General features: G+C 43.1%; 1 protein-coding gene, 1 long non-coding RNA gene and 1 pseudogene across 3 annotated transcripts; 1 reads left to right on the forward strand and 2 right to left on the reverse strand.

Annotated features, from left to right (window-relative positions):
* Positions 1-3,389: 3,389 nt before the first annotated feature.
* On the reverse strand, positions 3,390-76,653 carry Hbs1l (HBS1 like translational GTPase). Of its 2 annotated transcripts, XM_052169215.1 has the most exons (18): positions 76,468-76,648; positions 73,543-73,608; positions 67,461-67,574; positions 65,204-65,395; positions 35,731-35,839; positions 30,771-31,033; positions 30,199-30,364; positions 27,555-27,672; positions 25,538-25,684; positions 22,494-22,568; positions 19,702-19,819; positions 19,143-19,211; positions 17,089-17,193; positions 14,144-14,234; positions 13,733-13,841; positions 7,476-7,576; positions 4,471-4,615; positions 3,390-3,967 (listed from the first exon to the last, which is right to left on the reverse strand). In XM_052169215.1, the coding sequence occupies exons 1-18, from the start codon at positions 76,508-76,510 to the stop codon at positions 3,956-3,958; spliced, it is 2,043 nt and encodes a 680-aa protein (XP_052025175.1). In that variant the 5' UTR covers positions 76,511-76,648; the 3' UTR covers positions 3,390-3,955. The 2 variants fall into 2 exon arrangements, with proteins under 2 accessions (XP_052025175.1, XP_052025176.1); XM_052169216.1 differs by lacking the exons at positions 3,390-3,967; positions 4,471-4,615; positions 7,476-7,576; ... (9 more) ...; positions 30,771-31,033; positions 35,731-35,839 and adding an exon at positions 62,295-64,019 and having other exon boundaries at positions 76,468-76,653.
* A 5,950-nt stretch (positions 76,654-82,603) lies between these two features.
* Positions 82,604-83,577, reverse strand: LOC127673485 (glyceraldehyde-3-phosphate dehydrogenase-like; annotated as a pseudogene).
* A 7,597-nt stretch (positions 83,578-91,174) lies between these two features.
* On the forward strand, positions 91,175-95,572 carry LOC127673980 (uncharacterized). Its single transcript, XR_007975258.1, has 3 exons — positions 91,175-91,558; positions 91,947-91,982; positions 95,052-95,572. It is a non-coding gene; the product is annotated as an uncharacterized LOC127673980 (long non-coding RNA).
* Positions 95,573-144,179: the final 48,607 nt, after the last annotated feature.

Genomic DNA, 144,179 nt, shown 5'->3' on the forward strand with positions numbered 1-144,179 from the left:
TCCATAAAGAGAACTAAATAATGTTAAAAAAATCCCCAGAGGAAACAATGTAGAGGAACTTAATATGGAAAAAGATATTAAATTTAGAAAACATTAAGAGAGAAATAAACATATATTGAAAACAAAGTCTCCAAAGAAAGGAGACAGAAAAATAAAGCCTCTGTCTTAGTTAGGGTTTCCAACTGTGTAAAGAGACACCATGACCAAGGCAATTTATAAAGGACAACATTTAACTGGGGCTGGCTTACAGGTTCATATGGTGGGAAACATGGCAGCATCCAGGCAGACACAGTGCAGGAGGAGCTGAGGGTTCCACATCTTCATCCGAGGCAGCCAAGAAGAGGCTCTCTCTTCCACACTGGGTGGAACTTGGGCTCTAGGAGACCTCAAAGCATGTCTACACAGTGACATACTTCCTCCAACAAGGCCGCACCTCCTAAGAGTCCCACTTCCCATGGGTCAAGCTTATACAAACCACCACAGCCTCCAAAGGGAGACAGGAAGTTAAGTCTCCAAAGGAAAGAGCACTCACGTGAAAATGGAAAACACTACAGAAGACATTTGGAGCCCATGGAGTTTTGTTTTTGACTGTCAATATAAAATAATTATATGTTTAGTAACCATTACAATTCTATATATCCTCTCTAAGATCAGAATAAACAACTTTGAGAAGGATGGGTCTAAAAGATGGATACCAGGTTACAAGTCACAGAGCTTGGAGGATTATTTTAATCAGAACGAATAATCTTCAGAAGAAGCCAATCTGGAACCAAAAGGTAGATGATAAGATGCACAAAGGCTTGAAGGAATTAGAATGGCACTCCATAGAGATGGTGGATTCCAAGTTACGAATCCTCCATAGAGATGGTGGATTCCAAGTTACGAATCCTCCATAGAGATGGTGGAGTCCAAGTTACGAATCCTCCATAGAGATGGTGGATTCCAAGTTACGAATCCTCCATAGAGATGGTGGATTCCAAGTTACGAATCCTCCATAGAGATGGTGGAGTCCAAGTTACGAATCCTCCATAGAGATGGTGGATTCCAAGTTACGAATCCTCCATAGAGATGGTGGATTCCAAGTTACGAATCCTCCATAGAGATGGTGGAGTCCAAGTTACGAATCCTCCATAGAGATGGTGGAGTCCAAGTTACGAATCCTCCATAGAGATGGTGGAGTCCAAGTTACGAATCCTCCATAGAGATGGTGGAGTCCAAGTTACGAATCCTCCATAGAGATGGTGGAGTCCAAGTTATAAATCCTCCATAGAGATGGTGGATTCTAAGTTATGAGTCCAGATTCTGCTTAATGCTACCTTAGAGCAATGGCACATAAGAGCTTATGTGTTTCATTTTATAGAGTTTGGAGAATTAAGATATGTACATATGTTAACACATCATACAATTGCAACCCAAGATTTCAATGTTTCTACCATGAGTTCTGAAAAGGCTGATTCTGAGACTGTACATTAGAGGTGATGGCTATCTTGGAAATGTCTTCAGAGATTAAAACTGGCAATGCTTCACCATATGTTTAATAAAATGAAACATTTTTTGCATATTATAATATAAAGCATATTATAGGTATACCACACAATCATACAGGACAGTTGTAGTGAGATCTAATCATACTTTAAAGGAGATGCTTAACAAACAAACGGGTAACAAAGACCCCTAGAAATAGATTATTTAGTGCTTTATTAAAGTTTTTGAATGCTATTAATAAAAACCAACAGCTGCTGAGAAACACTGGATTAAGGAGAAAACTGCTGAACTAAAAATCAACTTGTCTATATTAAGAATGGGTTAACCTCAGAATGGAAGGCAGGGATGTAATTGTGTTGGGGAATATAATATTCTTTTGTATCAATCAACAGGAGAAGAAAAACTATGGATTCATCAAAATTAATAAAAATCAGATTTGATCGGGAGATCTCGTGAAAATCCTGACTATGTACTAAGAATGAAATCAAGAAGATCAATAAAACAGGTAATTTATATTGCTGATCCCTCTCCATGGGAACAGTTCTAGGATGGGCTGGGGCATGAAAACATCAGCTGTGCAAAGCCAAGAAATCGTGTTGGCTACAGAATCTTCGGGACTTAACGCCATTCTTTCAAATGGCATGAATAGAAACCTATATTACAGTTTGGCCATATGGTCCAAACCAAGTTATGAATTGATAGATGCCCATTTCCTGTTTGAACACAGAGCAAAGAATAATCTTTAACTGAGTTGTGCACACTGCACATTGCGCACACACATGTTAATTGTGTATTACCTTTGAAAGCTTATACATTTGAAAATTAAAGGACAGCAAAGGAGACAAGTAGCTCGGGTGATTCAAACTCACAGACTGCCTCAATTGCTGTTCCCTGCACAAGACAACTGATGTTTTCTGCATCTGGAAAAACTTCTATAAGGTTAGCTAGATCATCCAACATCACAGTTCCAGTCAGGGCTTCAGGTAAGCCCTGGCCACCCCCATTCCACTTCAAAGATGACGACCACTGAAGAGCCTCCACATGGCGTTTGCTTCTGTGTGACAAACTTCCCCTGCTTCAGCTGCGGACAGTGTGCTGTCCACTGTCCAAACAGGACACACAGGACACAGGAAAGGTCAACTGCCAAACTGCAAGGACAAGATAGGTGAGTCCTTCATAATTCTTGCTTCACAGAAAAGTCTGTCATATGTTCTGGGCCAGAGGGCTGAAGATGACATTCCAATGACTTGGAGAAAATCCAGGTGACTCTGGTGACAAAGGCAGGAAGAATTTGCCTCATACTCTGAGGAGATGATGTAACTGAGGAGAGGTAACCAGCCATGTGGCACAGAGAGAACGGAATAAACAGGTTTTATAAGCTATGAGCTTGTCGGGGAGTAAGCCCAAGGTACGGCCTAGGCATTTATTTATGAACAATCACATCTCAGAGTCAGTTGAGAACTGGGGCACAGGCAGAAAAGACTGTAGTTACAAGCAGGGCAAAGGGCATGAAAGTTGTCCCTCCCAGACTAACTCCAAGGTAGGATAAACTCAGCTTCAACTGAGTCAAAATGTTTTGATACGTAAGTCAACTCAAGGTTATTTTCTATCAGAAGTATCTATAAAGTTTCTCAATAACATAGGAATAGAATGTTCTTAGCAAGTTTCATCTCAACCACACATGCTGTTTACTGAAGGATCATGGTATGAGAGAGGTCACAGGGCTGTGGACCCAGCACAACATGTAGGGTCTGCACAGCAGACCAAGGCTGGGATTCTTCAGTTGCGCAGGTGAGGGGGGCGGTACCGCAATTCAGGGCCTGGAGGACCGAGCTACACATCTGGTGGAGGGTTAGAGACTCCCTCGTAGATGTTTAAGAAATAAAACACATTTTTGCAATGCATTCAAACTAAGGCATTTTATTAGCTGGCTTCTCAACTTAAATAGTATCTTTTGACCTAAGCACAGGTTTCCATCACTTCCCATCACACCCCAGAAGGCAGACTTGATGGACAGTTTCATTTTCAGCACACAATAGCCTTACTGTTACCTTCAGTAAATCTTTTCTTAGTGTTAACTAAAAAAAGCACCAGGTCAAAGACGACTCTCCAAGCCCCATTAAGATACAAGTCTTCCTTAGAACGCACACAGCAGGAGAATGAAAACACACCGGATTTTGGTTTTGGTTTGGCTGCACGTCGAGTCCACTGAGTTAAGTGTCTTCTGATACTTCCCACAAGTCTCAGCACAACAATCGCATTTACCCCACCGCAAAAGGGAAGACATGAAAGCACGGTCCTGGCCTCTGCCAGCGGCAGCGTGGGAGGTCGGCAGAGTGATCGTTAATACTCATTGGAGGCTAACTGTACTTTAGTCTCTCTACACGATCACCACGCGTGCTGTTTCCTTAGCTGCACCACTGAGAGCCTCAGGGGCCGACCGGCTGGTCTGGAGACACAGGAGGACCCGTCACTCTTTTATCTGTAAAATAGAGAAGACACGGATAGCATTTGAGACGCTTCGCAACAACTGCAGCGACAGCGGCGTGCGTGGTTCCCTCCCTCACTAGTTCTCCCACCTCATCCCGATACTTGGCTTTTTTAATTTTTACTTATGAGAATGTAGAGGAAATTCGAACTACTGAGATTTCCTGGTTCAGTTCTAGCTACCCCTTCAAATGTATTTTTTCACATACATGTTTCAGAAAATGTTTACACCTACATTCATTCAATTTTTTGGATGAATTATGTGAAATCAGTAAAAGCCAGTAAGTTAAAGAAATATGGCTTCTTGTCTAAATAAACTCGGACTCCCATTCATCTGACTGTAAGTATGTGATACTTTTCTCTCTTACTATTTAAAAACTATTTTAGTATAAATTGTAACTCCTTGTTCCAATATTGTGTATTCCCTTAAGCCAGAACACCTCAGCAATCACCTCTGGAAGGTGAAACAGACAAAGCCTATCTGCACATAGCCGATACCTCAGTGACGACACCGGCGGCTACCGTGGAGCCGCCGTACCGCAGCATAAACCGCCCCAGCTCCTTGAAGTCTTTGTAGAGCTCAAGGGCCACCGGTCTTTGTGTCTGAAGCTCCACCAGGGCGTTCTGGCCCTTGGTCAGCAGCCTGTTAGGAGTGCAGGGAGAGAGAAGGGGCAGGTGAGCACAGTAAAGACAGCAGTTCACACCCAGTCAGCAAATCCACTCAGCCTTCCAAAGCTAGGGAAAAAGTTGCATGTGTGTATGCTTTAAATTCAAGCATATATACCTTTGAATCTTTCTGGGCTAAAAGGAGTTTAAGCAATTCTAGATTTAAAAACCATTAAGTAGATCTCAAGTGCATATGTGTGTGTGTGTGTGTGTGTGTGTGTGTGTGTATGTGTGTGCGAGGTCCATGGTTGAATCCTTGAACTGCAAAAATGAATAAATACATTTAAATAGACCAATAATAGCCAATCTTAAAATAGACCTCGATCTACTCCCTTCAGACCCACTATATCTCCTGTCCCCCACATCCTCCAAACACCCATCTTAATCCACGCTACCTCACCATTCCCTGGGGGAAATCTAGAACTTTAGCTACCTAATAAAGTAAATAATACTAAAGTTTAATATTATCAGGATGCTAACACTCTATTTAAATGTATTTATTTATTTTTGCAGTTCAAGGATTCAACCATGGACCTCGCACATGCTAAGTATATTATACTAGCTCTTGTAGCAGGAACAGGGAGAAAAACTCAAGAGTCTATACAATGAGCCAATATCAACTGAAAGGTCTCCACACAGTCGTCAGGGTCACACAGCCCAGACTAACAACCCCCACACAAGAGCACCCATGTGTCACTGAGCCAGCTAAGAATCCTATTAGAGTCCAGCATGGCTGTCCTCTGAGAGGCTCCACCCAGCAGCTGACTCAGAGGGATGCAGAGACCCCAGGCGAACAGTGGATGGAGCTTGGGGGCTCCTATGGAAGAGCAGGGGGAAGGACTGCGGGCCCTGAAGGAGATAGGAACTCTTCAGGAAGACCAACAGAGTCAACTAACCTGGATGCATGGGGCTCTCAGAGACTGAGCCACCAACCAAAGAACATACCCAGGCTGGGCCTAGATCTCCCTGCACATGTGTAGCAGATGTGCAGCTTGGTCTCCATGAGAGTCTTGAACAGCTGGAGCTGGGGCTATCCCTAAAGCTGTTCCCTGTCTGTGGGATCGGTTCTTCTAGCTGGGCTGTCTTGTCTGGACTCAGTGGGAGAGGAAGTGCCTGGTCCTGCAGAGACTTGATATGCCAGGGTTGTGGGGAGGATACCCAGGGAGAGCTCCACCCTCAGAGGACAAGGGAAGGAAGGGAGAAAGGATTGTTGGAGGGGGTGACTGGGAGGAGGGGCAGCGAGCAGGATGTGAAGTGAATAAATAAAAATAAAATGAAAAAGAAAGAAAGAAAATATGGCATAGTTGCATTAAAAGAAAAAAAAGGAAAAGGAAAAAAATCTTGTCTCTGTCACTTGTAAGCTGTGACTGCTGAGGATATAACTCACAGGAAATGCTCGTGACAGCCTAGAAAACTCGGATCTTGAGAGATGCCATTCCTCTAGTGTGGCGCTCCCCAGAGCATCCCAGTCCACACTGATGTGAGAAGCTAGGGGCTCCTTCAAGAGAGAGGCAGAGCAGCCTTCCCTCCTGAGAGCAAACTGCCTTCAGTTCCTCACAGATGGTCAGACATTAGCCCAGCAGGCTCCCGGGCCCCTTACACAGGTGCAGAAGGTGAGAACAGAAGGGGATTTTGGGTGGGATTCCCCACAGGCTCACCATGGGGGAAACTCCAAATTGCAGGCAGCCAGGCAAACTGGGATGGCCTTAACTTGTACCAAATAAGAGTTTGTATTTTGCAATATATACTTGCATTACTTTATTTTTATTACAGATGCTTTGTTTCTCGGAAAGTACTTCCTGTGTCAATCAAAGAACCGTGCAGACTCGGCCTAGACAGTAACAATAATCAGAAAACCAGCACCGAGGAGATCAGTGCAGTGGACAGGAAGGCGGACAGGAGCAAAGCCACCTCACAGTACATCTGTGGGAAAGGGAGGTGCTAGGTGCATGCAGAGACCCTTCTCTTAGACTGGGGGCAAGCTCACAGCGCAGACGGCAGAGGCAAGGGAAGCACAAGGCTGAAATCTAAAACAATTCATCTTTAAGAACATTGGACTTGGGGCTCTTCCAGAGGACCTGTGTTCAAATCCCAACACACACATGGCAGCTCACGACTGTCTATAACTCTAAGATCTGACACTCTCACATAGACATACATTCAGGCAAAACATCAATGCACATAAAATAAAGATAAATACATTTAATTTTTTAAAAAAATAATATAGGACTAGCAGTTGTAATGCCTTTGCTCCATCAATACCTGTGGCTTGATGCATACACATATATTTTTATTTCTTATTCCCATCACTACCATACATAACTTTAATCATATCTAACAGTCCTAAAGTAAAGCTTTCACGTGTGTGTATGTGTTTGTATGTTTGCGTATGCATGCACAGGTGAATGTGCACATGGGTGCTCCTACATGCAGAGCTGAAAGTCAGCCTGGGGGGCACTCCTCAGGCATGTCCCTCCTGCTCTCTGCCTGGGTCTCTCAGTGAACCTGGCGATGAAGCTAGGCTGATAGGCCAGTGAGCTCGAGGTCTGCTTGGCTCTGCTTCCTGCACGCTGCCTTCCAGGAGGGTGCACACTGTCTTCTGGGTTCTGAGGACCAGACTCAGGTCCCCATCCGTGCACAGCAAGCACACAATTTACCAGCTGAGCCATCTCCCCACCCCTTAAAGGCTTATTTATATACCTTTTTTTAATCTAGTCACTAGAAAGTGATCAGTAGAAAAGGTATCTGGATCCCAGTTAGCACAACACGCACTCAGCTTATCTGTAAGGAACTGCTTATGCCGTTAGTGTCTATGGTTTCTGCATTAAAACACTCACTTGGGCTTCTTCTTTGTGACTTCACCAGTACTTTTGTTTAGGACGCTAATCAATCTCTTAATAACAGCAGGCTCGCTGACGGTTTGGTAGTGTAACAGCACCTAAAACAGACAGACAGACAGACAAATGGGAACACTAAGAACTACTTGCTACAGCAGTCCCAGCCTTTGCTTCTGGCACATGACAAACACACTCAACAGTCAGCCCAGCTCCATCACTTCCTAATAATTCTACGTTCCGTGCTAGTGAGAGGCTCCTTCACATTTCTAGCCTGCACCCTGTGTGAAGGCTATACAGTCTTCCTGTTCCCTGCCCCTCTGGACAGGGGAAGAAGACAGTACCTTGGAATCACTGAAGAGGTTAAAAGCAGCTGCTGTTTACCACTTAACACCATAGCGGCATCACAAGGAGCCCGTAGGGAATGACTGGGAAGCTAAGCCTTTCGCTTCTGTGGCCTATGCCTTCACAGCGCTGGGGCGGGGTGAGATAAAGGCCCCGAAGCACAGATGGTCAACAAGTGAACCGCCTCATCCCGAGTACCGAGGGAGGGAGGAGATGTGTCCTATTCAGCAGGGATCACTAATCCACTCTTGGGCCACATGAATACAATATTCCATATGCAGAAACCATGAAAGACAGCAATGTTTATAAATATCCCTGAGAACCGGGCACTGTGTGACGGAATTTAGAGGCAATAGTTTAATTTATACAGGAGACTAGACAGGGTCTAAAGTGCACCAGACAAGGGTTCAAATCCTTCACCTGGGCCAAGTTCCTTAACTTACCTACGTAAGGTTCCAGTCACTAAAGTGAGGCTGCTCAGACACCAGCTGTACCAATAGCAGCCAGCAGGGGAATGTCCACCAACCTCAGACCATCTACGGCCATCCTGCCCGACACTCCTCCTCTCAGCTGGCATTAGGTGATTACCTCAGACGCTGACTATAGCTGACTGAGCTTACATGAGGGGAAAGAGCAGGAAGTTGTCATTAACTGTGGCTATGGAACTTACGTCAGCTTGAGTCTCACACCCAAAACAGTTGAAACTACAAATCCCTGGCTCTTCCCATGTTGGTTTACTAAGAGTACTATAGAAATAACATGGGCATAATTTTCTGTTTTTATAAAAGAAACTTTTATGAATAAAAAAGGGGAAGCTTTGGCAGATCCCAATCAAAGTCAAAGCACAAACAACTATCCTTACTCAAATAATCTGCTGTGTGTGTGCTGTCGGCATGCTCACATTCTCAGGAGCAGTAAAGACACCACACTTTAATGCTCTGTAAGCGTCATCTTGGGACATTCGTAGAAACAGACATGTTCTATCTGCAATTTCCTAACCACAATAGTTTGCACTTGTGAGAAAGAGAAGCCACCCAGTGTGGCTGCATGGTGGAGGGCTTGCCCACCACACCCTAGGTATCGGGTCCTATCCCCCATCCGGGGGGGAAGAGGGAATAAAGGAAATAGAAATTGTGCAGGGGCTGTGGATGTGCAAGCCTAGACTTGGGGAACCTTCTGTAAGTCGTATCAAAAGCAACAATGGCACACTGAAACTCTAGTACTCCGAAAAGGTAAACTGATTTTCCTTTTCAGTGGTACTTAATGATGTGACGTGTAAAGACCCCAAAGTTCGTAGTTCCTGAGCAGGCAGATGGCTGCCACGTGCTGAAGAGAGGAGACCAATTCCCAGTAGTCAGTGGCTACAGATCTAAAATGTCACGCTGAGAGATCAACGTAAGACTAAGAATCTAAGCGACATCTCTTTGGGATCAAAGATCCCCTACTAACCTTACACATGACTAGGTCTTCATGGCCCCCCCGAACACCAGAGAGGAGACACACTGACCCTCATGATCCTGGCTGAGGCCCTTGCACCATTTGCTGAGCCACACGTGGACCCTAGAATTACACCAGGACTCACAAACGGGCTGTGAACAGACAGACTCAGATTTCATTTTTCCTTCTCTCTACTGCATTGTGTATTAGCTAAAGCAAAAACCTGATGAACATAAGTGAGACATCTACTTGCAAACAAGATAACTTACTATCTATCACCCTGATGCTTTAATATCATGTACAAATCAAACTCTCATTCATAATGTAGAACAATCCCAGCACTGTGTCAACTGGAGAGTGTACCGTGTCTCACAGTGAACGCGATGACACACTGGGTCCTGGCCTGACTGTCCCTAGTCACAACTGAAAAAGAGTCTCTACTTCATCTGTAAATATGGACAATGCCAACACAGGTGCAGAATCTCTACTCACAATTCTCAAATCCCCCAAATCTGAAAACTCAAGAGTACTTCTAAATCTGTTGTAAACCTATTCAAGCAGTTAAGCCCGGTGTCTTTCATGCGTTCCTGACGTTAACAAGTTACAACAGAAGCAGTATGTTTCAGCCGTGGTGTTGGGCGCTGCCTCTTCCTATGAAGAGTTTTAAACAGCGTGTGTGCATTCAGTGTTCTGATAAAGTCCTTAGCACTTCTGAATTCTGAAAGGCACTGGCCTACCTTGCTTCATTGGTGATGATGAGAACCAAATCATCTAGCTTTACTAAGCTTTACTGTTAGGCAACTAATAAATAATCCTCCTTAAGTAGCCTTTAAAAAAAAAATCAGTGAATATAGCAATCTGATATTCAACAAAGGTGCCAACATTGTTCATTGTGGAACAGATGTTGCTAGGAAACTGGATGAGCAGATGTAAAGGACTGAATGACAACGAGGCTCTGCCCAGCACCACATCACATGACCACTACACACATCACATGACCAACTACCCAATGATCCGTGGCCTAATGCCCGTGACAAACCACAGAGCTCTTAAGGCAAATGCAGGCAAGGCTTCCTGAGGCTTCCACCATGAGCACACAAACTTACCACCAAAGGTGCAGATAAGGAACAGAAACTGCATTTCTTCAAACTTGAGAATGTTACTCACACTGCAGGACACAGAGTGCGAAGACAATTGCTGACTAGAAAATATCCTTTTAAATTACACTCAGAACACGTGCTGCAAGACTTTGGTCTGGGGGATGAGGTTCTTGAGAAGGGCAGCTGCAATGGTTAGGCAATACAGCGTACACTGAATCACGTTCCTAACAATGCAAATGTTCTTACATACAGTAACTACAAAAATAAAACAAAAATTAAATTTAATATATCTTATAATTTCCCCTATAAAGTGTAGAGCTCACCATAGCAACTAAGGAATATTTACACATACCTGTATATGTATCATTGCAGAATTAAGTGCTAACTAAATTAAGCATTTTTTAATTATTTAAGAAATATTACCACAGCAAGTAGATATGACCACTTTTCTCATTCCAAGTTTATCCTGATAAGCAGTTCAGTAGTGATTCTCAACCTGTGGGTCAGGACCCCTCTGGTGTGGAATGTCCCTTTGACTGGGGTCCCATATCAGATATCCTTATATCGGATACATTCATGACAGCAGCACAATTACAGTTGTGAAGTAGCAACTAAAATAATTCTCTGGTGAGGGTCACGATAGCATGAGGGACTGTATTAAAGGTCGCAGCATTACGGAGGTGAGAACCACTGCTGTAGTCTCTTAAAACAGCTGAAAGGCTTCAGCTGATGCTAGCTTTTAAAAATCTATAGGCAGGAAGATAGTGTTACTCTTCAAAGTAAATACCGTCATCTTGACCTCCCTCCATTGGTAAATACCGATTACTCTGTGAGTAAACACAGCTCCAACAACCTTGCTTTCCAGGAATCTGCTTCATACACTCAAAAGCAATCAACTGTGACCTATCTGCTGATTGATACATGAGTCCTAAATGGTTAACGATGAAATATTCAATTGTAACAACTCTTTTGGTGAAACACTTTTTAAAAAGTGAATAAAAATACAATATGCTTATGAAAGTATTTCAATGCCTAATAAACAGGATGAGTACACTGACACAGAACTAAGAATCATACGCAAGGTGGATCTGGGTGACCTATGTAGCTCTCTCCCTGGTTCCTCGGCACCATCAAAGCCTCAGCAAGTTGAAAGATCCATTCCTATTCCTGCTTTACTTCACATCCTCTCCTGAAAGAGGTCCCAGGCTCAAGATCGAAATAAAAAGTAAAATCAGTATGATTAGTAAATCCAGGCTGCACATCTTCCTAGATTAGAATAAAGGGTGAGTTTGACACTTTTAATAATAGTACATACTTATGTAAAAGCTTTTCCTGAGTTTATACAAACAAGGGCTCTATGTGGTGACGGGGCTTTAACCATCAAGGCTGAGTACTTACACCCACTGAGAAACACTCACCCTACTGTCAAGGAGCATCTGCACACTGTTCCATCTGATGGGGAAGGAACTGCCTGACAAGTTACAAACGCAGAGAACTGCATGAGTGCAGTCTTAAGTCCATGAGAAGAAAACTACACCCGACATAGAAACCCACAAGTAACATCTTTCTGGAATAAGAAACACTATAAAAAAATTCCCATCCCACAGAGAAACTGCTCAAGTGTGGTCACCCCATGCAGGGTCTGAATGAGCAGCCTAGCTCATCAAATGTGGAGAGAGCTCCTGGTACATCTGAAATCTAAATCTTGTGTGCACACAGGATGGGGGGGGGGGCGGTTCTGATGCTAAAGGTTCTGTTCCCCAGTTGGTTCTTGATCTGTGAAGAACCAAGAAGTTGGTTCTTCTTCAGTAAAGAAGGCCAGGACAACTGCTGGGCGGAAGGTACAGGAGGGCTTCTGGGTCCCTGGAGGGGCAAGGTGGGACTAGCCACTGAATAGGGCAGGTAGGAGGAGCAGAGATCAAATTTTATTACGAGCACCCTTTTCTAGGCAGGAGATAGTAACGCCCAGCAATTGTGTCCTAAGGCAAAGTGAAAAGGAACTGTGTGTGTGTGTGTGTGTGTATGTGTATGTTTGTGTGTGTGTGTGTGTGTGTGTATGTGTATGTTTGTGTTTTATCCACAGATTTAAGGAAAGTTTACCAGGGGCTGGTAGTGAGGCTGGTCTTGGAGCAAAGGCAGTAGAGTTAAACTACATGCAACATACACATGCTGGGTAGATAGCATGTGAAATGAAACAGGCTATCTACATACTAACAGAAGGTGTCTGTAGATTATGCAATCACAGAATATTCTTATTTTCTGTATTTCTATGGCTTTCTAACCTTTAAAGTTAATCTGTAACCAAAAATACTGAAATTATATTAAACAGAAGCACCAAAGTAAAAAATACTAGTAAGCCTTACTATTCAGTAAAAAGTCTATCATCTCCACCAGAAAAACGATGTATTAGCAGTTTGAATCAACTTATTATGAAAAATACCTTCTCTTGAAAAAGTTTTCAAACTCAAAAATCAAATAATGGCTGGAGCAGTGTGTCAAGGTTAAAAGCACTGCTGCTCTTTCAGAGGACGCGGGTTCTGCTGGGCTTGGCCTGTTGCTATGTCTACAAATGCTAAACTCCGAACCCTGAGTCTGGTTGCCGTCCTCACCAGTCCATGCCCATGTACACTGGTCTTTGTGGTGTAAACCTTGCTCCCCAATTTTAAGCGATTGGATAATGAAAGGCCTGAGACTGGGCAGAGAGATAGAGATAGAGAGAGAGGCAGGACCTGATTGTCAGGTGAAGATTCTTGAGAGAGACCACGGGAGAAGGAGAGAGAGGATGGAGGGGAGGTCACATGAGGCCACCGGACCAGGAGCACGTGGTCAGGAGAAGCGCATCCTGAGGACAGGCTGATGGAGTGAGAGCAGCCCAGGTAACAAGGTAGCGAGGAGCTCTGGTCTAGATAGAGGTAGAACAGCATCGAACCTGCCCAGTCTAGGCTCACAGTTTGTAAATAAAATGCTAGGTTTATATGAGCTAGCTAGAATAAATATTTCATTAACAGGATTTGATGCCCACAACTGCCTATAACTCCAGTACCAGGGGACCTTATACCCTTCTTGCCTCTGTGGGCACACACATGGTGTACTGTCACACATGAGGACGAGCACCCACACACAGAAAATAAATAATATAGACAATAATATACAGATAGATGTACAGAATATATCTATAGAATTGTACTATATACTATATATAAAATATATAGAGAAAAGCATATATGTGTGTGTGTATATATATGTATACATTCTAACTCATTTCAAGCCCTAACTCATTTTCCTAAATCAGCAGAGCCGTTCCTGTGAAACAAGCAGCCAGGGTCAGTTAGGACTCCCCGAGTCCACAAAGGTGAGCACAACGCACTGGGAACTTACAGGAAACCCTTTAGTGATAGGAACTTCAATATTGAAGATGAGGATCCGGGCTCTGAAGCGGGTGCAAGCCTTAATGGGTTCCTTGGGGCCACAAAATATGCAGCCGACACTGTAACGAGAGAGAGAGAGAGAGAGAGAGAGAGAGAGAGAGAGAGAGAGAGAGAGATGAATGAGCCGACATGAAGAGCCCACCCTGCGGTACAGGAATGAGAACGTTCCCTCGGGTCCCCGCTGCCCCAGCCATGGCTTCGCACACTACGCCTTCACCCCAAGCACACAGCCTGTGTGCCGACGTGAATTAATCCACGGATTTACTAGTTATATCTGGTCACACTGAACTCCAGGGTTGCAAGCTCACGCTCTAACACTGTTTATCTGGCACAGGCTGTTTAAACCTGTTGTCTTACTCACTTGATTTTGATGATGTCCATCCCGACCAAAGTGAGGCTAACGTGGTCGCCTGCTGCTGCCCAGTCGACAGGTTCGTCGTGCAGAGTGATCCCTGGAAGTGAGGAGACACCAGAGCCCCATGAAATCTCTGCAGAGCCCTAACAGCCAGGGCGCTTCGTCACCGAGCTCATCACTTTCCGTCTGGCGGTCAGCAGTGAGAAGTGCGGCGCAGCGAGGAGGAAGCTCTAGCTCCTCCCTAAACAGGATGGCATATGCCCACAGGAGGCCGGGCGCTTCCCATCTAATCAAACATTCTAAACTCATGGACACAATGAAGCCAGTCTCAGCAGGCTTCGTTTAAGCACTGCTATTAACAGGCACAGGCAGTTACGGCATACAGTCCAAATCATTAATATTATTAGACTATTCCTAGTGGCATAAAGACAGGACTGGCGAAGGTGACGGCAGCGAGTTATTCCCGTGGGCTTTCCTGCCCTTCCATCCTTCCACCTCCAGCATGGCCTAGGCTGGCCTTGAGCTCTGACTCTCCTGCCTCAAAGCCCTGGGTTCTAGGATCCTAGCAGTGCACCCTCACACTGGACAAGCTGTGTCCACCTAGAGAATGACCTATCTGAAGCTGTGTGCTCGGAGGTGGGTGGGGTCTGCGGAGCGCCCATGTTCAGTCAGTCCGAGGGTCCACTCGGCAAGCCCTTAGCTATTCTCGCTCAAAGATGCCTTCTTCCCAGACCTGCAAACCACCGCTCATCATGGGAGGGGAAACTATGCAAACGGCAATAAAATCTACGTTAAGAACGGTGTGGGACACCACATCTCTAACCCTATAACCCTACACACCTACTCACTCCAAAACAGTCCCGAAGAACAGCTCCTCACGGCGCTGTGCAGCTTCCTTATTACACGGCTCTGAAATGAATCTCACATGGCTTCATGGGATGGGAAATATTTAAGGGCGTCAGTCTTGTGATGAAGAGGTCGAGCAGACCAGACATAGGAAGGAGGACTGCGCTGGACTGACATGTTTTTAATGACTCATAATCCTCTCATTTCCTTAGGAAACTGTACTTTCCCTCTTATATGACATGTTCTTCTAGGACAATATTCTTAGCTTCAACAAATTTAGTAATTTAAATCTAAAACTGACTAATTTAAATGTTCGTCAAACATCAACTAGTTAAATTTAATTTTTAAATGTAACTGAAAATGGCCATATCTGTATTTCCTGGGAAACAGGGATGTGAAAAATACAAGGTAGTTAATAAATTGTCTTTGGACAATTTGTCCAAAGTAAAAATTGTCTTTGGACAATCTTCTTTAAGGGCTTTTCTTTTTTATTGAAACTTTCCTACTGTAGTTTTCTTGGTTTGTCTCTCAAGCATCTTCCTGTCCCGCATCTCCTCTCTGCAGGCTTCTCTCCTTGGCCAGGCACTACAACAGCGGTTTCCGTTCTCCTTCTAACACTCCAGATACTTTTAAATCTTGTCAGACATTCCAGGTAAGCCATCATGCAAGGGATGACGCAGTTTAAAATGGCCCAGAAGTAACAGCAGTCCTCCTGCCTCAGGTTTCCCAATGCTGGGATTAAGGACGAGCCACTGCTCTAAAGTCTGATGTCACTACAGTGGAAGAGTGACTCGGGGCTGCCACTCAATGGCTGTGCTGTCAGGCCTCCACTCTTACGGGCCGTCAGACATGCACTTCACGCATTCAGACAAAGCGCACACAGATGTGCAGGGTGAACAGTGGTCAGAGCTGCAGGCTGGGGCTGCGGTGAGCCCCAGGCAAGCCCCTCGGAGAGGGGGCCTCTCTGAACAGATGCCAGAAGAGGAGACGCTCAGACTCCACCTGGAGAACACAGCAGCAAGGAGCGCGGGCGGGGCTTCCAGGTCACCAAAGGCGCTCAGTATGAAGAGCTGACATTTCTAAAATGGTAATTTAGTATCATGTTCTTAATTAACAGCTGCTGATTTTTTAGGGTTTTTTTTTTTTTTTAAATCTTATTCTTAAAAAACTCATTAGTATTTCCAGAAGAGCAAACAGTGGCAGGAAAGTCTTAAAATTCAAACTTTTTAGAAAGTACATTCAAATGTATAAACCTGCCAGTAAAAGTATGAACACAAACTGAATTAAGAGCAGTAGAGGAGTGTAGTAAAATTTTAACTTTTCTAATAGCTTATACTTCAGTCTATACTTGTTAGAAATATTATTATTCTACCATAAACCATCTTCCATTTTACTCTGATGTCACAAAATTAGCAAGAAGTCCAAGTAAGGCTAAGTAGAACTGAGAACTTTTTAAGCCAAATTTAGACAAGAGCCTACACACAGGAAAGGCTCCATCTCCGCTGGGAACAGTTATCAACCATCGTCAGTGTGCCCCAGGAAACACAGCAGAGGAAGCCACTAAGCCAGCTTCACGGGAGCCCTTCGTGCTGGCCTCTTATTTAGGTCTTCCTATATTACCTTAAACATACACACACACACACACACACACACACACACACACACACACACACGGGGTGGGGGGGGGAGGGGGGGAAGGAATCAAAGGTATCACATATAGATATAGACACCATCAAAGCTGTTAACTGATTCTGAAATACAGACTCTACGGTGACACTCTGCCAACTACTAACTAGCTATTATTGGGTTGGATTCTTTAATTTCTTCTACAAATTATAATTTTATAAGAATCTGCCTTATATCAGATTTTATGACTCAGTGCCAAAAAGAGAACGTCGCCAGGCTGAGACTGTTTCATGTACACATAGACATATGCCTCAACAGGAAAACAATACTTTAATATTGTTACATTTTAGCATTCAACAGTTAGTATCATTTTGACAGTTACAATTTCAGTAAGAGGATATTTACTCTAGAGTTATAACTAGACTACTAGAAGAACTCTCAAGACCTGCTAACAAAAGCGTGCTGCAGTGGGTCAATACCTTTAGCAGTGCAGGTCTCATTGGGCGGCACAGCTAACAGACGGTCCCCAGTCTGGATATAACCAGCTTCAATTTTACCAGTCACACAAAAGCCAGAGCCTTGATCTGTAAAACACACCAACTCATATAAAACACATAGTAATGTTATCTGGTAGTTAATACTGTGATATTTGTTCCCTACATAGTTATGAAAGGCCAGGAATCAGATGAATACCAAGCAACGGTCAGGTCAGGAGTTTAAATACCTCTACTAAACATAGCACCTGCACAGTCCAGTTTCTCTTGCAAATAAGATTATTCAGAGTACAAAAACTGAAGGTACATTCCTTTCCAGATATTTACTGACTAGTAAAGAGCAGGGATTCTGTAAGCTCAGGGGTAAAAGAAGGAAACAGCGTTGTTTACTGTAAGAAGCATGGGCCAGGAAAGAGAAAGACAAAGCAGGTGCCCCAAGTATGACTTAACACAAACACTGTGCACCCAAGAATCCACAGCGGCACACTGGGGTGTAGGTCACTGGCCCGATGTGACATATGCAAGGCTCTGGGCGAGGGACGGTGGGAGACAGAGAACTAAGGAGAGATGGTAACAGCCTCAGTTAACTTCAAATGTCTGAGACTCAGGTGGCCACACTACAGCCACTATTCTGAGGCAGAGGACATTTGGGAAATCATGACATGAGCAGTAGGGGAACTTACAGACAGTAGTTCATGAAAAGAAAGCAGAGTTAGAAAAATGAGGCACGAGAACACTATTTCAGAATCTGAAAATGAAGCCAGGCACCCAGGGACAGGCCACAAAAATGAGGTGGCAGGAGAAAGTGGGTCACAGAAAACAAGGGAGAAAAGTGTCATGATGGAAATGACAACAACCATCATCAAAGGAATGCAAATATAAGCCCAGCAGGAGTCAGAACCAGAGTGTCACCTCACAGGCCAGCTGAGGGAACCTGCAGAGGCAGAGGCAGAGGAGGGAAGCTGCCCAGAGCAAGCAGGAGGTCAAATCCCCAGTTACAGACACCAGCTGCCTGCTGTGTCTGTATCCAACAGATACCGGGCATCTCAAAAGCAGCTGTACCCCTGCACCTCCACCTCTCTGGAAGACAGTCACTGGTGGGCACAGCCAGCATCACTGTAAGAACTGCACGGTGCAAAAGCACTCCTTATCTTGTGAGGCAACAAAGACTTAGGAGACAACCAGCATCTTTATAGTACCAATCGTTCCAAAGTATCATACTTCAGTTTATATCTTTTATCCTATAGTTTTCTAGATAGGGCTTTCTACATAATTTTAAGTTAGATAGATTCTCAGGTATTTAGTCCAACTCCTCCACCACAGTCTGAGCCTTTGTCATCCTTAGCCCTAAGGTACAGGGCTTCCTGGTATCTTAGTCACTAGTCTGTTATCACAGTTAATGGTTCTGATGTCCACATTACATTTCCCACTTAAGTTTATGTGACGCCATGTCCTACCCAGACTGATGTGTTCGGGTGGGAACAGGCAAGGATAGGAAGGAACACCGAAGAACAGAAACACCGGTAAACACAGTGCCAATCAGGACCTCAAAAGGTGTGTAAGTACATGTGTATTACATACCTATATATCTCATTACTTTTAAGAGTACATTTATTTAGTTTCTCAGTGTGCGGTCAATCGCTACAGTGCAAATGTGTGAACACCAGAAGAAAACCTTCAGAGGTTGAGTCTCTCCTTCTGCCACATGGGACCAGAGGTCAAACTCAGGCTGTTAAGGCTTGTGGGCAAGTGCCTTTATCCAGTGAGCCATCTTGCCAGCCCATTACTCTGGATGTTAAGAAATGGTGAATTATCCAACTTGTTTAAGGTCAGAAAGATGAAGTTTAGGGCTCGTTGCCCCAACAGGTGGAGATACAGTGGGAAGCGGTTTCAGACAAATTGCAGGGATTCGGGAGCCTAGGGATGGACCCTGGCATCTTACACTCACGCAGAGAGACTCAACCATACATACCGTAACAATATAACATCCGAGAAAACAAGACAGAGCAGACAGGTGCACAGTGCAGAACGGCACTCACCTTTGAAGACGTCAGACACACAGAATCTAAAAGGTTTGTCGATAGAGCGCTGAGGGGGCTTGAAGGAATCTGGTAGAAAAACACGGCAAAAAGCAGGGTTTAGTTTAAGTTACGGGCTGTGGACACCGCTCTGCAGAGGTCACGCGCACAGCCTGGCCAGGGCCTGGTGTCCATTCCTCACTCCCTTAACCCCAAAGGGACGTTTTTCCCCTGTCTGCACTATGCCCATTACTTTCTCTTCTTCTAGAAGAATAATTCATTTTGTACATACTGACAATAAATGACTACCACTCATATACTTTACACTTATAAACCATACTTCCCACGCTGCTTCCTTTAATTTCATCTAGTCAGTAAGATAGGGCAAGTTCTAAACTCATTAACGTGTCTTCAGAACACTGAGTATTACTTTAAATAGTCCACATGATGTCAAAACTGAGAACCCAGTTTCTCTGATTGCAAATCCTGTGTTTTTCACGTGCTCTGTCTCTCATGAAGAGCTGGATAACAAATGTCGAGTCTCCAGCACATTGACACAGAGGGGCCGCAGCATACGTACCAATCTGCTCCAACAAGCACAGCCCTTTGTACCACTTCGTGAGGTCGCTGGCCTGTGACCTTGTGGTTAAATTCTCACCACTCAGACCGCTCGTTGGGATAAAAGCTACGTCACTCTCCTGTGGGAAGTCGGAGGAAGACTTAGTCATGACAACAGAAGCAAACACTGCAAAGAGACAGCAGCAGCCTGGCGCTTAACCAAGTCTGCAAAGTGAACAACAGACTTGCCACAAGGTAGGACTGGGGCAGCTCAGCTTGAGGTTATCCGGACCAATATTTTTTTTTATTTTTGGGAGAGTTTGGAAATTTCCTTGAAACCACTAAAGCCAATCACTTGCTGATGGAGGCACAGTGCAGATTTTTTGCAAGATAAATTTTTCTCTACCAACATCTTACATGACTTTCTTAAACTTGATCTAAAGTGGTAGGTGAAAGGAAATTTCTTATTTACCTAAAACCCAGGTCAGATTCTCAATACATGTAAATTTTAAGTCAGGCACATACATATACTGGGAGGAAATAAAAAGAAAAATGGGAGTAAAGATACTGAGCAAAATAAGATCATGACAGAAGGGAAGGAAGGAGGAGGGGGTAAAGAGCACTAATGGCTCTGGACAAGATATAAGGAATCATTATTTTCTGTTTCTCTAAAATCAAACATAATACATGTAAGCACATGTACACACATACAGTTTCAATGAAGTTATGCACTTGGGGTGGTAACACTACCTCAAGAGACAGACTGTCTAACAAAACCTGCAGAACTAGAGATGAGAAACCTCCTTTCCTATTCCTGGTGAGGGAAAGTCTGAGAAATTCCCAAAACAATACCTGGTACTTCTGTGGCCCTTGGCTGTCTTCCAGAATTGCAAATAAGACCCTAGTGCTGAAGACACCACACACTTGAAACACAGGTCTAAGGGGGAACTGAGCTGTGTCGTCCTGAAGGCCTCCTCCCTGAGGGTTAGCAAGCTGCCAAGGGAGCGAAGCCGTCAGCAACGTCCTGCCCAGGTGAGACACCCCCGACCCACAGCAGAGAGCAGAATGGAAGTGTCCAGCCCCACTCAGCCAGTTTAACCAGACAGAAGTCATGCCTGGCACTGGAAAACTATCCATCCGACGACCATCACTGGTGGAAACAGGACCTAGTGGAGTCACAGATCTTAGAGGAAACAGGACGTGTGCCACCCATGAATCAGTCTATGTAATAAGAGCACTCTAAACATGTATGCTTTGATCCAGAGCTCAGTGTGGCTTCTCACCCTTCATCCTAGGGGCTTCTCACTGATGCAACTAGAGCCCAGGGCAAAGTCACACTGGTCAAAGTGCAGACAACAGTCAATTATGGGTTGCCTACCTCCCAAAGACCCACCTACAAAATTCTTCCTAAGTCTGAAGGGACACAATGGGAGAGGGTACAGACTTTAAGTCAGAGCCAGACGCCAGCTGCAACAGGCAGGACGGATGGTCAGCCACCCTCCCACCCTACCCTGGGGCATAAGAACAGGGCAGCTGGCCATGCCCCCTCCAGCTCCAGCCTCTGGAGAGCAGCTCATAGCTCGCCCAGGCAGCACAGCAGACTGGCCCTGGTGGCAGGCGTGGGAGTGAGCCAGCCCCACGGGCACAGGAGCAGCAGAGCTGGCCCTGCCCCTCGCTGGCTGCAGCACTGGGTGAGAATGCCGAGGCAGTGCTGCCCAACTCCAGCAGCCACCCAAGCCGAGATCCAGGGCTTTGAGGTGGCCCACAGCAGCATCTACTGCATTCTCCTGTGAACTGCTATAGTGTGCGAAAGGCCAATCCTGCAGATCCAAATCTGCAGTGTCCCCATGACACAGGCAACAACAGGGTATCTGAGAGGAGTGCCAGTGAGGAGCCAGTATCTCTAGTGGCAGAAGCCAGAGGCCTCGAAGCAGGCCAGTGACTCACTGCAATGAACATGTGCAACACATGTGGGCAAAAGGGTGCTGTGGACACACTGTGACACACCAAGGCTTCCAGGGCAACACTGTTTGTACTTAGGTTCTTGTTTGTTTGTTTTTCTATTTTTATATATTATTGTCTTTAGGGGGCAGGCTGCAGGGGCAGAGGGTGTATATGAGGGGCAGAGGGCGTATATGAAGGGGCAGAGGGAGTATATGAAGGGGCAGAGGGCCTATATGAAGGGCAGAGGGCGTATATGAAGGGGCAGAGGGCGTATATGAAGGGCAGAGGGCGTATATGAAGGGGCAGAGGGCGTATATGAAGAGACAGAGAGATGAGTGGGATTGGGGTACATGCCATGAAATTCACAGAGAACCAATAAAAGATTGTTTAAAAGAAATAACCACAAAGAAAATTATATGAATAAAAAAATACAATAAAAAATTAAAAAGGAAAGGCCCTGAGGACCAGGAAGTCTGCTGCGAGATTGTCAAGGGCTGCCTTACACAAGAGCAGGTCGCTGGGGCCAGCTGAGGGGAGGACCGCTCTTCCTCAAGGGCGAGCCTCCTGGCCCATTAGCGGATACCAAAATGGTGGGCCCTGCGATCCTACACTAAAGGGGCTCGCTCGCTCACGGGCTGGCTCACGTGACTATGCACGGTTATCAAAATAACATCAGTGAGTGTCAGAGTGAGCAAGAGGAGAGGCTCTGGAGGAGCCACAGAGGACAGGCATTGAGGACACGGCACAATTACGACGTAACTTTAAAGACTGCAACCAAAAAAGAATTTTAATATATTAGCTTTCTTCTTCTATAAGTAAAATGATGTAAAGGGGAAAAAAACAAACAAATTTCATTTAAAATTATCATACCTTAAAACCTGCTTGCTTGAGAAAATGCCCAAGTTTTCCAGTTATCTCTTGAAATCTTTCTTGTTGCCAATTTACCTGATAAAGACCCAATTTATACACAAAATTATACTTGAGAATATAACACATAAAATCAGAATTTCCACAGTAAAATGCACATAGTCAAAATTATATCAAATATAAATTAAAATTAAAACTCAGAAGAAAAAAAGGCCCTACCACTAATGTGACCTAAGATGACCTGCTCTTAGAGTGGGAAGCCAAGAATCTATTCTCTAATAGAGTCTACCAGTCATGCCCAAAGCAACTTCCAACTCAGATGAGAGAGTAACTTGTTACACGGTGCTTTGATCAAACATTAGATTACAATGAGAGCACTAACCCCCGCCTTAGCCCATCACAGTAGCCAAGTATGTAATACTGGTTCCAGGTACCAGCAGCTAGGTCTATGTACAGCAGTGTCTACACGTATGTGCAGATGTGTCTACAGGTATGTGCATATGCACACGGTAAAAGAAGGGAAATGTGTAGGCAGTAAAGTCTACACACAGTCGTGGGCAGTGGCTCCAATATGAGGGTTTACCAAAGAGTTTTCCCATTTTCTCCACGTTTCAAATTTTTCATGCAAAAATGCTAGAGAAAAACTAAAGCTACATGTAATAATAAACTATAAAAGAGCCAGCAGAGAATATTGGTGAATATTTATCAGATGCTAGGGTGAAGAAAATATGTAAAATAAAAATAAGCACAAAATATATTTGCATATGACCAAATACCCAAAATGGATAGAGTAAACTATACAAAGAATTTCCAGAAAAATATACTTAAATATTATTATTATTCATAAAATAATAAGGCTAACAAAAAATTGTGTTCTGTGTAATTCAAAAAATGATTTTTTTTCATAATAGCTGATTGCCCGTTCAGGACATAAATTCAGTACACACACCCAGAGTGAGTAACCAGCACAGGCCTCAAAGGTATATACGCAGCCTGAGGCCCAGTAATTACCCAGCCATTTCAAAACACGCACCTATGCACACCCCCCCACACACACAAATCAAACCCTAGAGATCTTTAAAATTAGATTGTTTGAATACATCATATTAGTTTACCCAAGCACACGTGCATAAAGAGTACTGTCAACTTTTTAGAAAGGAGAGAATCATGTCACATGAGCCCATGGCTGTGATGGAGAGATAATGAAAACAATTCATTTCTATAAAAATAAAACCAGTGGAGGTACAGTGAAATGGTTTTACACTTTCATTTTACAGTGGTGCGTATTATTTTATAACTGAAAGTTTTAAGTTTTAAAAAGTCATTTTTAAAATAAGATATTCTTGCTTAAAAATTATTATAATGTTCAGTTAATTAGAAGATAGCAAATTTATTTTTCTTGATATGGCAACTAGACTAACAAAACATATAACAGTTCTATCTGTGGGCCTCTAGCTGGGCTGAAGAGACTCTATTTTTACAATGGCTTACTTTGTTTATTTTGTGTGCACGAATATTTTGCCTCATGTATGTCTGTACACCACGTGAGTGTCTGTGCACCATATGAGTGTCTGTCTGTCTGTGCACCATGTGTCTATCTGTGCACCACGTGTCTGTCTGTCTGTGCACCACATGAGTGTCTGTGCACCACATGAGTGTTTGTCTGTGCACGTGAGTGTCTGTATGCTATGTGCACCACATGAGTGTCTGTCTGTGCACCACATGAGTATCTGTCTGTGCACCACATGAGTGTCTGTCTGTGCACCACATGAGTGTCTGTCTGTGCACCACATAAGTGTCTGTCTGTGCACCACATGAGTGTCTGTATGTGCACCATGTGAGTGTCTGTATGTTATGTGCACCACGTGTCTGTCTGTGCACCACGTGTTTGTCTGTATGCGCACCATATGAGTGTCTGTATGTTATGTGCACCATGTATATTATGTGTACCACATGAGTATCTGTCTGTGCACCACGTGTCTGTCTGTGCACCACATGAGTGTCTGTCTGTATGTGCACCACATGAGTATCTGTTTGTCTGTGTGCCATGTGAGTGTCTGTCTGTGCACCACATGAGTGTCTGTCTGTATGTGCACCACATGAGTATCTGTTTGTCTGTGTACCACGTGAGGGTCTGTCTGTGCACCACGTGTCTGTCAGTGCACCACGAGTGTCTGAATGTAATGTGCACCATGTGAGTGTCTGTATGTTATGTGCACCATGTGAGTGTCTATCTGCCTGTGGACCACATGAGTGTCTGTATGTTATATGCACCACATGAATGTCTGTCTGTCTGTGCACCACATGAGTGTTTGTATGTTATGCGCACCATGTGAGTGTCTGTATGTATGTGCACCACGTGTCTGTCTGTGCACCACATGAGTGTCTGTCTGTGCACCACATGAGTGTCTGTATGTTATGTGCACCACATGAATGTCTGTCTGTGCACAACATGAGTGTCTGTATGTTATGTGTACCACATGAGTGTCTGTCTGTCTGTGCACCACATGAGTGTCTGTATGTTATGTGCACCACATGAGTGTCTGTCTGTCTGTGCACCACATGAGTGTCTGTATGTTATGTGCACCACATGAGTGTCTGTCTGTCTGTGCACCACATGAGTGTCTGTATGTTATGTGCACCACATGAGTGTATGTATGTGCACCACATGAGTGTCTGTATGTTATGTGCACCACATGAGTGTCTGTATGTTATGTGCACCACATGAATGTCTGTCTGTGCACAACATGAGTGTCTATATGTTATGTGCACCACATGAGTGTCAGTCTGTCTGTGCACCACGTGAGTGTCTGGTGCTTGCAGAAGCCAGGAGGTAGTGTGGGACTCTGCTACTGGAGTTCCAGATGGTTGTGAGCCACCATGTGTGTGTATGTGTGTGTGTGTATATGTGTGTGTCTGTTATGATCCACCGTGTGTGCGCTGGCAAACAAACCCAGGTCCTCTGAATGAGCAACAGTGCTGAAGGCCTGAGCTGTTCCTCCTGCCCACACAACACCATCTTTATCAACATTCAGCCCTTCAGCTACCTGATCCATTTTATTGACAGCCACAGCAAGCTGTGTCACTCCAAGAGATCGGACCAAAAGGCCATGCTCTCGGGTCTGTCCTCCCGTCTCAAATCCAGCTTCAAACTCTCCTCTGCTGGCATCAACGACCAAGACAGCGACATCGGCCTGAGGAAGAAGTGAGAATCACAGCTAGATGCAAGGCCCTGCCTCGTTCATCCAGCAGACAGCTCAATTCTCTGTGTGGTCAGACTTAAAGCAGGCCGTTAGCAGAACCACACACCAGAGCACGTGGGTTATAAATGTCAATAATGGCTATATACTTCTGTGACACCAACCAACAACAATGACATAAAGAACGGGAAGATGGTCAGCAAGATGGCTCAGCAGGGAAAGCTGCTTCCTGCACGGCCTGAGCAGAGGGGCTCAGTTTCCTTGACGACAGAAAAAGTAGGTGCCTGTCTAAAGGGGGAGGGGAAGACAGAATTAACACACAGACGGCAAATGTTCCCAAGTGCCATCTTTCCCCAAACAGAATATTAGTTAAGATGTAATCCAGGGATTTTTCTTAAGGAATGCAAATAGCCGAAGTTTAAATTTATTAATGACCCCCATTTAAAAAAAAAAAGTCAAAACTACACATTCCCAGATCCCACTTTCGATGTCCCCAGTGATGTGAGAGCCACAGTTGATTCTCGGAGGCAGCACGGTGTGTCCTGTGCACACTTGTTACTGGAGGACACAACCTCCCAAAGGGCATGTTAAAAGTAACCACAGGGAGTCCTAAATTATGCACATCTTACTTCCTATCAATTCTACATTTTGGAATTTATCTTAACAAAACAATTGGTCTGTTAATCTATAGTGAGAAAGCCTATGACACAAATTACCAAAGGTCACACGTGCGTCTGCTGCAGCTACTAACAGAGACCCTGGTAACAAGCTTCGAGCATTTCCCCTTTTAGACTCAAATCCACTAAACCCACGAAAAAGCTGGCTCTGGCTGCTCGGGCCTCTGAGGGCCTCAGGCTCCTGCGACTCAGGCTGGCCATTCTTTATGGGATTCTACTTCCAGCTCAGGAAAATCAGTTACAAAATTTTGCAAAATTTTGCACAGCTGCTCTTCCAAGTCCTCTTTTATCAATTATTTCTGCCAATGCTCTGTCTGGATATTTCCAAAGGATGTCATTCATTTACTGTGCACAGTCTTCTTGGCATTCTAACTGTCCTCAGAGAGACCCAGGCGAATGTGACTGAATGACTGACGTATGTTCCTCTCCAGAACCATCGGAAACTGCTGATCCTGTCCCTCCAGCGGCTGCTGATGCACCGCTCCGGCTTTATGTGCTCTGGGCTCTTGATACCGACTACACAGCTCCATTTAGTTGTTTGACAGGTTTTGTTGTTTTCTGTCCTGTCTAGTTTATAGAGAACTTTTATCATGCAATCCTTACTATATATAATGGGGGGTAAAATGGTCATAAAGAAAGTCTAGAACCTATGCATCACAGAACATTCTTTACAGAACGTTATCATCTACACCGCAGTTAGCATCCGTCACCTGGTGTGGTAGCATACACCTGCCCCAGCGGCCTGTGAAGATAACGTGAACAGGGAGCTGGAGGCCGCAGAGTGAGTCTTGGCTGCTTAGAAACTCTAGGTTAGTCTGAACTCACTGCAAGTTCTAGTCTCAAAAACCCAAAACAACAACAAAGTGGTCTTCAGGTAGTGTGGTGGGGAGGCTCACACTGCTTTCTCCTTGTATCTACACTTGAGTGCCATCTTTTTAACACCCCTAACACACCCCTACCTGATGTCCCATCAGGAAGCTTAGACAACAAGTAAGCGGGGCATGGAAAATACAATGTATCCAATCTTTTCCTAACTACACAAAAGTAAAACTTCCCATTTTAAAACATTTTGAGGTAAAACCCTAGGCTAGCGAGCTGGGTGGGTGCCCAGGGCTGAGGACGCGATGTGCCACAGTCAGCCACGACAGAGGACGCGATGTGCCACAGTCAGCCATGACAGCAGGTACCTGGGCTGCTCCTGTGATCATGTTTGGAATGAAATCCTTATGGCCGGGAGCATCCATTAGGGTAATCACTTTGGTGGTGGTTTCAAACTTCGTCATGCCTACATCCATTGTGACACCCCTTAAACAAAACACAAAATAGTTAAACCCTGCTATGTAAACAGTCCCTGACGTGGGCTAAAATGCTTAATAACAGGCTAAATGGCAACCTAAATACTTCATAATGAAGCAAAGGATTGGGACTGAAATATCAGCTGTAACTATTATCCCTGTATGCTTTGAAAACAAAGTTGTAAGATAGTAAACTCTACCAAAATAAGTATTTCCCATTTCCTTAATGTTTTATAAGAAACTATAATTTATGAACAAAGAAAGTTATATACACACATCTCTAGATGAGAGAAAAATAAATACAACACATGAAGAATAGATGACATGACATAATTACTTTCAAGAATTGGCTTTTCTAATGTTCTGTGTGCTTCACTAACTCTAGAAATAAACTCATAAAACTTTCCCTTGCAAAGCTTGTCAGTAGTTATGATTTGAAAATAAGAGGTATGAGAGATATCCAATTTTTAACAAAAATTAAGACGGATAAAGACAGTTTGCCTCAGATTTCACTTCATCCTTCTAGGAGACCAAGCCAGGAGCTCTTTGCAGCCAAAACAAAGATGCCAGTGATAAGAAATCCTTAGGAATAGCTACAAGAGCCTGGAGTCATGTGACCTTGAAAAGGAGAAATCAGGTAGACAATAGCTTTGCTCCAGTGGTTCTCAACTTGTGGGTGGTGGCCCTACAGGGGTTAAATATTGGATATTTACATTAAGATTAATTAACAGTAGCAAAACTACTGTTATCAAGTACTAACAAAATAACTTAATGGTTGAGGTACAGTAGTAAAGGGTCACGGGATCAAGAGGGTTGAGAACTCCTGCTCTAGACCATTCAAATGAAGAAATTCAGCCTGCCTTTAGTAGCAACAGAACTAACAGCACAACAGTAAACTCCAGTTTGTCAAGGCAGTCAGGAAAGTAGTTTCCTTAGTCAAGCCATCTGAGCTGGCCAAGGTGGTGCCTAATTCTGCTTAAAGTTCTTTACACCTAGCGCCACAGGCAACTTTAAAAAGCTTAGGAGTCAAGGCCTAGCCTCAGCTCCTCCCCCAAGTGTTTGACCCAGTGCAGTCTTGACAGCACTTGTCTGTGTCTGAACCTTTCGCATCCTTCCCTAAGGACATGAAAATGTGCCCTGGCCTATTAACATCTGCTCTTCAACATAGATTTGCAAATATTTAACACTTCAAGTAAATTTAAAGAATGTATCAGTTTTAAAAATGCTATTCTGCAATATATTGTGGAGTGAGCTAAAAACTTGTAATATGTACTCTGAAGCATCTGCTGTCTACAGGACAGTCTGAATTATAATGTGGTGAGAAAGACAAAGCCAGCGGCCACAATATCACAATAAGCAGATATTATAACCAGAAAACTCAAGACACACAGTCATCATAGAACAAGTGCATTTAGCCTGCTTGCAGGTCAGCTCAGGTAAAGTCAATTTTACCAAGCCCTTCCAGCTTAATTACACTCTTCTCAGTCTACTAATCTACAGGATCAGGTTACACAATGAAAATAAAGGCCATACGCTTGGACAGTCTGTCTGTTAGACAGGTGGGAGTTACATGGGCTCCCCTGTTTCTCGGTGAGCTGGCAGGGTAGTGGGTATGTGAGGGTAGAAAGCAGGTTCACGATAATATACAGAGAAAAAGATATATAAGGGAGAAATGCCACGATGCTACAAATGCCCAGCTATCAGAAGCACTGAAGACTCACGCAACCTGCTTTAGAGAACTGCCTTACATATAATGGAGACAGGACTGCAGGGAAATGAACACATGCAGAAAAGTCTGCAAGCCCAGATACACTCTCCAATCATAAGCAGATTAAAGACTGGAGGGGTGCCCCGCCCCGTTACCTCAGGGCTTCGACGGGCCTTGTGCGTGTTGGTCATTATTTTGACTTAGTTGTTCTACCTGCAGCTCACCTTATATAGACAGACTATCTCCGTGTCTGATAGCCTTAAATATGATATACGTTTGTGCTTTAAAATATCTCAGAAGAGGTGCCTGGCCAGAGATATGTGGGCATCTTCACCATCCTGTCAGAATCCACCCAAACTGCACTAAGCCCTGAGACACCGGAGGAGTAGCTGACGAGACTCAATTGTTTCTTTCTGGACTGTGGACTGCAGCCTGGACCTGCTGGGCAGCAGGCAGTTCATTCACCTTTCCCTTCCTTTTAACCCAGTGCAAGACTGAGTCAGATCCAGCTTGAACTCGAAGTCAACAGGGCGGGACATGCTGATGAAGCAACAACTGCCCACTCGCTTGCAGCAAGGCCAACTCAGGGACACCCCACCCCCAACCCCCTTCCACCATTGCTGGTCTGTCAGTGCTGCTCCTTGTTCAGTTTGGGATATTCTCTTAACCTTCTCACAGAATAAAGCATGACCAGTGTACAAACAAAAGGATTTCTGAAAGTTTTCTCTGATGCATTCGTTTTCTATGTTTTACATATTCAACATATATTGCACTTATTGTAAAGGACTCTATCATTTCAAAGTGAAAATTTTGAAACATAGCGACTACCTTTCCCTTTCTTCTCCAGTTTCATCCAAGACCCATGCATATGCAAATGAAGCCTTGCCAGCCTTTTTAGACTCCTGCTCATACTTATGCATAGTTCTTTTGTTTACGTTACCCAGAAGGTAAAGCAAATGGCCCATCAGAGTGCTTTTCCCAGCGTCAACATGACCTAAGGAAAAGTGATTCAGGGTTAATACTAGGTACATTTCAGATGTTCAGACTGAGGCACTGCAACCCTAATTTGACAGCTTGTGTTGGTATTTAGTGTAACAAACACCAATTTTTATCAAGGTTAAAATACCCAAATGGGGTAGGGGGTGAGGACTGCACGCATTGTTTTAGAAAGGGTAAATTTTCCCATTTTGGGGGAAATGGATCCTATTTTCAAAATGTTCACCAAATAAAACTGCCACAAGCCAAGTCTGAGATGCCCTCCTTGGTGAGGTGGTACCACTTATAACCATGGGTGACTAGGCTGCATTATGATGCAGTGCCTCTTTGCTAAGCCTATGCTGCTCCCAGAAGCTGTGAGCCTCCTGGCATGGCCCTGCCAGCCCGGCAGGACAAGGGCATACCGATGACCACCAGGTTGAGGAGCTGCTTCCCGCCCTGCCGCTTCTCCAACTCTGCTTTCACATCTATCTGCTGCCTCAGTTTGCCAGGCTTTCTCACTGGGGCCGGAGTGGAGCCCAGCTCTTCCGTTTGGATGGAGGGAGGTGGGAGGGCGGATTTCGGAGTGCCGGTCTCAGGAGCATTAGAAGCGACGCTCACATCATCACCCGGAGGAGGTCCTTTGTGAGGACCACACACACTGTGTCCATTTTCCTCAGAAGTTAAGCTGCAGAGAGATCAGAAAAACTGTGAGGAAGCCATTTCAGAGGCTGCCCAACTGAGTCAGGGGGCAGGGGTGTCTCTTCGGAACCCCTTACATCTGGGTCTCAGCCTGCCTGTCTCAGGTCTGTCGAGCTGGAAGAGCACAGTGACCAAAGGCAAGCCACACAAATGAAGACCAGCTGCTGTGGCGCGCACTGACAGAGCGCAGTCAGCAAAGTCTGCATCCTATGAGGTAAATGCTGTTTTAAACTTTCAAATGTCTCTAAGAGCTGAAGATCCCCATTCTGGGCCCAGGCCTACACTGCTATGACTGAAAGAATAAATTGGTAACAGTGTTTTAGACACTTTCTTATATAATTTTATGATCTTAATTAACTTATTATTTCTAAACAACCTTTCCAAAAGTGGGACCATCTATTTATAAGTCTAAAGGATTAATCTTCTTGGGCACTTAGACATTAATTCTTACAAGACTGAATATCAAGTATCTGTCCTGCACTCAATGTCTGAGTCACTTCTACTTCCCCGAGACTAGAGGTACAGTAACAATTCTCAGTATTAATAAAACCGTGTGTGCTCCAAGCAATGAGTGCCCTCTTACACGTGTATATAGAGAGAAGTGAATTGCAGGTGTATTTTACATTCTCTCATCCGAGTTCTAACTTTGTTAGCTTCCATGATCAGTCAGAATCAGGAATGTATATCTGCGATGTTATTTATGGCCAGGACTGGGTCTATATGCAATGGTATAGCCAAAAATAACTTTTTGGATCAACTGGGCTTTCAAAAAAATTTCAACACATTATGAATGTGATTTCTTGAATTCTCGGTAACTTTTTTGTTCGTGTGTGTGTGTGTGTGTGTGTGTGTGTGTGTGAGATAGAACAGCTAAGGGTGTTGTTGGTTCTCTTCCGCCACGTGGTTACAGGGATTACAGTCAGCAAGGCTTAGGAGCAAACACCACTATGCCCTCTCTGGGTATCTTCATGGTCCACTTTTCAGGGTCAATAATTTTGAGAAAGTATGAATGTTGGATGCTTTCCCTGGTGTATTTGTTTGGAGTTGTTCTGAGACACAGTGTATTCAGTCATAGGCTGACCTGACACTCAGGCATCGTCAGCCTGTCTAGAATGGGCGAGCCACCTGCCTCAGCCTCGGAAACACTGGTGTTGCTGGGGTGTGCCTGCCAGGTCTGCCCTTCACACTTGACTTAATCCGAAAGGTAATTTGCTCATTTAGAAGCCACAAAAAGGCTCAACTCAAGTTAAACAACCTATATGTTTTAATTTTCCATGTCCCATTTTTTTCAAGAACTATTTGTTCAGTATTATGTGTGTGTCCATGTCTGTCTGTCGGTCTGTGTTTGAAGGCAGTCTCTATATGTAGCTAAAGCTGGTCTACAACTTAGCTTCCCTGCCACAACCCCCAGCGTATGAGGATTACAACTGTGTAGAATACCCAACCTCAGTATTATATATTGTCTGCTGTCAGACTACCAAAAAAACTGCAATAAATCATCTCTATGTTAAATGATATTCAAACCATTTGATCTGAGAGGATCCTGTTAACCTGAAACAGTGTCTAAAAGCCTTAAAAAATAGAACTAGAATACATTATAATATAAATGATACACTAGATATTATGATTAACTTGTACGCATAGCAAATGCTCAGACACTCTCAAAGGCTGGGACTCCAGTGTCTAGACATAGTGCTGAGGCAGGAAACTTGAAAATATCAGTCTACTAGACTAGTCTAAGAAAGACAGCTAGGATAGTACGTGCTATCTCTAGCATCAAAAAGAAACAAGCTATTGATGTTAAAGTTCTGAACTGTGTGGAGGTGAATAGGAGAGCTTAGTACATGGGTCATTTAAATGCTATTTTAACAGAACAATTTATTCTCAGCTTTCCTTATAGATACCGTTAGGAATCAAGCCATGTAGAAATTCACCTCATACTGCTGAAATCAATGTGAGAGCCTTTCTTTGTTTCTATGGTTATTTCAAGACTAAACCATACAGGCCAAGACTTTATCCAGATTATGAATCATACAATGAATGGGATCCATCTCAATCTTTTATTGGACATTTCATACTCTATAATCAATTTTCCCACTGGGCCCTATCAAAATGTTGACTCAGACTTAAAATAAAAAAGGCGAGTTTTACTACTTCGCAATGTATTTCAAAATAATCTCTATTTCCAAGGCTTCTGCTTAGTAAGTGTTTAGCTGGTGTCCTATGATGAGCATGGACACACCGTCTCTATGTTTGGGTTTTATGAAAGTTATCCTTGGACATGATTTTCTGTGGTTACTGTGGACCGAACCCTTCTCTCTCGCCATCTTATCCACTGATCACAGACGCTGTTAGAAGCTCTGTGTGTATTATACTGTTATTCCAGTACAATACAATACAATACAATACAATACAATATAATCCATTATTCAAAGCTTATCTGCAAGCTGCTAGGACTTCAGAGACTCTCCATATCCTGACTGTGGCACCCTTAAAGTAAGGGTTGTGTGTTTTATTTATTTGCTCAATAAAAGTCTCCCTAGCTGGACACAGTATCACACACCTTTAATCCCAGCACTCAGGGTAGAGGGAGGTGGATCTTTGTGAATTCATGGCCAGCATGGTATGTATAGTGAGTTCCACACCCTGTCTCAAATAAAACATGAGAGTTCCTTAAAAGAATTAAATATAACTGAACACATTAAGGATAAAAAGGGTATTTGTACTAATTCAACTCTAATGACGAGAGAAAAGGACAACTTTTAAAATTGAACCAGAACTTAAGATTATCTGACTAGCCAGCACTTGGGAGACAGAGGCAGGGGGATTTCTCAGTTCAAGGCCAGCCTGGTCTATAGAGTGAGATCCAGGACAGCCAGAGCTGCACAGAGAAACCCTGCCTTGAAAAACAAAACAACAACAACAACAAAGATTATCTGACTAGGTTAATGTCACTTGACAAAGATTATTTCAACCATCACCTAAGTTGTCCTGGAGGAATTCTGTCTCCTAGACCTGACTTATCTCCATGCTCAACTTGAAATCAAGTGAATAAAGTCTTACTTCTAAATCCAAACACTGAACTGGAAGACCACTAAACAAGGGGACATATATTCCCATTACCACAGATTTTTATAAAAGGAGCGAACAGTAAGTTCCTGAGACTGAATTCCATATGGCTAAAAATAAGTCATCCTTGTTAGTATTTGATGACGTTGGTTCCTTTTATGCTTTGGTAAATGAAGTATACATACTTTATAAATAGCACTTTTTATTTGCTTTCATTTTTATAGACAGAGACTCATGTAGCCTAGGCTACTCCAGACCTCTATATAGCTGAGGATGACCCTGAACTCCTGCTCCTTCCGCTTCCACCTCCCAAACGCTAAACAGCAGGCTCGTGTCACAAGCCCAGCGAAAGTGGAACTTAGGGATAAAACTTCTGAACAATTTTAAAGAGGCTAAATATTAATATTTTATGAATTGCGATACATGTAACTCGTTTCCATTCTCCATTGAACAACTACTAAAAAACATTCTAAAAGATTGATGTTAAAATATCAACATATCAGGGTTGACAGTTGCTTTTTCTAGATACCCCAAACTCTAGGAGTTTTTAATTGCATGTGTGATTGATACACTGAACTATTTTATTCAGTGTAAAAATTAAAAGAGGGGCAAGAGACATAGCTTATGGTGTACAAAATGCTTGCTGTACAAAGGAGGATCTGAGCTCAGAGGCTGGACACGGCGGCCCCCTGTACTCTCGCCGCTGGGGCTGCAAGCACAGGTCCCCAGGCTCCCCCGCAGCAGTGCAGACCCCGCCGTGACAGTGACTGAGAACACACACAGCTCTTCAGAGGACCTAAGTTCACTCCCAGCATCAAGCCAGGGCGGCTTACTCCAGCCTCCTCTTCTGACCTCCACAGGTACCTGCATTCACGTGCACGTGACACACACAGGCACATCTACACAAGGTTAACACGTAACACACACAGGCACATCTACACAAAGTTAAAAAGAAGTAAATCTTTAAAAATAAGAACAATCAAGGAAAGCACCCATTCATCTCTGGCTGTTTGTTTACATTGGTGAGTGCATATACACAAACTTTATGTAAACACACAACTACACACAAATACACACACTTCATCCACACACACAAATGTGCAAGTACACACAAACATTCTTACACTTACTACATTTACACATACAAATGTGCAAACACAGAAACACAAAGTTACAAAAAACATCAAGGCAGTATTTTTATTTTTTATTTTTTTTCCTTTAATGTATTTGCACATTTATGTGCTCCAAGTGTGTACAATGCCTGCAAAGACCAGAAGAGGGTGCCAGACCTCCTAGAACTGGAGTTACACATGGTTGTGAGCCACCATGTGGGTGCTCAGATTTGAACCTGAGTACTCTGCAAAAGCAGCCAGTGAGTGTGGTTAACCACTGAGCTATCTCTCCATCCCCAAAGCAGTATTGTAGTTAGTGAGTCATAAAGACATGGCTAGAATCAAAACTAACTTCTCAGCCCTGTCTGTCCACTGCTCTACACAAAGCCCATGAGACAGCTAAATTCTAGTGCTTCATTATGCAAAATAGAAAAGGATGCTCTAATCAACCCATGGGAGGCCCTGGATGTTTTAAAAGGGGGTAGAGGCTTGAAAGTCTTACCCAGGCACTTCAAATCCCATGGTCTGCTTCTTCCCGGATATGGTCATTTTAGCAACTTTTGACACAATTTCAGATTCACTCTGGGATGACCGAGATATAACTGATTTTCCTAATTAAGGAATAAAATATGAAAGGACAATTAATTTCCAGGAACATATTATAAATTAGAGACGTGATTAATTTACACAGAATTCATGTCTTGCAAATATATCTTCTCTTTAAACAGTGAGATAAAGACTCCGAAAGACTAAGGCCTGTGCTGGGAAATCCCCAGCCGTCTGGACACCCATGTTCAACCCCACCAGATCTCTTTCAAATTTTGAGCTGACTGTTAAGTTTCAGTATTAAGAAACAAGGTGGTTTCTGCTCTGAGCCTTATTCTGACATTCTACCTAGATCCTCTACCTACCTCTGTGACCACACCCTTTCACAATACTAAAACTGTCTGGTCAGTTAGCAGATGGCTAAACTATTTTTGATCACCTGAGATTTATCAACTGATGAACAAAATGACAATCTGCTGAAATTTGCTGGAACATTCCCTGTGTTTTACTGGCATAGAACATTAGATACTGTGAGGTCTGTGATACCCATAAATACGGAAGACAAGGACAATGGAGAGAAGTAAAAAGCATGAAAGATCAGCTATGAGCCAGAGTATGAGCATATACATTTGAGTCTTCAGACATTACTCTCTAGCTTTAAAAATTAAGTTTTCAAGGAGTCCCAAGAGGACTGGATTCACAAACTGGATTCACAAAAATGGCAACTACATTACACACCTACCTACACCTACATTACACACCTACCTACACACCTACATTACACACCTAGAAAAGGCCCCATCATCAGGAAAGGTAAATTAATGCACATAATTATAAAAAAATGTTTACTATGTGCCAGGCTTGCATGAAATGCAAAGGTGAACAAGAAGAAAATGTGCTCCGAGTCCAGTCAGGGAACATAAAACGCTTTTTAAAATATAAGGTTAAACTGTTGTCACTGCTAGGAGTTCACATCTGTGTAAGACATGATGGCAGCACAGTGAATTAGAGTCTCCCTAGATATGTGGGAGTTAGAGCTCCCTGACAATCATCCTTCAGTCACTCAATCAATCAATCACTCAATCAATCCATCCATCGGTCAGTCAATCAAGAATAGGAGCCTACAGCATAAACCAAAGCACACTCCAGAAGGCAGTCTGTCACTGACTGCTGTAGGAGACAGCTGTTCTGAGTGCGGAAAGGGCACCATGTGCAGCTTAAGAGGTCAAAGACACAGGACCACCGGGCCAGACCCCAGTCCTACTCCTGTCCTAGAGGTCAAAGACACAGGACCACCAGGCCAGACCCCAGCCCTACTCCTGTCCTAGAGGTCAAACACACAGGACCACCGGGCCAGACCCCAGTCCTACTCCTGTCCTAGAGGTCAAACACACAGGACCACCGGGCCAGACCCCAGCCCTACTCCTGTCTTAGGGGTCAAAGACACAGGACCACTGGGCCAGACACCAGCCCTACTCCTGTCCTAGAGGTCAAAGACACAGGACCACTGGGACAGACACCAGCCCTACTCCTGTCTTAGAGAGTGGGCAGAAAAATGAGAGAAGATACAGAAACAATATGTGAGGACAATGGTCTGAACATAAGGAAAACTGATGTTACACATTCAGAAACCTGACCATCGGACAGCTTCAGGCTGCAAGTAAGCACCTCACCAAAGGCTGGTAAGGCTTGAACTGGAGCACAGGACTGTAGTGTTGGGGTGACCCATCCCCCTAGGCACACACGTTGTCGTATCAAATGGCTATGTAGGAGTGCCTTTGTATTTTCAATTGCTAGTTGCTGTGCTGGCAGAGCCAAGTGCTGACTGACATTTGGTATTGTCATTTCTTAGGCCATTACCTGTGTTCTATATGAAAATGCTTGTCCTTCCCCACCTGCCCAAAAGATTCTCTGACATTAGTATGTTAAAAAGCAAGTAGCCAATCCAGGCCAAAAGGCAACACAGGCAGCTGGAGCAGGCCCTGCCCTGCTGCTGACTGGCGCAGACTGGCTGAGCACGGAAGAGGCTCTGCAGAATAAAGAGCTGCTGGGAGAGGCTGGATTGGGAGGACCGGCAGTCCCATCAACAGGGGCAGGGAGGACAGAAGCAAGAACGGGAGAAAGGCAGGGAGGGAGAGCAGAGAGCTGTGTGAAGAGACAGAGGGTGGACGGACACCCAGGCGGCTTTCGTCAGGTGGGCTAGTCGAGAGAGTGCCCAGAAACAGGCGCAGCCTGGCACCATACGAACGCCCCGCCTCCTTATTATTAAAGCCCACATGGGCTCTCTGCCGCACTGCAGCAGGAGAGACGAGGGAACAGACCAGCGGCCCCAGGACAAGCGCCGAGGGAGCAGACCAGCGGCCCCAGGACAAGCGCTGAGGGAACAGACCAGCGGCCCCAGGACAAGCGCCGAGGGAACAGACCAGCGGCCCCAGGACAAGCGCCTGGACGTACTTTCCATTTAAGTGCACAGAAGCTGGGGAGCCGGGGAGAGGGGACACCAAGAAAGGGAACAGAGGGCCTGCAGCACCAGGACCCAAGGCTGCTGACGGATCAGGGGACAAGAGTGAAAACTCAGAGCAAGGAGACTTCAGATAAAGAGCATTTAAAAATGAAGTAAAAGCCAGAATAAACCAAACAGCAGACGGAATGTGAGAAAGCAGAGACATGCCCTGTCTTTTCATCTGTGACTGGGGAGTCACCATCCCTGACATCTTCCAAGACTTAATAATTCAACTGGAAGCAAAATCTGGCAAGAACTAACATGAGGCTATCTGCTGAAGGCCTTTATTTCAGACATTGGGGTTGGGGGGATGAGCTTGAGTCCAGAGTCTGAGGCTGGCGGACCCACACTGTGTGTGTGTGTGCTGCTTCTGTACACCCACAAGGTTCTGCTATTCTGACGAGGAATACAGTACACAGTGACAGACACTGCATGGCAGGGAGGGGACAAGTGTCCAGGACCCCCTGGAGAGGAAACAGGGCTCAGTGTACATGCTGCCAACACTGGCACACCTAAGGATGCAGGAAGAGCAGGGTCCAGAGCTCGCAGACAGCGAGCTGGGGAGGAAAGGGTTAAGCGTGCAGAAGGCAGACATGGAGTCCAGGATCAAACGTGAGGTTTTCTCATGGATAGCTGCCATTTTTGTTTGTTTTGTTTTGTTTTAATATAATAGCTACTTTCCTGGTACAACTGGAAAAAATGAGAATTAAAAAGAACTTTTAATAACAGAAGAATAGTCTTACACATGAACAGACATGTAGCTGGGCATGGTGGCACACGATTTTAATCACAGCAGACAGGCGGAGCCGAGTTTGAGACCAGCCTGGTCTACACGGTGAGTTCCAGAACAGGCAGAGCTATGTAGAGACCCTGTTTCCAAATAAACAAGCAAACAGCAGGTGCTCAGAACCACGCTGAGAGAGAGAGAGAGACGGTGCAGCATCTGCGTTTCTGGTCAGCCTCACCTCACTCCCTATCATCTTTCTGGTCCATCCATTTACCTGCAAACGCCATGATGTCTGTAACAGCTGCAGAGTATTCCACTGTGACTATGTTAGACGTACACTGTCTGTCTGTTGAAGGACATGGAGATGTCTCTATTTCCTGACTGTGGTGAAGAGGGCAGCCATGAGTCCCGCTGAGCCAGGACTGAGGGGTGCGAACTGAATCCTTTGGGCTTGTGCCAAGAGAGGTGTGGCTGGATTGCTGGTGGGTTGAAGAGTCTCCAGGCTGATTGGTAGAGTGGCTCACCACTCTGCATTCCCGAGAATGAACAGCAAGTGGCCTCTTCCCAAGTGGCCTCTTCCCCACGGCCTCCCAGCAGGGCTGGCCGCCGTTTGCCCCCCTTAGCTATTCTGACTGGGAAGAGATGGACCCTCACAGCTGTTTTAATTCACACTTACATGCTTTAGGTATTTACTAGCCATTTTCTTTTTCTCTTATCAAGAACTCTGTTTAGATTTCAAGCCCATTTTTAAACCAGATCATTTGTTTCCTTTAAATCTTTTCAAAAATTCTTTGTATATTCTGAATATTAATTCTCTTTCAGAGTCTGGTGAAGATTTCTTACTCATCCAATTGTTTCGATAGCTGTACAGGAGTCTTTTAGTCCATATCGTCAAACGTCAGTATATAGTATGACGTTTATATACTATATATATAGTATATAGTATACTACTATACTATAGTAGTATACTATATACAACAACGCTAGAAACCAATGAAGTCTAAAGGACAACCGAGGTGGGGCAGAGGCAGGGGCAGCAGACACAGGCGACAACAGATAGGAAACCGTAACGGGGAGAAGGCGAGAGGTCTGCAAAGGAGCGGTGAGGGTGAGGGAACACCCAGCCACAGGAGCCATCTTTTATGTTTACCTAAAATTATACTCAGTACAGGTAAGCTTGTACACACACAGCATAAGCAGTTAGCCCACGGATGGGAACTATGATCCCCTGACAGAACCACAGACTAAGGAAACCACCAGTACCAAGTACGGAAAACCTCCTTTGAAATGGTCGGTCAGCCTCATCCAAATGGCAACACACACTGTGGACACTGACAGGAGCTGCATCTGGCCCGAAAGCCTCTATGCTGGGTCCTAGGTTCCATGGTTCCCCAAAGTCCCATGCAAGCCACCAAAGGGCGGAGGAGAGCAACTCCACAGTCCTAGCCAGCGTCAATCCCTGTGGGCAATCACCAGCACGGCTAGATATGCACAATGTGTAGTGACTGGCATCCGCGTCTTGGTGGCAATCAAAATCTAAGAGACTTAAAGCCCATTCTACAAGGAAGAGAACATGTCTGGACCTAGTCAGCTCCCCAGGGCTCATGAGGTCATGAACCAAAACCATAAAGAAGTAAATCTATTAGCACCACTTCACTAGACTAGCTTCATTCCTTCCTTACTACAGTCTAAATCTTACCCTTATACCCATAGGGTAAATGTGGCTGCCACCCCTCAACACAGAAGCATCTTTTTACAGAACATGGAGACATGACAGGAAACCACAACTGGACACAATGTAGAGATCATCAACAGACCATGGGGAGCCCTGCAGCAGCAGCAGCAGCAGCAGCAGCAGCAGCAGCAGCAGCAGCAGGCACGTGTACATCACAGCTCCTGCGTCCTACGGTACTGCAAACACAGTGGAAGAGCAAAGCCTCTGACTCTGAATACCAGGGAATCGAATCGACGGTGAAAGTCTCTCCTAAAATGGCCGCAGGAACCATACCGTAACAACGGCAATATCGACTGGTATGTTAATGTGAGAGGGGGGAAATCTCTCAGGGTCCAACCCGTAAACAAATATCTACAGGCAACCAAGCCTGCAGAGAGGAGAGTCAGCCTCTCCCGAGATGGGTCCCCTTTAGATTGTTCAGTGCAAAGTAGCCAGCCTAGAAACTATATACACACACAACAGCAAAAGCACACCCAACAAAAGCCCGGCAAAAGCAGGTAGGTTGTACTTATGTATATTTGTACATACACATACACACATATATACACACATACATAACAATTATAAAGAGAAAGGAGCTTTCAACCCAGGGTGCATGGAAACAGCTCAAGGGACAGTAGTGGGAAAGGCCAGAGTGAGGGGCATGGGGACTGATGATTCTATTCAATTAAAAACATTTAAAAAGAAATTAGGGGTATTAGACACGTTTTACAGCTTGTGGTTACTAACGAGACATTAACAGAAAAGGCACTGATTGCTGCATACAAGGTCCAGGGTCTGCCCAGCAAGTGCCAGGACAAAGGAAAGCCCTATACAAGTATTACCCTCTAAAAACTGAACTGTTTCTAGACCAGGACCTCTACGCTGGACACGAGAAATGGAGAATACCAAGCGAAGAGAAGGGTCCTTGTGTTGAGAAAAGGCTCGGGAGGTACCGGGAGTCCAAATGGATGTGAACTGGTCATTGTGAGGGGAAGGAAACTCGACTGAGTGGCTACATGGGCATCACTGTGAACGAAGCCGGGTAAAGTCCTGAGCTTGGTATGCTCCACAGCAGGGCGTGGTCATCAAGACCCCAAGAAGCAGAGGACAACTGATGGCCATTGGCCAGAGTCTTTGGTGAGCAAGGAAAGAAGCTGTGGGGTTGTAAAGCACAAGAACCAGCCGAGGCCTAGAGGGGCAAAAGGAAACCACCACAGAGCGGAGACAGGAAAGAGTTCCAGCGACGAGGCTGGGCGGGCAGGAAAGGAAGGGTTGGTTTCCTAGGTCCTGAGGCTGAGGATGACGTGGCTACGTCCCAGGAAAGACTGGGGCAGCACCATGGAGGGTTGGCTTTCACGAGAAAAGCAAGGTCTACAGTCCCCAGAGTGACAAGCGAGGGAAGGTGGGGGATGATGATGGTGGCTGTCGTGGTACTGATGCTGCTCCTGCTGCTGATGGTGCTGGGAGCTGGTGATGATAATGGTGAGGATGGTGGTGCTAAGTGATGGTGACGGTGGTGGTGGTGATGCTGCTGCAGCTGGTGATGGTGACGGTGGTAGTGAAGATCTGTGGTAATGGTGCTGCTGCTGCTGATGATGATGATATAGTAGTGGTACATATATGATAATGATATAGCATGTGGATGATATAAAGAGGGAGACACCTGACTGGGTAAAACAAAATGAGACAAGGTAGACTTAAACTTCTCAGAACAAGAAGTATAGGATGAAAAAGTCCCACTTTGAGGCCCACAAGACTTCCTTTTAAGTTCATTTTTAGTACCTTCCAGTTTCTTACATATTTACTATATGAAATAACGTAATTTCTACTTGTAAGCATAGAGAAGTCAATGTGATAATCTTACACTATTTTTAGGGATGCAGCAAATATTACTTTGGTGTGTGTTTACTATAAGACTCAAGATGCAACATCTCGATTTTTTGATTAATTGAAAATAAGCAAAAGGATGCTAGTATTATAGGTAAAAATACCACTGAAAGCACAGCACTAGCCTTCCTGTCTTCCTTCTAAGTCAGATGATCCTTAAGAACGCTAATAAAACCACAGTCACTCCTAACTAAAAAAATGCAAATACACACATGATCGTTCTACTTCAAAGAGTTCACATTGTATAAAGTGGTGCACATCATTAGCACCAGGCTAGATGGGAAACAAATCCTAGGTCAGAAATACACCAGCAACTCAATCACAGCTACACATAAACATTCAAGCACGCACGCGCGCGCACACACACACACACACACACACACACACAGTGGGACTATCATATCCTTCCCAAGTAAATGGAAATCCATTCACTGTGTGCAATACATTTCCAGGAAATCTCGCCGTGCAGCAGAAGGAAAGGAGTGCTGGGTAGAGGACAGGCCTCAGTTTCCCAGCTGATACCTTGCACCTTTGTAACTCTCCTCTCAAATTCTTCTCGGTGCTTGTAGGCTGCACCACTGGGCACTACTGGGGAATGAACCCTTCCTGTGACATAGCTGCCCCTTCTCCTCAGCAATCTGGTAAATGAAGTGCGTGAAGTTTCCACTCATACAATGAGGTGAAATAAATGGCTCCCAGCTCGGTAGATCTATGTATTGATCACTTCCAAACACAACACATTCCTCACTTCCAACAGACCACCATGAGGTGGAAGTCAACCGTGCGCTTCATTCTAAAAGAGTATCAAGGCCCGTGCTCAAGCCATGCACCTCTACCCAGACTCCAATCCAGGGCCATCAAGTGTGCATCCTGAAGACGCACATTTAATGACGAGCACAGAGTCCCGAGTAGAAAGGGAAGAACGGTGTGTTCCATCCTTCATTAAAACTAAGCTATTCAGTTCATCAGACCTGGGTTTTCCATTTTATAGATATGCAGGACATACGAGCTAAATGATTTCACTGTAATAACAGGGTCTATGCCCTATCCCAATTATCTGCATGCCTACCGAGTTCACCTTCTTCATGCTACAGCTCGGTCTGCAACAAAGCATTCTCGGAGAACAGCACCTCCTGCCCCGTGTGGTCAGCCTGCGACTGCCGCTTGCTCCACAACTGCCTGCTTCCCTGTCAGCTGCAATGCAGGACTTCACCAAAGCCTCTCTCAGTGTGTACTTTTGCAAAGGATGCAAAGAGAGCACTGTGAGTCCTGTGAGTGTTACAGACTCTGCTGGATTCAATGGTGGTTCTTCTCAAAAACATAGAAACGACAGAGACACAGACTATCAGAGTGTGAACAGTGTGTGCCTGAGTACCCAAGGCTTCGCTTTTAATGTGGGGGGTGGGAGGGGGGTGCAACAGGACTAATAGAACTAAAACGCTAACAAACCAATTAACTTTTAAAAAAAGATTTATTTATTTACTTATTATGTATACAGAATTCAGTCTAGATGTGTGCCTGCCTGCCAGAAGAGGGCATCAGATCTCATGATAGGTGACTGTGAGCCACCATGTAGTTGCTGGGAATTGAACTCAGGACTTCTGGAATAGCAGACAGTACTCTTAACCTCTGAGCCTTCTCTCCAGCCCCCCTCGAATCAATAAACTTTTAAGAAGCATATTTATGCATCTGGTCTTTGTCTCCCTCATAACACACACACACACACACACACACACACACACACACACACACCAGAGACAGCTTTGGAAGGACTTTTCCATTTACTAAATATACAGTAAAATAAGGAGCATTAAATACTCTTAGAAATTACTAAAAACTGTTTAGAAATGGGAAGGTCAAATTAAGAGGAAGTAAAACAAAAGAAACCACAAATGATAACTGTGACTTACCCATGTAAAACACGTGTGTCAACACTTTATAAGTCCTTTACTTTCTCTACACCATTATAAAGGAATTTTCAAGTTTATGTCTTAGAATCTCACGTATACCCAATAGATACATAGTTTCCTCACAGTGGCTAGCAATTTAAACAAGTCTCATATGAAAAGAAATCTAGGAATATGCTACCAGAAACTACATAGGGTACAGCCCTTGTCACACCCACAAAATCAGTATCTGCTTCAGGGTGAAGTTGAAATGTAAGAACACAAAAAGCAAAATGCCCAAATGAAGCTAAAAAATCAACTTTCATTTGAGAGACAGATTATTGAGTAGTATTTTAGAATAACTAACTTGACAATAATTGCTGAAGTTTATAGTCAATCAAGTTCATCAATTATAGTATTCGATTTGGACATTGCTATGCCCATTAGCTTCCTCAGTTCTGAAATCACAATGATAGGATCAAAAGAGTAGACCCAACATGAACATGCCACAAGACAGGAACTCAGGCGCAGTGACCTTCTCTTGAACCCAGCTTTAGCTCCTGAAGAATTATGCAATCAAGTCTCTAGAATACATATCAACTAGTATAAACCTGGCAGTATAAATAAAGGGCCACTACGTGGAGAAAGTCACTATGGGAGAATGAGCAGTAACATCTGTAAACCAGGAACAATGATGGGAAACCTGAGCTTACAGCTATCAATCGAGACTTTCTATACAATACCCAGGGTAAATTAAAGTCAGGGACTGTCATGGAATAGCTCAATAAATTATAGAGACTCAGAACTACTTCAAACAGGAGGATGCATTTGTATGTCTGCTCTACACAGTAGCCAGTAAGACGTGAGCACACAGAAACAAACGCACAACCAGCGGTCATTTCCTGACAGCTCTTCCAAAGTTTTGATATTCCGCCGAAGGAATGAATGCAGAAGGAAGGGAAGTGTGATTTCTCTGAACATGTTTCTTCTTACAGAGAAATATTTCAGGGTAAAATCCATCCCTTGTCAAATGTTAAAAAGCAGGGTTCTTCAATGTTACTGACATTCTGAATGTGACCATTTGCTGCTGTGAAGAGACTGTCCCCAGCATTATCAGATGTTTGGCTACATCTCTCCAGACAGTGGAACAGAATTCCTTCCTTGGGTAGAGAACCACAGCTATTGAGAGTAATTAGCAAAGGAATTAAGTGCACAGCACATACATTATGTAAAACCACTTCCCCTCAAACCAGCCATCCTAACACTCTTTTCCTATCTGTCAACCATGAAACTTCATTTACTGCTGATTCCTTTCTTCAAATTTTTTCTACCCAACTAGCACCACTTCCTTTACTTCTCTCCTCATGACTACCATTCAGATTTGTTCCTTCCTTTCTTAACTACTGAGGACCAGATGTCTGCAGTCTGATAGTGTACTATCTTCTATCCCTTTCAACAAACCATCTCTTTCCTTTGTCGCCAAAGTCTTACCCTCATGTTCACACCAAAATATATTCGGGTGTCTCCGTACACGGAAAAAATGAAACAAAAGCCAAAAACCAACCGTATTATACACAGGCCATTGCAACCTGGCCCCAATTTCTCTTTGAAAACCCATCTCTCTTCTCTTGCTGCTCCTGTCTGCCGCCTGGGATTCTTTGGCATCAACAATTTGATTCCTCATATCAGAGCAATGGTTCATACCATGTCTAAGTTCTAGACAAATGTCCTAACTTTCATGAAAAGTATAGGGATTTTTTTTATTATTTCAAGATTCATGAATATGAAATCAAGGAAGCCAACTTCTACACTCAATTGAGATTTGCTGATCCTATGAAGTCAAAACTATGAAACTGTCTGTCTCCCCTAGGTAACAAGGAATAGAACACAGTACATATAAATCTACATGCACCTCTGCTACCCTGTCAGAATATCAGTAGTATACCCCATGTCAAGGACTCCAATCAGTCTCTTGGAGGTTATCTCTGTGCCCAGTTTTCTTCTCAGTAAAACAGTCTATAGTCTATAGAGTGGGCATTTCTGAGGAACTGAGAGAATCCAGATACATGCAGTGCCTTAACAAGTCAACAACCAAACAGAAAGGACACATCCCGTGGCTCTCTAATCACACCAGAATTATAGACACTCTGGCACTAAGTCAATCATGATGGAAAGAAGAAACTCCAAGTGTGTGGCACTGTGGTAGGGACTGGATAAAAACAGATCAAAGAGCAAGACCACGGTTCTAACGCAAAAGGAACTTAGTAGAGGAGGAAAACAGACTAAGAGGAGGGGATCAGGAAGCTGGAGAGGTCCACGGAGGAGCCCCACCCAAACAGATGATGCCACCAAAAGCTTGGCTCACTGGACTTTACACACGGGGTGTTTCAGAGCTTTGCAGGTCAAATTGTGACGTCACCCTGAACACAAGCAGGGGCAGTGGTCTGCAGAGATTCACTCTGAGGGACGTGCTTGACACCAAGATAAACAAGATGGAAAGAAGTACCACAGGTAAGAGAGTGCTGGGAGACGGGCGAGCACTGTGGCATGCAGGAGAACAGGAACTTCCATGGTCGCTAAGACTCTAACCAGACACACTATTAGAATATGGGCCGAACTGAGTGTTGGGAAGGGAAAAACTATAACAATGGGAACCTGTGACTGCTGAGTCGCATCAGATACATTAACCAATAGACTATGGTGATGACTAATCAACATGCTGTAATGAAGACAGATGCGTGGGCTGATGGGCTGGGACTCCACATAAAACACCCGACTATAAGGCTACAGAGCAGAATTAGGACACGAGCCATTAATTTCCTGAAGTCACTAAGACCCAGACAGCTAAAACAAGAAACAGCCAAGTAAAGAGCGCTCAGAAGAGAATACGACGTGCCCATTTTCCCTGCAGATCAGCTGAGGCTCTACTCCTTAAACGGAACCAAGTTCCACATGTCATGAACTTGGATGTGGTCAAGCCCAATGTTTTATAGACAAATATTAGCTAACTACTCAAGCCTGTGCAGGTGACCAAGGTGACCTCGTCTCGTTTTCTCCAGGATCTCTCAAGGCACCTTCTCTCCTGTCCCACTGGGTCCTGACTGCACTTCCTCAAAATGACAGACGTGTTTTCCCAAGAACACTGATTCAGGGTCATTCTAAACTAAAAGACCTTGAGTCGTGTACCTCTAGGAAATGAAAATGTGCTGCCCATATCTGAGTCTGTAAGTTTATTGAGGCAGATCATGAATTACTATCTAAGATACTTCTGAAAAGGTAATGCTAAAGTCAATCCTTCTGCCGGGCAGGGTGGTGCATGCCTTTCAATCCAGCACTGGGGAGACAGAGGCAGTGAGTTCCAGGCTAGCCTAGTCTACAAAGCAAGGTCAAGGACTTCCAGGGCTAACCTGGGCAGTCTTCTATTCAGGCTGATTTTTTAGGAGGTGGGAAAGGCATTCAGATCCAAGGCATACATTCCAGAGAGATGCAGTCAATTTCAGACCACCATCTGAGTGATTTATGAGTTAGCTGTATGTACTATAGTACAAAATACTAAAATATAGAAAGTGTCTTACTTTTCAAACTGGTCATCTAGTTCCTCAGTTACTTAAAAAAAAAAAAAATCGAGCACAATATACAGTCCAGTGAATGGAACACCATAGGCAGTAAATGCTTGACGCAACTGTATGATCTGCATGTGGGCTGAGCGCGCACTCTACACTAGTGGTTCTCACATCAGGAGCTGCAGATGGACGGAGTACCAGGCATCAGATGATGCTTATGTGGGTGAGCTGCCAGCACGAGGACCCAAGTCTGGAGCCTGAACAGCCATGTAAGCCGGGTATGGCCACCCATGTTTTTAACCCCAGTACTGATGTCACAGACGGGAGAATCCCGGGGAAGCACAGACCAGCCAGTGAAGAGCATCCCAGGTTCAACGAGAGATCTCTCTCAAAAGACAGGAGGAAAAGCAATTGAAGAAGGTAACTAAAACGTCGACCTCCGGCCTCCATATGTGCCCACACAGTGTACCTGCACACGCATGTGCACATACAGCATGCACACAGATCAAACACAGAGACACATGCATACGAATATCTCATACACATACACACACACAGACACATGCACATGGATACCACACGCTCACAGATACACACCCTTCATACAGACACATGCACACTTCACAGACACACCACACAGACATACACACACACCCATCTCACATAAACACACACTTGGGCACACACACACATAAACACACACATAAACACACACATACACATACATACACACACACACACAAATCTCACACACAGATATTCACATATAGACACACAGATACAGACTTTCACACCACACAGATACACTCAAAAAAGACATACACACTTCACAAACCCAGGTATACAGACATGCACACCTTACACACACATGTATACACACCCCTCGTACACACACTTCACACACATGTGCACTTATACCCTTGCATCTCATACACACAAACACACACACACACACACACACACACACCCATACACAAAAGAAAAGAGACAGAAGGAAAACTGCACCCCTGCCCCGCCCCCTCTGAGGACTGCTCTCACCAGAAGCTGATGCAGACCAGAACCTTCTCTAAGGAAAGGAAATCCCAGCGGAGAACCAATGCATCTGTCACGGGTGTAAAGCTACCTCCACACACAGAGAAGTCAATCCACAGGCCGGTCTAACGCCCCTTGCCAGTCTAAGCACCTACCTCCCCATGCGAGGTTTCAGGCTCATCACAGGTGTAAGCAAATCCGCCCAAGAAAGAAGCCCGTTCAGATGCCTGTTTAAGGTGTCTTCCCTCAGAGTTTCAATTTTAAAAATAACTGCTTAGCCTGCTCCATGGAAAAGAATCTCTGTCCCTGCTAGACATTAACCTTCAGCATGACTGCAAAATGCCTGAACACACACTATCACTACAAAGTACTAAACAAATAAAAACTGTTACCTATGGGAAAAGCTTACTAAACCGATCTGAAAACCCAGGGAGCCCTCCTTCCCCCATAACCCACAACTAAAATTCAAGAAATACAAGGAACAACCCTTTAAATACAAGCCTGTAGTATCAGATGAATTTTAACCTAGACCAGTTGTCAAGCATGGATGAGAACCCTGGATGTGCTACCAGTATGGGGAAGACACTATAAACACACTAGCCTTTCTTTTAAATTAAAAATGACTTTGCCATAAGAGGCACCTGTTGCTAAGCATGGGATCCGAATCCCACTCCTGGGACCCTGGCTGGAATGTGGACTTTGGATTAGGAAGACAACTGTCTCAACTGGGGATTATCAAGCCACTGATAGAAGCCGTGGGGGGGGGGGGGGGAGAGGGGGAGAGAGAGAGAGAGAGAGCACGCAATGTTGCAGGGGCATGTAGACCACAAGGCCTGGCACAGAGGAGGCAGCATGGAAGAATGTTAGTCAGGGCCTAGAGCTTACTGGCTGATACCTGGCAAAGAAGGTTGCGGCTTTTCCCCTTGTCCAAAAAGGCTGAGACGAAATTGAAGAGTTCTGATTTTTTTTGTTGTTGTTGTTTTTGTTTTTGTTTTTCGGAGACAGGGTTTCTCTGTGTAGTCCTGGCTGTCCTGGAACTCACTCTGTAGACCAGGCTGGCCTTGAACTCAGAAATCCACCTGCCTCTGCCTCCCAAGTGCTGGGATTACAGGCATGCAGTGGAGGGTTCAAAACGGTCTAGTACTGACTGTGTCCCTTGGTCATTAGCAGCCGATCTTACGCAAATCTTTAAAGAACAGCAGGCTGAGCAAGGAAAACTGCACCTCCATGGTAGGAGAGGTCCTCCGAGTACCCAGCCCCCCCAAATCGATAACTACAGAAAAAGGCTTAAAAGGCATTTATGTCTCCTAATGGTTTGAACACAGTAATTATGTTCTAACAGTTCATTCCTTATTTTAAAAGGCATATCAAAAGAGAGCAGGATACACACTGTAAGAAGGCCAGCTTGACACTAGACCTGAAAGAACACACAGGAATGCGCACACCCCTCCCCTAGCCCAACCTGCCACGGTCTTCATCTGAGGCAGGCCTGAGAGTTAGTTCAACATCTGCCTGCTTCTGTCCAGGGCCAGGCCAGTGCGCCCCCACTCTTCCCCCCTCAGTCTCCATTAAAAATACACTGCTTTCCCACCACAGACAGTGAGGAGAACTTCAAAAGGAGGGGTGCTTCTTTCTTATTTCTATGCTTTAGAAACATTCAAGCTAAATTCACAATAAACGCCTTTCCTGTGAAACAAATTCCCAGCCTTAAATCACTCAGAACACTATAAATTTAAAAACATTTAAGAAATAAATAAATAAATCAGGGCTTTCCAGGAGAGTCCATGTTGTTGCCACTCCTGTTCCTGTCAGGTACAGTTAACATACCACAAAGTTCAAATACATTCACACACATTAACATGCTCAAAATTTCAAGAAACTGATATTGATTTTCAAAAGAAAAACTTCAAATAAATCACTTCACTGAATCTAACCGAACATTAAAATTCTAGTTATCAGATGTGCATAAGAAAGTGCATCTCCGAGGCTAGAGACCAGGCCACTTCCTTCAGCGGTGCGGCTGCGCGCGGGTCTGAACGATCCCCTCAGTCACTCAGCACCCATCTCCACTAATGAGAAAGGAACAGACGAGACAGAATCGCTGGGACCATGGTTCCAATTTTATGGAAGTAACACGGAATCCATTAACTTGAGAAAACAGAAACTTCAAGACCTGGGGAAACAGCTCAGAGGTTGAATCGCTTGCTGCAAAAGACCAGAGAGCGGCTATGCCGGCCCACCTGTAATTACAGTGTCAGAAAGACAGCACGGGATTCCTAGAACAAGCTGGTTAACAAGACCAGCAATACAGGTAGTTCTGCTCTGCCTGCGCTCCTGCCTCAGTGAGGAGAGCGGAAGACTCGACTCTGGGCAGCCACAGGCATGGCACCTATACACACACACACACACACACACACACACACACACACACACACACACACGCACACACACACGCGCACACGCGCGCACACACACACGCGCGCGCACACAAACACGCGCGCACGCACGCACGCGCGCACACACACGCACACGCCGCACACACGCGCACACACGCGCACACACACACACACACACACACGCACACACACGCGCACACGCGCGCACACACGCGCGCACACACACACACACGGGCGCACAAACACACACAAACATATGCACACTGTACATACAGTCATTATATACATGCAGTAGGTAGACTTCAGTGTGTGCTAGAGTTTACCATAAACCTTGATACAAAACTACAATCTACTACACAAAGTAAAAGTTGCAGCCATTAGACAGGAGCAATGTCTCCTGGTCACTTGGGAAGTGACTGACACTGAGCTCTAGAAACTGTTCCCTACACCATTGCATTCAGGCTTGGGGAGACAGGGCGGTGAAGGGCTTTCTGTGAAGCAGGGGCCCCGGTTCTAACCCTCGGAATCCACACAAGAAGCCGAGCCAGTGGGGAGGAAGGCAGGCCTGACATCTGAGTGAGACATGTTCCAAACCAGAAGGTGGGCAAATCCGGAGATGGGACCTTTGGCCTCCATACGTGCCAATGCGCAGAGGAAAAAGAATACACAAAAAACTCATATATCTAAACAAAAACACATTTTATTTATTAATACTTTTGCTGTGGCCAAAAATTTGCTTGTTAGGCCAAAATTACAACAGCCTGAATGAAAAATAGTGCCTTCCTTACGTTATAGAATAAAGTTTAAATCCTGCCCCCAGCCACCCCAGAACACCATGTAGAAAAGCACACTGCAGCTCTTCAGAACCCCATCTTGGGCTTTTAGTTAGTTCATTTATTTTTAACTCAATTTCTCGAATATCCCCATGGTTTTCCTACTTTGAGGAGCTAACACTTCACACTGATCTTCTAACATCACAACTATCAAAAGAACTGTGTATGAACAGACTGCTTTCAAAAAAAAAAGTGAGCTTGGGGCTGAAGAAACGGCTCTGCGGTTAACAGCACTGAGGAACAGGATCTGAGGTCCATGCCCAGCACCCACCCCCACCCCCGTGCCCAGCACCCACTCGGTATCTCACAACCATTTCTCTAAGGGGGTAAAAAAAAATCTCAGTATATTTTTTATTTGAGAATATTAAAGAACATACTTTGCTAAAAACTGGACAAGTGGTGGAAAGTTAGCAGATAAGTCATCTAAACTAACAATCTCCAAGATCGTCAGCTGGGTAAAGGGGATTCTGAGAACCAAGCACAGCTGCAGTTTCCATCTGTGAGATGCTGTGCTCACAGTATCACAGGGGAGCTCGCCTCTCACAGACACTTGTGAGGCAGATGCTGTCCTCCCGTGTAACTGGTACTGTGGCAATGCTAATGCATAGCAAAGCCCCCCAGGTACCACAGTTCTCAAGCACACTGACAGCTGCTGTCCTGACTGCCCAAGAAGTGCCACCTATCTGCCCCCACACCAGCAGCTCACTCACAAGTAACAACTTCCACACAAGTTAACGTTCATCGGCGTGTGACATGGTACCCTTTACTAAAGAGCCTCAGCCACCCTATGAGGACTCAAATCCATGTACGAGGTGGATCAGTTTAACAATCACCTCACCACAGCCAACCCTTTCATCTCTCAGCTTCCCAACAGAATCATACCTGTCACGAAATAACTGAGACTGCAACATCTTTACATACTATCTTTATACTATCAAATAAACTATACATCTTTATACTATCAAATAAACAACTTAAATTCATGTGGTATTTGGTTAAATAAAATCACCAGACACCTCCTCGGTGGGCTGCTACACAGCTCTCAAAGGGGGCTGGAGACACGGCTCAGGTTAAAGCACACATGCACCCCTCTCAGGTCTTGAGTTAGGTCCCGGCGCCCACTTACGAACGGTAGCTCACACCTGCCTATAGCGCCAATCACAGAGGAGCCGATGATCTTTCTGGCCTCTCTGTAAGTTAGATCACACGTGTGTGCGTGCAAACACACACACATAATTAACAATACAATCTTAGAGACTGAATTCTAAGGACGCTAGATAGAGTGGTACATGCCTGCAGTTCCAGCACTTGTGAGGGGGAGACAGTAGGCGTGAGACACTGTTCCAGGCTCCCCACCAAGGCGCCCAAAGCTCAAAGGAAGAGAGCGTGCCTTTACTGTCTATAGAACCCTAATGCTGACATTTTTTCTGAAATCTTTCTATAAAAGAAATACAAAGTAATTAGATGCTGGTTTAACTGAATTGATTTCTCCTTTCCCTCCATTGTGTCCCTCACTAAAATATTTAATAGTAAACAGCATGTATTCAAAAGGGATTCTACTAAAAGATTTATAATTGCCACAGAATGAAATAATTGTATGTATGTCTAATTTTAATCTTGATAATTTTTAAAAACAAAGTTATTAGGATTAAAAGGAAATTCTATGTAATATTCAAGCAACTCACATGCTATGTTAAGTTAAAAACTTGAAGAGTCTAAGGTAATTATTTTTAAATTAAGCAGCGATTCATGTGTCAATTTTTCCAGTGTAGGTGTATATATGAAGAGAATCTGAGAACACTGCAGAGTACTTGAGCTTCTTCACTGAATTCAACCACTTCCTCTCAAAAAAAAAAACTCCCACGTAATATTAAGCACAAAGCCAATTCATTCTTAGCTATCTTTATAAGATGTATAAAAATTCTTCTTATTGTTTGAATAAAAATACTTGGTAATGGATCAATTGAGCGGAAAAATTTCCAAGAAAATACATTGACAATGGAAAACTAGAAACGCTACTTACTTATGCCTATTTTAACAGCCTACAGAACCAGAACAGCAGTAAAATGAAATACATCTGAGTGCATTACTGTAAGGTCACATGAACTGAGTGGAAGTCAGACGCTCATCTTAACCCTTCGTTCGAGCGGTCTTCATAGCAACTGCAGGACACTTCCAGGATGCCGAGAGAGAGAGAGAGAGAGAGAGAGAGAGAGAGAGAGAGAGAGAGAGAGAGAGAGAGAGAGGGAGGGAGGGAGGGAGAGAGAGGGAGAGAGAGGGAGAGAGAGGGAGGGAGGAGAGGCCACAGCTCCTAACAATGGCATCCCCAGCTCTCGCTCTCAAGTCTAAGACAGCCAAGTGCAGGGAGAAGAAGGGATCTTAGACCAGGGCTTGACGCTTAGGAAACAGCAGCCAGGGTCTAAGGGTACTTTCGACAACACCGTCTACACAGTCACACCCGGTATAGACACACTACATGGGTCTGCATGACAAACAGAGCCACTATCAAAACATACCTCTTTTATTTATTTATTTTTTTTTGAAACGAAGTCCCTCTACATATAGCCCTGACTATCCTGGATGGAATTTACTATGTAGACCAGGCTAGCTTAGAATTCAGAGATCAGCCTGCCTCTGCCCTCCAGGGTACTGTGATGAAAGGTGTGAGCCTCCCCAGATGTGACATGCTGAACACATCACAACACTGACTGATCATGCTGACTTGAGTCTTCTCTCACAACCCGCTCATATGAACTGTACGAGTAACCTATGCTTACACTATGTGCATGTTCTACTAGCATGTTTTAACATGCATGTTAACAGTTATCAAAATTAAGAAAGGTAACATTTAATACGCTATTTTAGAAATTTCACAAAATTACTATTAAAGGTAAAGGTTTATGCCGTATCTCCATGGAAGAAAATGAAATATTTATAAGACTGTGCAGAACATGAACCCAGAGTAGAATATAGCAAAGTCAAGAATACAAGCAAGACGGCCTGAGTTGGGCCTTGCACATTCCCCGCTTTCCTTCAGTGATGCTGTTGAAACTGAGCTTCCAGCAGCTGTGCAGACGCTCAGCAGTTAAATGTCCCCTGCTCTTGCATGGGCACAGTTCTGATCTGAGCACACACAGTGGCTAAACTACCTGGAACTGCAGCCCCAGGGATTCCGACGCCATCTTCCGGCTCCTGCGGGCAGCTGTATTCATGTGGACGGACAATACCGCACACATACAGAACTTGAAGTATGAAGTAAATACATTTTTAAAAAACTAAATAGATTTCCCTCTTCCTCAAATAAAAAATATTCGAACGGGCCAAGACAGAGGTTATAAAGACACTCTAATAAAAATAAAGAAAACTTAACAGCAGATGAAGAATGCAGAGTAGGAATGAGAAAAGAAAATGATTTTTTATCTATTTATTTTCACTTTACGAACATTGGTGATTTGACTACGTGTATGCCTGTGTGAGGGTGTCCACATTCCCTGGAACAGGAGTTACAGACAGTTATGAGCTGGCACGTGGTTGCTGGGAACTGAACCCAAGTCCTCTGGAAGAGCAGCCAGAGCTCTTAATCACTGAGCCATCTCTCCAACCCCCCCAGAAAAGACTTTTACATTTTAGCATGAACAATAGTAAGGATACTATAGCTAAGAAGAGCTTAAAGGATAAAAGATTTTTAGGATTAGAGCAAGGAGGCTGGAGAAATGTCTCAGCAGCTAATGACTACTTCTTGTTCTTCTAGAGGACCTGGGGCTGGTTCCACATGGTGGATTGTTCCAGGAGATCTGACGGTTCCCCTGACCTCAGCAAGAGACCAGGCACCCCACACATAAACAGCCAACATATCTGAGCATGCGGAAGAAGACAAAATCAACAAGATAGAGAGAGAGGACCAGGAAGGAAGCTCCTGTGCAGAGGGCAAAGGTGGAAATTACAGAAAGCCCAAGCGATCGAGAGACTCGGACTAGTTAGCTGTGCGAACCTGAGATATCCCCAGACTCATCTGTTCAGACAGTCCCCAGCGGGTGACAGGGCTGTGGAAGGGTTTGGAACCTCCACAAGGTGCAGCCTGAGTGAAGAAACAGGCTTTTATACCCTGATCCTAATGCTGCTTCTGGCCTGGTGGATTGTACCCCACACCATGAACCCAAACACCCCCAAGTTGATTAGCAGGCTCATCCCGGCCACAAACTCAGTGACTAACATACTAGCAACACACGAGAAGAGAAGATATGAAAGGTACTCCAGCAAACAAGGGGATTCAACCCCATATTTGTCATGAAACTATAAGGCACAAAATCACAATCATGTACTAATAACTCAAAAACTATTTTGTGATATTCTGAAAGGAGGAGAAGATAAAGGACTCAGTAAACAAGGCAACGAGGGTCTAATCACGAGAAGTCAATCATTTAAAGTGGCTGAGAGCCGGATATGGCGGTGCAGACCTATAAATCCAGCACTGAGAAGGCGAGGGCGCCAGCAGGAGGATTCTGACTTTGAACTAGTCTTGGATTCAAAGCAAGTTCTAAACCAACAATATAAACTTCGTGTGCATATCATCTTAAAATGATGGTAAACAGAATCTAGCATGGAACAGAGGATTTGAGAGGCTACACATCACAGTAGACTGATACTATAAACCTATGAGACCACTAATACTTAACACTACCAGAGCCTTCTGTATCCATGGAAATATCCATTCTCTAAACTTAAATAGGGGAAGAAAGCTAGCTACTTGAAAATAATTCAGAAAAACAAAATCTGCAAAAATATTAAAACCTTAAAAAATTCTAAAGTCTCAGTAGAACCTCAAGATAGAGAAAATTGAGTGTGCGTCCTAACACCTACTTTTCCATAAAAGGCAAAGATGTAAACTTGAGAACCAAGTTTATTATGTTAGCCCTTAGTGTCACTGAATTAAAGACACAAAGCTAAAAGTCAAAGATTCTGTCAAAGGCATTAGAAAAAATTACTTCGTATTCATTAACATAATGAATGAAAACTTTCAAACAAAGTATCTTGAGAAGACTGACAAACTTGATTTAAAAACTGAAAAAAGACTATCTTCTAAAATATAACCCAGGAGCTGAGGGCAGTGGTCCGCACCTCGGCAACTCAACACCTGAGCAACGGAGGAGGAACGCTCTAAACTGCAGTCAGCATGGGCTATGGTGACTTGTGGGCCAGCACGGGCGACAGAAGAAATACCATCCAAACTAAGCTGAAATATAAGAAATGGGCAAAATATGAATCGGGAGTAACGATTATTATAAGAACTACTTTCTGTAGCCGATAAATATATACATATAATTCTGCTTATAGATAAATACACATGCTGCTAAAACTTACTAAAAAACAGAAAAAAGTAAACAAAAATTAAAAACTAAAACTTCTAACAATAGAGATAATTTAAAAACATGGAAAGGCAAGAGAAAGTCAAGTCTGCAGGGTGGTGACAGCTGCTACGAGGTGACAATGACAGTGTCTGTGTGTCTGCAGATGCACTAACTACTCCTCCACAGTGCTGGGACTAAGAAGACAGTGAGCTTCAGACACACATGAAGACGCGCTGACTCCACTCTGAGGAGAACGGAGCCAGGCAGAGGAGAGGGAAGGGAGAGGGGAAGCCCAAGGAGATGTCCCCATGAGACTGCATAATGGGTGAGCTACGCCCATAGGGGGACTCAGGAAATAAAAGAGAGCAAATTAGACAAAAAAAAAAAAAAGAAAGAAAGAAAGAAAGAAAGAAAAGAAAAAAAGAGAGGAAATTATATGAACAGCTCAGAAGAATTACACTGGGTCTAGTGTATGAAATATTTCAAGAGGAAATGCATTCAATCAATAACCTCCTTAGATGTTTCTGCAGTCCTTCCAAGGGCTAGCAGCTTCCAAGAGAGCACTGAAGATGGGAACTAGTGGGCAGATGCTGTACAGTGGCAGATCCCCTTGGTTCACGGGGCAAACACTGTGTATACCGATGTTCACCCACATGTAGCTGTAACCCCCAAATCACGCTCCAAACCACAGGGCACTGTGGCCATTGCTTACAGGCTGCGCAGAGCACTGGACACCCTGGGTCCCCAGCAGACAAGCTCCCAGGTGAGGCCGAACCCCGCAACAGCACTAGTTGCTTGTTTCAGCTCTCGTTCTGGGAACACATGCTTCTCACTGATTTGCTGTCGTGGTTTTCTATTCTTGTCTCCTTAGAAGCAGAATACTGACATGTCTACAGTCCCTGAACACCAGGAAACTCTGAGATGCACTGCAAATACGGTGCACATTAGAGGAGGTATTATGTTAAATGATCACCTGTGCGCTCAATGTCAACACAGGAACGAGATGCAGTAATACATATTAAGTAATCTCTCTTTCAAGAGGCACACGTAGACCGAGTTACATATTGAGTGGTTAGTGTGCACAGTAGCCAGTGGCTCATCAGTTATAGGACATAGTAATCATACATGTTTTATATAAAGAATGTCTCAGTATATCCTAGTTCAATATTTTCAGCCACTTTGTTACAATATGATTAACCCAAATTATAAGAACTAGTTATCTGTGTATACATGTATGTAAATAAATGCTTACTCATGAATTAGACATAAGACTGGCAATCAATTACAAGTTAGCATGTCAGGAAGAGAGGCATCAAAGATTATGCTGGGTTTCCAACCTAAGACACAGAGGACAATACTGAGGAACATAGAAAAAAAGCAAGACACAGCAGTTCAGATGAGGAGACAAAAAAAAAAAAAAAAAGGATCTCTTTCAGAGTTACAGGTGTTGCAACTTGTAAACAGATGCCGGCATCCACCCTGCTCTCTGCGGTAAGAATCCTCAGCAACTTGTAAAGAGATGCCGGCATCCACCTGCTCTCTGCGGTAAGAATCCTCAGGCTGTTCACTTTGGCATAGGCCTGCACCTAAAATGCTCTGCTTTAAATAGCACAATGTAAGCCAGACATGACAAGATAGGAAGTGTGCACTCAATTCTTCCCTCCCAGCACCACCTCAGAAATCAATACTCAGTAGCCTGTACGGATGCTTATGTTTCTATTTGAGGCATAAATATTAAATTACAAACATACATGCACACATGCACAACCCCACAGGAAAAAAGAACTGTAAATGATTGGAAGAAATTCTTCCCACCCAGTGGATTATTTTTTAATTTGTCTATTGAAAGATAAGAAAAGTAGTACTTTCTGGATAAATTATCAAAATACCATTCTGAAATACCAAATTCCTATAGAAACTTCTAATGGGTAAGCAATGTTTTCATACTTGATTTAAGAAAACCTCAGAATTTTAATTTCTTTCAATGTAGCTTTTATAAAAATGTATATATACATTCAAAATGTGACAAGTTTCCACAGCATGAAAATTAGTTACACAATTACAGTCTTATATAATTATAGACACAAATATAAAAACTACCATAGAAATTTCTAATAGTTCTTCCCTTTCTATCCAACATTATCTTTGCTTATACACATTCCATTATTAAAATACAGAAAGGAATTTCTAGCTACCATAGAACTCATTTTATAAACAAATATATGTATACATATGCACACTGTGAACATAAAGTTGATGATACATAATTTGGTTTCAATATATAATGATCCAAATGCAAACTGTTCAATCTAGAAGACAGCAGGCACTGTCCACTCTGCGCTGTATCCTCTGAAGTGCTTCCGTTTACAGTCGAAGCCCTCCCTGGTGTTTGTTATCACTGGGGTGACAAGGAGACACATGACAGCCGCGTACCACATCAACTCTAACAGCTATTACCAGTTCTTTGAGAAAGGATAAAAGAAAGGAAGGTTCGAAGCAGCAGGCGCACAGGTGAGCGTGCACGGGAAGCAGGAAAAGCAGGGCACAGGTCAGGGCTCTGTGCAGAGCATTCGCGGTTCTAGACAATTCTAAGACTACTTCCTTTATGTGAGAATGACAAAATACCCATGAACACAACAAATCCTTTAGAGAACAAAGAGCAAAAGGGACCATTCTGAACATCCTTCACATCATTTAGAGCTAATCGTATTGCATTCCTATGTAACTGGAGGCATCAGGTCATAGCACCAAGACAGCTTTGCGTGTCAACATGGGTATTTGAGATAGGAAACAAAATAAACCTATCATGTTTAGCATCCCTGCGCTACCAAGGCAGCAGCGGCTGGTATATACTTGCTATAAACATAGTCACAATGGTCTATTACCAATGAGCACACTCTGCTCTTTACCACGGACCATGGCGAGGGTGACATCAGAGACACTCTTGGCTCCACTCTGAGTCTCAGAAACTGTGACATTTCCAGTCACAGGGATAAGACGCTGTTAAGCATATGACAGACATGCTAGAAGCCAAGTCAAGAGAAACAGGAAGTCTGGAAAGTTATTTTTAAAAGAAATGTTTTATATATATATATATATATATATATATATATATAATGAACCTTTTCTGCATGAGAAAAAAACTAAGTGGTAGTTTCAATCCTAAGCAGCCAACAAGGGCACACAGGCCACCTAGGTTACAAAGTATTATTTTTCTTCTTAAAAATTACTCCATCATAAAAAATAAAATAATATTATCATACTCTTCAGTGTGGATCAAGTATGAATATTTGGGTTTCTGTGGAAAGAGAATCCCTTACATAGGACTTTACCTATGAGGAGTAATTATGCGTTTCAAACTCTCAGAATATATTCAGCTCTAAATTGGACACTACCTGCACATAAATCTAGTTGGTAAGTCTTCTAAACAGTTGGACTACTAAACTACTAGAGGTAGAAGACTAGAAAACCAAAGACAGTGGCTAAGGGTAACCCAAATTTTAATGCTATTCCTAAAAAGCATGTTGTGGTTTTTATAACCTCCTAAACATTATAAACAATAAAATATTCCATTACAAACACATTGTGGGACTTGTATTGTGGCTCAGTAATATACTGGATATGGCAGTATCATATGCAGCTGAAACTACTGGAAAAGTCAATCTGAATATAAACACACACACACACACACACACACACAGAATAATGAAGCAGCTGCCAGGAAAAAAAAGTGCTTAGTGGGCAGCTCCTAAATATTCATGAAGAGATAACATGCAAGGACTAGTAACACTACTATTACTCATTCTAGGCAAAAGACAATTATCCCTAACATGTTCTTGATATTTCTGATTATTAGAAATTAACTTGGTCTGATTTATTTGGCATTAAATCTTTTACATAAGCAGACATATGTATCACCTGATACATTAAGTATCTAGAGAATACATTCCCCAGGCCTCCCTAGAAGCCTACTCGGCCAGTCTGAAAAGCAGCAACAGTGACTCCGTTTAGAACACACTCTCTGGTGACTGACCCAGGCTGTAGACGCATCCTTGTCCTACTGAGTGCAGGCACTCTGCTGGCCACTCCGGAGTGGAGTGTGGGACACACAGCATCAGGAGCAGTGAGGAAGCACTCACAGCTCATCAGTCACTCAACTGTCAGAGATCCGGTAAAACTATTTAAATAACAGGCAAACATACTTCCAAATACGTTCTACATGTTTATTTTAAAGAGGATGCCTTAAGACCTATAAAATGTATAAAGTATAAAAATAATGTATGTATTAATCCAATTCCAATATATATACATGGTCCCTTAAAGATTTTCATTTCATCATCAAAAATTCACCTTAACCATATTTCATAGTACTTGCAAAAATCAAGAATTTTAAGTTTTTCTAATAGAAAAGTTTCCATAAAATATATATTTAAAAAAAAGAAAAAACAAAACAAAAAAAAAAAAGAAAGAAAGAAAAGTTTCAGTAGTCACCTAAGTAAAATAATGAAACAGGAATGATAGAGCAGTGATAGTTGAAAACTCAAACATAGCGTCTCAGCTATGCTATATATGCTGAGAACAAGCTTCTTATCAGAACAATCCCAAGTAGTTGCACTTTCATTTAAGAGAAAAAAAAAAAGAACAAAATATTTCATAGAAAAAACTTAAGAAAGTTGGATATTAAATGAAATATCTGAGGTCCAATTCACAATATCATGTTTCCATCTGCACACTGTAAACATACACTCTTATGAGCTAGCAACTTAAATGAGTCATTACTCCAAGATATCATAAAAAAATTCTCAGTGCAAAAAGTCCTTGACTTAAGTTGTTATATGGACTTAAGACAATTTTAATAAAAATCACAATTTGAATTCCATAATATAAAATGATCCTACAAAAACTTTACATTGAGATTAAAAAGCTTACAACAGCAGCCAAGTTTCCCTTCCGTTCCTATTCTCTAGTAAATGCTTTCTTTTGATTCGCCTTTACAATGTCATCGGGAGATGCTGATTTGAAGTCAAATGGCGTGATTGCTACAAGAGGCCTTATTTCTCTGTCCGCTACACCCTGAACTTGTCTGCTATAGAGGAAAGCCTTGTAGCGGTCCAGAGTGCGCCTCTTGCAGCTTTTCAGTGGATAGCGGAGACACAGCGCTGATGCAAAGGCTGAAGGCCTGGCAGCGAGGGCCTTGGTCCACGGCAGAGGCAGAGGAGTCTTCCTAGCGAGGGAGGCTCTTCTGTTTGTCTTACTGTCCTTAGTAGAATTGGACGGTTTCCCTAACTTGGAACTCAGAACTTTAGTGTCTGGTGTTAGAGCAACTGATGGGTCAACTACAGGCTTTGGGACAAACTCTGGAGTTTTTATCAAAACACTAAGATCAATATTTGAATCAACTTCAGGACTTCTTATTTCAGATAAACTAAGCTCAAAGGAATCTCTCTTAATCTGAGAATTGTCTAGTTCAATTGTTTTTGCAATCAAGTCAGAAAGGGATAAATTCTCCAGGTCTCTCGTGGGAGCAGTTTTACAAAATGCCAACGATGACAGAGAGCCTGTTAGTTCTGATACTCCGTTAGCAGACTGAGGGCGGTTTGCCAGTTGTGACAGGGGCAGGGAACCCAGGCTGGCAGATGACTGGTTACACAGGTCAGACAGAGTGAAGCGCTGGCCAGAGCTGCTTGCTCTGTGCTCCTCAGCCAGCTCAGCTAGGGACGGACTTTCCTGCTGGGAAAAGGGGAAACTGCTATTTTTCACAGTACTCTTCTTGGCACTTTGTTCAACTTCAGTGTTTATCCTGGAATTATTTCCCACTGGGCTAGAGCAGTGCAATGCATTGCTTAAGCTTCCCAAGACGGTCTGCGCTGGAATGCTTTGAAGTCCAGGTAGTGAGCGGCTCTGAATACCCAAAGAACCACTAGCTACTGTGTCCTCCCTCATTAGGGACGCTAAGGCTGGTATTCCTTTGAAAGTAAAATCCTCTTCAGGCGCATGCGCGGACGCGGGAGGTCTTCCCACATCAGCATCTGGCCTCTTAAGCTCACACTGCCCGCTGGCTGATGGCTGGCTTGCACAAGAATCTCTTGGCTTATCATGAACCAGATGAGCTGGAGCCAACTCTTTTGTTAACTTACATGATTCTAGTTCCTTTTCATTTTGGGGTCTGTCACATTTCTCTTTCCTATGAAGTAAATAGTGACGTGACTCAAGTGAAGAACTATCGGATCCATATTCTGCTAGTGAGCTACAACAATCAAAAGTTTTGCTACTGCTATCCAAATGATTCTCTGATTGAGGATAAGAACGGTGGACATTTTGGGGTGAAACTTCAAAGGAAGAAAATAAGACTCCTTACCTTACAAGAGCCATTAATGTTCAGACGCATGAGTTGACATTTGCAGAAGACGGTCACAGCAACCAAAAGGAGACATGAAATAAGGCATTTAATTACTAAGTGTTTTTCTTGATCATAATATAAATGATACTTGTTCATTATTTAGCAATAGGAACCATGAAGAAAACAAAAAAGGAATATTACCTCTAACAACCTAAGGTGACCATCATACTGTGTAATGGTAAGTACCAATGTTCTAGCTGTCACGAATTTATTGAATCATACAGTTCATGGCTATGAAGGCCTATCATAGTAAAATTATCATGATTACCTCATTAAAACTTCTTTTAAAACAATGAAAAAACTGGGTTCATTTTATTCTGTATTTTAAGACATTAAAAACAGCAAGCAAACAAGACCCGTGTTTCTGTGTTCTAAGGATATACTATTAATATGGAAGACATTATCATTATGATCAATTAAAAGTACATGTTTCAGCCCCCTACCCCGACAGAAAAGCACTGATTTCAAAGTAGTAGGCTAGGCAGTTTTGCAGAAGTCTAGTGCAAATATTAAAGGACATATCAATCCAGTTAACAAACGATCAAACTCCCACTAAAGGAAATCCTAACAATTAGTACATGTGTACCACAATTCTCCATGTCCATAAAATTCTATACCCCAAACCATATAATTTTAACATTAAAGATCTATTGTTTTCTTACACATTAGCTAAAAATGAAAATGTGATAAGTGTAATTTCAGTATTTAATATTATTTAATGATATTTTTAAATAACATGAAATTATAATCATCCACAATATAAACAGAGAAAATTTTAACATTAATAGCTAGGTTCTCAATTCTAGCTCATCTCATTAGGAAGGCAATAGTTCAGTAAGAAACTAACAAGAAGGAGAATGATTTATTTTATCTAATTTTATTTTCTCTGTGTTATTGTTAATGTTCCCACTTTAAGAGGAAGGGAACATAATGCTCAAGTTGAAAATTACCAAATCAGGGGCTGGAGTTGGTTCAGTGGTGAAGTTTGGTTCCTAGCACCCACGAAGTAGCTCACGACTACTATCCTTACCTCCAGTTTCATGGAGCGCATGCCCCCCTGACTGCTTACAGCATTCCCCACGTGTGGGGCACAGATCTAAACGCGAGCACCGGGACCGGCAGCAGGTGAAGGCATACCTTTCGAAGGCTGTCCTGCACACACTGCTCGCTCCGTCTTCTCCTTCCCAGTCTGCACGCCCTCTTCCAGGACCACAGACAAAGCCTTCTGCACATCAAACTTGTGTCTCAGAATTGCCTCAGTCAGTGTGTCATCGGGCACGGCGTCCCCCAGCACCTCTCTCATGTGATCGAGGCATGAATAAAGGCGAGCTGGAACACACAACAGGTTAGAGCGCTCAACTACATCTTGGAAAGGCTCTACACTGTCACATGAGGACTTTAAACTACACTAGGATACTCAACTCAAACTTCCTTTTTTTTTGATAGAAGTTACCACAGTTATATTTTTCTACTATGCACATGTCTTCTCACATCTCATTAGTGAAGAAATCGATGTAATCAATGTTTCTGAATAACACCTGAAAAATACATACAATATGTATCCAATAATGCCCATTCTTAGTGCAGGACGGGGTCTCCAGAGCAATACTGCCCTTTGCTTTACAAATACAAATGGATGGGGCTGGAGAGATGGATCAGGGTTAAGAGCACTGCTCTTCCAGAGGTCCTGAGTTCAATTCCCAGCAACTACATGGTGGCTCACGACCATCTGAAATGGGCTCCAACACTCTCTTCTGGTGGGTCTGAAGACTGTAACAGTGCACTCACATATATAAAATAATTTTTTTTAAAAAAATACAAATGGATGGAGCTGGAGAAATGGTTCATAGGGTAAGAGCAGGCACTACTCCTACAGAGAAGAGTTTGTTCCCAAGCACCCATGCTGGGTGGATCAGATGAGTCTGTAAGCCCAGCTCCAGAGGATCCAACACCCTCTTCTGAGGCCTACAGGCGCCTTTACTCACATGTACAAACCTGCCACAGACATACACATTATTAAAAACAAAAATAACTTTATAAAATCACAAATGGCACACTGTGACCTCTTTAAACAGTGGAATTTACACTCATTACTTTTAGCATGTCTCAAAAGGGAAAGGGACTGCGAACTACTTTAAACTAGGTGTACCCAATTAATCACTATTATATATTTCTTACATGTTACAAAGTACTACTTTTAAGTTTTTCCCAAACTGATGAGCTCTCCACAGCCAACAAAAATTATCTTTTAAAGTTATCAAAACATTTAGCATAAAAATAATCAAGTCCAGAAAACTAAAATAGAAGTGAATATTCATTTTTAAATCCATATTTAAACCTGAGATTGTAATGTTTAAAGATTTCCATTACTCTTAGAACTAATATAAGAAGCCAGTATTACACTCATCAGAGGCTAAAGAGTAAAACAAAGACAGATTTGCACACTGCAGCACTTGGCTATTTTCACACTCATCACATCCGGTCCTCACAGGAAGGCATCATGCCAAACGTGCCCCGAATGCAGTTGTCACGTACCCACAGGCTGCTGTGCTTGGCACCCACTATGAGACATCTCTCGTCAAGGCTCCCTTTGCAAACGCTGCCTTACATGCCTAACTGCACTCTTAATTATTAAAAAATAATTTCCTTAAATACCAGACAATTCTGCTTTATATCTGTGTAAAGTTTACTTTAAAAGGCTGACAGCCTTTCCCTGTAAATAGGGAAGGAATGTGTCCGATTAATCCACAAATCACTGAAATCGGAAGTCAGTAGTTAGCAGAGATAGCATCCAAAGCTCTAGTAACTACCTATAGGAAGTACAGCCTACACACTGCTAAGGGGGAAATGCCATACGGGGTGAACAGTGGAGACTCTGCAGGCAGACTGGCCTGATTCACATCCTCTTTGCGTCCCTACAAAATAAGGCTTACCAAAAGGCCAGTCAGACTCTGAACTACATGACAATTATGCCTGCTCTCCTGTCAGTGCTCTCATCTTTACATCTCCTGGAAGCCATGTTCTTGTAAATAAAACAACTCCGGTCATTTATTTAGCCATCTGCTCTACAGAGGCTCATGAGCGAAGGTTCCATGTTCTCATTACCCATCACTGGCCTTTCTCCCCCGTGGAAAGGATAAGAGAAGAAACCTTGCAGGCCAAAGGCCTGTGTCTGAGCAGCTGCTGTGCCTAATGCAATCAATTTCTCCACACACAATTAAACAGACTCTCACAAAACACATCAAATAAAATGGACATTTTCCTTCAAAGATGTGCTTGTAGCATAAATGTCCTTAAACATTACCATAACTAACTACCATAAAATTCACAAATTCTTACTTAACAATTAATCGTTTTCACCCAATGAAGACATGATATTTTTTAAAGGCCATACCTTGATCAATCTCACTCAATTGGTGATTCAGAAGAGAATTAGAAGGCTCTCTCAGATCTTCGTAAGCACAGTCCTCTTCAGGGTTGTCACGCCGCGAGTAAATAAACTGAGCAGCTAGGATAAAGAAGAAAAGATGCTGTAACACAGCTGATCCCCAACAGTGTCTGACTTTTTCTCCCATAAGCTGAGATAAAGGAGAACCGGCTGTAGCCCGCTGCTGACGTGCTCCCGGGTCCTAGGTTTCAGTCTCAGAACTGAAAACAAAAAAAGTTGAAAATTGAAAATCCTGGGGCTAAGAGGCTGGCTGGGGCTTAGAGCACTTGTTTTGTAAGCAGTGGTGAGCCCAGCACCCACGGAGAAGCCAGCAGGGCCGCACGTCCCCTGTGCTGCAGAGACACAAAACCCAGCGGCTAGCTGGCCAGCTAGCCCAACCTAAACAGCAAGTCTCAGCTCAGTGAGAAGTTCTGTCTGAAGACATGAAGGCACTAAAACAGCAGCAGAGCAACATATGTTCTGCTCTGATCTCTGTACGCTTATACTGGGGGTGGGGGAGGGAGCATCTGCATCCTCACATGCATGCATCTCTCTCTCTCTCTCTCTCTCTCTCTCTCTCTCTCTCACGCACGCATGCACGCACGCACGCACGCGCGCGCACACACACACACACACACACACACACACACGAACATGCACATAGACAACAGACACGTGCAATCCACATGCATAAATGCACACACATAGATCTGATCACCACTCACAGCCAGTTGTCCACGTCTGACAAGAATGATGAATTAGCAATGTCCCAGGACAATATTAATCCACCCACGTTTTCTCCAAACCCTCAGACTAAGGATTTACTAATTTCTCGCTGTTGTTCTTTCCCTAGTCTCCATGACCATCCGTTCATCTAGTTTTATCCTTGCTCACATTTATGCGCCTTTATTTTCTCTTTGTACTGAGATCTTAAAGCACACGTCACGCTCATCTACTTAAGAAAGCACTCCAGATGTATTTTCATAGAGAAGCAAACATTAGACTAAATTTACTATCTAAGAAACTGCAATTCTGACAGAATCCAAAAGTAACTCAAAGCATGGGCACTAAATTAAGTATGTATGTGTGTGTGCATGCATTTTTAGATTTATTTATCTAGTGTATATGACTACACTGCCCCAGTACGCATCTGGGCAACACACAGAGAAGAGGCATGAGCTCCTCTGGAACTGAGGTAACAGACGGTCCTCACAGTAGTGTGCCTAACCGCTGAGCCAGGATCTCTCTCCAGCACTCAACAGGCCTTAAATTTTGAACAACTCAGTTTTTCAATCATACAGTGGCACGGTCACCCAGTCTCTCTCTCTCACACACACACACACACACACACACACAAAACTTGTCACTGGCATATTCGTTACGGGCAGAGCAGGGCCCTGACAGTACCCCACTCTCCCTAAGAACAGAGTAAGCCCACTGAACACAGCCCTGACGCTAGACTCTGAGCACGGTTCCTGGAACATATACATGCTGACGGAGAAACCACCTCCAAAGTTTATAGATAATGCAAAAAATACGAACTTACTGCCCATGTGTAATATTTATATTCAGAAATCAGAAGGCCACAAGTCAAGACCATATAGATTAGCAGGGAAAACCCCCCCCAAAAAAAAAAAAAAAAAAAAGGAGTGTACTGTTGTGTCTTAAAATCCAAATAAGTAACATATTTAACAAGTACTGGAGAGACTAAATGTCTGGAGACTGAAGCAGTTACAATAAAGAAGGTACGAACACAGAAAACTTGAAGACTGAACAAGACATCAATACATCAAGGAAGCTGAGAACTGAGCACATGTGTAGTAACGGTAAAGACGGGAGGGCATGAAGAGGGGCCACAGGAAAGACGGTGCAGCCCAGACAGCGCCACCAGCACCAGCGGGCTTCGGAAGGCAATGCCACCCACCAGCAGGCTTCGGAAGGCGGATAGCTACCGCACCTGTAGGTACACTGTGACAATGCATTCTTGCTCAGGTTAGCCACGGCCTTGTTCCAGGAATGTTTAATATGAATGGAATATTAATACAATGCTGCCTTTGCAACATTACCCATTGGTCACAGTCCTTACCTCTCTCCGAATCAAGCCTTTGCCTTTTTAAAGTAAAAAGTCCTACACCCGTATTCCTTATTACAGAGCTAGGACACCTCTCCAAAGGTGCAAGTACTTTTGTTAAGATGGTTATTGGTTTTGTTAGTGATCTACAGGTTAAAAGACATGTCCTAATTTTATTTTCCCTGTAATTATTCTTAATTTTATTTTTGAATGCCACAAAGTATTCAAGAATTCACATATTATCTACAAATACGTATATTCCTCCCCCATATTATACAAGATAAAGTTAGTATTATAGGCGAACACTGAAGAAACATGCTGTCTCAACTTCTCTAAGGATACGTTTTCCACAGTTAAAATCAGGCCAGAGGTAAGTCTTATAACCATCAAGTAATGCTTAGATTGACAGTCTTTTATTTCCTGTGACCTGTAAAGCTTTAAAATCCTGGCATTTTAGATTTATTCTGTCAGCCTAAAAATACCAATGGTGCTGTTTTCTACCTAGAGATCCACGTTGCTTTTTGCTTCGCTCGGTACTCGGTGCTGGGTGCTGGGTGCTGGGTGCTGGGTGCTCGGTGCTCACTGTGTATGTTCTCCAACTGTCTAATACCACTGCTACCCAAGAAACCCAAGACCAGCCAGTGCTGACTGGGTGAGAATCAGACGATTTCCTCAACAAGTTTCACTGGAAACTTTGATGGCAAAGCAGAAGTTACAGCCTGTACGCGCCCGCTCCATCTACCAGAAGCTTCTGTTTCTGGGGATGTTCCCTACTTCCCAAACCAAAAAAAAGAAGACGCAACTAGGATAAGTAAAAAAGAAACCCGCATTGAACGACTACTCCCTGCTGCTTCATACCACGGGGAAGCTTAGGAAACACTGTCCCGATGCGAGTGGTAGCGCGCACATCTTTAATGCCAGCTTCTGGGGGACAGAGGAGAGCACATCTCTGTAAGTTCAAGGCCAGCCTGGTCTATGGAGTGAGTTCCAGGACAGCCAGTCTAGTTTCTATATCCCCTCCATGCTCAGACACTTCCAGTTAAAGCTGACACACACACACACACACACAAATGACAAGACCTTTCACAACTGGATCCCATGCCCCACCCGGCCTCTCAAGCTGTGACTTGTGTGAATCCTGTGAGTCTCCCAAAACCAACATCTCAGTGGCCCTAGCTCCAACTACACCCTCCCCAACTCAGCACCCTGCTCAGCCTTCCTGTCAACACGCTCAGACTGAAGTCAGGGTTGTTCTCTACCCAGCGGACTAGAGGGCCTGGCCCAGCTGCTTTACAGTAAAAAGGGAAAATGGGGCTTTTCTCGCACAGAACTAATGATGAGTAAAGGTTCAGACTAATATATCGAAGGACTACGCCCACTCACCTTAACTGAAACAAAGCAGATTATTCAAGTTGCTTTTCCTGGTTCTTTTGCTATTAGTGTCCTACAATGCAGTGTCCTACACTGGCATACACTCAATAAGCAGTATAAAAAAATTCTTTGTAAAGAAAATTTTTAAAGAGCTACATTAACAAAAAAAAAAAAACTTTTTGTCAAGAAATAAAAAAATGCATGCATCCATGGCTCAAGTTGGAGGTTTCTATTAACTGGTAAAGCAACTCAATTACAGGCTTCACTAGACTATGAGTAGAGCTCCCCTCCTGAATACATAAAAGAGCGGATACTGTTAACCCCGAGCTTCTCGGGACAGCATGTGTGCATTAATCCCCAAGGGAGAAGGTGATGCCGGATCCTGGCGTGAGGACAGAACACAGCTGAGGAACGGCTCCATCGCTGGGGCCCAGGAACGTGTCTCTTGGAGCATTTTTGTTACATAAACCCTGTCCTACCAAGCTGCTTTTGGTCCTGATATTTTATTAATTTCATTACAGTAACGAGGGAAAAACCATGACAGACACCAACAAGGACACAGGAACAAGGATGCGTCTGCTTCACAGAGCAGCCACCAAGGCCTGGGAGCAACCCTGCTGCTCTGCCACGGCCGGCTGCTGGGCTAACAGAACCACTCCAAACGCCCCACTTCTCACGGGACACAGGGGGAAAACTAAAAACATCACCTAGACCACGCCCAGGCACACTGGCCATTGATGCCAACATCGGGATGATGCTGAGGCAGAGTCCCAGATGGTAGGTTAGCCTGTGGTGCACGCCAAGGACAAGCCAGCACAGGCTAGGTCTGGTCTGATGTGATAGCTCCAGCACACTCTTCTTTTCTAGATCACTTTGTGGTAGTGTTTTTGTCGCTGCTGTCAGGGTGATGATGGTGATCACAACCTGGATCTCTTGCAAGCCTACTAAGCACACTGAAAATGTTCTAGAAAATAAAAAACTCAAATTTGTATGCTTTTGTTAAAAATAAGTTTATCAAAGAAGTGAAAGCATTTAACTACCTCCTGTGTGGTGATGTCAACAGACTTTCAAAAAGTTCAACAGTAACTGGAGCTAAGGTGTCAGCAACCTGAACAATACAAGATGCAAGTCAAGCCACAGAAGAGGTACACAGAAGTCTGGGACCAGCCATCCAGTAAGCCAGGCCACATGTGTAACTCTCGGGGCAACAACTGCTAAAAGAATAAATTTTGTGCTGTCCGCACACTGGGTAAACGCTGCCTATGGAGAGAGAGAGACTTTGAATTTGTACTATTTGTGACCAGACCCTGCTGTATGGACAGTCCACTTCATACAAACTATATTCAACAAACCCTGAAGATTTCAACGCGCGCGCACACACACACACACACACACACACACACTCCACTTCATACAAACTATATTCAACAAACCCTGAAGATTTCAGCGCGCGCGCGCGCGCGCACACACACACACACACACACTCCACTTCATACAAACTATATTCAACAAACCCTGAAGATTTCAGCGCGCGCGCGCGCGCGCGCACACACACACACACACACACAGAGTTTGAGACAGCGTCTCTGTAGCTCTGGCTGGCTTGACTCGCTACATACACCAGGCTGGCCTCAAGCTCACAGAGATCAGCCTGCTTCAGAATCCTGAGTCCTGGAATTAAAGGCATATGCCACCATGCCTAGCAGACCTCAACTCTTGTAAGCCTCCTTAATCTGTGTAAATTCTATTCCTAGATAAATGGTTCCCAATGCCAGTCTAATAGTCAAAACATTCCTGATATAAAATTTATTACTACCTGCCTTCAGACGTTTAAGAATTTCACTAATGATCAAGTATTTTAGTGAACTTATATTAACTACATGTTACAGAGAACATTAGGGGAAAAGGCACCAAAGCTTTTCTTAGACTGCTCATTTTTTCTTTAGAATGTCTCCGCTCTTACTGACAAGCACGAGGGCCTGAATTCAATCCCCAATGCCCATCAGACTGAGGTGCAGCCATGTACACGTCTATAACCACAGTGCTTTGGGTGGCAGAGACACACGGTCTCTGAGGCCTGCTGGTCACCAGCCCAGCCCACAGTTCCATGAGAGATCCTGACGGAAAGAACTAAGGGAAGAATGGGACAAGGTTTCTGAGGTCCTTCTGCACTTCCCATGTGTGTGCAGAAGAAATACCTAACCAAAGACAAACAAGATACATGCATGCACGCACACATGCGCGCACGCACACACGCTCACGCAGAGAACACAAAAATTATTCATGGGTGAAGAAATTCTTATAGGTGAACTTGGAAGGCATACTTACAAATCCATCCACATGTGACCAAAGCTGGAGGACCACCAGGAGCTCAAGTTCAAAGCGACCCCAGCCAATATAATGTCTATTTTTGGTTTTCAAATAATCTATTATAAAACCTTTAAATGCTAATGTGTGTGTGTATATAAAGATGTACACACATACATACCTTTTCAACATTACACATTACAGTTTCATGAACATTCCAGTCCAGGGTGACAATTATACTTACTTGACATTTTTAGACATCTAAGTAAAGAAATCTTTTTTTTTTTTTAAACAATTTACCTGTTGATGGTGAAATACAATAATCATCCTCCACAGACTGGCCATACAAATCATCATCTTCAAAATCTAAAAAACAAAACAGATAATTTGACAAGTCCAAGAGTGAGGAAACACCTGAATTATCTGCAAAGTAAGTTAGCATATCAACTCTCAAGGAAGCTGAAATGTCTACTTTTCCATAAATTCTAAGAACTTTTCCCACAAAGAAGTCATTCATTAACAATCTACATTACTGACAATCTATACTTAAAAGACGTTATGTATGTCTTATGCTTTTAAGTTAATTGGCTTTATTTAATTTTCTCACATTACCTCCCGCTTCCCATCTAGCCATATGTCTTTACAGAACTGGCAAGCACAAGGTATACAATCACCAATACAGACATTCTTGTGGGGAACCAGGATGCCTAACTTTTGTGACCATTAACTGGCCTCAAAGATTATGTTCTTTGTCCTAAGGTTGCTTCTTTCTCTAGGTAAGCTCCCAGAAGTCTTCCCCACAACCTTTACCTTCAAACAGCCGCCTCTAATTTCTTGTCTTCCAAGTACAACACGTTTCAATGCACGAGAAATCATAGCTCCTTCCTGGCAAACTTAGTTAAGTACCTAGCATACACAGGCCACTAAATCAATGTGTTCATAGGTTAACAAATCAAACTACTTTAAAACTGCAAGGAACATATATAATTTTATACCAGAGCCTATTATGGAAACATTTTCAGTACTCAATGTGCACACTTTCCCAGCTCTCTTAATGCCAAAAATCTAACAAACCAGAAAAAGGTGATCACATGCTCCAAGATGATTAAGCAGCATGAGAAATACAGAGTAATCTGGGAACATACAGGAGCAAAATGAGAATTGCCCCAGGAAGAGAACATCCAAGCCAATTCTAAAGGACAGATAGAGGTAGCCCGTTTTCCAGGGCATGCAGGCAGCAGGAGCAACATGCTTAAAGGCAAGGACCAAGAGCTGTAGCAAAGAAAAATTGTGTGACTGCTTTAACTGGATAAAAAGATCTAAGGTTAAATTAAATCAGAATGTAATCCCAAATTTAACATACATCTTTAGATAGTGTCTGCTGCTAGTTTGGTGGACCTCGAGCACAACAATATACAAGTATGAAGAGAACTCTTGTGACCTGCGGACTTCCTAAAGTGCTTCACTTTATCATTCAACAAAATATTGGAGACAGAATCAGAAGTAGAAAGATTATGTTCATCATCCTTGGCTACACCGTGATTACAAGTCCAATAGGGGCCACATGAAACTGTCTCAAAACGAAAACCTAATAGTAGAGGCAGTCAGGAAAAGTACTAGGAATTAAACAAAAATAACGCAGGTGTTACACAGAGGAACCAACAGGTTTTTGCCCACAGACTAACTATAATGTAATTGTATAGTATTTTTGTATAGTTTTAATTACTGGAAGCCCAAAGGGAAGCCTAACTGTGAGGAAGAAAACTGAAATTGAATTGAACTTTTATGAACAGGAAGGGAAGAGCATCAAAGGACAGGCTGGGCTTGGTTATGATGTCACTGATTGTTACAAAGAAATAAAACCTGACCTCAGGTAGCCAAGGTAAGAATGTATCCAGCACTCAGCGGGCACACAGAAATCCTCAGCCCTCCTAATTTAGACCCTCTCTTTCACATTATCCCTATCTTACTGTCATTACACTGTAGAATCTCTCATGCTTTAACCAGCTGTTACTTTTAAACAGCCTCATATGTTAAGCAGTACTCTTAAGTAGTCAATTATCACTGGCTGAGGAAATAAATTAGTAATGAATGTCCTTTATTTCATAGCTACACAATCTCTCCCAGTCTAAAGTCATTTCTTAGTGGTAGTGGTCCAACAGGCATTTGATACAGCCACTACATATTCTTACAGTGACTGTCTGCCAAGGAAGATACTCCAAGCAGACTGGGTCAGAGTCTCCAGGCCAGGGTGTTAGCTGTCCAAACCTATTGACGTTGAAGCTCACAATCCCCCCAAAGGGGACCAATAACAACTCCCATCTTAAACATTACATGTTCTCCATTTTAAAAAGCAGCAGGTCGTAAGGATTTTTTGCAATCGTTTACATTTCAGTTTATTTTTAGCTTCTAGGATGCATAATGATGCTCATTATTACCCACACTGTGCATGACATAGTCTTCCTAAAACCACTTCAACTCCTAGAGAGCATTCATATTCGTATATTTCATTAAAAAAAAAAAAAAACTGCGAGTCCCTTGTTCATGACCTCCCCGCTAGTGTTGTTTTCCATTTCTTTTACAAAAAAATTTACATTATGAACTATGAGCCAATAACTGAGTGTATAGACCCGAAGATCTGCAGATCGATCTAATTTCTTGAGCCTTTTAAACAAGAATCTTTTCAGTTTCTCACGTTCCCCAGTTTTGAAATCCGTTGAAAAATCTGGAGCAGGCTAGGTTCTGCAGTCAAAACGCACACGGACACGGGGGAAAACTAAATAAATCTGACGTTTGTAGCAGGCCGGCTGCAGGTAAGCGCTAAGCCAGCCTGGTTTATAACTAAGTAACGCTTCGTGGGCATGTCGGAAGGAGGGCTTGAGACAGAAGTCATAAACTCATTGCGGGGTCCCCGAATGAAACAAGGAGAGAAGAGGTGACGCTTGGATAAGAACAGCATCGGATCCAGACCTCGCCACACCACTGAGCCCTGGAGATGCTACACCCTTGCCCCGTCCATAAGCCAGCTCAGGAGGCAGACAACACGCCGGCTTCCTCCCCGGAGCTCGCAGGTCCTGCTCGTTCTCCGCCAGCTCCCTCCCCGCTGCAGACACTAGTGCGAGCGTGGCTCCGGGGTCCACGCTCGATTCCAGGCAGACGTGAAGCGGCCAGAGCGACAGCTGGAAGAGCTAAGATCACGGCCGGCGCGGCCTTACCACCACCCACCTTCATCGTAGTTATAGCCCCGGACGTTCCGATGCCGGGCCATCGCGCACAGTGGGCGTCTGCCGCCGTCCCTTCTGGAAGAACTCGGCTCAGACACCGACCAGGTGCAGGTCGCGGGCGGGACACCTCGACCGCGCCATCTTGCCTTCCGCCAGGCCTCTGCGCCGAGCGTCCGCGCATGCGCGACGTCATACCTGCGCACGACGCGACGGCAAGCTCTCAGGGTCACGGCCGGCCTCCCGGGAACGCATGCGCTCTCGCGAGCTGGCCAGTGGCGCGAGGTCCCGCCCATAAGTGAGTTGACTGACGTGGCCTTCAAGGCCGGAAATGGAGCAACCTGAGGGTTGTTGAGCGGGTATCTTTGATCTACACCGGATTTATGTCAGGATTATTTCCTAGCTTTGGTTTTTGATCATCTCAGTAAAAACAAGGAGTTTGTTTCAGCTTTTAAGCCTTACTAAACACGATAGGCAGTCAACAAACGTTTAAATTTGGCATAATAATTAGTCCAAGCTATAGAGGGATACGTATTGAACGAGTAATTTTAAGTTTGAAATGTAGCCAAACTGGATCAATATGCTTTGTGTAACTCATGGCTTCAGGTATGGGCTCCATATTAACTTCATAAACAGCTATCTGGCCCTAGCTTTGTGAAATATTTCATTAGCACAGATTAATTAAGAAGGAAGCCTTAGGGATTGATTGAATGCATAAACATGTGAACTTGCTAAGGGTGTTTAGTACAGCTTTTCAGACACAGAACTAGCCTGGGGTGCTTATGATGTAATAATAACACATAAATCTATAACCTGTTATTAAACATCCTTGTTTCGTACAACATAAGGCTAATAATGCTGTGTAAAAAAAGCATGAACCTTATTATCATGCTAAACAAACCACTTTATTGTAGCTTGTGCTTGTAATGCCAAGACCTTGAATCAAAGGCAAACGTCAAATTCTGCCTTACTCAGCTTTTCTTATCCACAACAATGAGAATAACACAAATTAAATTCATATTTGTAAATGGCTCAGATTTGAGGTCTGACGACCAGATAGTTGTTCTCCTTTGGGTTTTTTTCCTTCCGGTTTTTTGTTTGTTTGTTTGTTTGTTTGTTTGTTTGTTTTTTGAATCAGGGTTTCTCTGTATAGCCCTGGCTCTCCTGGAACTCACTCTGTAAACCAGGCTGGCCTTGAACTCAGAAATCTACCTACCTTTGCCTCCCAAGCACTGGAATCAAAGGTGTGCACCACCACCGCCCGGTTGGTTGTTCTCAACTAACATTGTTTCAAGGCAAAATTTTATGGACAAAAAAAAAAAAAAGGAGATGCTAATTTTATATGATTTTTAAGTATTTGTTTTACACCTTTAAATAATTTCCACATTGCAGCCTATCTCTTTGTAAGTGAACATATTTATCTTATACATTATCAAACTCATGAATAATATTTGCCCGGGTAAGAGGACTACGCCCATGTGCCAGAACATTAAGTGCTAAAGAATAGTAAATGTGCTGGACCTGGTGGCTCACTCCTTTAATCTCGGTACTTGCTAGATAGAGACCGGAGGATCTGGAGTTCAAGGTCATCCTTGGCTACACAGGGAGTTCCAGGCCAACCAGCACTGTTTGAGACCCTGTCTAGACTTCATGTATAAAAACCAAGGTCAGCTTCTCTCCCGGTGTAAACTCGAATGCTGTTAATTACAAGTCACGGATGCGGCTCCTGAAGTAAATGAGTTATAAACCGACCACATAACTAGTACGGTGAATAAGAAAACAATTCTGCCTCAGGCATGACGCATGATCTAGGTCTGTGGACCAGTCCATTTTGTATCGCTTCATGAAAATGGCGTATTATTTACACTCAAGTCTCCCTGGCAGGTTGGCATAACTTAGAGTCACCTGGAAATAGCCTTGTTGGATTGTCCTGTGAGGCACTGTCTTGATTGACAACTGATGCAAGAGGTTCCAGTCTACAGGGCAGCCTCCTTAGTAGGTGGCCTGGGATGTAAGAGAAAGCTAGCCAAGCATGAGCAGACGAATAGGCCTGTCAGGAAGGAGCTTCACCTACAGTCTCTGCTTCCGTTTCTGCCCTGACATCCCTCAGTGATGGATTATAACTTGGGAGTATGGGCCTGGAGAGATGGCTCAGCGGTTAAGAGTACTGACTGCTCTTCCAGAGGTCCTGCGTTCAATTCCCAGCAACCACATGGTGGCTCTTGACCATCTGTGATGGGATCTGATGCCTTCCTCTGGTGTGTCTGAAGACAGTGACGGTGTGCCCATATACATAAAATAAATAAATAAATCTTAAAAAAACAAAAAGACAAAAAACAACTTGGAAGTGTAAGCCAAATAAACCCTTTCCCCCTACAGTTGTTGTTGTTGTTGTTTGTCAGAGTCTTTTAACAAACGGTATGGGCTAGTTTTGTATCTACTTGACACAAGCTACAATCATCAGAGAGAAAGGAACTTCAGTTGAGGCAATGTGTCCATGAGATCCAGCTGTACGGCAGTGTTAAGTGTTATTTAAGCAGGCGAGAGTCCAGCCCACTTGTGAGTGGTACCATCCCTGGGTCAGTGGTCCTCCGTTCTATAAGAAAGCAAGCTGAGCAAGCCAGGGGAAGCAATCCAGTAAGCAGCATCCTTCCAGGGCCTGTGCATCAGCTCCTGCTCCTAGATTCGTACCTGTGTGATTTCCAGTCCTGACTCTCTTTTGGTGATGAACAGCAATGTGGAAGTGTAAGCTGAATAAACCCTTTTTTCCCCAACTTGCTTTTTGGTCCTGGTGTTTTGATGCAGCAATAAAGCCTTAAGATACACAGCAAAAGATAAAACTTGAAAACTGCTGGTTGATAGTGGTACTGGTATAACCTTGAAAACCATAAGCAGAACATGTTCTAAGTCTATAATCTGGAATGTTTGCATATACATAAATGCCAGCAAACCCTCCAACCCAATCAAGACAACATATGAAGACTCTCAAGCATTTATATACAGAATATAAAAATCCGAAAATGTCATGGGATCCTTCTGCTCTCCGTGTCTCCCTAACAGCTGATCAGCTTTCTGTTACTAAAACTCCATTTGTAGTTTTAAAACCTTCATGTGGAAGAAACCTGACGGTGTGCGTTCTTTTTATATATCTTCATTCACTCAACTATTTTGAGATTCCATCACAGAGGTCCTTGAATCAACAGGATATGCCTTTTTCTTTCAGAAAGAATTCCATTGTGCAGAAATGTAGGAGGAAATGCCGGCATGACCTGACGGCCAGCCTACTTGGCGTACTGCACTTCTAAATAAGAAACATGGCACACCACGTTCCTGAAGTCTGGACACTGGATTCTCAAGAAGCGAGGATAGCTGGTAGCTGTCCTGTAAAGAGTCTGCACTCTCCACGTCTCCTCGGTGTGGATCTTCTACATAGAGACCCTGATGGTATGAGCACTCGCTATCCAGTCCAAGGTGATGTGCCAACTGATCACAGGGACCTCAGATGTAAAGTTCCTGAAATAACCAAGATATTCAGAACAAAGACTGGAATTGGATGTGAAGAGAGCTATTTAGAGATCCTATGTGTGTGCATCAGGATATGTGTTGGCTACATACAAATACTAGGAGAGTTTACATAAGGGACTGAAGCATCTGAGGTTTGGGAACTGGCGGGGCATTAGCTAAGGGGTTCAGAAACCATCCCCAGGTGGCTACTGAAGAGTGACTGTTGCATTCTGTAGCTGCCTGCAGCTACTGCAAACTGGGTTCCTGGAACAGAAGCTGAGGGATGGATGGGGGAAACCGGGGAAAAGAACGAGGGTCAGGATGATAGTTTACCGATCGAGGCCCTAACTTTAATGGTGGTCTGAACATTTAACAGTTTGGGTAAGCCCCTCCCCCCAGACTCCTGACTGAGCTCTGGCGAAGTCTTCTGGCTTTGCCTGGCAGTTCTTGGCTCCACTCTTCAGGCAGCTGGGTGGGTCACCTGCTTAATTCAGGAATTCGTAGATCTGGAGGAACAATGAACTTCACCTTCACTCTGAGCTTCTCCACCCTAGGTGGAGCAGGATCCTGAATATCCCAGGAATCCCTGCTCAACAAAGTCTGGGAGAGGAAGTTCACCTTGATCTATGTGGAGTTCCTACCAAGTGGCATGACACCCCAATATGGCTCTGTACAAGTGACCCTAAAGAGACCCCCCCCTTCCGGAAAGGAAAGGTCTGGAGCCAGTAAACAGGGCCTCCTGGGAGTGGGGGAAGGTCTGGAGCCAACCTCCTGGGAGTGAGGGAAGGTCCAGAGCCCGTACAAAGCTTCCTGGGGGTGAGGGAGGTCTGAAGCAGGTAAATACATTCCACAGGACAAACTGTATAAAAACTGATCAATCAGGCTGGTGGAGGAGAGGGGAGTCTTACAGATGAGCTACATTGTCTGCTTAGATCCTGTACATGTGCAAACAGGGTAACATTGAACAAGTCTCAGAAAACAAGGACCCAGGCATTGGATCCCTGCAGAGCCTTATAGAACAAGCCAAGCTGCTCGATCAAGACAGAAAACAGAACATTGGAGATATTTGAGATAAATGTTAGCAGGGTTGGGGAGAAAGGATGAAACAGAGTACAGTAAAGCCAAGGGTGGTCACACACACTCTCGTAATCCCAGCACTCACAAGGCCCAAGCTGGAGGATTACAAGTCGGAAACAAACCCGGGCTACACAGCAACCCTGGTCTCAACAATAAATACATAAATACAGAGTTATACCGGATTCTGGCATATTCTGTACATTGATAGGAGTGAGTTACATAGTCTCACAGGTCTGTAAATTGTATTATGCCAGACACCTAAGGTTTATGAACCTTGCATGCATGCACAAGTTATGCACAAGTTAAGTACATAACTGTGAAGTGTAAAATCTAAAGAAAAATATTAAAAACAATTCCTAAGTAAATGTACCCTGAAAGAATAAAAAATACAGCCTAACTCCAGCCTTCTAAGGAGCCCCAAAAACTTCTCATTCCAGAGCCCGCTCTTTGTGCCGTTTGTTAAAAACTAGGTAAAAGGTCACATTCCAGAGCCCACCCTTTGTTTAGAGCTAGCAAAAAGGCCTTGAATAGGTGATCCTGGCCCCATAAGGTAACTGGAAATGAGCTAAGCTTATCTTGCTTCTGTAAACTGCTTATGCCATTACCTATCCAGGAGTTCACGCAGCTATAGACTCCAAGAAAATAGGAAACTAATTGGTTCACTGAGCAAGGGCTCCAATAATTTAAACTGATTGGCCTAAAAACTATAGAATGGTACAAATCCATTAGCTCGCATTTCGCGAGCTCTTGATGCTAAGGAACGATTGGTTGGTGATTCGAGGGCTTTGTTGTAAACTTATAAAAGCTGTCCCAATTTTGCACTCGGGGTCCACAGTCCTCTAACCCTGTGCGGTGTATGGCTGTGGAACCCAGAATTCTGGAATAAAGAAATCCTCATGCTATTGCATTGAGACCATTCACGAGTGATTTGGGTGTCACCCCCTGAGGCATGGGGTGCTGAGGTGCCCTCGGTTTTTTGGGGTCTTACAACCCATCCTCCAGCGGGTTAATCAGACCTTGTTTTGCCACAGTTGCCTAACCCACCTGGAGTGGAGTCTCCTGTTTACCACATCCACAGTATTCCTGCAAAAACAAGACTGCCTGCTAAAGCTTGTTTTAAAACAAGAACTGAGCTGAACCTAAGGCTGGGTTTTTACCTGTATAAACGCAGAACTGAAAAATAAACTTTGAGCCTTGATTGGAACTTTTGTCTTGGCTCCATTCTTCTCTCACCCCCACCTTAATTCCAGCCTCCCTTTCAGGAAAACCCAGTTTGCCCCCTGACTGCTGGATGGTTACAAGTAAAATTTCCTGTCCTATGAATATATGTACATATGTTTTTCTCTATTTCTTTTGTGTGTGTGGGAGGGGTTCAGCAAACTTTATTGATGGTGTTCGAGAGTAGAGAGGGTTCCTTAAGCCCTTCCTGTTATTAGGGGGAGTCTGGGATGGAAATTGTGAGCTCATTGTTGGGGGCTGAGTTGGGACAGGGACTCCTCAGCAACTGAGGGCCTCTGTCTTACTCAGTGTCCTTGCTGGGGTGTGCGGTCCAGGGTTTCTTACTCCTTGGAGGCCATGTAAGCCATGAGGTCCACTACCCTGTTGCTGTAGCCGTATTCATTGTCGTACCAGGACACGAGCTTCACAAAGTTGTCAATACCAGCCCCAGCATCATCAGTGGAAGAGTGGGAGTTGCTATTGAAGTCACAGGAGACAACCTGGTCCTCAGTGTAGCTCAGGATGCCCTTTAGTGGGTCCTCGGATGCCTGCTTCTTGATGCCATCACACTTGGCAGGTTTCTCCAGGTGGCAGGTCAGATTCATAACCAATGCATTGGGGGTAGGAACACAGAAGGCCGTGCCAGTGAGCTTCTCGTTCAGCTCTGGGATGACCTTGCCCACAGCCTTGGCAGCACCAGTGGATGCAGGGATGATGTTCTGGGCAACCCCACGGCCATCACGCCACAGCTTTCCATAGGGGCCATCCACAGTCTTCTGGGTGGCAGTGATGGCATGGACAGTGATCATGAGCCCTTTCACGATGCCAATGTTGTCATGGATGACCTTGGCCGGGAGCGGGGTGGGGCTAAGCAGTTGGTGGTGCAGGATGCATTACTGACAATCTTGAGTGAGTTGTCATGATTCACACCCATCACAGACATGGAGGCATCAGCAGAAGGGGTGGAGATGATGACCCTTTGGCCCCACCCTTCAAGTGGGCCCCAACCTTCTCCATAGTGTTGGAGATACCAGTAGACTCCATGACATATTCAGCATCAGCACCAACCCATTTGATGTTAGGAAGATCTTGCTCCCGGAAGATGGTGATGGGCTTCCCATTGATGACAACCTTCCATCTCAGCCTTGACTGTGCCGTTGAACTTGCCATGGGTGGAGTCATACTGTAACATGTAGACCACGTAGTTGAGGTCATTGATGACAACAATCTCCATTTTGCTAAGTACAGAGCAGAAGGCAGCCCTGGTAACCAAGTACCTATTACGGCCAAATCTGTTCACACAGACCTTCACCATCTTGTCTATGGGATGAGGCTGGGACTGCATGAGAGGATGCATCTGTCTCTGGAACAGGGAGGAACAGGGAGCCATTTTTCTCTATCTCAAGTATGTGTTTATTTCAAATATTTTGCTTATGACTCCTAGCATACAATTTTGGATACACAAATAAACTTTAAGTCACTCAAGAACCTATTCGTATTATAGTCTGTTTTCTAGTTCTTTTTTTTCTACTCTGAGGTGAACAGCATTGATCCATGGAATTTAAATTAAAATGAGTTTGTTATGGCTGAAACAATCTTACTCTTGGCAGGTACTTAAATATCCCCTTCTGCTTTTTCATGAATTACAGTGATTTCTGTTCTCTGTAATTATTATAGTGAAATGAAGTTGATTTTTATCATTGGAAGGGAAGTGGGAGGGATGATAGTTAATAATTATGATATTAGACATGATAGGTCTCAAGAGTTCTAGAGAATTATAATTAAACATGTAGGAATGTTTAACCTGTACTACAGACTATGAAATGTCGTGAGTCCTGGGGCCTAGGGAGACAGCCTAAGGCTGTAAAGTATTTGCTGTGCAACCAGGAGAACCTAGATTTGGGTGCCCAGTACCTACATTAAGTCTGGTGCAACAGGAATCTATAATCCCAACATTAGGAAGATGGAGAAAGAGGACCCTTGGAGCAGCCTAACTAAATTGGTAAACTCCAGATTCCTTGAGAATTCCTGTCTCAGAAAGAAGGTGGAAAAGAAACCCAAATCCAGCCTCTGTCCTCCCAGTATGAACAGACACATATACCTACACCTGGATTCAGACACCCAAACACACATATTCACATATGACAGACAGACAGACAGACACACACACACACACACACACACACACACACTGGCTTACATCCTTCAAGTCTTTTATCGTTCATTGTAGATTATTATTTTAGGACTTGTAATTACACAGTAACTAAAATCCACTCATCTTTACTAGGGTTGTCAAATACCTCTAAAAGCTAGTGATATTTTTTTTTTATCCTCCATGGAATTTCTCTTCGTGTTCCTTAACCTACTGGTTTTTCTTTTTCTAACAATGTTTCTCTTTTCCTTTTTTTTTTTTAACAGTCAGAAATGTTGCTGAGTAAAAGGGGCAAGTTTCTGTGTATAGTTCTTCCTATCACGGCACAGTTCTAACCCCAAAACTCCATGCAGAGGATCTCGTGCAGAGAGAGGATCTGCGTTTGACAGAAGCGCTGACCGCACACCTAAACAAACACAGTGGCGTGTGGATCTCTTCAAAGAAGACTCCGGCGTGCTTTCTCGTTTTTTTGCGGTATTGTGGAGCCAATGCAGAATGTAGTGAGAGGGTGGGAAGGGGACAGTGTGACTCATGAACTTATCAAGCAGAATGACCCCCTCCCAGAACAAAGTAGAACTCCACGTTCCACACGGAGACACGCGTTTGCAGGGGAATGCCCGCAAAGCAGTTAACACCTGCGCGCAGCCTTCTCCTGGTCGCTCTTTCAAACCCCCGCCCATGCTGTCTAGCTGTCAATCACGTTACCATGAAACATAATAGTAAAGCTACTTCACAGGTTCTTTACAAGACTCACGTTTCAAAAGTTCGTGTTGTTCTAAATGCTCTAGCAAGAATTAATCCTCCAGATTAAAAATCTTTCAGTGAAACATTTTCAGTCCAAACCCCTAGAAAGACAGGATTTCCATGATGATTTCAACACTGGGTGCCTTCTCACCTCCCCTGACATTACTCCATTACTCAGCCAGAGGCACTGAGGCTGCAGATCCTACTTTTAAGGTTTCCGTTCTGGTTATGTGATCTGCCCCAGGACAATAGGACATGTTCCTTCAGGCTAGACTTATGTCCTATTTTAATTACTCAGGGTAGTGTCACCAGGGCCACATACACTGGGACACGTGCCTTGAGAATGAGAACATCCCTTCTATCCCTTTGATGTCTGTCGTAGAGCACATATGAGAGATATTCTAACTCTGCCTTTGCCCCAGTCAGTCTCCTAACTGGACAAGGGTTCCTCAAAAGCAGGGACGGCCATCAGCCCCTTGTCCCTCTGGTAGCTATTACAGTGACTGGTACCACACTGGACTAAATAAACGAAAATGTCCTGAGTGGATCTTGAATGTATGTGTAACATGTAAATAAGTATGCTTTGTAAAATATAAAAAATTACAACTTAGAAGCATTACTGTAAATGGGATTCTGGAAGAAGAAACTATTTGTAAGGAATAAGAAAGTTGAATCGAGGCTACTCCATTATTTGTGCCTCACAGTGACACATCCGAATTCCAGGTTGGCACTGACAAAACATTCTAAGTGATGCTTTCGCATAAATCTCCGGCATGTGAATGTTTTCAAATGAAGTGGGCTGGACTTAGTCAGGGAAAGTAATAAAGACTGAAAAGAAATGTTTCAAGAGTCTTATATGTATAACCTCAAGGAATGAAAATGTACGTCCACATGAAATTTTCACGTTGATACTCATAGAAGCTTTATTCACAGGGATCAAAAGTAGGTTTAAGCCGGGCGGTAGTGGCGCACACCTGTAATCCCAGCACTTTGGGAGGCAGAGGCAGGCGGATTTCTGAGGAGTTCGAGGCCAGCCTGGTCTACACAGTGAGTCCCAGGACAGCCAGAGCTATACAGAGAAACCCTGTCTCGAAAAAAACATCCAAAAAACCAAAAAAAACAACAACAACAACAAAAACCTGCATACGGAATGGGTATGTTGGTTATTTAGTAACAGTGTTGTTAAATTTTAAAAGTCCTTTTCAACAAAGCTTAATGAATACTCAGTCTGTTTGAAGGCAGAGGAGTGTCTGCTACCTACATAAGTGAGATGAGTAGTTTCTGTAACTTGGAGGGGGAGGGGACCTGTCCCGCACAGTCACCATTGACTGAAGGGATTATGGACCATGGCAATGACATCATCGGTAATGACGTCACTGGTAATGGCAATTTGGAAGGCTTGATTTGTGGAAACAGCTAGACCCGCTCCACCTATAGTGTCCGAGCAGTGCCCATGTTCTCGATTCGCCGCCTCCCCGATTTTCGCGGCAGTAAGGTGGTCCGAGCTCGGGATAGTGATGGTTCTCAGTGCTTTCTCAGCTCTCTAAGACGCTCGGAGAATCTTCCACCATCACTGACAGGTCCACAGCCAGGGACCACGCATCCTCCTGCCGATCACTCAGCATAGCTTCTGTGCCGTGGCAAGTGAGGGATTTGGTGAGGAACTTTGTACAAAACCACTTCCAAGAGCACCAGGATGTATCTAACTCATCTCAAATCTGTCTCGTCTGTCTCTGTCTCTGTCTCTGTCTCTCTCTCTCTCTCTCTGTCTCTCTCTCTCTCTCTGACATCTTGCTGTGTGGTCTTTGCTGGTCTCACATTCCTAGGCATAAGTCATCTCTTGACACATTCTCCCGACCAACTGATACTACAAGTTTGCCGCACTAGCCTGCTCCATCTGGAAAACTCAGCTTTCCTTTATGAATGTAATAGTCTTTTTAAAAGGAGGACTTCGGTGAAAGCCGAAATGTAAGCTTGTGGTCTATCTTGGTTTGAATCCACACTGGGTGTATACACAAGTTCTAGGTGTCTGATCTGCCCACTTGTGAGTGTCATTGTGAACAGCATCTGTGTGCACGTCACTTAGGGTCCCCACAAGGTCCTTTTGGGGATGAGAAAGAATTACATCCACAGGGCAGAATGTTTCAACTCACCAACAGAATATTAGTGAAAGAAATCAAAGGGAAATGCATTTTTAAACCCCATGGAAAAATACAAAGTAAAGAAAATTTGTGAATAAAAATTTAACGCCTAAAAGGTAGGGTTTAAAAGGATAAAAAAGGGCCTCCACTCTTGTAAGAAGTCATTTAACAGGGAGCTGTTGCAGGAATTTCCCCTCCTTGCCCCATCTTGCTCTGCGTCTTTGAAAAGCTAATGACGTATATTATCAGTTTGGGAGCTGAAACCTGGAGAAACTCTGAAAAGACAAGAAAAAGATCATGTCAGTCAGAAACCCCCTCCGCCTCTGCAGAGAGCTCTGACTAGATTGTCTTAAGAGGAGGGACGTGTAAAATGTGTGCAGAGTTGAAGGCATTGCTCACCTTGGAAACAAGGCATAGGTCATTCGCACAGCAGTGCGTGCTCCGTACTGACTGCAGATTTTGCAAACTCTCCCCAAACAGTCACAGGGAAATGAGGTTACTCAGGTACTGACGGGATGCACGTGAGAGGGCTCACTTAGAAGACTGCTTTTAATTTCTACTTCTCTTGAGGAAGTAGTTAATCTAATTAGACAGACTTTTCTATTCCTTTTCATAAAAACAAACAAACAAACAAAAAAAACCCTCTCCTTATTTCACAGCTTTTGGTTTTAGAGTTAGCCAAGGAAGAACTGTTTCTGAACCTAGTTAGGAGATGAGTCGCTACACTAATATAGCTAAGAGGTTTCTATTCACATCAAAATATAAATAAGTAAATTAGAAAAAGAAATATAGATGAATAAAATATAATATAATAAAAATAACAAAATAAAGTATAAATAAATAAAGATAGAAAGATAGGCAGGCAGGCATACAGACAGACAGACAGACAGACAGAGCCCAGTCCTTCTGCAGCAGACTGCTGGGCAGCAATTATCTTATGATTTCCTATCAGCATGGTGATGGATAATCTTTTTCTATGTGTATCATTCGGTATATCCCATCCAGAATGTTCCTACACCATGATGCTAATACTCGTGCCCTGAAGGATGGGAACACTTGTTTTTTGAGAGACACCTCCTCCTGCCAACTCTGGGAAATCCCATGACTACAGTGACAGCGATGTCATGCACCTGCTAAGACTAAGCTACAAAATATATATATATATATCCCACCTAGTTCTCTTGGGAAAGCTCATTCTGGAAAACTAGTCATTTTTCTACAGAAAGATCATATGCAGTGTTTCATCAGTGCCTTGGTTAAGGGACCAGATGACATTCAGCATCAATGACCAGATGTGCCCAGATGTGCCCATCCATGGACAGGGCTTCAGATGGACACAGTTCTTCCAGATAATGTTTAGTGGAAGAGAGACAGTCAATCCTCATCAACCCCATTACAATGACACCTTAGGAACAGTATAACTGTGGTCTACACAATTGGCTTCTACGGTGATTTGGTGTGTAATAATATATAACCTGAATAATTATTAATACAAAAGATTCATTGGTGATGAATATCTACATGTATTAATAAAAAGCATTATGCTTATAGACTCATGATTTATAAAGATATCAATTGGTTAAATGTTTAAAAAAACTACAACTGACTGTAATCATTTGTGGGGCAAGAATCAAAGTGTAGGAAGTGGGCTTCCCAGGAGATTTGCTTCAGTCACAAGCCACAGGTCTAAATACCACCTCCTGGGTATGCCATGGAAACTTACAAAAGAGCCTTTGATTCTATCCCCTTGAAATGCAATACTAAAATGATCCAGGAAGGTGCGTGTGTAGCGGAGACTCAGGTTTTCTGATTAGAAAACTCACATTATGAAATTCTGTAGTCTCTGCTCTTTCGCATTACTCAACACATCAATGGCCTGAAAGTTTTAAGAAATGGCTTTATGCTTTAAAAAAAAAAAAAGCCACAGCTCAACAATGAAAGTTTTGATAAAGTTTCTCCTTCCCAAGATAGAATGTGAGAGTTGTTTATGGTTTTTTTTTTAATTACAGTGGGGTTTCTTCATTTCGATTGTGTAGATAATTGATTCCGATCTACCTTAAGGACTGCCTGTTCCTTATGCTACCTTTTGACTAGTAATTGAGAAAGAGCAGGAAATTAAACAGCGGGTGACTCATCATGTCGCCAGGGCCAGCCTGATCCAATTTAATAAACACAACGATTCTCCATGAGAGTTTTCAAATGTTCTGAAAAGATTCCAAAGAATTAATTATTCCCTCCCAGGTACTTTAGAACAAGCAAAGGCAGAGGCAAGTTTGTTCCCATGCTCAAAACACACTAGTCCACAGGTGATGTGCTTCAATGTACAGATAGGAACTTTCTTATCCGTTAATCATAGCTTATTGCTGATGCTGGAGAGATGGCTCAGTGGTAAAGAGCACTGATTGCTCTTCCAGCGGTCATGAGTTCAATTCCCAGCAACCACATGGTGGCTCACAGCCATCTGTCATGGGATCCAATGCCCTCTTCTGTTGTGTCTGACAGTGTACTCATATAAATAAAAATAAATAAGAAAAACATAGCTTGCCAGGCGGTGGTGGCGCACGCCTGTAATCCCAGCACTCTGGGAGGCAGAGGCAGGCAGATTTCTGAGTTTGAGGCCAGCCTGGTCTACAGAGTGAGTTCCAGGACAGCCAGGGCTATACAGAGAAACCCTGTCTAGCAAAAACCAAATCCAACAAACAAGCAAACAAAAAAACATTGCTTATTGCTATTTGATCAAGACCAGGAATGTGCTTATCAGGAAAATGATATTAGACTTTAGGACACTGGGCAGTGTAATTGACAAGAACAAAGAAAGAGCCAGCCATAGACCGCCATTATCCCCACCCTCTTCCTTCTGACCCTGAATTTAGGAGCGTCAGCTTGACACAACCGGAAAGGTTTATACAGAGATTGTATCTTCTGGCCAGCTCACTCTACTTTGGCAAAAGAACGTTTTGAGAGTGTACTAATGTTTAGAAAGGAAGTGTCTCAGAGAAGAAGCCGGGAAACGTTCTTCAGATGTGGGAGGCAATATAGAGCAATAGGTCAAAACCAGAGGTTTAGATAGAAGCCATTCCTGTGAGCCCGAGGTGGCCTTTAACACGGCAAATGTGTCCCAGACAGTCTGAAACTGCACATCACTCTCCAGTGTCAACAGAGGCTGGGGATTTCTTTATAAGGATGAGCAAATCGGGACAACTTCAATTTTGCCTCCTTTGAAAATCAATTTAATTTAAATAAAAGGACTAGCTGCCTATAATGTACAGACTCTGATTCTCCTCTGGTTGCTAATCCACAATGACTCTCTTTTGCTCCTCTCTGCTTGGTTATTTGTGTTTAAACAATTTTATTCAAGGTCTCTAAATTTCTTCCGAATGGGGCACTTCTATGGTTCTGGGATTGTAGCATCTGTCATCTCTGAATGTAAAAACAAGAAGTACATCGTTGTAATCCGGATATAAAGTATTCCCTGAGCAAATGTGTTATGTGGTCCCTTCAGTAGAATTCAGAGGCAGAATCATGAGGGGCGTGAGTTCACCAACTGGTGAATACACTCTTATGGTCGTAGCTGAATAAACATTTAGGATGTGTGACCTACTTAAAGGACATAGATCACTTGTGCATGGCCCTGAAGTGTGTATCACCTCCCCTGCCCCTCCCTGTCTCCACATGAGGTGAGCACCCTGGTGTCATCTTATCTTTCTCTACCAAATTTGTCTTATCTCAGTTCCTGAGGTGGCTGATGTTGGAGCCAGGCCCCAACAGAATCCCCTCCCCTTTAAGTTGGTCTCTCCTGCTTTTTTTGTTTTTTTGTCACATCCCTGGAAAGGAAGTAGCACATGCACACACACACACACACACACACACACACACACACACACACACAGTGAGAGAGAGAGAGTTCTCCACTAACTCTGAAAATATAAATATATTTCTAGTCTTTCACTGCTTAAACTAATCTCACATAATCTGTTCCAAGGTCCTTATAGACGATGAGAAATATTAAAAATATAGGCAATTGTAGATGCTAATTTTCCACATAGAAAGTTGTTTAAAATGTCCCATCTTGATGTCTACCTTGACAATTGTTTTAGAAGAAACTACTTTGCCAATGTGTCACACACGAATGTCTGTCACGTTTGTGAGATCTAAGGGCTGGGGCCTGGGAAAAATGACTCACTTGGAAAGGTGCTCGTTGTGTAGCAACAAGGACCTGGGTCTGACTGCCAGCATTTAGAGAAAAAGCTGGGCCAGCGGTGAGTACCTGTAACTCCAGTGCTGTGGTTGGGGTAGGGGGAAAGGGGATGGAGGGAGGAGGGGATGGAGGGGTGGAGAGATGGAGGGGTGGAGGGAGGGAGGGAAGGAGGGGTGGATGGATGGAGGGGTGAAGGGATGGAGGGGTGGAGGGAAGGAGGGATGGAGGGGCAGAGGGGTGGAGGCACTGGTGGAGGGGTGGAGGGGTGGAGGGGTGGAGGGGTGGAGGGGGGAGGGGGAGGGGGGGGAGGCTGAGCCTGAGGCTTGGTGACCTGTCAATGCAGACCGATCCGTAAGACTGTCTCAAAAGACAAGCTGGACAGCGCCTAAGGAGTTTCAAGAGGTTGAGCTCTGAACTACACACACATGTGCACATTCTGTCTCTGTCAGGGTTCCTGTTGCTGCGATGAACACCATGACGACAGAGTAAGTTGGGGACAAAGGGGTTTATTTAACTTAACGCTTCCATATCATTGAAGGAAGTCAGGGAGAAACTCAAACGGGGCAGGAACTGGAGGCAGGAGTTGGTGCAGAGACCACTGAGGGGTACTGCTTACTGGCTTGTTCCTCCTGGTTTATTTTCTTATAGAACACAGGACCGCCATGCCCATTAATCACTTATTAAGATGCCCTACACATTTGGCCGCAGCCAGCCTCATGGTGGTAATTCCTTAACTGAGGCCCCTTTCCCTTGGATGACTCTTGCTTGTGTCAAGCTGACATGACAGTAGCCAGCACACATGCGCATCCGTGAACATATACACACATATACGCGCACAAAAGACAGAAATATAAGGGGCAATGGAATCTCCGTCTCCACATTGTTATATGTAATGTATACAGATTTGTACACTTTAAAAACATTTAAATGCTAAATAACCAGATAAATGTTAACACTGAGCTGCTGGGACGCTGAAGGAAGAAAATGTCACATTGAATGTGTCTGTGTCCTTCAGATTAGTATACTGAGAGTCTAATCTGAGATGTGACGGCATTCGGAGGGAGAGACCTTGAAAGATAATTAAGAGTGATAGAACCCTGGTAAAAAAAAAAGACCCTGGAGCTCTGCAGCCTCCATCTGAGGGCTCAGAAAAAGAGTGGGCATCTACAAACTAAGAAGTAGGTCCCACCTAGCCCTCAGTCATTGCTTCCTGTTATAATAACCCAAATGAACTAAAGCAAGAAGACTTGGGTCCTGTGCAATTAGACAGAGTCACGGAAAGTAAGGAGCCAAGCTTGGGGTATGAGCACCACGCTGTGGAAGACAAAATAAAAATAAAAAATAAAAAATAAATGAATGCCTTGAAAGCTAGCTCACCGAGAGAAGAGAAAGACAATGCAGGTAGGACCGCAGCAGTCGGGTTCTTTAAGAACTGCTCCGTGGTTAAGGGATCACTTATTTTGTGTTTATTACAGAAGAGTGGCCTTTGTTAGGTGATGTCCTCTCTCAAACACGAGGACAATGTAGAAAGGTTTCCTAGCAATGAGATGAAGGAATTAGGAAACAATGAATTTTCCATTGTGAAAAATTTCCTATTGAAAAGAAAATGCAAGCATTTTGGAGTGGGTGGTCAGGATTGAACTAGTTGTCCTTTTAAGAGACACTACTCTAGCCAATCTTGAGTTTTATCTGTAGACAGCAAGCTAGGGGCTGGAAAGATGCCAACAGTCATTGCTGACCTCTGCTGTCCCAGAGGACCCTAGTTTGGTGTCCAGCACTCACACAAGGTGGTTCACAACCACCTGCAACTCCAGGTCCACACAGCTCTTTCCGGGTCTCCAGGGACAGACACACACACATGCACACCCACACGCAAATAAAAATAGCCAAACCTTTCTAAACGATAGCCTAAGAGAGGAAGACATTTCAAGAATAAATCAGGGCGTGGAAGGAGTTAATAGAGTATATAGAAGAGTAAACAGAGCACATACAATAGGGAAAGGTAAGATCAGTGAGGATAAGTGGCCAGGAACAACAATGCTCTTTGACCTTCCCTTTGAGAACCAATGCCTTGATCCAAAACACAACCAGAGATGAATGGTTTAACCAGCATAGCAAGCAGACAGACCACAAAGTCACTGTGCTGCCTTAGCGGTGTATTGGTCTTCCAACATGTCAGGGTTGGGAATACAGCCCGGAATCGAGCAGCACACAGGAGATCCCACTGCACTCCGTCCTCAGCACAGGGAAGTTAGTGACTTTGATAAAACGACGGGAATTTAGATGAAAGAAGGCTTGGGTATGGATTAAACCGCTGGGCATTTTTCTTTTGCTACTTTTATGATTTATGCCAATGAGGGGTGTTGGAGAGAAGGAAGAAGAAGCTGAGGCGTTGGATTTGGAGGCAGACAAGGAGATGTGTGGGTTATCAGGCGAACGGGGAGCTAACACTCCAAACGGCTTGTAGTTTACACATAAGCTGTTCACACAGTGTTCCTAGCCATCGATCAAAGGGAATCCCTCTCTGAAAAGTAGCTAAAACTGGTACTCATGTGGACATGTTAACGTCTACAAACTATTTTAGGAAGATGGTGTGCGGATAATATCCTAAAATCCCAGCTAAATTCCAGCTCAGGTACCTTCCACTTCCCACATTCTCTGTGTGTGACCACAGCAAATCATACTTCACTTCCTTAAAACCTAATAAAACATGTCTAGAGTTGTTTATGCAATTACTGCACATAGGATAATATGATTCTTAGATATTTTTAAAAAATACATACAAAACTCCTTACATCTCTGTAACAAAGTCTCTCTCTATATATGTATATATACTATTATATATGTAATACACAAACATATATATGTATACATATATATTATGATATACTTATAAGCTATCATGACTAGGGGATATAATTTATTTTTATATAACAATGTGGTTTCTTTTGTAAAGATAGGTTGGTAAAACATATCTTTCCGGATTTTCTTGTGTTTTATATAGTTCTCTGTGGAGTATTATTTAGTTCACAACAGTAGCAATTCGCAACATAGTGGCACATCCCAGTGCTTGGGAGTTTAAGGCCAGCCTGGGTAATCTAATGGAACCTCATCTCAAAAAATCAGAAGATGGCTGGGATGTATACATCGTTAGTTGTGGAGTGGGTAGGCCACAACTCCTTTGGGGTCTGACGACCTTCTCACGGGAGTCATATATCGGACATCCTGCATATCAAATATTTACATTGCAATTCATAACAGTAAAAAATTGCAGTTATGAAGTAGTTAAGAAATAATTTTATGGCTGGGGGGTCACCTCAACATAAGGAACCTTGTTAAAAGGTCACATTAGGAAGGCTGAGAGCCGCTGCTCTAGTATGCGCAAAACCCTGTGTGAAATTCCTCACCAGCAAAAGATGAGATAAATAAATACATATGTATATACAAAGAAAGAAGAAAACCAAAAGAGGAAAGAAGGAAGGGAAGGAGGTGGGGGAGGGAGGGAATGTGGAGAAGAACTGAGGGTCAGCCTAGCCTTGCTTCTTCACTTTCAGCTGTCACACACTTTCTGACTTCTCTCTCATCAAGACAAGACCTAACTTGGTTTCATTGTCAGAAAATCCTGGCATCACCGGAAGGTGGGACTTTGGCCCTGGTCCAGCAAACTCTCCCGATAATATTCTTTCAGCTTCATTCTGGCGGCTTAACCTGATAACCGGGAAGAAAAGAACTGCTTAGCGGCGTGTCAGCTCACTCCGTCGCGAGCTTCATCTGTCGAGAATGTAAAATCCCATCACCCATTGCGAGGATGGCTGTCATATCGTACAAAGACTAATCTTGGCCAACCGATGCTCTTTTAAAATGCCCAGACCTATTTGAGAACCAACCTGATAACAAAGCCATGGGTGTAGAGAGAATGTGATGGGGGGCAGGTGGGTGTTGGGAGCATGCTCAGTCTTGATCATAGGAAAACATTGGAGAAAAGAAAAACTTTTCTAAAAGTCCACACAACAGTTCTTTTAGACTTTGCCGCGTGAGCACAAGTCAAGCTGTCAGATTGCCTGAAAAGTTAACAAATCTTAATAAATTTTTCCTTTGCTTAGGCAATGATCATGATTTTTTTTTTTAATTTGAGGCTACACATGTTGTCCTGCCGCATTCTTAAATTTCAGCGGACAGAACAAGTTTTTCAAATTGGAAATATATCTCTCTCATACTTCAAGTTTTGTATTTTATTTATATAACAGTAGGAAGTGAGGGACAACTCTTAAATGCACCTCAGAAATTATAGTTCACCTCCCATTTCCCCTGGATTCTTATTTTCCCGTCCTAGATACTTTCACTATTTGTGAGTACAATTTATGTGTGATGTGGTTTTACTTATATAAATTAGTGTCCAAGTTAACTAGGCTGAAACTGAAGCCAAAGGCCACTGTTTATACATTTTTAGTAATTTGCTAAGATGCTTTGGCCATGTGCATTTCCTTATTAGAATCTTCCGTTGAAATCTAATTAAGTAATACTGAGGTAGGAACATTTGGAAAGTTTTGCAAAGTCCTGCCCTTAAGAAGCCAGATTTTCTTCCTCTGTCTAGTTGCCTGGCATAGTGACACACACATACACACACACACACACACACACACACACCTGTAATACTAGCACTCAGGCAGCTGAAGGAGAAGTCTTGGCCAGCCTGGCTGATATAGTGAGTTTCAGACCATCCTGTCTTAAAAATTAAATTTGTGAAACCTTAACTAACACCTCTGTCTTAGTCACTGTGCTATTGCTGTGAGGAGACACCACAACACGGCAACTCTTGAAAAGGAAAGCAGGTAAAGGGGGCTGGCTTACAGTCTGAGAGCTTTTTAGTTCATTAACATGGTGGAGAGTGTGGGACCATGGAGGAAGGCACTGGTGCAGTAGCTGAGAGCCACATTCAGAGAGAGGAGAGAGAGAGAGAGAGAGAGAGAGAGAGAGAGAGAGAGAGAGAGAGAGAGAGAGAGAGAGAGAGAGAGAGATGGAGGGAAGGGAAGGGAAGGAGGGGGAGGGGGAGGGGGAGGGGGAGGGAGAGCCTAAAGCCACACCTCCTAATCCTTATAATCCTTTCAAACAGCCCCACTCCCTGGAAACCAAGTGTACAAATTTAGGAGTCCATAGGAGCCATTCTCATTCACACCACCACATTTCATCCCTGGCCCTCATGGTCTTACAGCCATATCATAATGAAAAACAGTGCATTCAGTTCAACTTCAAGTCCCACAGTCTATCACAATGCCAACACTGTTTAAGAGTCCAAAATCTCTTTTGAGATTCAAGGCAATCTCTTGGTTTTAATGCCCTGAAAAACAAAAGAAAAAGACAGATCACACACTTTCAACATACAATAGCAAAACGTATACATTACAATTACAACAGGAAGGAAGGTACATATTAAGGAAATAATGGACCAAAGCAAGACCTAACACCAGCAGAGCAAACTCTAAGTTCTGCATCTCCACGTCTGATGTCAAAGGGCTTCTCGTCAGATCTCCAACTCCTTTCAGCTGTGTTGACTGCAGCACACTTTTCTTTCTTGAGCTGGTCCCACACTCCATTAGCAGCTCTCCATGGCAGGAACCCCACAGCTCTGGCATCTCTAACATGTTAGGATCTCCAAGGCAATCTAGGTTGCATCTTCACAGTACTGTGTAATGGCCTCTCCGGGCCTCCGTGAGGGGCCACCTCTGACACATGCCTGGGCTTGGAGGCTTTCCTCAGCCACAAAGGGAGATTCCATAGCCCCCGTGTTGTATCCTTGACTCTAAATGCAGAACCACAAGGCCAAATCTTCCAAGTTCTGCCACTCGATGGGACTGGAATTTGTTCCCTTTCTTCAGGTTTCCTTCTTTGTGTAAACTTTCTCTAATTACTCTTCACAAGTTGGAAGCTTCCTGGGGTGGGGGTGGGGGCTTGCCCTGAGGTTACCAGTTCTTTTATTCCATTAAGAATCTGGCTTTTATTTAAACTCTTTATCTCCTTGAGCCCTGAACTTGGCTCCATTACACTTCCTGGTGCACTTTTCCTCCCCAAACTATGCATTTTGTATTTCTTTGTCCAGCTTGCTGCATTCCATGATAGATCTAAGAATGTTTTCTAATAACCATACAACAGTTAGTACTAGACTGTCTTGAAATTTCCAGTGCCAATTGGAAATGCCAACGCCATTAATTCAGCAACTCTTCAATTTAGCCTTGGGCAGATTTTTAGGACAAAGGCAGCCATGTTCTTTGCCAAAATATCACAAGAACAGTCTCTAGGTCACGTATTGATATTCTTCTCCTCTGAAACTTCTTGGGCTATCATAATTTACACTCCTCTAAGCATCAATGTCTTCCATACTCCTTCATGTCCCACTATGCCTTACAGAAGTGTAAACTGCTTCCCCAATCCAAAGTCCCGAAGTCCACATTCTGTCAACGTGCAGCATAGTCTGGAAACACCCAAACTCTTCGTGTTGGTCCCCAACTTGGTACTCTTGGGACCAACTTCTGCCTTAGTCACTGTTCTATTGCTGTGAAGAGACACCATGACCAAGCCAACTCTTATTTAAGTAGCAAAAACATGTAATTAGTAGCTTACAGTTTCATAGGGTTAGTTGTTCAGCTATTTAGTGGGGACCATGGCAGCATGCAGGCAGGCACCTGAACAGTAACTGAGAGCTGCATCCTGATCTATAGGCACAGGGAGGGAGGGGTATAGGAGGGAGGGAGAGAGAGACACACAGAGAGACAGAGAGACAGAGACAGAGAAACAGACACAGAGAGAGAGAGAGAGAGAGAGAGAGAGAGAGAGAGAGAGAGAAGGGAGAGAGAAAGAGAGACAGGGGTCTGGCTGGCTTGTATGTTTGAAACCTCAAACCCACCCTGTTGACAAATCTATTCTAATAAGGCCACACCTATTCCAGCAAGGCCACACCTACTCACACAAGGCCACACCTACTCAAACAAGGCCACACCTACTCAAACAAGGCCATACCTCCTGATCCTTATAATCCAAACATACCAAACACTTAAATACAGGAGCCTGTGGGGGCCATTCTTATTCAAACCATCATATCCTCCCTCTGAAGCAGGCATCATAAATGGCTTGGCTATTTTGTTTTCTTTGTGCAAGTACACAAACATGCCCCCCCTCCACACACACACACATCTTACACTTGGCAGTCTAGTTCCTTCACCTATGTGCACTATGCTGACACAATGTTCCTCAAACAATGAACCTACCAACCTTAGACTCAACACCCACCCTGCATTAAGTTTCATTTGCTTCCATTTCTGAAGAACAATATAAGTTCCCCCTACGCTAGAAAGAAACAAATTTTAAAAGTTTCTAGTTAAGTATATTTCCACCGTATGCTTTAGGAAGAACATAAGAGCAATCCAGTCTGAACTGGTTTGGGGGTACATTTGCAGTAAAGTGAAACTGCATCCTCTAGTAAAATTTTAGGGAGAATCCCTACTTACTATCTTATGCTTTTGTATGTAGTCAGTTGTGCATATCATTAAAATCAGTTGTATTGTGGGAAGGAACATGTACAGTAGAAAAAAATGAATAAATAATTAATCCATTAATCAAAACAGAGGTTGACCCATATTCCCTTAGTAACATTCCTCCTTTTGAACCTTATAAATGGAAGCTCTGGACAATACTTGGGGCTCTTAAATACTTGTCCTCTTGTTGCACACTGTCAGCCTTCACATCTGTAATCCATTACTTTGCTCTGAGTATCTATCTGTAATCCATTACTCTGCTCTGAGTACTTATTTTGTTTCTTTTGTAAAGCCTTGTGAGCCCTTGTTTTCAACTCTTTGGATCAGAGGCCAAGAATCTGGAAACATCTATCTCAAGCCCACCTACACACCAGTAACATCCCCCTACATTAGAAAGCACACAGGACAAAACAAAGGACTATTCAGTTATCTGACATAGTGCTTAGGGGTTTTTATTGTCTCTGAAACCTGAGTTTGTCCTTAGTTATATAGAATAAGTTAGCAACTTTTCTCTTAATTGTCCATCAATTTATATTTATTTTTTGTTTCAAACTTGTATTCAATTAAGATATAGAAACAGAAAATTTTTCCTTTCTTCCTTTAGTGTACCAGGAGACAAACTTCATGACAACTTGGTTTAAAGATTAAACGGCTTCATTTAGGTTTTTAGTGATGTGTGTTCTTGGAGTATGAACAGAGTCTTTCTCAGCTCTTACTGGGCTTAACCTGAGGAGCTGGGTCATCAAAGCCTCCTTGAGTCGATAGTGTTCAAATTCATTGTCTCACCATGAAGACAGGAATGGGTAAAAGGAGGAGGCAGAGCAAACATAGGTTTGTTAAGAAAACTAAGATCTGAACCCTTCCTTCCTTCCTTCCTTCCTTCCTTCCTTCCTTCCTTCCTTCCTTCTTTCCTTCTTTGACAGGGTCATACTACATACCCCTAATTGGCCTGAAACTCACTATGTAAACTCACAGAGATCTGTCTGTCTCTTTCTCCTGGACACAGAGTTTGAAGGCAAACAATTAAGACACCTGCCCGGCTCTTGCTTATTTTCTATATCCTCCAAATCCTCAGCCTAGCAGACAGGATTTTTTTTCTACCTTTCCAAGCCCTCCTGGAGCCAGTTTCATGGTGGCTCCACATTGGCACCATGAGAACTCACTCAAGAAAACAAGGGTGTCCATCATTTAAAACTATTAATACAGTAGATAAGAAAGGCACCAGATATTAGAGAAGTTTTTAAAAAAAATCAAAATAGAACATAGAAGCCACACAGAGGAGAGTAGCCCCAGAAACTGTTGTTTTTAAAGCAAATTACCAAACATCCAATTTACCAAAATGGAAATAGAGGAGCCAGATACTACGATAAAAGCCAGCTAGCTCAGAGAGGCAAAGAAAACACCCAGCTGACCTTCCTACTCCGCCAGCATCCTGAAAGGAAACTGCTCCCTCTCCTTCCTCTCTATTCTGTCTTAAATACCCTTCAACTCAAAGACCCTCCTTTCTCCTACCTGGGTTGTCTTATGCTCACTCTCTGTCAACTGGTTGCTTGCTTAGCCTCTTAACCCATCGTTGACTTTATTTCATTCTTGTTTACAGAAAGCTCTTGGGTTAAAGGTATATGTTAGGGCTGAGCCACACCACAACAAGAAACCCGTTTTTCCACTTCACAATCCAGGGTTCACAATGTGATCAAACGTCCTGCAATAGGAAACCTCCATCCAAAGGCTGAACCTTGAAGCCTCGCAAGGCTGGGGCTCAGTCTCAGAGGAGAGGCCCTGCCTAGGTGGCCTATGTCCCTGGAGCTCAAGGGACCTGGAGCTCAGACCTAAGGCAGAAGTACCGCCTACCTGGTGAGCAGATGCGCCATGAGCTTAGCTTCATCTTGGACCGTCCTTCCTGCTGTGGCTCAGAAACAGCTAAAAAGACAAAAACAAAAACGTGTTTACTGAGCTTACGAGATGACCAAGAAAACCCGTGTTCATCAGTGGATACACTCATTATTGTAGTGTTTTACTTCCTGGTCTGTCAGAGTCCTTCCTCCCTCTCCTTCTCCTCCTTTTCTCTATACTCTTCTCTCCACCCTTCTCTCCATTCCTCTTCCTTCTCCTTTCCCCTCTCCTCCTTCTCTTACTTGGTTTCTGTCTCTCTCTGTTTCCCTCCCCAATGCCCAGGAGCTCAAAACAGAGGCTATACACCACCAAGTACCAACCCAGAAAGAATGAAGAGAGAAAAAAAGCCATCCCTGATATTTATTTGTTAGCCTAAGAAAAGACAAACTCTAAGCAGTGTTAAGACACCATTTGCACATGGATTTTTATAGAGTTCAAAGTCTCCTAAGTCAAGATGGGTCATAAGTTGTACAATAGATTACTCCTGCTATCACATAGATACAGAAGTTGTCACCACACTGTGATGAAAGCTTGTTGCACACGGTGACAGTTCCCATTCAGTGAGATAAGGACAGTGTGTCAGGGTTAAAGTCATAGTTTAGAATACATTTTCTTCCACAAATTCTACTTCCCTTATTGCTCTCTCTTTCTCTCTCTCTCTCTCTCTCTCTCTCTCTCTCTCTCTCTCTCTCTCTCTCTCTCTGTTGTTGTTGTTGTTGTTGTTTTACTAGGGATTGAACCTTATCTTTGTGCATGCAAAGCAGGCATTTTAATACTGTTCTGTAACCTAGAGGTTACATTTTGATATCATGAGGTTATTCATTAAGGAGCTATTGATATTTTCTGTTTGTAATACAAACTCTTGAGTGTGATTCCGAAACATCTGTATGTTGTTGCTACTTTGTTTCCAACCCAATTCCCCGGTAAAAGAAAGCTCAACTCAATCAGTTAACAAAACAAGCTACAAGCCTAGATTGGGCAGATCTCCCACTACACTACTCTATCTCCACCTATATTATCCCATACAACTTGCGGTTTCTCCAGGCCCCCAGCTTCTCTCTCTGCTGCCTCTCCCCCTTCCTCCTGCCCAATCATTGGCTCAAGCCTTTATTTGAAAAGTTAAGGTGGGGAGAAGGTTCACAAGGCAACTCCTCATCTGCAGCCCCTTTGAGAAGTGGAATTAGCATCAAAATATAAGCCCAGGGCTATCCACAGCAGTATGTATTAATTAATAATACAATAATATATACCCCTGATAGAAAAAAATGGTTCCTTTAAAATATGTGCTGATTTAACTAGGCATTGCTAGCTGGGTGACATGTGAAAAACACGTCATAAATATTGGAAGTAATTTAATATGATGTTTATATTCACAGAATCCCTGTAGGATCATTCTCCCACTCGACCTTTCGAGTATGGAACTATGAAAAATCAACAATTCAACTTGTGTTTTACTACTTTTTTAAAAAAAAACATGAGGTGTCTAAAAAAGAAGAGAAATTGGGTCTTCAGATTCAATCCATAAATTTTACTTAAAACCCTTTATCTTAAATTACATTAAATGCTGCTTTATGGATACTCCTCATAGTTAGAATCTTTAGAAGTTTTATTGATACTAAAGAACATCAATTGTCTAATCATGCCTTAGGATACACACAAATGATGTCAGATGCAGGGGAGTACTTTGAAATGCCTTGAAAGTCACCACTCCATATGCTGAAGGCACCCTGTAATACTGTGTGTAGTATGTCCTTGCAACTGTGATTCACAGTAACATGCTTTATATCAATATATGTATATATTTAAGTGACCCATCTGTCCAGTGTTTCTGCCTGCTTAATTATTTACACTGTAAGTATAACCTAAGTGTGACACATCTGCTGTGGACAGCAGTACTTACTGTGGAGAGATGTCTGTTAGGAGGCCTGTGCACAGTAAGAGGGGCTGCTGGCTATGTTTGTTTGCTGAGCTTTTTGAGACAGGGTTTCTCTGTATAGCTCTGGCTATCCTGGAACTATTGTAGACCAGGCTGGCCTCTTACTCAGATCAGCCTGCCTCTGCCTCCTGAGTGGTAGGATTAAAGATGTGTGCCCCCAACTGCCTGGCTTTATTTATTGATTTAGGTTGCTATTTTAAAATTGGAAAATGAAGTTTGCAAAACTGGAGAGAAGAAATACTGAGTTTCATTTAAAAATTGCTTTGAAGACTTTTAAAAAAATGTTATTGATGTGAAACATGGAAGATCTGTGTGGCATGAAATTTACATAAAAAAACCTATGTCTGGGAGTTGAAAGTGTGTGACTCAGGGACATGAACACACACACACACACACACACACACACAGAGAGAGAGAGAGAGAGAGAGAGAGAGAGAGAGAGAGAGAGACAGAGACAGAGACAGAGACAGAGAGACAGAGAGACAGAGAGACAGGGAGACAGAGACAGACAGAGACGGACAGAGAGGGGCAGAGAAAGACAAAGAGAGAGACAGAGAGACAGAGTCATTCAGCAAAGGGTAGAACCCACACTGTACAAGGAATTAAGGCAATCCCTGTCCATTAGCTAGCTGAGCAGTGGGCTCAGCAGGCTGAGATACATGCAACAAAAGCTTTCGGATTTTACAGAATGACCTGGGAAAGTTATTAAGCAAGCCAACAGCATCCATAGCAAGACTCCTGGGCAAGGAGAGAATATGATTTCCAGAGTTCTTACATTATAATATTTTTAACAACCAATTCTAAACAACAAAACCAAAAGTACCAAGGACACAAAGAAAGAAGGATGCTTGGCTGCTGTTACAGGAAGATAAAAGCCAGTAGAAGTCGTGCCTGAGGACAAAACAGAACTCAAGGCTGGAGAAATGCCTCAGCAGTTAGAAGCACTGGCTGCTCTTTCAGAAGACCTTAGTTCAATTCCCTGTATCCACATGGCAGCCCACAACCGGCTGAAGCTCCAGTTTCAAGCATTCTGATGCCCTCTTCTGGCCTCCAAAGGCACCAGGTACACATGCAAAAATACACTGACATACATGCAGGCAAAATACCCATACAAATAAAATAAGATTAAAAAAAAAAACCCTCCAAATCAGCTACAGTGCAAGTACACAAAGAGCTGAGAAGAATCACGGCTAAAGAGTAAAGTGCAGCAAGATACAGTGGTGTGTGCCTGCAGTCGCAGCTACCTGGACTGCTGAGTTAGGAAGAGTGCTTGATTCCTGAGTTAACGTGCACTCGGTGCAACATAGAGACAAGGGATTTCTTTAAAAATAAATAAATGCATACATGGAATAGTATAGTCTTGTATCGCACAGCACAGCATAGCACAACATAAAATGGGAAAATATAAGAATAGTATACTGTCAATTTCTAGCTAACCTGGGCTAGCCTCAAAATCGTGGTCCTCTCCTGCCCTAGTCTTTTAAGTTCTAGGACTAAATGGATTCACAATGACTTAAACAGGCAGCGGCACAGTGGCACATGCCTATAGTCCCAGTTGCTCAAGGGAAGAGCTAGAAAGACTTCCTGAGTCCGTAAGTTTTAGGCCAGATTGGATATCCCGTGTCTCCAGATAAAAAAACAAACAAACAAACAAACAAGCAGAAAAATAAAAAAGAACCACGAAACCATAAATTGAAGCTCTAGCCTCCAAAGATGAAAAGGACAATAATGAAAATTTCACTGTGTGCATGAAGAGCAAAACAGGCAGAAGAGAGAATTTATTAACTTGGGACTATGCAGCTGAACAGCAGAAATCTTTAAAAGGGCCATTAACCAAGAGGCAGGGGCATGTAGATCACTGTACGTTCAAGGACAGCCTGGTCTACATAGTGGCCATACATAGTGAGTTCCTAGACAGTCAGAGCTACGGAGTAAACCCTGTTTCACGTATTCACATACTTCCTGTCCCAGAAGGAAGGAAGAGGAATAAGATGGAGGCATGGTGGGAGGAAGGAAGGAAGAAAGATGAAAGAACGGAAGGGATGGAGGAAAGAAGGAAGACAGGGAGATGGAAGAAGGGAAAACCAAGGAAGAAGGGATGAAGGAAGAAAGGAAGAAGTGAGAAAGGAAGAAGGGAGGAAAGAAGGAAGTGGAAATGGAAAAAAGAAATGAAGATGAAAGAAAGGAAGGAAGAACAGAGGAAGAAGGGAGAAAGGAAAGAAGGGAGGAAGGAAGATGGAAGAAAGGAAGGAAGAACCAAGGAAGAAGGGAGAAAGGAGGGAGGAGGAAAGAAAAAGAAAGGAGAAAGAAGGAAGAAAGGAAAAACAGGAAGAAAGGAAGAGGAAAGAAAGGGAGAAGGAAGAAAAAGGAAAGGAAGAAGGAAGAAGGAAGGAAAATGGAGGAAAAGGATAAAGAAGGAAGAAGGAAGGAAGAGGGAGGACAAAAGGAAACCGGAAGGTTCTGGCTAACCTATAGAACATCAATGGTAACAATGAATTCGGTACTGGTGGGCTTACAACCACTAAGCATGTATAACAATAATGTCACAATGGAAGAGTTTTATAGGTGGCTGGAATATGAATTGTCCCCAACAAGCTTATATGTTGACTTTGTCCCCAACTGGCAGTGCTGGTTTGGGAGGTCCTGGACATGTTAGGAGTTGGGTCCTGGTCGGAGGAAATGGGGCATGGGTGGTGTGTTCTTGGAAGCCGTATCTTGTCATGAGCCTGTTTACTTCTCTCTCGGCTTGCTGCCTACTGGGAGGGAACAGCTTCCTCCATGGTGCTCCACCTCAACATGGGCTCCAAACCAACAGAGCCAAGGGCTGAAGACTGAAACTTCTGAAAACATGAACCATAAATAAGTGCCACAATAAAGTAACTCCTCACCCCATGAGTTCTTTCTCTCAAGCACTCGCTCACATCAAAACAAAGTGACTAATGCAGAGAAGGAATAGAGTCTCCTTGCAAGAGCAAATTATTTGTATACCACTTAAATTAAGTCACTAGGTTGTTTCCAATTTACATTTTTACATAAACCATATTTTAAATAAATAACATAAGTAGATTATATTTATGTAATCCTTAGGAAAATCAGTAAGAAATGTAGCCCGTGGAGCTGAAGAGATCACTCTGAAGTTAAGGCCACCTGCAGACATTGTCCGTAATTGTTACATACATATGTTTTGCTCTGTTTTGTCTTCTTGAAATGGGATCTCACTATGTAGACCTGGAGAGCCCAGAAACTCACTTTGTGGCCTTGACTGGCCTGGGACTCACTGTGTATCCCCTGGCTGACGTGGAACTCACTGCATAGCCAAAGCTGGCCTGGAACTCAGAGAGATCGTCTTTCAGCGAGTGCTTTTAACCATTCAGCAGGCTCTCCAGTCCCTCAGATTACTTTTTAATGTTAGCTCCCAGAATCCTTTTCTTGGTAGGAAATCTACACATACCAAAACCAATCTCTATGGAAAAAAAAATCAACATATGTTCCTTTGTCCCAATATTTTAAAATAGGAATAATGATAGATTTATGTTTATTCTTTTTTTTATTTTTGGTTTTTTTTTTTGTTTGTTTTTTGTTTTTTGGTTTTTGGTTTTTTTTTTTTTTTTTTTTTTTTTTGAGACAGGGTTTCTCTGTGTAGCCCTGGCTGTCCTGGAGCTCACTCTGTAGACCAGGCTGGCCTTATACTCAGAAATCCGCCTGCCTCTGCCTCCCAAGTGCTGGGATTACAGGTGTGCGCCGCCACCGTCCGGCTATTTATGTTTATTCTTAATGCCTTGAATTCTTTAAAAACTAAAGAGGACCTGGAGAAGCCTTTGTTGTCAGTGCGTCATCATGCAGGAATCCTAGCCAGAGACCTGTGCCTAACTTGACCGCTGTCATCAGAGCCACACCTACTGCTCACTCTTCACTCCTGGAATCTTCACTGATGCATCCTGGGTAATGGTCCTGGAACTTGAACTTCTGGTGGTGACTGACACGTCATCATCTTCCATGTGGTGTCTTATGACAACCAACTTAACCATCCTTCTGGGCAACACAGAGCCTCCTCCACACTACATGTACTTCAGCCTCCCAAAGAGCAGCAAGGGAGCGCCCTCCTCAGGTTTGAGATGGAAGATGCTGGTCCAGGAAGTCTGTCCATTCATGGCGCCATGCCCTGGGACTGTCCAGGAAGGTCAGGCCTGACCTGTAAAGACTCTGAAGAGTTTGGGAAGGAAGAGTGGGCCATACTAGAGGGATGCCAGGGTAACTGGACTCCTCTACGCTGAGTGTCCTCGTCCCTGAGCCCACAGCCTGGTCTGAAAGGAGATAGGAACTATCTCTGCCTGCTCGGTATCTCCTAATGAAGACTAGAGTGTCCAGCTTACTACCAGAGATTGTCGGTAGCTTCCAGTGTTAAGCTATTTAGCAAAATGAAGATAAGACTAATAGAAATACCAGTTTCTCAAAATTTAAAAAAGAAAACTGCTTTATATTTAAGCAATGCTTTTTTTTTTTTTTTTTTTTTTTTTTTTTTTTTGAGACAGTGTCTCATCATGCAGCCTTGATGGCCTGAGACTCACTACTATGTCACCCAGCCTGGCTTTGAACTCACTGAGATCCACGTACCTCTGCCTTCCAAAGTCAGTACAACAATTAGATGTGTGGGCCACCACGTCCAATGTAAAGAATGCATTTTAATGAATAACACTTCTTTTTTACTTAATGTTAGCCACTTTTGGAAGTGGACAAGGAAGCTTATTAACTTTTGTTGAGACTGGTAAATTAGTCTGAGATTTAGAAAGTGCTATAATGTAATTGTTCATTACTTCCTATTCACGATGTTAGACTAAGACAAGAAAAAGAACACACACACACACACACACACACACACACACACAAAACCCCCACTAAAACAAAGATAGGTATGGCGCCTCCCTCAGGGCCTTTTGAGAAAATGAAATAGTGATAGGCAAATTAAAAGACTTATAAATGATATGTAATCAATATAAGAGCACTTAACTGTGTTAGGAGGGACTGTTTTGTTCTTTTTTCTGATCATGGATTAAGTATCATACCAGGGAATTTATGTTGGTATGCTAAACAGCTTTCTAGTCTGTGGACAAAATCCCCGAAAGGAAAAAAACTCCACATAAGGAAAGGTTCATCTTAGCTCACTGTTTAGGTAGTTCTAGTCCGTGGTTGTCTGGCCACGCTGCTTTGGGCTTGTGACAATACACTCTATTGTGACAGATCTTTGCCATGGCTCTTAATTCAGGGAGGGGGGAGGGAGGGATGGAGGAAGGAAGGGAGGGGGGAGGGAGGGAGGGAGAGAGAGAGAGGAGAGAGAGAGAGAGAGAGAGAGAGAGAGAGAGAGAGAGAGAGAGAGAGAGAGAGAGAGAGGCTGGAGGCTGAGAGCTAAGAGGACCAAGATGACTAGATAGGCCAGCCTGATCACACACAGGGTGCCTGACCAGAGAGCAACCTTCCTCTATCCTTTTCCCACTGAGCGATCTACTTCCGTGCGCCCCCTAGTGTGGACCCTTCGCCATTTTGCTCGCCGCCCCTAGGATTTCCAACAACAGCAGGTCCCAGAAGGTGTTTCCACAGCAGATTTCACAGAGGAGCATTCATGTCCTGCCGCCTTTGCCTCGCATCTTCCCTATCAGCACCTCTAAGAAGCACCTTTAATTAATATTAGAGTTAGGGTTTTTTTTGTTTTGTTTTGTTTTGTTTTTTATTGTTGTTGTTTTTTGGTTAGAGTAAAATATTCAAAGACCAAGTTCTATTATTTTGGATTTTTTAAAAATATTACTTCTAAATTTTTATTATGTATAGAATGTGTATGGGTGTTTTGTTTACATATGTTCGTGCAATCCTTGCATACCTGGTGCGCAAGGAAAGCAGAAGTGGGGGGGGGCATCAAATTCCCTAAAACTGAAGCTGAAGATGTCTGTGAGCATGTGGGTGCTGGGAAATGGAACCCAAGTCCCCTGGAAGAGAACTGTCCTCTTAGGCACTGAGCCATGCCCAAGTTCACCTACTTTAAACCTGGCCCTATGCCTGCGTTCTTTTGTCTCACTGAGAAAATTTTACCGTTGACAACTGCATAGCAAAGGGACAAGACGGAACATGAGTCACAGTACACATGGGCACCACATCCAGACGTGAAAGTCGACAGCGTCACAGCCCCCCACGGCCTGCCAGGTTTCTGGGCCTTTAAAGTAGAATCACCCCCGCCCCCCTTAACTAGGAAACCACAGCAGCGACTTGCATGGCCGCCCTGTAGCTACAGGTCTCTGCTCTCCTGCCGGGTGACCTCGCGGAGAGCTGGCGCTCTTCCAGAGAGCAGGTGCTAACGGTCCCTGGAAACCAGCTTGTAAGAGAGAACTTAGAGGGCTCAAAAAGACATTTCCAGCTGAAAACGGGTTTGACGTCTAAGAATCCGGCGTTATCCAGATCATGTGAGGCTGTCAAAGCCCAGTCGGGATTCCAGTGCGGAAGCTCCCTTCTGTTTTCCCTGAGCCTCTGACTCCTCTGCCTGTGATCACTTTCTCAGTGATCTCTGTCCTTCCCCAAATCTAATCCTTCTTTCACTTCCTCCTGCTCTCCTAGCCACGCCTTCTAACCAGCTAGAGTTCCCCTCATGTGGATTTTTCTTGGGGGACTCTCTGGCTTCCCTACTGAGCTGTAGCTGTCAGGAGTTGAAGGACTGCGCCTTCCCTGCGACTCCCTGAAACACACTGAGGCATTTATTCAGATACCTGTTTTGTGTGCGATCTTACGCGTTCTGGAATTTTCGTTCAGCGGATCTAGCTTAGACTCTACTGAGACAACAACTAAATGGTAATTGAGATATAAAGTATCCATTTATTCCTCTGGGAGATATAAATTAGGGGTATAATTCTGATTTCTATTGTTTTTCAAATTCCATGGAGTAAACACTTCCACTATATCCCAGTCATGCTATGAACATCATGTCTTGAACTTGAACTGGAAGGAAATGCTCTCATCAGATCTCATAGAGCAGTCTGGACTGGCAGGCACTAGCATACTGTAGCTTTACACACACAGCACACACACACACATACACACACATACACATGCACATTTCCTTAAAGAATGCATCCCCATAGTTACATGCCATTAGAGACACCATAAATAATAAAGTTTCACGCAAATAATTCCCCAGGAGAAGTCAACATCTCTGCCAACAGATCATTAGTTCTTCTTCATTGATATAATCTTTATGCAGTATATTCCTATCACAGGGTCCCCTCCCTCATTCTTTCCCAGATCCTCCCTGCCTCCCTATCTATCCGACTCCAGCTCCTCCCTCAAATAAACAGGCTAATAAAAAACAAAGCAAACAGAAAAATAAGAGAGAAAAAAACAGCTAGGGCAGCTCGCGCGTGCGCGCCCACACAGACACACACACACACACACACACACACACACACACACACACACGCACACACACACACAGACACAAACACACACAGAGACACATACACATGCAGAAAGAGAAACTCATGCACATACAATAAAAATAAATTAAAAAATATAAAGTTTGTTCGTATTGTCTAGGCCTATAATTACGTAAAAGTTGGCTTGATAAATTGTTCTTAAAGGATTTAATCTAGGAATTTGTTTTCCTTTTCTATTGGTTATTTGCATGTGCTCCTGATGGAACCCAGGGTCTTATATAAACCAGTTAAGTGTCATATGACTGAGTCACACCCTAACCTCGATCCCCACGGCCCAGCAGAAAGTCTCTGCCCTGGTCTCTATTCCTGATATTCTACTAACAAAGGTCCAGTCCTTTGATTGTTTTGAAATTGTAGTAGAACTTTAAGATCTCTATAAAAAAAAATTGGCATTCCGGCACCATGTCTTTTAGTTTATTGTCAGCCAGCCCCTCCTGTGTGCCTGAGGAAAGGGTTAGTACAAATGGCGCCCCAGGAGACGGAAGCAGATGTTCTGGAAGAGGAACTGGAATTTTGCATTAACAAGTTATTTGTTTTATATTATTTACCTATGTCCAATCTCAGCAGGAAATTCATTTTTTCCAGTGTTCAATATTTTCATTTTCAGTCATGCACATGTACTAACCTTTAAGGGACACTTGGATTTATTGAGACAATCAAAAGGGGCTAGAGAATTAGGTATAAAGGATATCTTTAGGTAAAGGTAAAGGGTATCTTTACCTGCAATTTCTATACAATATAACTTTAAAAAGCCTTTTTGAAAGTAAAAGTAAGAAGCCTAGTCGTATAAATGACTATCATTTACTTATAATGGTGGTCGTGGTGGCTCTGAAAACATTATAATACTGCTTACATCTACCTAAGCACAGGCATCTTCATATTGACAGATCTTTGACAATTGACGAGGGTTTGAGGCTGCTAAGCATGGCCAATATTAAATGCAACTACGTCTTACCCTGGAGGGTAAGCCCGAGACACAGGAAGCTCAACTCTTAGCATAGGACTGGCATTTGTAGCCCCAGGATGCACTCAGGATTAAATGCAATGTGTCAACACACATTGAAGCCTCCTGTGCAGGTCTGACATGGGTAGTTAGTGGGAAAAGCCTTCCTTTAATTAACTGAAGACATAAATGTGTGAAAGAAGACCTCTGTGGGAGATCTTAAGGTTGAGAACTTCTTACATAATAGCCATGAAGTTCAAGCAAGTGGGGTGCCTGTGACAAGAGATCCTTTGATGTCTATAGAAAAGCAAACTGGAAAGATTCATTCAACCTTCAGAAGCTCAGATCCACCCACACTGGAAATTGTCACTAACGTACCCTGGCCCAGGAATAACACACACCGGGACTTGTTATTTGAGTCTTATAATAGAAAGAGGTCAAGAGCCAAGAAGAGAAGTTTTATAAAAGTAAAATAGAACTGTAGTACGAATGAGGTGGCCACGAATAAACTAACTCAGACTCCAGGTGACCAGATACACTGCTCAAAGGGTCGGCAGCCCTGTGATAGGCTGTGTTCCCAAGGGAAGAGCCTCCAGGAGCTCGTATCTTGCTCAGGAATGATAGCATTCCTGCTTTACCTTGCTGCACTGTTTGGTTTTCAATAAGATCTCCTGTATACATCTCCAATAAAATGCGATTCATGTGTGGACTCTGTGATAATCTATATTTGAGGTTGCATAAAGCGTTGGTCATTACTTTGAAAGAAAACGGGGCACTGCTCATCCTTCAGAAGAAGCTGCTTTACAACATGATGAACAGAGCCATGGCTCTCCGGGCGTCCAGGTCCTGAGTTCTGAATGTTAGAAGACATTAGGAGAGGAACTTTGCCTGTGTGATTAAATGAAGGACTGTGAGATGTAGAGATTGTCCTGGGTTTGTTTGGCTTTGGCTTTTTTGTTTTGTTTTGTTTTGGTTTTGGTCATTTGGTTGCTGGCTAGTTGTTTGGTTGGCTGTCACCTGTTTAGTTGATTGGTTATTGGATTGGCTGGCTATTGGTTATTGGTTGGTTGGTTGGTTAGTCGGTTGGTTGGTTACTTGTTTGAGTAATTGTTTGGTTGTTTTGCTGGTTGTTCATTGGTTCACTGTTGTTTGGTTGGTTAGTTTGTTCAGTTGCTTATAGGTTGTTTGTTTGTTATTTGTTTGTCTTTGGTAGGTTGGCTGGTTGGTCGGCTGGTTATCGTTTGGTTTTGGCTTTGTTTTGTTCTTTGTTTTTCGTTAGGTGATTTTAACCTCATCACGTGAGCTCTTGAAAGCAGAGAACTTTCCCAGGCTAATGTCAGAATCAGAGGAAGATGTTTGAACAGCAGATAGTAGAAGGGTTATAAAGATGTGACTTACACAGTCAGTCTGCCACTGTGGGGTTTAAAGGAGGAAGAGACTGAGACCTAAGGAATGTGGATAGACCCTAGAAGCTGCAAATGTCAAAGAAACAGATTCTACCTCAGGGCTTTGGGAAGTTATATGCAGGCATACCAACATCCTAAGTTTTAGCCTGGTGAAGCCTCTCAGATTTCTGATCTATAAAAATACACGGTATAAATGTGTTGTCTTAAACCACCAAGTTTGTATAAATCTTTTACACAAGCCACAGAAAAGAGATATAATCAAAATTGTATGTTTTCTCTGCTATTTATATTACTTTTCTTTATACACACTTTCATTTATTTTTAATGCTAAATAATAGCGTGCATTTTAAAACATCATCTTATATTTCACACATCACCATCAAAAACTCAATATTCATTATATTGACTCAGCCACAATATAAACAGCTACCACCAGTTAACGTTTGTGCTAGCAGCAGAAGTGCAGCGTGATTGTTACGTCACTGCCAGTGGCTTGAAGACTATGAGCTGCATTCCAGTTTTAGAAATCTTAAGATGTCAATGAACACAATCTAAGGGAACTGGAAGATGGGCATTAGGCAGGACAGCCGAACGTACCTCCGTCCTCTCCCTGTGCTCAGTGACTTTAGGTCAGGGCCCCTGGTTAAACCAGCCGGCTTTTTTGCAGGCAGGAAAACAATATCCTCCCATAGCGTCATCACTAAAGTCTCGCCACCTTCTTTGTCTTTGTCCTCTCCTCCTTCATCTATGTCCAGTTGGTCCTAGGTCTCTCTCCCAACCCATTTTATCTCCTGCCTGTATTTTAAAACCTATTATTTTAAAATCTCCATTACTGTAACAGCCTCTGTATTCCAGCCCTAGCTGTGGCGTCTCTTCTTCCCTTGGCCTTGTCAATGGCACGTGGTTGACTTTCTAGAGTCTTATTTGGATCATTATCACTGAATCACCACTTCCCGAGCATTCACAGCAATCTCTCCTTCCACTACGTGGTTCCTGGGGAGTGAACCCCTGGAGTTAACGCTTGCTGGTGGATGCCTTTACCACTGAGCCATTTCACGGACCCATTTCCCCCAACTTTTCATTGTTAGCAGCTTTTACTGAAATACAACATTTTTGCCTGGTCTGTAAGCATCCCATTGGTGCTGTTGACTGCTTAATCGTGCCATCAATTCACAGTGATTTGCTTGGTTGATCTTTCTTCCTCTACACATATTCCTTTAGAAGTGAGTTTAAGATTTGGTGTCTCCATGAAACCTCTATCAGCCAATCCAGTCCTCGGTGGGTACCTCTCACCCACTGGGTCTTGTGTAGCTTCATGCCCTAAACTACAGCAGACGGTCGATCTTAGTGGCTTCAAGCCTCTTCCATGACTCATATAATTCTTTACTCTGAAAGGCCAGCTCAGGCTTCCCACTTCCATAAGAACTCTACCACACGGCGTCTACTGTTCAAATGTCTGAGTGACTGCATCAGCTCTGGGCTTTACCTTGTTTCAAGCTCTTTGAGATAAGATTTTTTATCCTAGGTTTTGAGCATTGGAGCTTTATGTTGCTGTGGGATATGAAAAAAAAAAAGCCACTCAGTAACTAGGAACTTCCATTTCCTCACTTGAAAACCATAGAAAACACTGAGAAAGAGATGAGGAAACTGCCTGGCAAGAAGTCAGTCCTCGTTAAATGTTTATTATTTACATACTATTTGTTTATAAGCTTTGATCCAGTCTAGTCCCTATCACTCTGGCCACAGGGACATAAAGGCTGTTTGTTACATTAATTATTCCAACCCTACACTGGTGTAAGTCTAATCTTTGGACTAGTTTGGTACTCACCACAATGACCACAGCTAATGATATGCTATCCAGTTGGCAGACACTCCCACAGGCTGCTGCTTTGTTCCTGAGATATTGAAGGAAAACACTGTCATCTCTTCACTCTGCCCTTTCTTTGCCACCCAGTAACACCTGCCTCCTTCACAAGGGCTCTGCGAGGTGCCAATGAGATAAACTGTGAATACCCCTTAGGTGCAGTGCCCAGCATTTCAGAATATGTTCTGGCCATGCAAAAGTTCTGACGCACAATGCTACTTTAATTCATTGCAATGACCAAAAGAATCTTCAGACCATCCTCAAAGGGCAATCGTTTATTTTCTTAGTGGGCAAACTGGTAATGACTTTTTATTCAGTCAAAGGGAACATGCTCCGATACAGTAACCCTCCCTCACAGACGTTCAGTTTGCCTTCTATTCTTGCTTTTTTCACACGAGGCCATCCTGTTTATGTACTGAATATCTTATGTGTCTGCACAGGAGACAGGATGGAGTGGGAAAGGGGCTGAGAGGTCACATGACAGGGGACTCATTTATATGTATGATCAACCCTGTGTAGCATGTAGACCACAGGGCTATATCTCTAGTGTACTGAGTCTCCTAGAGATGAAAGCCCAGCCCCAGAAAGCAATGACAATTTGTGAAAAATCCGGAGGCAGAAGAAAACCACCAAAGGATATTCTTTTTTAAACAAAGTATACCTCTGACCACATAGCATTATGACTCATAGTCGAATGGCCCCTGGAGATTCTCATTGCTACTTATTCTTCTTTAAGCGTGATAATTATCTTTACTGCTTAAATTAAGCTTTTCTTATTTCCAAAAACAATCTTTTAAAAAACGCTCGAGGCTTGGTTGGATCTTTTTTTTTTAATTCCATTGTTTAATGTAAATAAGATTAAATATCCTTAGCCTTTCAAGTCTAACATGAGACCCTGTTACACTTTTGTAATGTAGGATGTCTTCTTAAGTTTCCATTCTAGGTCAGTTCTGGAAGAACAAAAACTTTTTTTTAAAAAGTTCGCGTTAGTTATATGGTACACACGATTTCAAGATGTAGTGCAGCAACTCGATTTCAAAGCCTTCGGATACGGAGCACTTGGAGGAGGACAGAGAAAGGGGTGGGGAATGCATCTTGGAGAGCTTCTCAATGCCTTCTCTTAAACAAGTACTAACCAATTTCAAAACACTATCAATTTCATACTAAATGAGTTTTGACATGTGCGTGATTATGGTTGTATTTTCAGGGAAAATGGCCTGGCCCGGGGCAGACACTCTCTTGAAACACTAACCACTGCTTCGGCTATTCTCACTGTATTAGATCTTTAATGAGTTAATTCATTGGCTGGGTGGTTGCGATGCAACTAAACTCTCAACTAAGTAATTGGCTCTACGTTTTAAAAATCTAAAGTCTCTCAGTAAGGAAAGAAGCTTACACATTCTAAGAGTAGCAAAAGCTACCCTCCACCTCCCGGCAGACCCAGGGCATGGCCTGTAGTAATGTCTTTGTAAATTCTACCCAGCCACCATGATACCTGGGCAGGTAGCTCATGACTCTTTCTGAATTACAATGAAGAAATATAATAATCAACCAAATTAGGGGAAAGGGATGCCCATGCATACTCATCTTAACACGCCTGTCTGACTTAGTAGACAGAAATCCTTATTCTGCCAAGAACTTCATTATTTAATTAGTCAGCATTTCGCAACCTAGCAGCACATATTTCATTATTTAATTAATTAGCATGTGCTTACTCATGCAGGTTGCATGTTAGTGCCCGTGGAGTGTTTCTTCATAAAACAGGACTATGTTTTCTGACTTTATAAACTTCTAATGTATGTTTTATACCTGTTAACCTAGGCAGGTGTGTGCATGCATGTGTGCGTGTGTGCGTGTGCGTGTGTGCGCGTGTGCGTGTGCGTGTGTGCGTGTGCGTGTGTGTGTATGTGTGTGTGTGCATGTGTGCGTGTGTGCATGTGTGCGTGTGTGCATGTGTGCGTGTGTGCGTGTGTGCATGCGTGTGCATGTGTGTGTGTGTGCGTGTATGTGTGTGTATGTGTGTGTGTGCATGTGTGCGCGTGTGCGTGTGTGTGTGCATGTGTGTGTGTGCATGTGTGCGTGTGTGCATGTGTGCGCGCGTGCGCGTGTGTGTGTGTGTGTGTGTGTGTATGTGTGTGTGTGTGTGCATGCATGTGTGCGTGTGTGCGTGTGTGTGTGTGTGTGTGTGTGTGTGTGTGCATGCATGTGTGCATGTGTGTGTGAGAGATCAGAACTTCGTGGGCTATTACAAAGAGATTAAAATGTTAATGGAGAGTATTAAGGCTGGAGGACTTGAAAGTGACAAGATAACAATTCCAGAAAACATCTCTTATTGTCTCATATGACAGCATTTTGTTTTGTTTTGTTTTGGCACTGATGTGCAAACTCAGAACCACGCAGATTCGAGTCTAAGGCCCTGCCTTTGCCAGGCAAGTAATGCACTTGAAAGAGTTAAGACACTTAGGCCATCATTATATTTTGAGAGGCGTTGTTTTAGATTTGACGCTAATTATTTGTGGGCCCTTTATTCTTTAATCTTTATTACAAAACACTTAGTGAGACAAGAGGTGGGGTAAGGAAAAACAGCATTCGTAAATGGCATGCTTTCAAATCCCCCATCACCAGTAACTCAGCCTTGGTGAGCAAGGTGATATCGCTAAACCATTTTCAGACTAATGTAAGTTAAACAGAACACCGGGTGATAGAAAAGTCCTAATACACAGGAACACTCCTTAGAGGCGTAGGCCTGGCTGCAAGGAACCACATGTGAACGGAATGTGCAGAAACAGAGCGGCAGCTCTGCCCGTTACCACCGCCGCCCATGTTAAGTAATTAGCCATGTCTATCGGTCTGTCTGTCTGTCTGTCTGTCTGGTCTTTGATGAGCGCATGTGTCACTAAAGAGTTACTAGAGACACAGGAGGGATGGCTCAGTAGTTAAGCACGCCCATTGCCCTCACAGAGGACTCGTGCACAGTTCCCAGGACCCACAGCAGGCAGCTCAGCTCACAACATCGTGCCACTCTGGTTCCCAGGGACCTGATGTCCCCTGGGCTCTGAGGACACCTGCAGTACACACTATGCAGACAGGCACAAACTCATATGCGTAACGGATAAATGTTTTTTAACATGCCAAATGCTGCTTTAAACATATTACGTACAGTTCTCCTAAATCCCCCTAATAAGTTTTGACCTAAGCATTTTTCTAATTTCATTGTACAGATAAAGAGGCAGGAACCCAGAGAAATTAAAGCCAATGTCCTACCAGTTAGTACATGCAGGAGCTAGGGTCTGGACCCAGTATTTTGGATTTTTAAATTTCTAAATTGCAATAACAAACACAGCACACTGCACCCAGCAGACTAAAGTTTTGATGCATAGGCTCAGGTCTGCCAAGGACATTTTTTTCTCTTGGTAAGCCACACCAGGAAGCCACTACCTTCAAAATAATCTGAAGACTTTACTTTGTGTTTGCTGGGGATGGTCAGTACTTCCATGAACTAAACAAACCAGAAATATCATGAGGTCTCACTCTACGGCTTAGAAGCTAACAGCTTGGAGAAGCAAGCTTCCTTGAACCTCTGTTTCTTCATCAATGAAATGGGGGTGTTTAATAGCCTGAGAAAAGAAGTTATGAGGGCTATAGATGATAAAGTACCACAAAAAGCAATGGTCATCACGTGGTTAATAATAACACTGGTAATTATGATTATGATTCCCATTAGCTCCAAAGCACACCTGTAGCTGACGGAACAAATGGAGCCAGAACCCCAGCCTTCAGACCTCTAGGCCGCCCGTCCAGATGTCCACTGCTGTTGTCTGGCATAATGGGAACGAATTAAATAACTCCAGGCTCTCCAATAGCTTTGGCGCTCACTCTCCAGTGCGCACCGCTTTTACGGTTCTGTTTGGAAGATGGTTGTGAAACTCCTCTTTGTAATGTTGCAGGAGAACAAAGCAATTTGGTGTTTCTGATTAAGGACGCCCCTGACAGGGCATCAGGATTACATTCACCCTGGAAAGCAGATGGTCCTATATCAAAACCACAGAATGTTATCAGGGCGGTTCCCTCTGAAGACACTTACTGGCAAAACCTTCTGACATGCACTATCAAAGTTTCAACATTTCTCTCTCACTTGGGGAAGTTTTTTGCTAGAAAAATGGAGAAAATACAAAGTTTATAAAGAATGAAATTAAAGGGTCCAGAAATGGGGTGCGCCCCTAGCTGTCTGGGACCTCAGTATGTAGAGCGTACATTGCAGACTAAGATGGACCCAGACTCGTATAGATTTGTCTGCCTCAGCCTCCCAAGTACTGGGATGAAAGAGGTCAGCAGACATTCTTAAACCTGTGACCCTAGAAGGCTGTGCAGACTGCTCTTCTATAGATATGCACGAATTCACTTCACTAAACACATAGCTGCTCGTGACATTTTCACTATTACCAACAACATTGCTATAAAGATTCCTGTGTAAAAATATAATTAAGAGTCTTGGGACAAATTCTACAGGTGGGATCACATGGTCAGATTTTTTTAATGCTTCTCAGGCTGTTTATAGTCATGATTTGTCTTGCAGCAGTAAATATTTTTGCTAAAAAGCATCTCTAACCAGTTGTTGCTTTTCTTAATTGGTTTTAAAACCACACAGTAAGAAGAGATAGTCAACAAAGGATTTTTTTTACAACATATAACAGGTTTTAAAGACAAAAATCTACATTTCCTTGCTTACTACCTTAAAATAAGCAGGAAATTTTACAGTCCAAAGACACGTTATTTGTTTCAGCGTGTGGAGGGGTTGTTCTGGGATCTGCCCCATTCTTCAACATTTTCCTCAGAGATCTTTATAAGTAGAGATTCCCACATGACCTGTACTATTGCAAAGTGGTGTTGTTGGTCAATTGGGAAGGCTACAATATTTTTAAAACAAACAACGGTCGCAATAAGGAAGGATCCATGTGTCGTTTTCTATAACACCAGTTGTGACCGATGTAGTTTTGACTCTCCTTGACCCCGTCTTCTGGCATGCCTGTTCGTGAGCTTCTTCACCCTAACTCTGGAATTTCCCTGTCTCTGGACTGCTTACCCAGCGATTGTTACAAACACAATCATGTTTCAACAGTCTCACTCTTCTCCACAAGTGCTGGGAATCAAACCCAAAGCTGTGAGCAACTTAGGCAAGCACTCTAGCACTGTGAGCTACACCCGCAGTCTTTGGTTTCCTTTAAGGCAAGATCTCAGCACGTAGCCCTTCCTGCTCTTCAGTTCAGGCGTAGCCAAAGCTGCCCTCCAACTGGTGGTCCTTATGCCTCCGCCTTCAGGTTACTGGGATTACAGATGTACACTACTGTATCTTTAGTCTTTTGTTTTTGGTGTTTAATTTTTGATGCTTTGGCCTCATCCCAAATGCCCTCAACACTTTAATTTTTATGTAACTCTATTACCTTTGACACCAAATGTAGAAATTGTTATTGTATCTAAAGATTCTAAAAACGATTAAGTTGTCTTCTAGCACACCAGTTTTAGCTTTAGCATCAAAGGGCATGGTATTTGTCTGGTGGTATTGCTTGAAGTTGGTGTATACACCTAGGGACATATGTGTAGGCTGGCCGTCGAAGGATGTATGGGCTGTGTGTATGTGTCCTCTCTCTGATGACCAGACATTTGTCAAATCATTGCATTTCTCTTCCTGCCCCATTAGCGCAGGGCTCCAGCCTTCTCTCCACTTGTGACTGTTTATAGATGTTTGTGTCAGCGCTCTGTTCCTTTCTCCATCAGCTACATGATAGATTTGGGTTTCTCTGGAAGCGTTCACTGGACAAACTTTCCTTTGGTTTTTTATTTTCTAAATCTTCCAAGCAAAAATTTTTTTTCAGTTTCTTCTAAGTAAATTTAAACTAGTCTTCGACCAACCTTTTGAGCTAAGGACCCACAGTTTGCACCTTAGTGGCATAAAGAGACACTGTAGTTGCACAGGTTACTTAGAGGTCCCTAGTTAAAGAACGCTGATGTTTCCCATAACATTTTTAAATATTTGTGAGACTCGCCACCCCAATTAAGCTACACTTAAAATAATGCAGTTTGTGAAGCACAGATAGTTTTTAAACTCAGAGCCGTGTAAACTACACCCAAATAACATTCACGCTTCCGACGGCATCCTGTTACTGACAGAAGGCTCTGCTCTCTCTAGACCTTGCCTTCCCGCCTTTCACTGAAAAGTGGAATCAGACCATCTCTTGGCTTATAGAGCCCTTTATTACACAAGGCTGTGGGTGTTCAGTGCTCTGGGGCAGACACTGTACATCCTCCCCGGTCAGAGTCTTCAGGAGACATTACTGGGGCAGCACACACCCTTCAGTCTTGTGATTCTGAGATTTTACTCTGCTTGCCCCAACACATTTCCTGTGTAATTAGTCATAAATTTTGTTATAGAGAGCAACACATTGATCCTTCCTTATCGTGACACTTGTTTGTTTTAATATATTGTAGCTTTCCTAACTGACCCATGCCACTTTGCAATGGTACAGGTCATGTAGGAATCTGCTTATAAAGATTCCTGAGGAAAACGTTGATGAATAAATAAGGCAGACAGCAGAGCAGCCCTTCAGTATGCTCAGGGTGCGAGGGTTCCCTCATTCTCACAGTCTCACTGCCAAAAGTCTTGAATCCCCTTTCTTCTTGGGACCAGCCACTCTATCTGGAGTGGAATAACCTCTCAGAGTGGTTTTTATTTGCATTTTCCTAGTGATGAGTGATGTTGAGTGTTTTTAAAGACTCATTGGCAGTTTCTATGTTTTCTTCCAATAAATGACCATCTAGATCTAGTACCTATTTTTAATTGAGTTGTTGTTGTTCGGCTAATGAGTCAAATTCCTTATATATTTTGAATATCACCCCTTTCCAGTCATATCACGTATATGCCTTCCAATACTGTGACAAAATACTTGACATTAATTATGAAGAGGAAAGGGTTTTTTGGCTCATGATTTTGGAGGTTTCTGTCCATGGATACTTGGTCCTACTGCTTTGGCACAGTGACAGGGCAATGATAGGATAGTACAAGAAGATGGAGAGAGAGAGAGAGAGAGAGAGAGAGAGAGAGAGAGAGAGAGAGAGAGAGAGAGTGTTCCCAACACCAGCCTCAAGCACTTCCCCTAGGGACTTGACCTTCTCTCACTATTTAATCAGGTGGACTTTCCCAAACATTCCAGATTCAAACTACAGTGTATCGTTCAAAAATAGTTTCTCTCATTTGTAGGTTGTCTCTTCTGATGGTTTAGTTCTGCGTGCAAACCCTCTTTAAGTTTGACCTCCCATCTGCCTGCTTTGAGTTTTATTTCTTCTGCTCTTCTAGTCTGATCCCAAACTGTCCTTGCCTACACCCAGCACCTCGGATATCCCAAAGCATTTCACTTAGGTCTTCTTCTAGTAGGTTCCTAGTTTCACAACTAAGTCTTTCATTTGTTCTAAGTTTACTTTACGTATGGAGAGAGATGGGGTCCACCCCCATTCTTCTGCACAGTCAGATCCTATTCTCCTAGGGTTGTTTATAAAGCAGATGGTTCTGTCTCCCCTGACTGTTCTTTGCTTTTGTCAAAGAGCAGTTGAGTATAGATACATGGATTTCCTTTTAGGCTATCTATTCATATCTCTCTCTCTCTCATACATGCATGCATGCGTGTGTGTGTGTGTGTGTGTGTGTGTGTGTGTGTGTGTGTTATTTTGGCTGAGGGGCAGTCGTTTATGTTACTCATGTTGAGATAAGGTCTTGTGTATTCCAGTCTGATCTCAAACTCAATATGTGCTTGAGGCTGGCCTTGAACTCTTGTTCCTGCTGCATCAGCCTCCTGCGTGTTGGGATTGGAGGTCTACCCCACCACGCCTTGCCTTTGCATGTTTGTTTTAATGCTTACGTCATGCTCTTTGGATTCCTACATCTCCACGTCATACTTTGGATTCTGATGGCACATGGAGTCCTGCTTCTTGCTTTCATTAAAGGTTGCTTTTCTCGGCTCGCTTTTTAACTGAGTTCTCATTGTTGTCCCAGTTTTAGTTCTTTATATAGTCTAGATTCTAATTCCTCCTGGTGTCAATCTGCAAGTCTTCTCTCCGTTCTGTGAGACTATCTTGAATATCTTGAATATCTTGACTATCTTGAATATGTTCTTCGATGCACAGAAATTTGTGCTTTGATGAAATCCAACTTAACTATTTGCAGCTCATGCCTCGGTAGGAAATCTCAAACCATTTCCTAGTCTACTGTCACCCTGGCTTAGCCAGGATAAGTGCAATGGGTCCCTAAGTGTCCCCAGGGTTGTACCTTGGTGACACAGTGACTCTGGGTGCTCTAAGGCTGGTCTTCCCACTGCCCATATCGTCACTTCCTTGAGGTTACTAGACTGGTACATGAGATGCTTTTTCTTAAACAACTTGAGGCACCTGTCCTTTGAAGTGGTGTCAGCTGCAGATGTGACACCATCATCACATGACATCTGTTTTTAGTTAGTGGAAAATGCTGTAATACTTCACTTAGTTGCCCCCTTGCCAGGAAATCCACAAACTTCACAGTTTCTCACAGGGGATAATTTGGCTTCTCTCCAATTACTGTTTTCTTTCTAATATTTAAGCGCATTACATCTTCGTGACTTTAAATGGAGATTAAAAATCATGGCATATTTGAAAACAGCATCTTGCATAGTCAAAATTCTTGTTGGCATTTCAGCAAGCCACATTCTGATAGTAATACACAAAACAGATTATTACAAGTCAATTAAAAGGGCCAACATGACTTTCTTAGTAGCACTTCAGCATAATTATTCTAGTTACAATTATATTAGTTTTCTAAATTAAACTGTACACTGAGAAGAACACATTCATCTAGAGATATTTTTCCTGATTTACACCAAGTAATAAATATCATGAACTATTATTACTAAATTACTTGATCCTTCTAGTCTGGCTGCCACAGTTTTGAGATAGGAAGCAAATGTTCTGAGTATATTCTGGAAAGGCCTTGGAGAATTCTTTCATGACCCTGTTTTATTAAGATTCACATCTCTCATTCTAAGTTCAGAATAGTCTCTTCCTTTACCTAAACTTAAATGAAGGAAGGTGTGTGTGTGAGAGAGAGAGAGAGAGAGAGGGAGAGAGGGAGAGAGGGAAAGAGGGAGAGACAGAGAGAATGAGAGTTAGCAGTTGGGAGTTGCACACTTAGTTCTCAGTGCAATGGTATTATTTAGTAGAACATTAAGAATCGCACTCTAGGGGCTGGAGAGAAGTTTCACCATTGAAGAGCACACTCCCTGGTCTTCTAGGGCACCCATGTTCAGTTCCATGCACCCAAGTCCAGCAGTTTACAACCACCTGTAACTCTTGCTCTGAGGCATCTAACATCCTCTTCTGGTCCCTGTACACACACACACACACACACATGAACATGAACACACACGAACACGAAAACGAACACATTTAAAAGGGAAAAGAGTTCGAGGAGGAAGTCCCTCTGTCATTGAAGGCCTGCTTCACCACAACACAGTGTCTCTAGGCTTCTTCTCACACAGGTCCATCACGCTGATTGATGTCCACTTCATGAAGTAATTCAGCCACGGTCCATTCACCGGCTCTCTCATTGTGTTATTTGTACTATCAGCTTCCTAAGTAATGAGCTAAATCAGTCTTTTTTCTTTATAAGTTGTACGCCTCTTGTATTTTGTTATAATAACAGAAACGTAACTAACACAGACAGGTAAGCTGGCCCTCTGGGCTCCCTGAAAAGCATCACATTTGGAGATGCAGAGACTGAGTTGGCTAGTGTACATTTATTTTATTTTATTTTTACATTTATTTTTTATTCGATGTATTTTTTATTTACATTTCAAATGATTTCCTCTTTTCTAGCTCCCCACTCCCCGGAAGTCCCATAAGCCCCCTTCCCTCCCCCTGTTCTCCCACCCACCCCTTCCCACTTCTCTGTTCTGGTTTTGTGCTATACTGCTACACCGAGTCGTTCCAGAACAAGGTGCCACTCCTGGGTTCTTCTTGTAACTCATTTAATGTGTGGATTATGTTTTGGGTATTCCGGTTTTCTAGACTATTATCCACTTATTAGTGAGTGCATACCATGATTGATCTTTTGAGACTGGGTTAACTCACTTAGTATGATGTTCTCCAGCTCCATCCATTTGTCTAAGAATTTCATGAATTCATTGTTTCTAATGACTGAATAGTACTCCATTGTGTAGATATACCACATTTTTTGCATCCACTCTTCTGTTACAATCCCAAGGACAGGAACAGTGACAGCTATTTGAGCATCTATTTTGTTGGGAGCCCTGTTGTAAGTCCTAAGAAGACAGGTTATATGTAGACCCAAACCAAACTCATGAAATGTCTATTCTTAGTGGAGCCAGATGACATGATTTGACCTGTGATATCTCCAATCAAAATGGGTGGTTCCCAACCATGACGTTTGTGTTTTTACATACTAACAGAGACGTGTAACAGATGTCTGGGAGCCAAGGAGCTGATTCTTCTCTCTCTCTCTCTCTCTCTCTCTCTCTCTCCCCCCCCCCCCCCATCTAAAATCTAACTTCAAAATACCAAAATAGTATAATCGTCAAGTAAACACATGGTCACCCATCCATTCACCCATACATCAAGAAAGCCCTCTGGGGGTGTGTAATCCTGGCTGGCTGCCACCCCCCACTGCCATCTGAGACAACTGCTGTTTGGCCGTGACATCTGGGGAGTCAGATGTCTCTGCCTATGAAGGGGTGTGACATCCTGGTGATGTGTGTTAGAGTGTCCATCTCCCTCTTTTTACCGTCACCGAAGAAGTCCTCCCATGCATTGGAAATCAAGTCCTGCTTGATTTGGAGAGCTCTTCTGAGCCTGGAACCCAGTCACAGACAGGTTGACTTCTGAAATAGCAATGGTTTCTTTGTGCTTGCTGCCTCATGGTCAGCAGTCTGAGAAAGATTTAATCAAGAGGCTACTCTTTGTATCTTAATCCGATTCAGAGTAGGGCAGTACTCCCTCTGGTTTGGATAATTTCAGCAAACTTTCTGTTTTGTCTAGGATAGAGTTGAGCATGTCTGATCACCATACTGAGATCCTAATCGAGGACCAAATTGGAGGGAGCTCTTCATGTAAGATATCAAAAGCATGATGGTTAGAACCCATAGTGATAATAAGTGTCTTCATCCCATAGCTACTGCCTGTGTGTGTGTGTGTGTGTGTGTGTGTGTGTGTGTGTGTGTGTAGGAGGGCTGGTCATTTTAATGACAAAGTAGCGCTGGCTCCTGTGTTAGGTGTTTTCCCAATGCTGCGGCAAAATGCCCAGAGGAGTCAAGCCAAAGGTGGAAAGGTTAGTTTTTGACTCACGGTTCCACAGGTTCGAACGAGGTGGGGCAGCACAGCAATGAGAGCTTATGGCAGAGATGGGTAGAGGAGAGAGAGAGAGGGAGGGAGAGAGAGGGAGGGAGGGAGAGAGGGAGGGAGGATACTAAAGGACTATATGGCTTGGAGAGTTAGGTACTTGCTGAGTGAACCTGATGACTTAGGTTTGACCCTGGGGATGCACAGCAGGATGCATGCATTAGGACAGAACTATCTCCCACGAGTTATCCTCTGACCTCAACATGCACCCATCCATAATAAAATGAATACAATGGAATTATAAAGTTAAAAGAAAATTCAAAAGCTTTAACTTCCAAACATGCCGGGTTTTTTTTTGGGGGGGGGTTGTTTGTTTGTTTGTTTGTTTTAAGATTAATTCATCATCAGCAAATGTAGACAGGAACCACGGCATTAGCCTACGCTGAAGTCATGTGAGCTCTGGAAGGAGAGCCGACTCCCTGTCTTATATCCACTGTGACTCTAGTCGTAGAACCAGAAGCATTTAGTCAAACGAATGTGTTTTTATTGCGCCTCGTTCAGTTACTAGAAAGTCCATTTCCTTTTGCTCCAAAGAAGGCAGTGCATGCAGGGCACTGGTAAATATTTTCTAGGAATGCTACTTAACTCCAAGAAACATCAACTGTTCCCCAGAAAGCAGCAGGGTTCTTTGAAGATGAATACAGTGATTTCTGGGCTAGCCTCAGGCACTCAAACTAAATGAAATCTTAGAAGTCTTATCCTAGTGGAGCACGGCAGGGGTTCTTTCAACATGAGGGATACCTGAGAGACCTACCCTGAGGAAAAGCACTCCAGGGACTAGAGTATAGCAAAGAAAGGTGTGACTAATGAGGAAGGGATACCAACTTCCCTGACCATATTTTTATAAACAATATACTGCCTCATTGGGCATTAAAAGGAGAAAGTTAAGGGTCCTTAGTTATTTGTGTGTGTGCGTGTGCGCGCGCACGCATGAACATGTACGCATGGCTTATGCATGTGTAGATGTGTGTGTATAGTGTATGTATGGCTTCTGCATGTGTACATGTGTGTATGTGTGTATAGTGTGTATATATACACATGTGTCTACGGCTTCTGCATTTGTATGTGTAGTGTGTACATATGCACATGTATGTATGGCTTCTGCATGTGTACATGTCTGTGTATGTGTGTATAGTGTGTACATGTACATATGTATGTATGGCTTCTGCATTTGTGCATGTGTGTGTGTGTGTGTGCACGCGTGCTTGTGCACGCATGGTTGCACTTACCTGTGTAGGAGTGAGTGGAGGCCAGAGGTTGCCCTCAGGATGTCTCCCTTTGTCACCCCACCTTATTTTTTGAGCTAGGGTTTCCTCTGAGCAGGGATCTTGCTATTTCAGCTGGTCTGGCTGCCACCAAGCTCCTGGGGTCTGACCACCTCTGCCTCCCCCCTTGCTGGGGTGCCAGACAGTTTTTTATTGGGTTCTGGGGATCCAAACCCAGGTCTGTAGATTGGCACAGCAAACATTTCACTCACCCAACTCTCTCCAGTCTGAAAAAAAAATCTTTATTTATTAAGAACTTATTGAGTGTCACATTATTTTTTTTCATCAGTCAATAATGTACAGGTCTCCCATTTACTTTCTCTTTTTTTTTTTTTTTTGTATTTTTTCTTTTATTGGATATTTTCCTTATTTACATTTCAAATGTCAGTCCCTTTCCTGATTTTCCTTCTGGAAACCCCCTATCCCATCCCCCTTCCCCTGCTTCTATGAGGATGTTCCCCCACCCACCCACCCACCCACTCCCACCTCCCTGCCCCTGCATTCCCCTACACTGGGACATCAAGCCTTCACAGGAGGTGAAGGGCCTCTCCTTCCATTGATGCCCGACAAAGTCATCCTCTGCTATATAAGTGGCTGGAGCCATGGATCGTCCTGTATTACAGAGCAATAGTGATAAAAACTACATGGTATTGATTACAGAGACAGGCAGGTAGATCAGTGGAATAGAATTGAAGACCCAGAAATGAGCCCACACACCTATGGTCACTTGATCTTTGACAAGGGAGCTAAAAACATCCAGTGGAAAAAAAGACAGCATTTTCAACAAATGGTGCTGGTTCAACTGGTGGTTAACAAGTACAAGAATGCAAATTGATCCATTCTTATTTATTCAAAGCTCAAGTCCAAGTGGATCAAGGCCCTCCACATAAAACCAGACACACTGAAACTAATAAAAGAGAAAGTGGGGAAGAGCCTCAAGCACATGGGCACAGGGGGAAATTTCCTGAACAGAAGACCAATGGCTTATGCTCTAAGATCAAGAATTGACAAATGGGACCTCATAAAATTGCAAAGCTTCTGTAAGATAAAGGACAAACAGGACAAAATGGCAACCAACAGATTGGGAAAAGATCTTTACCAATCCTACATCTGATAGAGGCCATCCCAAAACTGCCCCACTTGGGGATCCATCCCAAATACAGTCACCAAATGCAGACACTATTGTGGATGCTAAGAAGTACTTGCTGGCTAGAGCCTGATAAGTTGCCTGAGAGACTCCGCCAGAGCCTGTCATATATAGAGGTGGATGCCCACAGCCAACCATTGGACTGAGCACGGGGTCCCCAATGGAGGAGTTAGGACTGAAGGAGCTGAAGGAGTTTGCAACCCATGGGAAGAGCAACAGTATCAACCAACCAGAACCCCTCAGAGCTCTCAGGGACTAAACCACCAACCAATGAGCCCACACATTCTTAAATAGCCCGTTTTAATTATATAATTGGCCAGGCCAGGAAAGAATCATTTAAAAAGACCTTGGTTATCTGTTGTGTGTAGCTTCTAGTCCATTGGAAATTTGGGCATCTCCATGTGTACAATTGAGGTGGAGAGTCTAATTTGACTTTTCCAAATATTTAATAAATCCCCCACTAATATTTATTACTCTTCTTTAATTCTTGGCAGTAACTCATATATTTAGCTCAGGGGCCGTGTGTAGGTGGCCATGCATATGTGGAAGTCAGAGGACAAGTTGCCAGAGTGTGTAGTCTGCTGTTTTTACACCAGATGAGTTTTGGGGATTGAACTCAGGTGGTCAAGCTTAGCAGCAATCGCCTCACACCTACTAAGCCATTTTATGGGCCCCTCCCTTTAGATTTAAATCACTCTTCCTATTCACATGTTAACAGAGTTGATTTCTAGATGACACATTTCAGTCGATTGATCTGATGCTATCTTCCATACTGGCCTGATGCATTTTCACAAATAGTGGGACATACTGTGATTTCCTACGGTTGTTGCCTAATTCCTTTTACATAACTGCTCTTTTAATTTTAGAATTATCTTTATCATTAAAAATCCCAGTAGCAGCCGGGCGGTGGTGGCACACGCCTGTAATCCCAGCACTTTGGGACGCAGAGACAGGCAGATTTCTGAGTTCGAGGCCAGCCTGGTCTACAGAGTGAGTTCCAAGACAGCCAGGGCTACACAGAGAAACCCTGTCTCGAAAAAAACCAAATAAATAAATAAATAAATAAATACCTCAGGAGCATTTTAGCCAAGCTGATGCAAAGCTGTATAATTTCAAGATGAAAAGTGTTTTTTTTTTTTCAAATTATTTTGAGTCTTTCGGTTTTCTTTGTCAGCCTGAGGGAAAGTTGTTGATCTTTTCCTTTAGATGAAGATTAATATTTGTTCCTTTTAGTACTAAGTATTTTATACTTGTTTTACTGTTGCTATTTAAAAGGAGGATTCTTTCCTTCTACATTTTTTATACACACCATAGGGAATACTGAATTTTCTGGTGTGCTTGTGCATGCCTGCATATGCAGGTGTGGATGCACATGGGTGTGTATGGTGTGTGTGAGTGTGTGTATGGTGTGTGTGTGTGAGAGTGTGTGTATGGTGTGTTTGTGCATGTATGTGTGTGAGTGTGTGTGTGAGTGTGTGTGCGTGCATGTATGGTGTATGGTGTGTGTGTGTATGTGTGTGTGTGTGTGTGTGTGAGTGTGTTACTGCTGAGGGCTGAACCCCATGAGCCCTGGATCCTAGATGTGTAAGGCAAATGCTCTGTCACTGAGATTTGTCCCCAGTCCCATTCTGCACAGTCAGTAATCTTGTAACAGACTCCGGTCTCAGTGGTGGTAGCCGACCTATTGAGCCATTTATTAATCTGTGTAAATTATATACATGGTTCTGTGTTAAAATTTGTGTTTTCAATTTTTTCAGAGTATTTTTTGAACCTCCAGTGTATGGTGAATGGTAGTGAGTAGAAACTCTTGGTTTTGTGGGACTTTTCTGATATTTTCTCTGAAAAAATGTTAGCTATAGGTCCTTAGTAACTGACATATATTTATCCATGTATATATCATACATATATGTACGTGTTATATAAATATGTAATATATGTAATATGTGTGTGCACGTGTAATATATAATACACATATATGTTTATATAATGTAAGTTTCTATTTATTTAGCAGTGAGTACACTTTTTGGATCTCTTGGGATAATTGTATTTTTTCTATTTTCAGGTTGAGTCTTTCTGATGATCTAAGAAACCATAACCATTATTTCCAAAGTCTATGCTGACCTTTTCCCAGTTTCCACGGCTCTAATTTAAAATGTATAATCAAGCCACAGTGCGATGTTGATGTCACTGGGGGAAGGGATGCCTGTCCTGAATCCGCCACACTGTTGTGCTCCGTGATGGGTGGTTTGGCTTCCTCGGAATCCACTGCGACTCATGATGCGGCTAACTGGGGGCCATGCTCCTGCAGCTTGCAGGTGAAGCGCCCGGCAAGGCTGAGCTCAAAGGTCAGTTGAACTCTTCGGAGCGCTCATGTGACTGCAGCTCTTTTCGATGCACTATCTGCAAGAGGGCATCTGCTTGCCTTCTGTCTGTTACTGGGGAAGGCTGCGGGCCTCTTTGCTGTGCATCCTGATTGTGCTAACTTCCTTCTGTATTGTCAAGATAAGGAACATGTCTTGATTTATCAAGGGTCTCTGTCACCGTCCCTTGGATCTTATTAATGACATTTATCAACATGGTGGGTGTGAGATCTTTTAATCTCATGACTTGTAAAATTCTTTTAAAAAATATCAAATGATTCTTTCTTTGCTAGAATACATCTACAGGTTATTTTATTTTAATGTAAAAATTAAAATGGATCCAAATGTGTTTTGAAATGGCGTGATGCAGTTTCTGTCTTGGGTGGAGTCTCACTATGAAAAAAAGTAAATTTCTTTATTGTGTTGAAGAAACTGGATAGGATATTCAAAAAATTAAAAACTGAACTTATCTTTTACTTTTTATACCAAGGTATCTACAAGTACACCAGTGAACTATGTTATGAAAAGGAAAAGGTATAAAAGCAAAATATTGGTTCATTCTTCATAACTTGGTGGGTGGGGACATTTCTAAAACCATGAAGAAGCAACATAAAACTAGAATAGGACATTCTACAAACATGTCTAAAGCAAATGAGAACCTGGACTAACACATCTGCGGTTCACAGCAGGATACTCTTTTTTTTTTTTTTCTTTTTTGGTTTTTTCGAGACAGGGTTTCTCTGTGTAGCCCTAGCTATCCTGGAACTCACTCTGTAGACCAGGCTGGCCTCGAACTCAGAAATCTGCCTGCCTCTGCCTTCTAAGTGCTGGGATTAAAGGCATGCGCTACCACCGCCCAGCAGCAGGATACTCTAAAATCCTTGATGTTATACAGAAAAGGCTCTGGGATGTCGGGAGAAGGGAAAGACCTGAAAAACACCGATTTCCCACAAGAGAAGAAGCAGAGGTCCAGCCCAGCGCGACGTGTGCGTCTCTGCCCCAAGCAGGAAAAATGCCCATTGCACAACACGTCCAGCTTAAAACAATGGAGGTGGCTCTGGGAGGAAGTCTGAGAAAATGGCGATTCGCATCCAATCTTTTTCCCTACAAATGTATCTACTTCTGAATAAAATGGTGAGCCTCCAAGATTGTTGTTATGTTCCTGTTGATTATTTTAAAAATTGGGTGGGGCAGAGAGAATTCAGATGTCTGTCAAAGAAAACTATTAAACCGTACCGCAATCTCCCCAGAGAATGGAATAGCGGGCTGTTGTGAAAAGAGGTCAAAAGCTTGCTTTGAGTTGGCATAGAAAAGGCTTCAGGATCCAAATCAGAGGGCAAAGAGGCCGGGACAGCACGAGTCTTCTAACGCTATCGGTAGAGAATAATTCCTGTCACCACACTGGCTGTGTGATCTGGAGACCTACCACTCTCCGGAGTTAGCTTCAAATCTTGTTCAAATGTCATTAAAAATATATCGATCAATCTTGTCTACTTTCCAAACTTTATAGACATATTAGTGAAAAGAAAAAAAGTTTCCTTGAGCAGACTCGAAATTATCTGGTGACCTTTCCCTTACCGCCTTAGCCAGGTTTCTCTTCGCTGGGTGCTTTGGCAGAAGTTAGTTTTAGCCCACAGTACCGTTCGCCCTGGCATGGAGTCAAGACAGCCAGGGAGGCTCCGTTTGTGGCGGCAGGAGCTTGCATCGGGGCTTGTTCAGATCTTGGGGGACCAGGATGAATGAAACAAAAGCAGATATTATATTCGAGGCCTGCCCCCGCCCCCTGTATCCCATTTAGGCTCGCTACAGCAGGAGTCTGATGGTCTCGGGGCCTCTTAAAACAGCGCCACCAACTGGGAGTATTTATTCCGACACAGGAGCTTGTCGGGACATCCTGCTTCCAGTTAGAGACCTATACTTGAGCCCTCAGGAAAGCTATTTAGGGCAGGCTGTAAAGAAAAGAAGCATTTCCCAGCAAATGTAAGGAAGGTGGGCGCAACCACTGCCATTTTGAGATTTCTTTTCAGAAAGAAACTGACCAAAAAGAAAAAGAGAGTCAAGTCTATTTCCAAAGTATCCAAACTAAACTCTGTCTTCCTCCTCCAAAGTTAATAGTAAGATGGATATCAGGGTAAGACCCAGATAGCGCTAACAAATGGACGGAGCATTTTATTTCTGTTTAACAAGTAAATATAGACCTCTAAAGCACAGCTTTGTGGTCACTGTTATATGTGGCAGGACACCAGATGCTTGATCACAAAGGAAACTGAGTGAGAGAAAAATGTCACTTGGGACAACATGAAAGCAGACAGCATTGGATGTTTATAACTTTATTTTTACTTGTCTAAATATTTCTGAACCATGGTCTCCCAGGAACATACACTGAGCTGTTTTATTTTTTTTTTTCCTAAAGTTATGTTTCATTTGCCCAAACTAACCACATTTTCATCTGAGCGTCTCCGTATGGCTAGTGAAGTGTAACGTTGAGGTGATGATTTCGGGAGTATCTGTGGCCTTATGGTGTTGACTGGATCTATCCCGTACAGGAGTATAAATGTGCTCTCATATAACTGCTGGCCAGATTAGACTCCCTCCCCACCCCCTTCCTTTTGGTAGGAAGGGGCAGTATTTTGACACAAGGTCCTACTACATAAAGCTGGCTACCCAGGAACTTACTATGTAGATCAGGTTAGCCTTAAAACTCCTGGGCAATCCTCCTGCCTCTACTTCCGGAGTGTTAGGATTATAGGCATGTGCCTCTGTACCTGACTCTTCCTTTTTGTTTTTTATGGGAGGGAACAGGCAATGTGTCTGTGTCTACAGGCACATGTATGGTGTGTGTGTGTGTGTGTGTGTGTGTGCTTGCAAATGTATGCTTGTTTGCTGACACACATGTGGAAGCCAGAGTCTAGTTTGAGGTGTCACACTGAAGATATTCTTCACATTTTTTTTGAGACAGAATCTCTTTAAGGCCCAGAACATGTCAAGTGGGGTCAGCTGGCTGCCACCGGACATCAATGGCCTGCCTGTCACTCTGTCTCCAGCACTGGGATTACAAGGGCCTGCACCATGCCTGGCTTTCTAAAATATAGGTTCTGGGAATCCAGTTCAGTTCCTTGTACTTGCCAGGGAAATATTTTTCCAACTTAACTATCTCCCAAACCTGTGTTTCACTTTTATTTTTATGTTTTAGGGTCCTTTATTTGACGAGAATTATATGAAAAGTTGTGTGTTTTTAAAACACCCAGTGTGTTCATGCCTTTAATTTTTGGTGGGGGGGGAGGGGGGATGGGATGGGGTGTTTTCGGATGGGAAACCAGGAAAGGGGATAACATTTGAAATGTAAATAAAGAAAATATCTAATAAAAAAGAAAGGAGATGCATGTAAAATATAGCTTTATATTCTTAATATATACATATATATATGTATTTCATGTATACATATATGTATATATATATATGAAATACTTTTTTTGTACTGGATTGCTGATTTGTGGCCCCCACCTCAACAACTTTATCAATGTTTATTAAATTCTTGTACCAGTTTAGCCTGGCATGTCCTCCACAGACTTGTCTTTCAAATATGCGGTTCTCAGTCGGCAGCACTTCTTTAGATTATGAGACCTTTTGGAATTGGGACCTAGCAGGCAGATAGAGGTGTGCCATTGTGAGTGGTCCCATGGTGATTATATCTGCCTTGGATTCCAGTCACGTCTGTGTCCTGATGAGCCAGGATGGGAAGAGTCTGCACCACCAACTGCACCCAACTGCACTGCCCACCCCTTCTACTGTGAATTACGTCATGCTATCCCTACCTCTGTGTGTGTGTGTGTGTGTGAACCCTTTCAGCCAAAATAAGTCACTCTTCCCTTAAATTTCTGTCAGGGTTTGTGTGTGCACGTGCAAGTGCATGCTTGTGTGCAAGTATGAGTGTGTATGTGTGTCAAGAAATAAGAGAAATGACCAAAACAAGCACACATAATAGTTCTACCTCTTGATCAAGAGATATCGTGCTGATTCTCATATATGAAGCTCATTCTTGCTATCTTTGTAGGTCACTTTTTCCACCAAGCTTCCTGGGTCTGCTCTCTGGATCAAAGACAAACAGTGCAACACATCCTTGTCTCTCTTTTTTTTTTCCTTCAGAAGGGCCTTCTTTCCCGATCAATATGCTGAACATGGAAAATGTTGCTACACTGTACGCATATCAAAAAATGAAATGCAAGCAGTTGCATTGATACTGTGAAAATTTCCCACTATCCCAAGACAGAGTGAGGTACACACGTATGTGTGGACCGCAAAGCCCACATTGTGCAATCTGGGTAATTCCACCTAGGAAGGCAGTGTTTCTACGTTGACCTGGAGTGCTGTCTACACACAAAGGGAAGACAAGTCACAGTACCCATGCCTGTGATTGCAAACTGAAACTCCTTCTTCACTTTGAATCACATTCAACAGGAAATTCGAAAGGCAACTCATGAGAAAACCCCCAGAAGAAGAGAAAAGGCCTGTTTAGCTTCCTTCCTAGCATTTTTTTTTTTTTGCCTGCTTTTTGAACAAGGAGTCTTTTTCATTTGATACCAAGCCTCAGGAATCATCTAGTGTTTTTAGTAGTGATACACTAGCATCCTTAGACTTCTGAAAGGATCAATATTCATTTAGACACTTAATAGACATAAACATAATAGGTATATTGATTGATTAATAGATGTTGATGATGAATATAGATGTCCAATAAATGATAGACAGAAAGACAGACAGACAGACAGGTAGATACTGTTTATTCATTTTCTTAAAGCAGCTCCTGGGAACACAAGTCTGAAGTGTTCTAGGCATACCACTCCCTTATGACCCACTCCCTGACCGTCACTGAGTCTACTTTGTTCTAGTCTTTTGGACAAGAAGGGTTGTGTGTTTTACATTACGGCACCTGCCCTGGGCTTCCAGGGCTCTGAGGCATTTTACCACAAGCTCACAGGGTGCTCACTGACCTTTAAGGGAAGATCAGGTGGTTCCTCTCTTTTCTTCACACCTGGGAAGGAAAGACCTGCTTATGAAAATGTAAGAAATGTTTCCTGGGTTGAAGCCAACTTATTTTTGATCTCCATTTGATCTTTATTTTGACTAATCCTTTTCTCTTTGTGTGATTTCCTTTTGTTGACATGCCAAAACTCTGCCAACCTGTTTCCTTTCTCAAAGAAAAAAAAAAATAACCCTTGTTTCTGTTCGGTTTAATTTAGTATTCAGCCCTGGTTGCCAAGAGTAAATTAAATTCCCCTGCCCCAGAACCAACCCCTATTCAGGTGAGAAGCATATCTTGTAAAATGTTTTGGCAATGGCTCCCCTCTGTGCACTGTGCCTTCAGCTTTTAAGGAGAGTCACATGTTGGCCTTGATAGATGTGTTTAATGAGGGAGAGAGAGAGGATTTTCTTTCCAGTTATTCGTTCCCTCAAATAAGACATTGTTATAAATGTTATAAATGACCAAATAGTTTATGACACTGTGATCTAGGTAACAGGCAACATATGCAACTTTACTTTGAACTACCAAATTAGTCAGAATGCCTTTTGACCCAATTCAGGAGTGTAACACAGGACCTGACTAGTTTACTCTGCCTGTCAATCTGGAATTAGAAGAGTTTGTGCACTCAGTCAGCTAGGTGGAGGTCACCCACTATCAAGCCCAAGGTCCTCTTGCAAAGTTTCACTGAAGTGTGAAAGAAAGCCTTTGCAGAAGAGAGTCTCTTTAGAGGCTCATGGAAGCTAAGCTCAAGTGCGAGTTAATACTGTCAGCTCAGCACTCTCTGCATGCAAGGCTTGCTTCCAAAAGCCTCCCTTCAGGCCTGAGTTTGCAAGAGGTTCATATCTCCCGAGTTTCACTTTGAGTGTCAGGTTCAAACAGAACAAGAAAGAAACTCAAAGCGAAGCCTTCTTTGGACCCTTTGAGTTTCACCTGGCTTCACCCTGAGAGAACGCCCCCTCCCCCACACTCTCTTGAAACACTACCCAGGTTCACATGCAATTCAGCTCAAATCCAGCTCAACACAGCTGGAGGGTTTACCAACCCCATGAAGGGGGCAGTGAACCTTTTTCGATGTTTCGTTATCTAAGGATGTCTTCCAAAGTGCTCAACAGATTTAAACAAGACTCTTAGGACTCTGTGAAGAACCTACATTGTGCCTGGAAAGCATAAGTCATCTCCCAGAAATCTATGGATCACAAAAAACTGGCCCCAAGAGAACAGTTATTTCTTCTTTCTAAAATAAAAAAGTTCCCTTTTTTTATATTAGAAAGACAACAACATCATTCCTCCTTATAATTCCTTTAGTATCTCACTATCCCCCTTCTCAAACTCATGGCCTCTTTTTCTTTAATTATTGTTGTATATACATATGTACGTATCTGTGCATGTGCCTATGTATATGCATATGCATATATTACTACATATAAATGAATAAATAAATAAACACTACCCACTGAGTTCATTTAGTGTTACTTATGTGTATATGTTTTTAGGACTAACCATTTAGTATTGGGTAATCGATTTGGGGTTCATCACAGGGAAAGGCTGATTCTCCTTTCTCAGCACTTGTTAATTGCCTGTAGCTCTTTATCTAGGGGTGGGGCTATGTGAGACTTCCTCCACTTTATTGACAGGTCAACTGTCATCATGTTTGTTCAGTTCTATAGGCAGCCATCTTGCTGATATTTTATGAGCGTAGCTTCCCCATCAGGTGTCGAAGACACAATCTGACCAAAACAGGGTTTCACCGTGTACCTCTGCTGGACTCAAACTCCAAGAGATCCATCCACCTTCCACCACTAGCTGAATGCTGAATTAAAGTCATGCACCACACCCAGAACCGCCTTGTTGAATTGTTATTTTTATCTCCACATACCGATGAAACAGGGAAGATCCAAGTTCATGGATGAGAAGACAAGGGGTCGGGTGGGGGGCTCTTATCATCTTCTAACCTCACTGTTTCATCAAATGAACCCCCCAATTTCAGGATTCTTACTGGGCATATGCTAAGGAGTGACCCTGGGAACCTACATATTTCTCATGGTAAACAGTTGAGATAATCCAGTATCTTTGCCCAACACAATGGGTTAGGAACAATCTGTCACATTAGACAAACTTCCACTTTTTCTAGTGAAGATAAAACTGTACACAGTCTCTTCTTCAGCCCGCAGGCAGTTTCTGTAGCTCTCTTCTCCATCTTTTTCTCCACCCTCTCCTCTCACCACAAAGCCTTACTTGTGTCTTCTGATAATCCTCATCCACGCGCTGTCCTGTAACCACTCACATCTTCAACTTCTAAACTGAACTTCTCCACTCCTGTGCTGTGTCCTGCCTGCCCTCTGTCTTTCTGCACTGGACTCCATAGAGCAGCTTCCTCTCTGACTTTTCCATTGGCTTCCTACTGGCCCTTCTTCTCGAGAGCGATAGAATGGGCCTCAGGCTTTATTTTCTGAATAGTTCTGCCACCTCTATGCCTGGGTTGAGCTGTGGTGTCTCGGTCTTCTGCCCTTTGTTCTCCAACATGGTGTTCTGAGGACTTCTCATGAAAGACAGTTACAGTGCTGTCTTCAAATCCATAGAAAGCACCACAGCAATTGTGGATGGCAAAGTTGTTCTATTCCATAAACTCAGATGCAAACAAGATATATGTGCATGCACATGTGTGTCTGTACGTGCACTTATGTACATATGTGTGTGTATGTGTGCATGTGTGTGTATGCATAAGTATGTATGTGTGTATCATATACACTATGGTGGGAGGGAAACATGGGTTGGGAGCCAATAGAATGTTTGGATGGCGTATCTGACACTATGACCATGGATAGAACAGCTCTCTTAACAACCTCTTGGAGCTTGGCTCTCTCATCAATGATAGAGAGACGATCATATCTACTGAGATGTTAAGGGAATAACTGAAATAATGATCATCATAGGGGATGAGTTCCCATTTATTCTTTGTAAAAGAATCAATATTAATAGTCTGTGTCTTATATTGTAAGCTTAAAGTGGGAAAGATTCATGGGAAATTCAAAAGCTGTCCATTTTTTTTTTATGACTTAAGAATGTGTTGTCTTTGCATCAAAGTACAAAGGATACTGGACTCAAGGAGGTCTCATTGCTTCTTTTGGGACAAGATTCTTGTGCTAAAGCCAAAGTAATTCATGCAAGTGACTTAATGTAAATACTTATGAAGTTAGTAAATGTTACTACCAGTAATGTATGCATCATTACTGGTACATCTCTACTTAACAAAATGCATGCTGTTAACCAGTATCTTTTTTAAAATGTTAAAACTGAATAGTTCGTATAATAGTAAGCATTAATTTCATTCCAAACAACATAAAGATGTTAAAATTAAAAGACCTCAATTCAGTTCGGGGCTGAAGTCAGGAGCATACAGTGTTGTAGGTTTTATTTAATTGGGCCCATTGGAAAGTTTTTCCTTTTAACTTAGCAAGGGTCTCATATGCTGCTCCAGTCACTTTGGTATATGCAGCTTTAAAGGTTATTTATTGCGAATGTGCGCCCTTTGAAATGCAACAGATTGCTCACAGAACTTACGGTATCTTTCCTATGTCTTTTTTGGTAAACATGCTTTGGCCAAATAACAACTTGGAGAAAATGTACGTATTTCTAATTTTTATTAGTACTAAATATTAGATATTTAGTATTAGTACTAAATATTAGATATTTAGTATTAGTACTAAATATTAAATATTCCTATTAAATATTAAGCCTTAGTTGAGGCTTTAGACTTAGAAAAGACCAAAAGACTTTATGATGAGAAGCAATGAAGTTAGATAACAGAGTATATGTAGTATATGGGTTCCGTCTGGATATAAAAGGCCTATTAATTTTAAATTTGTATTAAAAATCATTCCTAGTGTCATTAGAAGGGAACTAGGTAGAAGTCTAAGAGTTTGCTTTGTTATATTCAATAGGACTTACAAACTTTCCCTCCAAAAAGTAATAAAGAGAAAAGGTCTGCCAGCCTTACTTCTGTTGTCAAATACAAAGCTTGAGGGGTTTTTTATTTAATGGCTGAATAATTCAGGATTAATAGCTGAATTACTCTTCCAAGGAAACAAGACTGGCCTAGCAATAGCAGGGAAGGAGTGACCTGGAGAAGTGGCCTTCCTGGGCATGGTTGGACAGGCACTGGAGGAGGGGATATCCAAGAGACCCCACAGAACAAACCAAGTTGGAGTCTGCTGGGACGATCTAAGAGACTGACAAACCACAAACAGATGTGAAATCCAGTGGGTAGGCACAGCAGCAGGACTGTGGGGCTAAAATAAACCAAGAGTCAAGAGTCAAAAGCAATGGTGGTGCCAAACTACGGAAACAGGTAAAAAACAAAATAAAACAAGAAAACCCAACAACAACAAAGGCAGAAAGATTGCCGGTTAGGGTTTTAGCCCTAGGCCCTTAGTTTTATAAATAATAGTTTGTACACATATTCCTTCACTTGAAATGAAGTCACATCTCAATAAACTCATCTTGGGTTGAAAACATTATGTCTTGAAGGCATGTGTAACCTTCTGACATTCTAGGTAAGGAATGAAAACTAAAAATCAAAATCTGACATACGCTTCCAACTGAAGGCTTTCATACCATTTAGAAGTCTAAAAATCACGAGTCGGCCATTGTAAAGTGGCTACTCTCAGTCTTTTGGAGTTACAGGCCTCATAGAATCCTCTACAGAAGGCATCGATGAAGGACAAGGTCAAGGGGGAACGGGGATAATTCGAGAAGATGAGGGAGGCAGTGTGGGGTGAAAGGGAAGAGACTCTGAAAGTAAATGTGGGATGAGGTGACAAGGAGGACCTGGGATCAGGCCAGGAAGAATTTCTGTAAGGTCCAGGAAGAACTTCCCCAAGGGGGCGGGTCCCGGCTATCTTCCTTTCTTCTCCACTGGAAGCATCTGGTTTGCAGAACACAACAGTCCACTCACTCAGCCACTCATACAAGTTTCCCAAGGCATCTAGATAGCCATCTCTGATGTTTTATGGCTTAAGCTCAGAAATGTCTTCAGTCTCACCAGATAGCTCAGGAATAAATGAGGGGTGTTTCATTATAACCACAGTTCTGTAAGAGTGAAATTCAAAGAAAAAGGAAAATGAAATTAGTGTGTTTTGTTTTTAAAAGTTTGTCCTGAGGTCATTACCCAGTTATGATTCATTTTACCCAGCTAGAAAAGTTAGGGGTACCCCTATTGTGAGTCAAAATATTTTTCTTGTGGATTTATTTGTTTGAATATTTTATTTCTTGGTTTGTTAAAAAATTATTAATGTCAGGTGACATAATCAATGGAAAGCGAGTCGGTGTCATTACCACAAAATAAGGGTAAACTCAGGGCTTTCAACCCTTTAGGAAATATTTGATAGATGTCATTAAAATTTGCATATTCATGGTCAATGTATCACCAAGGAGAATCAAGTGCAATAAATAATGTATACTGTAATGTATACTGTTACAAATCCTAAGTTGGCTGCAGACTTAAACTTAGTTCTCATCACCTTTGCTGATATGACCCTAAATGTGTACTGGAGGGAGATACATTTTATTTCTGTAACACACAGTGAATGCCGGGACAATGTCAGCCCTAACAGAGTCCTGAGAGAATACAGATGGGCTCAGCAGGGAATTAATAAAAAAATTAATAATCATGGCAATGTCCAAAATAAACGGAAAGATACATCTTCCATAACACAGTTCTTGGTGACTCTATCTAAAATTCTATGCTGTGTGTATCCTTGCTGCAGGCCATGGGTGTGCCTATTAAGAATGCTGATCCTAATAGAAGCAATACTTTGCATTTACTAAGCATTTGATGCAGCAGAAGTTATCCAAAGATCTTTGCAAATTGATGTAGCTGGTCCTGAGAACAACTTTGAATAATACTTATTATAATCCTTCCTCCATATGAAGCATTGGTAAGCCTAGATTTGAGTCCTTGTAAATTAAAAATTCAAATGTAAGTTAGCAAATTGTAACAGCTAGCAATAATTATTGTTTACCTGGCATGATGGTAGGTGTGTTAGTCAGGGTTCTCTAGAGTCACAGAACTTAGGGAATGTCTCTTTATATTAAGGGAACTTATTGGAATGACTTACAGTCTGTAGTCTAACTAACCCAACAATGGGCAGCTGTGAATGGGAAGACCAAAAGTCTAGTAGTTGCTCAGCCCACGAGGCTGGGTGTTTCAGCTGGTCTTCTATATAAACTGGAATCGCAGAGGTAGGTTCCAACAGACGTGCTGGCAAATAAGTGCAAACAGGCGTAGAAGAGTGAGTCTTCCTTCTTCCATTGTCCTTATGTAGGCCTCCAGCAGAAGGTGTGGCCCAGATTAAAGGGGTGTGCCACCGCGCCTGGATCTGGAGTTTGCTTGGTCTCAGGCTGACCCAAACTCAGAGATCTGCTTGCCTCTATCTCCTGGGATTAAAGACATATACTACCTTGCCTGGGTTTAAACTTTTCACAACCACTATGCCTCAAGATCTCCATGTCAAGAAATGGATCAGAAGAGGCTGGGCAGAGGTGGCATACGCCTTTAATCCCAACACTTGGGAGGCAGAGGCAGGCAGATTTCTGAGTTCAAGGCCAGCCTGGTCTACAGAGTGAGTTCCAGGACAGCCAGGGCTACACAGAGAAACCCTGTCTCAGGGAAAAGAAGAAAGAGAAAGAAAGAAAGAAAGAAAGAAAGAAAGAAAGAAAGAAAGAAAGAAAGAAAGAAAGAAAGAAAGAAAGAAAGAAAGAAAGAAAGAAAGAAAGAAAGAGAGAGAGAGAAAGAGAGAGAGAGAAAGAAAGAGAGAGAGAAAGAAAGAAAAAGAGAGAAAGAAAGAGAAAGAGAGAGAAAGAAAGAGAAAGAGAGAGAAAGAAAGAGAAAGAGAGAGAGAAAGAAAGAGAAAGAGAGAGAGAAAGAGAGAGAGAGAGAAAGAAAGAAAGAAAGAAAGGAAGGAAGGAAAGAAAGAAAGAAAGGAAGAAAGAAAGAAAGGAAGGAAGAAAGAAAAGAAAGGAAAAGAAAAAGAAATGGATCAGAAGCATGTGTCTTCCAGTTTCAAGATCTGGATCACAGGTGTGCCCTCCATCCCAGGTGTAGCCAAGTTGACAGCCAGGAACAGCCATCATGGTCGGTAGGATTATTGAATTATGATGCTTTATCCTGTTAAATAAAAAGAGCTTCTAAGGTTCATAGCACAAACAAATAATATAAATAAATAAGTGAGAGACAGACAGACAGGCAGACAGAAAGCAGGAAAGAGGCCAGGTGGTACAAACAGATGATTTGTCAGGGCAGAGGGAAAAAGAAAAGGGTAGAGGATGTGAATATAATGAAAGCAAATTATATATATTTATAAAAATGCCTTAATGATTCACATTATTACTCATGACCAACATATGGTTAACTAAAATACTTAGTTTCACTCTGATATGAGAAAGATTTCAACTAGCAAAATATAGATGTTCAGAAGACTCCACCAACGTATGGTAAATTCATGTCCGTAAGCATTCCGTAGCTACTGTGTGTTATTGTTTTACTGTTGGTTTGATAAAATAGCCTGGCGAGGGGGTGAATAATGAAGAGAGGACCAATGTGTTTGCCTCACCCTCGCTGGTTTGGAGTCCATGGTTCCGTGGTTCTGTGGTTGTTTCTCAGCTTCTGTGAGGCACCTGCTGTGTACAAGCTGATCATCTACTGGTGGCATGCAGTCCCCAGAGCAAGGGAGGAATGGGTCAGAGACAACATACATACGTCAGGGGCATTTCCCTAATGATCCAAGTCCCCCAACTGGGCCCTACCTCCTAGTTTCTCACACTTCCCAATAATGCCATCCAATTACAAATCTATCAATAGATAACTCATGGGTGGTGTTACAATCCCGGCACTTCGCTCTCCCAAATCGAACGGTGCACGAGGACCAAGCCTTTGTGGAACAATTCCTCAGCATGTTATGTTAGCTTTGGATTCTATGTCTTGACCCCCAAGGTGTGCACTCTCGCCTGCAGGATATTTGATCACACTGTCAACCCCAAGATTGTGTTAATTACTGGAAAAAAAAAAAACCTTGCTGGGGTGTGGCTCAGGCCTAGCATATACCTTTTATCCAAGAGCTAAATGAAGTCAACCCTAGGCCAAGAGGTTGAGCAAGGAGACAGCTGACGGGGAGGGAACGGTGAGTCAAGAGAAAGAAGGGTCTTGGAGTTGAAGGCTATTTAAGACATCATGGAGAAGGAGAAAGCTTTTTCATTCTGGGATGACTGTGGCGTAGGAAGGTCGGCTGGGTGCTTTCTTGACCTCTCTGAGCTAGCAGGTTTTTACCTCAGCATCAAGTCTTCATTGGTAAAATTAAATATTTGGAACTTAGGGTGTTTTTTGTTTTTTTTAAAAAAAAACAGTAGTTCTCTAT

Source organism: Apodemus sylvaticus, chromosome 23 (genome assembly GCF_947179515.1).
Source record: "Apodemus sylvaticus chromosome 23, mApoSyl1.1, whole genome shotgun sequence".
Taxonomy (NCBI): domain Eukaryota; kingdom Metazoa; phylum Chordata; class Mammalia; order Rodentia; family Muridae; genus Apodemus; species Apodemus sylvaticus.

Coding starts and splice junctions, on each gene's coding strand:
- Hbs1l (XM_052169215.1), bottom strand. CDS start 76,510: ATGGCCCGGCATCGGAACGTCCGGGGCTATAACTACGATGAAG. Junction 17,194..19,142: donor TGTGTCTGACGTCTTCAAAG/GTGAGTGCCGTT, acceptor TGTGTTTTACAG/ATCAAGGCTCTGGCTTTTGT. Junction 7,577..13,732: donor CTATCACTAAAGGGTTTCCT/GTAAGTTCCCAG, acceptor TGTCTGTTTTAG/GTGCTGTTACACTACCAAAC.